This window comes from Eutrigla gurnardus, assembly GCF_963514095.1.
Source record: "Eutrigla gurnardus genome assembly, chromosome: 20".
Classification (NCBI taxonomy): domain Eukaryota; kingdom Metazoa; phylum Chordata; class Actinopteri; order Perciformes; family Triglidae; genus Eutrigla; species Eutrigla gurnardus.
The window spans coordinates 12,703,130-12,843,480 of record NC_139931.1 but is presented as its reverse complement, the minus strand read 5'-3'; the positions used below and the strand labels follow the sequence as shown (position 1 = coordinate 12,843,480).

The window sequence follows — 140,351 nt, the reverse complement described above, 5'->3', positions numbered from 1 at the left end:
ATGGGACACGTCCTGCTGCTCATACTGTCATTTGATTCAACTGACCTGTCTTTCATGCCCAGTTTACTGTGTCTCTACAGAGGAACACAACTTATCTACAAGCTATATGTTGTGATCAATTTCAGAATTTCCATTTCTTTGTAATTGTAATCATGTCTTCAGGTGAACAGTTGTGAATCATTTGTAATTTGACCTAATAAGAATTTGCTCATGAAGTTAGCTAGAGCAAGAGTAGCGCTGCCTCCATTCCCTAGCTGAACTACGTTCAAACAGGCAGACCAACACAGAGGCCACTGAACTGGATGTTTAACACCCAGCACCTGGTGTAATGGGAGCTCGTGTCCTCTTCTTGCCAGAGACCTGCACCTCTGCAGCACCACATCAGTAAATTGCTTGTTATTCAAATCAAACCAGCTCTCTGTAATCCATCTCACTTAGGATGGATGTCACAACTCATCCTTCTTCATGCCGCAGGCTCTCAGTTTAAAGCATCCAGGGGTTATGTACTCCAGCGGTTGTTTATAAGTTTCACATCCCCACTGCCTGTCCTTTTTAATGCATCTCTGATGTATGGAAATTATCCCAGGATCGTTTTGCTTACCATTTATACGCTACATTTTTCTGTCATGACTCTGTGTTAAACATTAGCATAACTTGTATTCTGTGGCTGCAACCTATAGTCTAAATACTCATGTCATGTTGTATTGTTCTGTGGCTGCATTGCATTCATTTTTTTAGAGCTTTGTTGTCTTGTATTTATCACAAATCTTGCTGGTTACCGAACATATTTCAGGTGCAAAGTATCGCCACATTTCATTTAAATATTTCCCTGGCAACAGCTGAAGAAAATGTGGTTGTGTGTGTGTGTGTGTGTGTGTGTGTGTGTGTGTGTGTGTGTGTGTGTGTGTGTGATTTTGCCATCATCTTCACTATTAGGACCTCACCTATGCACCTGAGATGTTTCTTTGAAGCTGTTCTGCCCCCTACTTCCCGTTTGTAATGACTTGAGTTTATTAGGACTTGCAGCAGTTATACTGCTTTCCCCTTATTAAGGGCTCACTGATAGGTCACATGGGTTACCTAATAGTCAGTGTGAGGTGAAAAGGGTCGAATCATGAGGTTTCATGGTGGCCCGTGGGCTTCTCTTTGTACATGTACAGCAGCAATCTTGCCTGGGGCATTTTGAATTCACCTGTCTGTGGTTTTGAAGTTTAAAGACTAACAGCGGAGAGGGTGGTCTCCGCTCGGGGAGTAACAGAACAATATCACTGCTTCATTCCTCCGTTCCTCCACTGAGATACTCAAGTAAAACCCGTAATTAGTAATTAACCGGCAAAAGTAATTAGAAAGGAGAATGAAGCACTTGAAATAGCTCAGCTCCTGCCTTAATCAATGTCCTCTTAATTTGAAGGTGTGATGTTCAGATCGGGCTCTTGTGTTTTTTGCCCCCCCCCCACACTTCAACTTTTCTTCCTATCTGCCAGTGTTGGCACCGCAGGTCGAGGGAGGAGAACCAGAGAGAAAGCGGCGTTAACAAGTGAAATTAAAAACCCATTCACTTTCCTCAGTCATCCATTTGGAGGGTGGCCAAAGGAGAAGCAGCTGTTAGGCTGGCAACGAGGAGGGAGACAGAGTGGGGGGGTTCAAATAAAGAGAGCGTTTTGAAAGGAATAGGATCATGCGGTCTTCCCTCTGAACGCTAGCAGTGAAATGGGCTGTTGAAAAGAAGCTACCTAATAAAAACTTGGAACTGCGGTTGGCTTATACAATCAAATCAATTTTAATGCTTTTTGCCCAAAATTACATCTATGAGACTGACTGTGCAGCTTATCAGCAAACTGCTCTGGTTAATAACCACACAGCACTTTCATTTTATTCCTATTTACAGAACAATATGCACTGATTAAGGTCCAGGGTGCAACTAAATACAGTTTATTTTCCACCAGGTGTTGTTTTTCAGGTACTTGTACTTGTTAAGTGTTTGTCCTGCTTTAGATGTAATGTACACTTGATGCGATGTCTGAAGAAGAAACCGATCTGTTCTCCATTCCTCTTTGAACTTATAAAGGCTGATTTTAAAAGGCCAGTTCACCAAAATCACCACCTCCAGTTTATGCAGTGGATGGCAGAAAATACCAATAAGACAAGGGTGCTAATCATAGCCCCTGACAGTAGTCTATTAACCAAAGCATTGGGCCCCTGTCACCTGCTTACCTTTCTGATATAATTCTCCCTCACAACCCTGCACGCTCCCTTAGGTGCAACAATCAGAACCTACTGTCCGTCCCCCACACCCACCTACAGACCTGTGGGGATAGAGCATTCACAGCTGTTGCCTCCGCTGTGGCATGCTCTACCCATCCCTATTAGGCTGGCTGATACTGTGGAAATCTTTAAAGGGCACCTTAAGACCCACTTCTGTCTGTCTGTATCTGTGCATGTATGCCTTACTTCTGTATTTTTTGCTGCATTCTTTTGCTTTGTTTTTATTATAGGCTAACTGTTTACACTTTGTTTATTGTGAATCACTTTGTGATTTGATCTGTGAAAAGCGATATATAAATAAATGTAACTTACTTTTACTATGCAGATAGTTTTGGTTTTACATGCATGTGCCAACGTTTCGAGATGTTTGCGTCTAAAAGGTGCGATAAAAGACTATCAAAGTGTTTGTAGTTTTATCTCAAAATCCATTTACAAGGATACGAAGTGATGCGAAGGTCGAACAAACGGCAGGAGAGGTCAGCTGACTCTCTCCTCAGATGGCGAGTGCTGAAACCTCAGGGAGCAAAATGGAGGAGGAAGGAACGAGGCAAACTGACATTGTTCATTTTAAATTTAGACTATTTAGTCGTGCCATAGTGAGAGTAATCAAGAGAAAGAAACCAACTTGGTGCAAGTAGAGATTGTGGGTTTGAGAAAAGGTTCTGCATGTGGAGCTTTGTCAGACAAATACAGATTTAGAATAAAGTGTAATTTATGTAAAACATGAAAGAGACATGGAAAAATCATGAAAGTGACATTTTTGTAATAAAGTACATAATGCAACATAGTGAACATTGACGTCATTGTGGATTTAGGTTAAAATTATTGAGGCATGGCATAGTTGAAAAAAAAAAGTAGCTTTTAAAAACTTGAATGCAGCAGGAACTTGACGTGACCTAAATGAGACACGCCCACGAATGGCGTCATTAGGTTCATGCTGAGTGTGGCTAACATGATACAATGCTAGCAGGTTCACGGTGGACGCTTCAGTGCAGACTTCCTGCTGTTTGTTAGAAAAGGCTCTCTGGTGCGACCCTCGACATGTTGAGGAGCGGGACTGAGAGACGTGTTGGATTCCGCACTACGAGTAAAGAGAGAGGCTGAACCTGGGCCTTGTGGAGGATTTGTGATGCTCGCAGAATGACGTTCAGGCAGGTGAGTACCAACACACTGACTGTGATCGTGACGTAGCGGAGCGTGCGTGCGTTTGTGCGTGTAGTGAGCAATACGAGTTGCGTAAATATTAACTGTGCAGCTTTCTTTTTACTTCATATGTGTGTGTGGCTGTGTGGGGTTAAACATGGCTTACACCGGCCCTGTTGCCTGCCTGGGATGTTTCTGAGAAGTGTCAACCTTTTTAAATGATGTAGCTTGTTCACTCGCTGCAGTGTGCACTGTTATTTATTGGTGGTTATTTATAAAAAACATTGTTTTTTGTTTCATAATTATCTTTCTGGTTAATTCTATAAAAGCTATAGAAAAGCAATATCGGATGTAAGAGCTATCTGTGGTTTGTAGGATATACGTTTACTCTGAAATGTGTTCTTTACTTTAATAGGTCTGCTATATAACAGTATCAACATAGGCTAGATGTTTTTCTTTACCCTCCATCCCCGTTTAAAACATGTAATGAGAAAATTAGAAAATGTGAACTGATAAAACATTTTTGTGGAAGTTCTAAAATAACCAGAAAAGAATGATAGATTTTATTTCTTGTCCAGTGAATTTCATCAAATTCATTCAATATTGCATAAGTCAATCCAAAGACATACAAACATGACGGCAAAATCTCTGACATTTGGAAAAATCTAAAGCGATGTTTCCCTCGAAAACAAATCTGATGTTACTTTCTACCAAACAAATATTTTTTACATGTCAAAAAATCACATCAGTCCCATTAAACCCAAACTATCTGCATAGCTATAGATAGGGGCAAGAGAGAAAACGTTTTTTTTAATTGTGATTTGGCTGAAGAACACCACCAATATATCTGAGCACTGAGACTCTTCTACAATGGGAGTATGTCTAATATTGTGCCTTTTAAGGTGTCACAGCATACTCAAGCTGCTCCTGCTTTATGTTCTGTCGAGGCACCACAGAGACGGCGATGTTCCTGTTATCTGCAGTGACGAGAGCTCTTGACTGAGATTGCTTCTGGTGTGTCATCATGCAGTATGACGACTCTCTATCCACCTGTTGTTAGAAGCTTGTCAATACTAGACTCCTCAGAACTGTGAGTGCTGGCTGACACAAAATACCCAACCTCCTTAGCCAGTGGCCTGGTAAACACTTTGCAGATACACTGAGATTCCTATAGAGATGATGCACTTCACTCTCAGCAGAGAAGGATCTGCAATCGGCCATTGATTTTTAGTCAAAGTGATCTTTTATGGCCATGAAAACAACCCGTCTGTGCCAGCTTCTTTATAATGGGGATCAAATCCCCTAATCTTTGTCCAAATCAAAGGCTGCACACTTCAAATGACTGGATCAGCAGAGATCCGCACAGAGTAACAATGCCAGAGCAGAGCGCTCACTCTGCTGTCCAAGCTTATTCCACCTGCTGTCTTTCTTCTCCCTCCCCATCTTCTAGTGCGTTTTAAGTGTTGTGGTGTTTCGGTTTGTGTGTGTGTGTGTGTGTGTGTGTATGTGCGTGTGTGTGTGTGTGTGTGTGTGTGCGTGTGTATGGGGTGTGCTGAGGTTGACAGTTGTGAGAGAAAAAAGTTGAACGACCTAGAGGATGGATTGTGTGCAGAGCCGTGGTGGTGGTGGTGGTGGAGGGTGGGGGAGGACTGGAGGCTTGGGGTGGTGCGGTTATCTCCTCTGTGCAGATGAGAACATGTATTTGCCTGCAGGATGCTGCTCTTTCTCAGGCCAAGGACAGCCTCCGTGTAGTGAAAGGAAATATGGGCACGCTGTTTGCAGTGTCAGCGTTTAGGGAAGCCGGGATCTGCACTTGGTTGTTTGTTTGTTGGCCATTTTCAGGTACGTAATTAGCATCCTTAATGGATGTTATTAGGGCCTGCACAGCTTGCACTCATTTCAAAAGGGAACCCTTTCATTGACAGATGATAAACTGATGAGGGAGCTGATTTTTAGCCAGAAAAAAAGACTGAGACAAACGTTGTAAGATTGTCGATTGGTCTTTTTAAATCCCATTTTTTTCCCCCGACACCAAATTTTAACTAAAAATGTTGGAAAGTAGCATTCTTGGACTCTAGTTAAAGCCACACTATGAAGTAAAGTGAAATAGCAGTGACCGGATCACTTCACAAGGTGCCCACTCCTCCACCCGCCTGACGGTAATTCCTTACTGTAAACAACTAAAGGTACCACTATCACCCCTAACCAGGGACAGGATTAGAACTCCTTATTTGAATGGTTTTCCTCCCGAATATAATAATAAGGATGCACAAATGAAGAAATAGAGACAAAAGGTGAAGTTAATTTATGGAAAGCTCTGCCTCTCCGATTCTCACTGCTTTGATGCTTAATCCATTATTAACCTCCACAACACTGAGCATAGACACATGAACATGCGTACGCGCACACTTTCTAATGTGCGCACACAGACACACACACCTTAAAGAGCTGAGGATTCCTAAATCAGGGGAGCCAGGTACTGCAGCCAATATTACCCCTCTGGGAAATAAAGATAGGCCGAGGGTGCAGAAGGTGGGTGAGATGAGGCTACGGTGAAGGTACACTGAAGAGCAACAAGCCAATCCCACTTTTGTTTACTCTCACTGGTTTCCAGGGCAATGGCAGGATGCTCTGGCTTCCCTTCAGAGGCCAACTCACTTAGAGGAGAACATTTTGGCCTTGAAAATAAAATGTTGTGGGGAGGGGAAAATATTCCATTATGGGAGCGATTTCTCAGAACATGAATACAGACTGTGTTTGTTTGTGTTTGTTTGTGTGAGAGACACATTTCGAACCAGAAAGTCTCAAGGCTTAATCTCATTATTGATCTACTTTTTTTAGCAAGTAACCGTTTTCGGCCATTTGTTCTAATCAGTATACTCTTTGTCAATTTGGTCAAAATAAAGTGAACTAAATGAGTGGATGTGCAGCTATGATCGTGTCTTTCTGTCGGTGTGTGTTTTCAGTGGTTCGCTGCTGAGTGTTTTTCCTCTGTGAAGCAGTCAGGATATGCAGAGATGAGCTCCATTGTTGGCATAAATTGCTTGGCCCAGGCATGCTGCCTCTCCACTGGGCATCTCCCCCTCATACTGATCGATCTAATCCTTAGCTATAATGAGTTTCTCTGTCTGAGAGTGGGTGGTGGGCCATGAAGTGGAGAGGAGATTGAAGAGCTGGAGAAATGAGGGGCACTGGTGGTGTAGTGGTTTAAAGATATTTACAGAGGTACAAAGTTATCAAGTTATGATCTGACAGCAGATTATCTTTCATGAGGAGAACTGTTTCTCTATTCAATGTCTCACACCCAACAGGATGCATTGCACCATAGGGTAGGCTGCCTCGAAATATGACCCATGTAAATCAATCTGTCAACTTTGTTTTCATTTTTGATTAACTTACCATGTACTTTTATGCATATAAAATTATAAACATTATTTCTTACTCATGGTAATCACAATTTCTCAAAGCCCTCAAAGTATTATATTACTTAATTACAGAAATGAATAAATTAATTGACTTTTTCATTGTTGTATATGTTAATTTTTGGTTGATCGACTAGATTGGTTAAGCTATAAATCTATTGTAAATTGACAGTGAGATTATTGGCCTTCTTAATATTCAGTATTACCTGACACAAGTTGCAATAACAAATATTTGTATACTTAAAATGGATCACATCATCACTGAAGTCAGTAGTGATGAACCCCCACGCAAGCAAATCTGAATTTCTGTATGCTCAACCCCAGAACAAACAGAATGGTCAAAATTTCCTGACTGGAGCTGGATCTAGGGAATAAAGTATCAATGAAAGGCAATGTTGCTTCCCTTTTGTAGAGATCAGAGAGCAGGAGAGATGACTTACTAAAGCGAGAAGCTGAGAACTGACACTGGAATGTCCATCATCTCCCAGAGATCCGGCACTCTGCACATCAAGGTAGAAGACATGAAGATTCAGACAACATAAAAAAGGTTTTGAGGAGTCACACTGAGTCACACTGCCAACATCTCTGTGAATATATTACCCCTCTCTGGGAACTTAGAGAATAGGGGAAAAGAGTTAAGTTGATGATGTATGAGAAATTTCCCCTTTCTAAGAGCAGGTCACATTTTGTATCTCGTAGCTCTCTTCCATCTGTTACTGAAAAATTAGAAAAGAGATAGGCAAGAAGGGCTGCAACTGATGCTTATTTTTATTATATCATTCATGTCTCCATCTGTCAAATGCTGATTAATCTGTCAGTAATTCATTTTCATGTTATAAATAATAATAATAAACAATCTTTTCCAAGAAAAGAAGCCCCAAAACAAAATAAATTAAATTTACAATTTGTTTTTAAATGGGTAGAACATTTAACTATCCTCACACTGGAGAAGTCTGTTTATTAAGTCTGTTTCAGTCAACTGATGGATTTAACGTGATCGTTTCATCACAGTAGGCAAGTATCTCAAACAGTAGGGTTGGGCCGATTTACGGTTTCACCGGTCCGGTTCGGTGTACGGGGCTAAACCGGTTTTATTTATGCAAACCGGTTGAACCGGCATTTGTCGGTATGTCACGTCTGGAAAACATCAGTGACCTGTGCCGACGGTGTCACGGCACTAAATCCAACATTTATCACATTATAATAAGCAGCAATAATGAGTGATTAACATAATATTGTGTTTATTTTTAAACGGACTAATGGAGCTGCCACGAGTATCCAAGGAGGCCGGCACGCAAAGTGCGGCTGCCATGCTGCCGAGCAAGGCGAGGCTGGCATGACAGGGATCACATTTCAGTCGAGGTGGGAGGGGGAAGATGCGCATTCAGTGCCTCGCGTTTGTTTATGTTTTGAAGACGTGTTACTGGTTGAAGCCGGTATACCGGTCCGGTGTTTGGCTTAATATCAAACCAGTTTGAAAATGTTTAATCCACCCCAAGTCTATCGAACAGCATTGCTGTGTTTTTATGTGCCTCGTATCTTTGCATGGTCGAGCATCTCTTAATGGTTTAGCAGGTTCAAGTGTAGCTAATCTGACCGCCACGTGCCTTCAAGGCAATGGCCTGGCATGACGGAGGAGTGTGTGTGAAAGGCCCCTTTGTTGAGCCGTGTCATCATTTGTATTCAGCAGGATCAAAGTCTCCTTAGCTGATTTAAAATTTGTCCTGTGGCTAGTGTTGCCAGAGCAGGGAATGACGATGTCGAGGGATGCAGAAGTGAAGTGAATTTACATAGAAATGGCCCTCTGACATAATCAAATCAGAGTGCACAATTTTGAATTGTGTTGGCATGTATCTGTATTTGCCTCGCCTACTTCAGCATGCGCATGTGTGTGAGAGGGGATTGTTGAAGTCAATTTTATGGCTACATTGCTCACTATATTACTATAGAAAAAATTATATATTTTCCCCTTTTTATCTTTATTGGACGTCTTAGTGGCTACATTTACAAGCACAAAATATTTCAGGTTTTTCCCTTTGGGTCATTCCATGTGAAAACAGCCAAAATCGGGGTATCATGTACATGACACCTCTCAGATTTTGCTGAAAAGCGGTGAAAATATGCCTTATGTTACCAAACGAGGGAATCTGAAGTTTCAGGTCAATATCTCAAACGGTTTGCCCATGGCGTCCATTTGAATTTCAAGTGCCACACCCCTTTTTGACACATTGGAATTTCGCATTTCATTTGTTGGCATTTTTGGAGGCCCATAACTTCTGTTCTAATAGTGATAGAAGGCTGAAAATTGCTCTGTTAGTTCAGTGTAATGTGTACTTCACAATTCTACAGGCAGAATCAACATTCCTTACTGTTTGGGTGAGAGGTGGGTCACCAAAGTCCAATTTTTTTTGGACGGCCAAAATTATTTTTCACTTTTTGGGTGCTCCTAGCACCACGATGAATGATCACATTTATTCCAAACAGGATTATTTGTTATATGTGGGACCTTTGCTCTTGCCAAAATGAATTTGAAGGGTATGGTACACCTGGTGGGGGTTTTATGGGGGTCCAAAAACCCTCCCGGGCAGAGGTGACTCTTTTGGAACCCCATATTTGGACCCCCAAATGACCACGTGGGCACTTGATGATCCTAATGGGATTTATACCAGATAAAGATACATATTTGTTCTTTCTTTTAATGAAATAAAACCTTTGACTATGAAGCTCCTTGATATGAATTTTATTCGTCAAAATGCACCATTTTGGACTTTTTTTTCCAGAAGTCTGGAATGTAGATCAGGGAGAATTTAGTGATGATAAAGCATGAAAATATGGGAAATAACTAAGTATTATGCTCAGTGATGGCAAACAATTAAATATTTAGACTGCTGGCCATTAATTTCCTGAAAATCACAAATTAACCCCTTATCCCCGATGAAAGAGACCCGCCTGTGACAAGCGACTTGCACATGAGCAAGTCTGCAGGCCACTGATGCAAACCACATTCTGACACCAATGGAGATGTTTCAGTGGGCAAAAGAAAACATTACATTCCATTCTTCTTTGTTAGTGCAGAAAATATTAAAAACACGAGGAAACATACAAATTAGAGAAGTTACGCCTCGGCCAAAACGTTCAGTGGAACCCGATCGCTTCATTGCTTTATACCAATTTCCAAAAATAAGATACGGATGAAAAGAATATCACAGGATACAATATTCACAGATGTCGATGCAGGACAACAATCGGATTCAGAACACTTGGATACAGAACACCTGGGGGCAGAAACCTTGCAGTCAGATCAGCCACAAAACTACATTTTCCAGCCAGGAAAACACATTGCCTGTATCTATGATGATGACTGGTTCATTGGAAACATTGTTGAAGGTTCAGATAAACATGGTGATGTTTTTCTAAAATTCATCTATGGACGCAGTGCTCGCCAATTCAAACGTGACCAAAAGGACCATGACAAAATGATGTTACTGCTTCCACAAGTTCTTGGATAATAGTTATCCATAGATGAATTTCACAAAAACGTCACCATGTTCATCTGAACGTTCAACAATGTTTCCAATGAACCAGTCATCATCATAGATACAGGCAATGTATTTTCCTGGCTGGAAAATGTAGTTTTGTGGCTGATCTGACTGCGAGTGTTCTCCCTCCGGGTTCTGTATCCAAATGTTCTGAATCTGATTGTTGTCCTGCATCGACATCTGTGAATATTGTATCCTGTGATATTCTTTTCATCCGTATCTTATTTTTGGAAATTGGTATAAAGCAATGAAGCGATCGGGTTCCACTGATCGTTTTGGCTGAGGCATAACTTCTCTAATTTGTATGTTTCCTCGTGTTTTTTAATATTTCCTGCACTAACAAAGAAGAATGTAATGTTCTTAATGTTTTCTTTTGCCCATTGAAACATCTCCATTGGTGTCAGAATGTGGTTTGCATCAGTGGCCTGCAGACTTGCACGTGCTGCAAGTCGCTTGTCACAGGCGGGTCTCTTTCATCGGGGATAAGGGGTTAATTTGTGATTTTCAGGAAATGAATGGCCAGCAGTCTAAATATTTAATTGTTTGCCATCACTGAGCATAATACTAAGTTATTTCCACTATGTTCATGCTTTATCATCACTAAATTCTCCCTGATCTACATTCCAGACTTCTGGAAAAAAAAGTCCAAAATGGTGCATTTTGACGAATAAAATTCACATTAAGGAGCTTCATAGTCAAAGGTTTTATTTCATTAAAAGAAAGAACAAATATGTATCTTTATCTGGTATAAATCCCATTAGGATCATCAAGTGCCCACGTGGTCATTTGGGGGTCCAAATATGGGGTTCCAAAAGAGTCACCTCTGCCCGGGAGGGTTTTTAGACCCCCATAAAACCCCCACCAAGTGTACCATACCCTTCAAATTCTTTTTGGCAAGAGCAAAGGTCCGACATATAACAAATAATAAACTCCTGTTTGGAATAAATGTGATCATTCATCGTGGTGCTAGGAGCACCCAAAAAGTGAAAAATAATTTTGGCCGTCCAAAAAAAAAGATTCTGCCTGTAGGATTGTGAAGTACACATTACAATGAACTAACAGAGCAATTTTCAGCCTTCTATCACTATTTGAACAGAAGTTATGGGCCTCCAAAAATGCCAACAAATGAAATGCGAAATTCCAATGTGTCAAAAAGGGGTGTGGCACTTGAAATTCAAATGGACGCCACGGGCAAACCGTTTGAGATATTGACCTGAAACTTCAGATTCCTTTGTTTGGTAACATAAGGCATCTTTTCACCGCTTTTCAGCAAAATCTGAGAGGTGTCATGTACATGGGTGGCTGAGTTGGCACGGAATGACCCATATGCAGAAAGTACAGGCTAACAATGTCGTCATTCAATATCAATGTTGTTTCCTACAGTGTGATTAGAGTGTGTGGATGAAGCATTAAGTTATTACATTTTACTCCATTAGTCTGTCTCTGTATGCCTCGTAACGTTAGTACTCCACTGATAGTTGTTACACCACGGGACTGGTGTCATCGTCAAAAAGAGGTGGGGCAAAGTAAGTTGATATGCATTGTTTTAAGCTACTAGTGAGACTTACAGGAAGTCGAGTTAAAAATTGCCAGATGGCATCACGTTGCATTGCTGCCTGGCAGCAACCTTTGATTCTGAAAAGTGAAGCCAATCTGAAGTACCTTAAACTTGTATTGTCTCTCTGGCCATCATGGGGTGACTCCACTGGTTGCAAAAATACGACTGATTGTATAGGGGTTTGGCTGCACGGTGGTGTAGTGGGTAGCAATCTCACCTTGCAGCAAGGGGGTCCCGGGTTCGATTCCCAGTCGGGCCCGGGTTCCTTCTGTGTGGAGTTTGCATGTTCTCCCCTTGTGAGCGTGGGTTCTCACTGGCTTCCTCCCACAGTCCAAAGACATGCAGGATGGGGTTGATTGACACCACCTGGGGTCAGTAGGAATTTACAGAATTTCTTATAATGACTCTCTCCGCCATTATTAATCAGTCAGGGACCAATTGTTAGATATCAATGAATCAATCTTACAATCTGAAACGTAAACCCTGAATGCATTGGTTTTTTTTTGGCTCAGAAGAAATATACACAGTAAACGACTTGGCGACAAATTCATATTTATTGAACTAACTAATGATTTAATGTATGTAAATTATGGCTGGATAATCAACTTTTTGGTTTTTTTACGAGGCCTATTCTAGCACACACACACACACACACACAAACACACACACCTGATGTTGGTTACAGTCTTGTTTTACACTGCTTACGTGTAGAGGAGGCGGATAGTTTTACTATTAAATTATTCTGACAGGCTCTGGTGAATTAGGGTTTGTCAAAGATTTATTAAGGTCCCAGCTGAAGTCAACATGAATCGAAGATCCATTTTTATCCAGATTTTGACAAGACGATGGATTTTGGAGATGAGTGAGAGTTGAGGGATTCAATACTGTTACCACCAACCGAGCCTCAGTCCAGCCAGTAGTTTTAAGACAGCATGACAGACATTGTTTACAGAAAGAGGATGCTTTTGAGTTTATGTGAAATATGTGATGCTCTAATTCCATGTCTAAACATGCATTCCTCCTGATTTAAAGATACTGGTAAAAGAAAGGAAGAAGAAAACAAAGAGAGAGCATGTGGAAGACAAGGTAAACTAGAAAATTCTCCCGCCGGGAAATTTTGAAAGGGCCACGGGGGCTACTGCCGGAGTGTATACATTACGATGAGATTCTTCGAGATTTCAAACGAGACGGAGTTGTTTTAGAGGCAAATACAGAGACTGCTTGCTGACTGAGCTGTCAGAGTAGTCCGTTTTGAGTATTGTGATGTACTTCAAAAACTGTCCACCAATCAGAGCCCACCACTCGTGTCTCCATTTTAAAGTTTAAATGGAGTTTCTAGGTGAAAGTATGACTGAGCAGAAGACGTTTGACTAAAAAAACTACATTTCCCACTGACTGCTCCTTCCTGTCCACCAATCAGAGCCCACCACTCGTATCTCCATTTTAAAGTTTAAATGGAGTTTCTAGGTGAAAGTATGGCTGAGCTGAAGACGTTTGACTAAAAAAACTACATTTCCCACTACTAAATGTAGTTTTTAGTACATTCCTGTCCACCAATCAGAGCACACCACTCGTGTCTCCATTTTAAAGTTTAAATGGAGTTTCGAGGGCTGCATTTCAATAACAGTTTGAGTCGCCCTCGCTCACTTGCCCTCAGCCCTTTCTATGACGTCACACGGAGGCCACTTGGAGGGCGGAGGGAAAGTGGGCGGAGGAGGAGTGAAAGAGGTAAATGGAACACACCTGCCCTCGTTCACTAACAGCCCAGACAATCATGGATCAACCACACGTTGTTGGAGTAGCGCTATACTGTCTATTCCAAATTACACAACATATGCGGAGACTCATTTCATTGAGACAAAGACCTATTCTACGCTGGATGGCATACGTCGGCTTATTTACTTACACTTGTAAATGGTGGGCTCTGCCATAACTCTGCAGCAGACAGTCTAATTGCACAATTTAAGAAAATGAATTAAATTTAATTAATTTTCTACTTTCTTCTTTCTTCTTCTTCCTTGGTGGTGAATAGACAGCAGACAATGGTGTTTGAGGTTCATTATCGCCACCGCATGGACATATTTTTCGTGCACCACTGCAATGCATTGTGGGTGATATACAGCTCTGAAGTGGCCATCGTTGTTCACTCGATCACTCAGCCCTCAAGGGTCGATCTCACGGAGTTCACTTCAGCTGTTCAGGGAAATGGAACAGCCCTTAAGATGGCGGCGGGGATTCCCCCGAGGGCAAGTGCTTAGGGCAAGTGAGCGAGGGCGACTCAAACTGTTATTGAAACGCAGCTATGGTGAAAGTATGGCTGAGCTGAAGACGTTTGACTAAAAAAACTACATTTCCCACTACTAAATGTAGTTTTTAGTACATTCCTGTCCACCAATCAGAGCACACCTGCTGTCAGTTATGAAGATTAGAGCTCCAGAGTGCTGTCACCATAGCAACGGCCCTTAGTGCGTGTGTAACTGTCTTTAAGCCTCTCTCTGCCTCTCACTATCGCTCCATTCCGGCTTTGCGGTCGCTCCGAACAAAAGCTTGCCACGCTCACATCGAAACTCCTATCGCCAAGATTTTCGCACGAGACTCTGATGAAGACACTGATGACTTTTATTTTTTCCTAGTCTCAGAAATGTGGACGCTAGGGCGAGTTAGAAATGGAGCTGCTTTCAGGTTTCTTTGAAAATCTGCTTCTCGATTTGCATTGGAGCGGATGAGGAGAAAAACAGACTTGGCCGCGCTTAGAGGTTGCTAGTTCAAATTCTGTAAATCTCACAGAGTTTTTGAGCACATTGTGAGAGACAGGACGAGTTTGTCTACAAAATTGGAAAATATCACGTCTGTAGAGTGAAGATTGTGGCCGGGAGGAGTTTGGAAAGGAAAAAAATCTGAGAAGCCCTCACACTCTAAGCGATGATGTCATCCACTCTAGCCCAGAAGGTTCCGCGCAATACACACCCATTATAAACTCATGATTTCTCCCAAAACGATCATGGTCGTTGAACAGTGATTGGTCAAAAACTATATGACCTATTGAAAGGTGGATTGACACACCAGGACACAAGACTTGTGTCTACGTTTTAAAGTTTAAATGGAGTTTCTAGGTGAAAGTATGCCTGAGTAGCAGGCGTTTGAAAAGCTACAATTTCTGCTTTTTTTTTTTCGCTCGTCCCATTCAAGTCAATGGGACTTACGTCGCGAAAAATTCGTGTTCGGCTAAGAAAAGCAATAGCCCGCCGATCCCGATCGAACCGCACGTTTTGATATATAATTTGTCCTACAACTCTTATAGCTGTGGAAGTTTTAGGCACTCGAAATTCCGTAGGAAAGAAAATAATAACTAGGAAAAAATCCACTGAATAACAATAGTGCTCGGTGCGATTGCCCCGTGGCCCTAACTATTTCATAGCTGTAGGGGGCCAGTGCTCGGTGCGATTGCCCCATGGCCCTAATGACATCGGAGTAGAATAACAACAAATAGCAAAACTGTTGGATGGAACGACGGAGAGATGAAAGGAAAGTGTGAAACACAATGGAGGTTTGCAGTTACAGTATAACGACAACCTTTATCTTGTATCCAGATTTATGAACACGCTACTCAAATGATCACCTCAGCAGATAACTGTGATTTGTAGTATGAATCGTGCTTCTGCTGTAATTAAAACAGCAAACAGAAACACTCAAATCCACCATTCGTCATCTTTTACAGTAAGATAAATGTCTCAAGCATAACAACAAATGGGGGAGAGAGAACTAGGATGGAGACATTAATAAAAGGTAGCAGCAGGTGGAGGTTGGGTGGAGAGCGGGATGTAAATAAAGTGAAAAGAAAGTGTGAGAGGAGAGAGTGGATCGATTGTTGCCCTGCAGCCGAAGCCGCTCACTACATTGCACACCACAGAAAGTTCTTACAGCCGAATGACCCCCAATGTCTCCTTCAATAGGTATCAAACATGATTTCATAAAAAATAAAAATGTTAAGATATTTTCAGGCATAGACACCTTTTTTTATTAGCAGTGGACAGATAGGAAAGACAGGAGAGAGAGGGAGGTGTGACATGCAGCAAAGGACCTCCGGCTGGGATTGGAACATGCGTCGGCTGTGTATGCTCATGGGTACATGGCATGCGCTCTAACCACTGTTCCACCTGCGCGCCACATGATTTAAAAATTGAAGATGATGATACTATGATCTTTGAAAGCTATATCATAGGAAACTGGACTTGCTTTATGTTTTTGAATTGATTGATTGATTTTATTTGACCATTCTTGATATAAATATATGAAACGGCAACCTGTGCCATACATTATATACATGACTATAGTCAGGGACGACACAGTAAAGCCCTAAGGCTTATTTCCATTGTGGTCTCTAATATTTAAATATTTGTTATATATTTTGTCCAACACATTTATATCAATGAGGGTGGAGTCACACAAACAAACAAATACCAGTGTGTGACATAATTTCATTCCATGTTCTTTCCCTATTCTCTATTTTTTTTCCCTTCATTGATAATAATAATAATAATAATAATTATTATTATTATAATCATAATAATAATTTATTTATTTATAATGCACTTTACATCAACTCAATGACCTCAAAGTACAGTGCACAAAAAAGAATCCACAGGAAGTCACATGTTCAAAGCACTGCAGTCTATAAATAGAGTGCAGGTACTGAACAAACACAACCTTTCTTCAAGGTGTTGCAGGAAAGTCCAATCGAGAGATAGAATACAGGAGAAGACAGAGAAGACCTACAAAACCATGCCGAAGCAGGGGACGAAGGTCGACCAACTGAGGAACCTTTTTCAGACACAGGAGGAGAAGACAGAGAAGAACGACAAGTTCCAAAAGGACCTGGCTGTGTCCAAGCAGAGCTCGCAGACAAACATCCACCTGCTGGAGACAAAAGTCAGAGAGATGGAGGATGAGAAAAAGGAACTGGAGGACAAGTTCCAAAAGGACCTGGCTGTGTCCAAGCAGAGCTCGGACACAACCATCCACCTGCTGGAGACAAAAGTCCGAGAGATGGAGGATGAGAAAAAGGAACTGGAGGACAAGTTCCAAAAGGACCTGGCTGTGTCCAAGCATAGCTCGGAGACAACCATCCACCTGCTGGAGACAAAAGTCCGAGAGATGGAGGATGAGAAGAAGGAACTGGAGGACAAGTTTCAAAAGGACCTGGCTGTGCCCCAGCAGAGCTCGCAGACAAGCATCCACCTGCTGAAGACAAAAGTCCAACAGATGGAGGATGAGCAAAAGGAACTGGTGGACAAGTTCCAAAGGTACCTGGCTGAGTCCCAGCAGAGCTCGCAGACAAGCATCCACCTGCTGGAGACAAAAGTCCAACAGATGGAGGATGAGAAAAAGGAACTGGAGGACAAGTTCCAAAAGGACCTGGCCGAGTCCCAGCAGAGCTCGGAGACAAGCATCCACCTGCTGGAGACAAAAGTCCGAGAGATGGAGGATGAGAAAAAGGAACTGAAGGACAAGTTCCAAAGGTACCTGGCTATGTCCCAGCAGAGCTCGGAGACAAGCAACCGCCTGCTGGAGACAAAAGTCCAACTGATGGAGGATAAGAAGAAGGAACTGGAGGACAAGTTCCAAAAGGACCTGGCTGTGTCCAAGCAGAGCTCGGAGACAAGCATCCACCTGCTGGAGACAAAAGTCCGAGAGATGGAGGATGAGAAAAAGGAACAGAAGGACAAGTTCCAAAAGGACCTGGCTGTGTCTAAGCAGAGCTCGGAGACAAGCATCCACCTGCTGGAGACAAAAGTCCAACAGATGGAGGACGAGAATAAGGAACTGGAGGACAACTCAAAGGCCCTGGCCAATGAAGTACAGATCTGTGAGACAAGAGTCCGAGAGGTCCTTGAGGACAACAGGGTCCTGGAACAGCTCTGTCTGAACATGAAGAAGAAGAGGACAGGAATCTTCTTCGGCAGGATCCAGGACGAGCAGGCAGAGCTGCAGAAGATGAAGGACAAGATGCACGAGAAGGAGAAGAAGAAGGATGCCAAGCGGCAGAAGGAGGAGAAGGAGAAGGAAGCCAAGCAGCAGAAGGAGGAGAAGGAGAAGGAAGCCAAGCGGCAGAAGGAGGAGAAGAAGAAGGAAGCCAAGCGGCAGAAGGAGGAGAAGGAGAAGGAAGCCAAGCAGCAGAAGGAGGAGAAGGAGAAGGAAGCCAAGCGGCAGAAGGAGGAGAAGAAGGAAGCCAAGCGGCAGAAGGAGGAGAAGGAGAAGGAAGCCAAGCGGCAGAAGGAGGAGAAGAAGAAGGAAGCCAAGCGGCAGAAGGAGGAGAAGGAGAAGGAAGCCAAGCGGCAGAAGGAGGAGAACGAATGTGAGGAGAGGCTAAATTCAAATACTTTGAGTGTCGACGAAAAGGTGGAGGAGGCTGCTGATTGTTCAGCTTAGGTTGGACACTAGCTCCCCTTTGAAAGAGGTTTTCTCCTGGTGCCCAGGTTTCTCCCAAAATATATGCATATATGATATGTATATATAAAAAAAAACACCCTTCATCCATCTACCTCAGCTCTGTCCTTCCTCACCTCCAACGTAAAAGGGTTTTCTCCTGGCGCTCAGGTTTCTCCCACAATATATACATATATATTATGTTTATATTTAAAAAAACCCTTCATCATCTACATCACCTCTGTCCTTCCTCACCTCTGTCCTTCCTCACCTCCAACATAAAAGGGTTTTCTCCTGGCGCTCAGGTTTCTCCCACAATATATACATATATATTATGTTTATATTTAAAAAAACACCCTTCAGCATCTACATCACCTCCGTCTCCCTCACCTCTGTCCTTCCTCACCTCCAACGTAAAAGGGTTTTCTCCCGGCACTCAGGTTTCTCCCACAATATATACATATATATTATGTTTATATATAAAAAAACACCCTTCATCATCTACCTCACCTCCATCTCCCTCCACTCTGTTATTCCTCACCTCCAATGTAAAAGGGTTGCTCAGGTTTCTCCCACAATATATACAGTACATAAATATGTATGTATATATATATATGTATAAAAACACCCTTCATCCATCTACCTCACCACTCCTTCCTTCCACTCCTGCTCCACCCTCCTCCTCATTCAGGGCAGCACAGTGACCCCCCTCTCTGTCCACTGCTAAATAAAAGGCGTCTATGCCAGAATTTTTTTTCCAAAAAACAAAAACAAAGGGATAGTTCAACACTCTGGCAAATTGGCCCATTGCTATAATCCCTATAGGGTCATTCCATGTGAAAACAGCCAAAATCGGGGTATCATGTACATGACACCTCTCAGATTTTGCTGAAAAGCGGTGAAAATATGAAGTTTCAGGTCAATATCTCAAACGGTTTGCCCGTGGCGTCCATTTGAATTTCAAGTGCCACACCCCTTTTTGACACATTGGAATTTCGCATTTCATTTGTTGGCATATTTGGAGGCCCATAACTTCTGTTCTAATAGAGATAGAAGGGTGACAATTGCTCTGTTAGTTCATTGTAATGTGTACTTCACAATTCTACAGGCAGAATCAACATTCCTTACTGTTTGGGTGAGAGGTGGGTCACCAAAGTCCAATTTTTTTTTGACGGCCAAAATTATTTTTCACTTTTTGGGTGCTCCTAGCACCACGATGAATGATCACATTTATTCCAAGCAGGATTAATTGTTATATGTGGGACCTTTGCTCTTGCCAAAATGAATTTGAAGGGTATGGTACACCTGGTGGGGGTTTTATGGGGGTCTAAAAACCCTCCCGGGCAGAGGTGACTCTTTTGGAACCCCATATTTGGACCCCCAAATGACCACGTGGGCACTTGATGATCCTAATGGGATTTATACCAGATAAAGATACATATTTTTTCTTTCTTTTAATGAAATAAAACCTTTGACTATGAAGCTCCTTGATATGAATTTTATTCGTCAAAATGCACCATTTTGGACTTTTTTTTCCAGAAGTCTGGAATGTAGATCAGGGAGAATTTAGTGATGATAAAGCATGAACATATGGGAAATAACTAAGTATTATGCTCAGTGATGGCAAATAATTAAATATTTAGACTGCTGGTCATTAATTTCCTGAAAATCACAAATTAACCCCTTATCCCCGATGAAAGAGACCCGCCTGTGACAAGCGACTTGCAGCATGAGCAAGTCTGCAGGCCACTGATGCAAACCACATTCTGACACCAATGGAGATGTTTCAATGGGCAAAAGAAAACATTAAGAACATTACATTCTTCTTTGTTAGTGCAGAAATATTAAAAAACACGAGGAAACAAACAAATTAGAGAAGTTACGCCTCAGCCAAAACGATCAGTGGAACCCGATCGCTTCATTGCTTTATACCAATTTCCAAAAATAAGATACGGATGAAAAGAATATCACAGGATACAATATTCACAGATGTCGATGCAGGACAACAATCGGATTCAGAACACTTGGATACAGAACACCTGGGGGCAGAAACCTCGCAGTCAGATCAGCCACAAAACTACATTTTCCAGCCAGGAAAATACATTGCCTGTATCTATGATGATGACTGGTTCATTGGAAACATTGTTGAAGGTTCAGATAAACGTGGTGATGTTTTTGTAAAATTCATCTATGGACACAGTGCTCGCCAATTCAAACGTGACCAAAAGGACCATGACAAAATGATGTTACTGCTTCCACAAGTTCTTGGATAATAGTTATCCATAGATGAATTTCACAAAAACGTCACCATGTTCATCTGAACGTTCAACAATGTTTCCAATGAACCAGTCATCATCATAGATACAGGCAATGTATTTTCCTGGCTGGAAAATGTAGTTTTGTGGCTGATCTGACTGCGAGTGTTCTCCCTCCGGGTTCTGTATCCAAGTGTTCTGAATCCGATTGTTGTCCTGCATCGACATCTGTGAATATTGTATCCTGTGATATTCTTTTCATCTGTATCTTATCTTTGGAAATTGGTATAAAGCAATGAAGCAATCGGGTTCCACTGATCGTTTTGGCTGAGGCGTAACTTCTCTAATTTGTATGTTACCTCGTGTTTTTTAATATTTTCTGCACTAACAAAGAAGAATGTAATGTTCTTAATGTTTTCTTTTGCCCATTGAAACATCTCCATTGGTGTCAGAATGTGGTTTGCATCAGTGGCCTGCAGACTTGCTCGTGCTGCAAGTCGCTTGTCACAGGCGGGTCTCTTTCATCGGGGATAAGGGGTTAATTTGCGATTTTCAGGAAATGAATGGCCAGCAGTCTAAATATTTAATTGTTTGCCATCACTGAGCATAATACTAAGTTATTTCCACTATTTTCATGCTTTATCATCACTAAATTCTCCCTGATCTACATTCCAGACTTCTGGAAAAAAAAGTCCAAAATGGTGCATTTTGACGAATAAAATTCACATTAAGGAGCTTCATAGTCAAGGGTTTTATTTCATTAAAAGAAAGAACAAATATGTATCTTTATCTGGTATAAATCCCCTTAGGATCATCAAGTGCCCACGTGGTCATTGGGGGGTCCAAATATGGGGTTCCAAAAGAGTCACCTCTGCCCGGGAGGGTTTTTAGACCCCCATAAAACCCCCACCAGTGGTACCATACCCTTCAAATTCATTTTGGCAAGAGCAAAGGTCCCACATATAACAAATAATCCTGTTTGGAATAAATGTGATCATACATCGTGGTGCTAGGAGCACCCAAAAAGTGAAAAATAATTTTGGCCGTCAAAAACAAATTGGACTTTGGTGACCCACCTCTCACCCAAACAGTAAGGAATGTTGATTCTGCCTGTAGAATTGTGAAGTACACATTACAATGAACTAACGGAGCAATTTTCAGCATTCTATCACTATTAGAATAGAAGTTATGGGCCTCCAAAAATGCCAACAAATGAAATGCGAAATTCCAATGTGTCAAAAAGGGGTGTGGCACTTGAAATTCAAATGGATGCCACGGGCAAACCGTTTGAGATATTGACCTGAAACTTCAGATTCCTTTGTTTGGTAACATAAGGCATATTTTCACCGCTTTTCAGCAAAATCTGAGAGGTGTCATGTACATGGGTGGCTGAGTTGGCACGGAATGACCCCTTTCCAAAAAAGACAATATTCCTACGAAGCTGTTTTAATAGCTATGAAAATTAATATTCTACTGACATTTACATGCAGCTGGTCATGTATTCACTGGTGTCGCAATATTGGTGCATATCCAAAAATATGTTGTAATATTCCAGTCTTTTATAATGTTTAAAAGTGGGGTGTATTTCTCCAACCGACCACAGATGTGGGCTTTACTTTTGGGCTTTCATCTCCACCCCAGCTTTGCAAACTGCTGGCTAGTTGGTTTGTGTACAAGCACAGAGCTGGCCGTGAACAGGCAAGAGGCCGAGTGTGGCAAACTGGGAAAAAACCCCACTTGAAACACATATTCTGGGTGCTGAAAGAAGGCTTCTAACAGATTCATGCAGGACTTGCCCTGTGTCGCTCTCAGAGGGAATTGAAGAGCAGGCGAAAGCAGACACATGAGTCTTCAAATGTTTCAATTCACAATTGAAGCATCAACTGATTGGCTCTTATGCTGGGCTTAAGATCCAACTACCACTCATCTAACTATTTTGAACTATAGACCATCAGCCGATAACAATGACTCCTCTTCATCACTTGGAGAGTCAGGGCTGTCAGAGAATACACTGTGGCTGCATTGACATATCATTGACATCTGCCATAATAATGAAGATGGTGGCATCTTCATTATTATGGCTGACACACCACAGATAATCAATCGGGTCATTGTTGACTTAATAAACTTCTCCATGGCCCTGCCTCATGCGGTGCCAATGTACCAGGCTTACTTCTCAATTTATTTTATCCTTTCAATTTGTTGCAAAAATGCAGGAGGGATCCATTCATCAGCCATTAAAACTTCCAAAGGAAGATTGTTGAAGATAAAGGTGAAGGTTTTATGTTAGTGTTTGAATTAAAGCAGACATTTTCAATCAAATAGCTTGTTTAGTGCACTGGACCAGGCATTTTTATGAGCTCTCTCTGCCCCCCCCCCCCCCCCCCCCTTTTTTTTTAACAAAAAAAAAAGTGAGGTGGATTTTTCAACTGATGAGGCATTTCACAGACTTCTCCACACATCGGCTGTCCCTGTGCAGTATATTTGACTGATCAGTGTGTGTATACAACATTATTACTATAAGCTTTACTTCACATATATACCATTGCTTCATTTTTTCCCTCTTTCCACAGTTGATGTGTGGAGATAATGACATCACACATCAGTGCACACACTGTCACCATTTATGGAAATCTGTCTCCATCTGTTTTTTGTTGTTCTTGTTACATAGAGAGAACAACTAGCAACACTCATAACCAAATAATGAAAACTATAGTATCTGCATCTTTAATTTGAATATATGTGATGAGATACATATTTCAGAGCACATGATTACATGCACACACTGATCACTTCATTTTATTATACTGCTCATATATGTCAGAAATGCAGTAAATTGATTATTTAATCATTGTCACAGTATTTTCTGTACTCTGACAGGTATCAGTAATGTATCATCTTAATTTATTAAATTGTCCAGCTTAATCTTTGGCATTGATATTATGTTCTCTTTTGTCCCTAGACATCTCAGTAATGTTGACCTTAAGAAAAACTTTTCTTTTTTAATAATACAAATACAGGCGATATCTTCCGACAGCATTCAGGACAGAGCATTTAAATGACTTCCACAGGGTGGACTAAAGGCTGGATAAGACTCTGGCTAAACAGAATAGTTTGTAGCCTTTGGCGATAGATTATACTATAAATAGGAAGCTGTGGTGGAGCTTGCCTCTCAGCCGTCAGATCAAGGACACTTTCAGCCTGCACACTATTCTGGATTACAATCATTAAAGTAGGATTTTAGTCTGTTAAAAAGTTTCTCTTCTTCTCCACTTGAACCAATATGTTAATCTGCTGTAGTTGGGGAAAACAGCCATCAGGAACTTTTACGAGGATGTAGCTCGACCAGCAGAGAGAAACCAAGACGAGCATTTTAAGTGTCATCTTCAATGTCCAGAAAGGTTAAATGTGAGACGTAACATCTCATTCTAAGTCTTTGCAAGTCAGGTCGACTCGTGGACATAAATGCCCCTGGCGAGCCCAGGTGGGTTGATTGAGAAGACAGTGGCCTTGCTTTGGCCTGGAGCTTGTTGTCTCTGTGTGCCGACCTGAGGCTCATCTGTTTATCTTCTCATCTCCTCTCTCGGCTACCGACATGCCTTTTGTCTTTGGAGCCGTCCTTTATGAATTTTAATGTCCACCCCTGATCTTGACCCACCAGCTAGACTGAAAATCTCAGACGCTAAAACACACTCGCATACTCTCAACATGTGCGTGGTGTCCCAATAAAGAAGACACACAGGAGCATGGGTGGTTGGTGTTCACTAAAAGCAAGTGTGTTGAATTATTGAATGGACATTGAAGGAGAGTTGTGATTCAGTTGTGAGTCAAAATTCAAAGAAATTAGATTAGAAACCCAATGCCTTGGGTAACCTCTGAAACATCTCTTAATTTGTTATTTTGGTAAATAGACGAGCACCATAGCAGTTTGAATGAAGGACACCGCTGCTGATCGCACAGTGTATTTGTAATGTGTGTGTGCGAGTACAAGGATATAATCAACAGTGGGGGGTAAATGGGCATCCTGCCTTCACAGTGAGCCAGAGTGACACAAAGGCTTGCGTCAACATACATATCCCAGCATGCATACTGTTTTTACCCATGCTATCCCTCACACTCCACCTCCCTTACCCACTTTCTCCTCCGTTGCCCGTTCCCTTTCCTCTCTCGCACACAAACTTAAACAGACGGCGGTGATTTGCATGGAATACCGTGCCCGTCATGCCAGTGGGAATCGGTATTGTGAAGCAAATCAGCCTACTTTGTCTCATCAAGACGTGGCGCTGAGCCAGGAGGCAGTCTAAACCAGCACCTCCATGCCTCCTGACTCCTGCCTTTTTGACCTTGACAGCTGCATTTGCTCACCTTTAGTGTCTGTTTGCAGGTGAAGTGAAGCCCAGATTGACAGCTGCGCGCCAGAATTCAAGCAGTGAATACGGAGAGGGGTCACGCATTGTTTTGCATGGCATGTGCTGCACTGAAGCGGCAGTTTTTCTTTGCCTCATCATCCTCCTTGAATAATTTGTCAGTACATGTGGGTGGACAGGTTGGTTAAACTTGCCTTTAAAGGATGAGCAACATATGCCTGCTTTTATGTCTTGTTTGCGTATATGTATCATTGTGTGTCTGAGCGCTTCATAAGCGATTCTCTCGACAAGCCAGGTTATAATGAGATCCCCGGGGCTGAACGCAGGCTGCCTGTAAAACAACAGATGTGACTAGACTCGCGCAGACTCCCTCTCCTCCCTACTAGCTGACAGAGCCGTCGCTCAGTGGGAAGGCGGTTGACTGACAGGTGAGGAAGGCGTCTGTGTTTGGGGCAGGAAATGGGTGAACTGTGCCAAGGAAAGGGGAGGCAGTCACCTGGGTTGACACTTGATCCCACAGCTCAGTGCTCTCCAAACAAAACTGCTGAAACATCCCAAATGTCAACAGCACAATCGCACCGGAGATGTGATGATGAGACCTTATACTTCTGCCACTGATGCTGCACTTAAAAAGAGGCAGAATAATCTGACATTTAAAAGGCATTTGGAGACTTTGAGATAACGTGGCCCCGGAAATGACCGGATATTAATGTCTTGAATGCAGAAGCCTTGTAAGATTTCCAGATTTCCATGGAGGGAGGGGGTATCAGATTTCCCATTAAATAAACTAAAAGTGAATCCTTTCCATTTCATTTGACATTTTGCCCTCCCGAGAATACCACTCTGACACCACACACTCTTTCTGGGAAAAACAATTCAGGAGGCATTTTTTTTCTCTCTTTCTTCTTTAAGTCCCAAGAGAGAGAGAGAGCCAAGCTCAGGGAACTGGCAGAGGACCACAGTCAAATGTTACTGCAGAGTGCCAGAAACATCACAATAGAGGTTCTGTGTGAGGAAAAGAGCAAATGGGTACACACACAAAAAACATCCCTCTGCTCCTGGGCATACAGCCACTGGCGTGCAGCCTCTCTGTCAATAGATGTGCATTGTGCTTCGTCCAACAGGAACCTGCTGCAGAAACCTGTTACTGTGCCATGTGGACCAGAGCAAAATGTAACAATTAGCCAAAGGTTGCATGATAAACATATCCTGTGATTTTTGTTATTTATATAATATAAATATATAATATATATATATATATATATACACACAGTTCTTCTGGAAAGACTCCCTGCTTGTAGCTACAATATATCTGCCAATATTAGAGGGATTTTCGTGAGATATTGTGCAGCTCGACATTTTCTTTTTTGTGTGAAATTACAGACTGATCTCATGAATCAGCGTATGTATGACACGCCAACCCGTAGGCCATTATGGCGTGTTATCACGACGCACAATCGCCTTTTCGCGTGTTTATCAACACCGAACCCTGACCCTAACCCTAACGTTAAAGGGCGTTTATATACACGCGGATGTGATGGGTCGTTTGCTAGAGGGCGCTGACAAACACGCGGATGTGATGGGTCGTTTCGCTAGAGGGCGCTGACAAACACGCGGATGTGATGGCTCGTTTCGCTCAGAACGTACACATACACGCGGATAGCTCGAATTGCGTACAGATAACACGCCACTTCCTGTATATTTACGAAAAGTCAACTCAACTACTGGATGTATTGCCATGAGATTTGGTACTAGGTGAGTTGTTAGAACTGTGGTGATCCCCTGAAACACCTCAGCCTCAGCTGTGTTTAGTGCTGATTAACACGTTTGCATCCCGGCGTGCTAAGCTCAGATGGTTACCAAGGTGACCATTAATTATACTTGCTAAGCATCAACTTGTTTGTACTGTCAGTGTGAGCATGTTGGTGTGCATTCCTCAGCATTTAGTTCACAGCCTAGAAAGTACATTCTCAATGAACTTGACTCTTGCATCCATCCATCGTCTACCGCTTGTATGTCTTTGAACTGTGGGAGGAAGCCAGAGAACTCGCAGAAAACCCACGCTTACACGGGGAGAATATGCAAGAAACATGCAGAAGGAACCCAAACCTGACCCAGGAATCAAACCTGGGGCCCTCTTGCTGTGAGGCAACCCACTACACCACCATGCAGCCCAACTTGTCACACTCTTGTCATGTTAAATGTTGTTTCCAATGCTGTGAGCACCACAAATGTAATAACATTCACATCCATTATATTAGATTGGAGGCAGACTTCTCAGAGACTATCTGCATGGTTAAATGAGAAACTGCTCTTTAATATTTCATGTGAAGTGACACCTTAACCTAGCTCTGACCTTAGCTTTCGTTAAGCCCGGTCATCTGCCCGCAGTGTAACACTTCCAATCTGACCGTGGTTATGAAATATGAAGTGTTAATCCCTATCCTGTAGCTCCTTGATGTCTTTATGAGACAACAAGTTGTTAGCTAGACAATCAAGCTTTTTTCCCCCATTATCAGTGCAGATTTTAATGAGCTGTGTACATCCACAGCAAGGCCTCCAGAGATCATCAGAGGCCTGGTTTTCTTCATCATTCTCTAATGCTTTGGTAATGTGTTTAAATAAAGCCATGTTTTTTTTTGTTGTAAATCTGTAAATCTGCTGTAAATCTTTGGGACATGACAACTCATTTGATTCAGTCGTGAAATATTTCCAGATTGCTTTCATTTTATTTATTTTTTAGAAACGTATCATTAGTAGCAACCTGAAAGGAGCTGCATAGCAACTCCATATCTGCTCCATTGCCATTAAATCAGCGCACGGTGGCTGGATATTTTGCAGCTGAAATATGCAGCGTCTCTATCATCAGAGAAAGCTTTGATGCATGACCTGCTTGACTCAGTTGATAAATGATTTATCAAAAGCACACACAACCAGTCTAGGTAAGGGTTGTGGACAGAGAGAAACGGGCAGAGGAACGAAAGCGACTGAATCTGAGAGCAGAATGTTGAAGCAGCAGATGGTCAGTGACAGGTGTGATTATCATTGAGAATTATGCTACACTTGTGATACTCTGACTGCACAATAGGCCATAATTCAGCTCTAATTTCAGCTATCACGTCACAAGAAATGTGCCTTGAACATGAATGGCTTTTGAAATCTTCCTAAAAAATATAAACAACATTTGTACTGTAGGTAGACAAAAAACTATATGATTTTAAAAGTTTCCAAAACATCGAACCAGCTTGTTTAATTAAAATGCAAGGGTTTACTTTACCTTACTTTAGCTTAAGGCTTAATGTAATACTGAATTTGAAATGGGCTTAAAATTTGCATAGAAACAAAAGCCCAGATTCTTGTCTGCTAGGCAGACATGACAATCCTGTTGTCGTGAATGCCAATTTGAAGTTATTACTTTGAAATAGGCCACTTGCATTTAATTGTCACTGCAAAGTTGAGGACATAATTATGACATAACATTATGTTATTGTTATACTATGGAGAAAATTCAAAATTAATTTTGAGTACAACTTTGCTTTTTTTCATAAAAAACATGAACATAAAAATCAGATTTGATAAAATGATTCCATTTTAATATTGGCAGCTTATATTACTGGACTTCCAAAATATCCTTTAGGTACACTGGAAAAAAGATATGTTGGCGTTTCAGTGATTGTTGATGGTGCACTTCCCTGAATGCTGTTTATCCTTTTAATTGCACCAGGGGGAATATGTGCTTTTATTGACTGACGCATAAATGTTCCACATTTCTGGTGGAAACATTGAGGCTGGATTCAAAGCATTAAGTTTGATGGGGGGGAGTATTGTCCTAAAATGCCTGACATGTGTTTGTGAGTCATTCATTCATGCATCCATTTCTCCAAACCTGGGGTTTTTCGCAAACTCTGCAAGTCTGTCAGCTCTGGCGAAAGATTCCCATTGGTTGCAGTTGAACAGCTACAGCTATATGGATTTGAGGGGACTTTCTTCCAGCAGAGTACTTTATCACTATTAAATTCCCCTCCTAAGTGCTATAATTTTCCCTCCATTTATTCTCTCTCTCTTCTCGACACAATCACACTTTGTATCAGTGTTCCCATGTCTTCCTTCTTCCTGTCCTCTCTGTTGAAACTCTCATTTGTACATGATGGAGGTAATGTTGCTGTGTCTCTGAACTCTAATTTTACAGGCAGTTTTTCTAAATCCAACACCACTGGAGTGTTGTCCATTGCTCTGAATATAAACTGCCACCATTGAAATCTATTAACATTTGGCTCAGACCTAAAATATAGCTGCTGCTTTTACTGCATCTTCATCTCAAACACCCATTATAATTGGTATTAATTCCGTGTTAGCAAGCTGTGAAAATGTAATTTCCGGTTCAAGAGCTCCAATTGGAGCTTAGCTGAAGTGGAGAGCATTAGACGGTCTGTTGAATTGGTTTCCTCGAGGCTGAGATTGCCCCAGCTCCTCTGCTGAGAGGGACGGGTTAATAGATCAACAGCAGAGGAGGATGAGAGAGTGATATGGGCAGAGAGAAAAGAAAGAAGCAGAGTGTGGTTATTTAGAGGTAAAGGGACGAGAGAAGCATGTGGAGTGGAGGTGTGATGGGGGGGGGGTGAATGATTTCCCCTGTGTGTCTGTCATCATTGAAGAGGCGGTTGGGCTCCATCAGCTGGCCAGGAGCTCACCTGCATCTCCTAATGCCACTCCTGCCTACATTACATGGCTATTTGGAGGAATGTGCTGTGCTTTGATGGTCAGACATATTGGCCATCGCCTCTTTGCAGGAAATGAAGGAACTGAGGGGAGGCAATTTCTTATTTGGGTGCCCTTTTCCATCCCCACGCCTATAAATACAGTGTGGAGGGTTGCTATATTGTGTTTGTTCACGCTGAAAATCTTTTATTAGCCCTTCACTTTGCAGACGACTAGAATTTTCCTGTCTTTCTTTTGTGTCCTTGTTCTTTCTACTGTCTGATAAATGGTGTGTGCGTGTGTGTGTGTGTGTGTGTGTGTGTGTGTGTGTGTGTGTGTGTGTGTGTGTGTGTGTGTGTGCGTGTGCGTGTGTGTGTGCGCGCTGCTCGTCTGTCAGCTCCTTTTGTGCTGCTGTGTTTTAAAGTTTTTCTGTTTGTTGCCTGTCTGGTTCCTCCCTGAACCATTTGGCTCCACCAGAAGTCTGTGTGATAGTTGGATGTCTCTCAGGACTCCTTGCAGCTAACCGGGCAACGCTGGCATGTCTGGTGTTTATGAGACAGCAGGCATGTGTTTGGTCCCACCTGGCAGGGGGAGATAGCGAGGGAGAGGGGGGCTTGACGGAGTGTGAATGAGAGGCCTGTTGTGACGCTGTGGGGAGCGGGTGGAGAGCAGCAGGTGCTCAGCCAATCTGGGAGGTGGCCTGAGCCCCCAAAATGGCTACCTCAAAGGAGCGAGGGCCCCTGATTGGCTGCTGATCAAAACTGACAGGGGCAGAAACCACGTTGCTTTGCCAGGGACCCAGTCTGAGTGCACCTGGCCTGCATTCACATGACCGGAGATGTCTCAGACAAACCCTGTGTGCGGTGTTTGTGTGTGGCTGCTTTGAAGTCCTCGGTTCGGGCTTGTTTGTGTTGTGACCACATGGGGAGTGGAGGCCGGGCCCTTCCTCTCAGCAGAGCCGGTGGGAGTGGCTCTATCTGTCTGCCAGTCGCCATAGAATTGGCTGCTTTTCAGCAAATGCCTCTTTGTTTTTCATTTAATTTGATTTCAGCCTCACTCCTCCAGCAGTGTCTGGTCAGCATTCAGCCCCTTTTGCTATAAGAATACCAATCAGACACCCACCATTGATGACTAAACCCTCGTCAAACCCAGAGCCAAGAATTTCCGCCTCCTCATCTCGTGACTTTCGAGTGTATACTTGTAGGCCGGCAGAGCCATCTGGACACGGACTACAACTGCTGTTGCTGCCAATATACTGTATATTAAAGGCTACAGCATTGGTGGAAGTAAATAAAGGATTAGGATATCACTGCAAAATGTTGTCAAAACATCACAGCTGGCCTCATTTGTCAAGAAGAAACAAGAGGAATGCACAGCTTAATTGCAAATGTATATTTAATAGTTGTTTTACTCTTTTAGAAAGCGTCCACAACATACTAAATGGGATGTTCAGAAATGGCCACATGTGCCTGCTTAAGGTCACACTGAGATTATTCTTTCCAAGGGTTATAATGTTTTTATGCATGTGTCGTGTTTGTGTTTTTTGCCAGAGAGAACCGACTAGATCGGCAGTGCAGAATGATCCATTGCAGGCCCTGTGTCCTCCTCAGTTCCCTTCTCTTGAACTTATCTCCTTGACCCTGAATGACAACTGACTAGCGCTGACCCAGGACGATAACATTTACAGAGGAAATGGTAACTACACCCCCAACCCATGACTGCTGCTGCTCCCCATCTGCAGTTTGCAAAGAAAAACTACAGCTTATTATGTCATTATTTCCAGCATCAGCAATAAAAGCCTGTGGAGAAAAACGAGGAGAGATAAGAGCAGGAGAGAGAGAACAGAGGACAGTCTATTGTTGTGAAATTATTCTTTTTTTCTGTGTCGGGACAAAAGGGAAATCAATAGGAGATATTGATGTTGAGCTCTTGGCTCACTTGTATCGTTGCTGCTTTCTCATCATTCTCATTTGCTGCATAGTGATTTTGAAGGTGTTGTTCTATATGTGGTTCTAAGAAAATAAGGGTTAAGGCAAAGCTCATGTACAGGCAGGATGCACCGACTCAGGTGGCCTCATATTTTCACCAACCCCTGTTGAAACTCAGCTTTTCATTATTAGTCTTTAGAATCTCTGCTCATCTTCTGTCACATTCACAACTGGCAGTCCGCTTTTTCTTTCTTGCACTTTCACTCAGCTTCATATTTCAAAGATGTATCATTTTGTAAATAATACAGATCTATTCTAGAAACCAAAAAGCTCTCATTCCTTGTTTCCAGGAGACAGACCTGAGTCAAGCTGTCTCCACTAATTACTTTTCATCTCACAATTTCATTACTATTGTCGCCCACTCCTTTGCTATACTGCAATGTGCATAATTATTCTTTTCCACATGGATCATATGTGGAAAAGCACTGGGTGGCACAACATTGCACTTACAAACACACACACACGCACAGACACAGTAATTAAGTCTGAAAATCTGAAATTAAATCGCAAACACGGGCTAATTTCCTTGGCGATGTCACGGTGAACACATCTCTCCTCATAACGGGCCATTTAGAGGGAGCCTGTGTCATTGTCTTAGCAAAAGAAGTAATCAGTGTGGGCGAGATAAAGACTGAATTAAAGTCGAATAGAAGATGAAAAAAGAGAGAGAGGCGGAGAGGATGGGAGGCTAATGGAGAAAAAGAGAGAGGGCCTTTGTGAATGCAAGTGCTAGATGTATGCATCTATAATCTGCTTAATTTTACATGCTGTTTAAATAGGCAATCCATTTTTTAATAGAGCTCTTTCTTCGCTGCCATTTGCTGTCTGCCTCATTTGGGAGAGCTGGAAGCACTAAAGCCATTACTGTAATGTCCTACTGAAGTGTTGTCAGTCATGGACACACCTGCACTTGAAAACATTCCACTGGAAACAGTCTAAAGACCAGTTGTTTTGTTTAGTTCTGCTTCTGGCAGACTCAAATACAATTTTACTCAGATGTAGTTTAATAATTATGACCTGTTTTAAAATGATTTCTGTTCTCTCAGATCCAGTTAGACTATATATCTTAGGATTTGCAGATGTCACACCACTCTGAATATTAAAAGATAAGCAACACCCATCAAAATAAAGTGGCTACTTTATTGATTTAAAAATAATGTTCTTATTTAAAAATGAAAAAAAACCTACATGCGCAGCTTTTTGTTGGCAAGAATTTTATCAAAATTAGTTCACAAAGAAAAATGATGCTCACGTTGAAAGCACACAGTCATTTTACCTTTAGAGAATATCAATTGAGAAGCATTTAGCTGCTTAGAGCTTTCAGGGACGGTGTTAAATATTATTTAACAAAAAGCCCCAGCCTGTACAAGTAAGGTATACATGGAGAAAGGGATTGTGGAAAATGGAAAACAGAATGCATCAAGGGAAATAAACCACTAGGTTAAAATATCATGAGCACGTCTTTCAGCCAGCAGGTTGTCTGCTGTGTTCCTGCACAAAATCATTTTTGTAGCTTCCAGCTTTAGCTTAAGAAACTTAAACGTGCAATTGTATTTGCAGCAGGAAATCTCCCCAGTGTGAGGTGCAGCAACTCTGACCGTTTGCCATGGATTTCTGACTCTGCCGAGCTAACTGTCCTCCCAGTTTCCCAGACCCTGACCCTGCCTCCGGGCCTGCCTGAGGGGTGTAGGACTCATGTATAAGCCAGGATGACATTCTGGTGTTGGATGGCCCCTCATTATCAGCTAGGTTGGGGACTGACTGAAAATTTGATTTGAAAAAAGCCATCAGCTGCAACAGCTGTTGTACTGTGAGCATGTATTATGTTATAGCTACCAAAGAAGTATGCAGAAGTTTGAGTGATGAAATACTTTGTTGCATCTTTCTTGCTGTGGACGGTATTTTTTGCAAACTCACTCAGTGGGAGGGGGGGGCACTGATTTATGTGTCGTGCAGGAGGGAGGCTACACATCTTGCTGACACAACTTAGCAATCAACAGGAGTTATGTCCAGCCAAAAACACAAAGCAAACTCTAAAGGTGGACCAAAAAAAAAAAAAAACCCACAACATCAACATTAAGTAAGCTTTTGTTATCACCTCTCACTCTCTCATGCACAAATGCCTCCAGGCCTGGCTTCGCTCGATATTTGTTCATCCGTTATTCTTTGACCTGCAAGAAATGTATGCGTACCACGGAGCATAAATAAACATGGACACATGCAAACAATCAGATCAACTGTAAATATGTATATTTATACATACTCACTCAAAGCCAATGCCCTCCCAGTCTATAAAGTATATGCATCCATCAGTAAAGACAGACTGATGGATGCAATTGTTATCTATAATGAAATGGAGCAGGACTGTGTTTAAATGCATGATAACATCTCCTTCACTTAACTCTTCTCAATTACTATTTGCAAGTCAGAGCCAACCATACATTATACTGCTGCCATTCAACTGCATATGCATCATTTAACAACCAACTCTTCATGCTGTTTCTTTCCCTGCCCTCTGAGTCTGAAACATTTGCTGCCAACTTGGTGTGATGCCATCAAAAACTGGTAACTTTGGCTTAGCTTGGGCTGGACTGCAGCTAATCCAATGCAAAGTTCATTATTATGTACAGAAACAAGTATGTGTGTACTGTAGCCATATGCAAACACTCCACAAATCTACACACATGGACAGACAACAGTAAACTGCTGAAGTCTGTCTCTGAGCCTCGATCCGTCCCCTCTTAAAGGTGCTAAATCCAAAATTCAGAGCTTTAATTTTGCATCAAACAACTATTTGCATTGTTAGTATCCCAATAATCCTCAAAATATGCAACAAATATTTTTATATTCAGATATTATTATTATTATTAATTATATATGACATCATATCATATATCACGAGATCTCCCTGAACAACTAATGGATAAATGAATTTTAAACATTTATTTTTGTATGCTGTATTTGTTAGATTAGGCTCTACTTTCTGATCTAGTCAGCTTTTTCACGTCACTCGTGACGATATTTACGATTATCCACATAATGGAAATTCACCACCATCAGCTTATTATGAGTGTTTTAGTGCAATTCACGATAAAATCCGATATCGTCCCATCCCTAGTTAGCACTGTTAGTTGCTAGCCGCCGGTTCAGCCGTCACCATGGTTATTACACCATGTGAAAAGCAATCCCTCAGTTATAGATGCTTATCACCTTTTTAAAATATTTTTTGTCATACCTCTCTCTATCTAACCAACCACATTTCTACATTGTCCATTCAGGACAAGATAAGTGACTCTTCATAATGCAAGCGAGCCGAAGCAAGATGAGGGGAAAGTCGGTGGGCAGCCAGCAAAAAACACTCCAGCCTTTGCGTCGTGTTGGAGTGTGTGCTGAGGGCTACGCTGGTCTGATTAGGAACGGCTCAGTGTTTTTTTCCACTACCGATAAACCACCCATGTCCACATTTTACTCTCTCTTTCCCTCTCTTGTTTTTCTCAGTCCTATTTCCTCCCAACATGCTCTGCTTTTTGTTTACTGCCGCGTTTGTGCCCTGAGCTCTGAGTGACTCACCTCCACCAGGTAACTGACAACATGTCTTGGACATCAGCAAGCTCATTAAAATTCTGGAGCATCACCGCCACGGTTACCATGACGTCAGTGTCTCTGTGGAAACTCATCCGGTGATCAGGTTCAGATTTACATTCTGCCACGATCGTGTTGCTATTCATCCCATCAGGTTGTCAGAGAGCACACTTTTAATCATTTGTTTTGTATTTCTTGTCTGCTTTCTGTTCCCATAATAGTCATAATTTACAACTAACATTGTTATTCTGAGCTGTGGATGATAGTCAACCAGTCTGAAATGCCTGCAGGGCACACGAATGGGAAGAAAAATCAGCAGTGAGAGGTGACAAAACACCTGACTGGCTCTCTAATGTGCATTTAATTGTTCAAACCAGACTCATATTGTATCAGAAAGCCTGATCGATTGTGTTGTGAAGGAGAAGGGATTTCAGCATCAGATTAACCAGCCTGATGAACCTGTTCTGAGAGACACACAAGTGGACATAGTTTTTATTAATCTATAATATACCTCGACTGAACCAACGAGACATTTTCTCCCCACGGAGACGATGGATGACCTTCTCTCCTCTGTGGTTTTATGCGTGGGCAGTCTGGGTTACTTATTCTTATATCCAAAAGTGCATCAAGGTTATTATGTAAAACGCTGTCCTCATGCATGCACATAGTTCATGATGTCATACACAATCAATTACACGTTTTCAATACCAAACTGAGTGACATATTATTGCATAATACAAAGTAACATGATTTGTTTATTGTATAAACACTTTCACCAAACCTCAAAGTAGCTCCACTATGCAATGGATTAAAACTGTGAATTTAGGTAATCATTCCAAAGTTCTTCCTTTCACAACCGATAGTTGGAAATAAATAAAGTGAACCCTACAAAGTTTTTTGACTCATCTTTTTTTAATTAAATTACCTTATTTCACTGACTTATTTTAAGACAATTTGTGAACAAAGTCTCACAATCTGTAACAGGGACAGGTGAGTCACTAGATAATGAGCTCTCCCACCCCTTTAGTGTTTGACAGTGACGTGACCTTTATTAAGGCACTAAACCCCCAACTGCTCCAGTTGAGCTGCTTGGTGGCCAAACAGAGAAACTCTAAAAGGGCATCTCCCTAATGTGTGACTATGTAAATGGGTGACGCCCTGCAGCAAATATGACAATTCCAACACAAAGCTGTGGATGGATGATGTTGGGATTTATTGACGAGCCCCAAGCAACACAAACATATGTCTGTTTAAACAAGCCATTCATTGTGGCAGATTAAGATCTGAAGATCTCAGACGTAGAATCTCTTGAATCACTTCTAAAAACAAATCTTTTCAAAACAGCTTTTAATAGTACTAGTAAATTGTTTTATTTTCAATATGTCTGATCATTTTTGTAATTTAAATGTTTTTGTATCATTGTTGTTTATCTTATTCATTTTTGTTGCATCATTTTTAATTGTCTGATCAGATGACAAAGTATTTCAACTGCAACTTGCAGCTGTAGTTATTCTCACATAATTAGCTGCTGACAGGCATTTCCATCAACACCGCAAATGTCACTAAAGGAAAAGTCAGAAGATCATCAAAGTCTCTGAGATACAGCATCCTTATCATCCTACTATTGTCATGTTCTAGACACCATGACTGTCTGGACAAAATATCTTGCAAATCCATAAAAGAGTTATTGGGATATTACAGTCCAGTAATAGTAGTGGAACGACTAATCTCATCCATCCATCCATCCATCCATCTCCATAGACAGGCCCCCTGCCATTCAACCATTGATAAACACATTTGTCCCATACAATCACAGATAAAGGCGTTTTTTTTTTCCATGGGGGCCCTCCAAGATCTCCATCAGTCAGTGGAACCATTTTAAAAGCTCAGGAACATACTGAATATAATTGCCAAACCAGTCCATCTTTCCAGTCTTACCAGAACTCTCCTCGTAAAAGCTCGGAGACAATACACAACCTCTCATCCCTCAGGGAAATACCGTATGTGTGCATCCACCTGAAAACACATAATAGAAAAAAAAACCACTGCTTTCCAAAATATCAATAACTCCTGCCATCAGTCAATCTCTCCCTGCTCTTGATGTTAAAAGACATTATGCAATAAGATACTGGTCCCAGATGTAAATTCAGACACATAAACAAATTCAGATAAAGACATGCACACACAATGACAAACTATATGAAAGCACACCCGCACACATTTTAATCAGCAGCACTTTAGTGCAGAAAGCACTAAACCGTAGGATAATTAATCTCCACAGTCTGTGTTTTCACTGCTAAACCACCTCAGGGAGGGGCCAGGTTTCTCTCTACGTTGTTGAGTTCATCTGCTGGGAAGCAGGAAACAATAAAGTTGAAAATCTTAAGGGCTAACCGGGAGAAAGGTCATCAGATTAATATGCTGTTGAAGGCATTTGCTTGTGCAAACTGATGGTCAATTCCTGCACTGTGAATGTGGAATGCCAACCATCTCTAACAGCTTCGTGTGTGTGTGTGTGTGTGTGTGTGTGTGTGTGTGTGTGTGTGTGTGTGTGTGTGTGTGTGTGTGTGTGTGTGTGTGTGTGTGTGTGTGTGTGCGCGCGCGCGTGTGTGTGTGTGTGTGTGTGTGTGTGTGTCTGTGTTCAGCTTGGTAACATACTGCCTCTCATTACAAATCCTCTCATGACTGTATGCAATTTGTGGCTCTGCTCTGTAGCCTCTTGTCAGCAGGCAAGCCAAGTACTGTGTCTGTCTTTCCCTGCCACTGTCCATCACTCCTCCTCTATGTGTCTCTGTCAGTCTCTCTCTCTCTCTCTCTCTCTCCCTCCCTCTTTCTCTGCCATCTGTGGGGACACAACCCCATCTGCAAATTGTAGTAATTAGCCAAGAACGGCTACGATCACATGCTTCCTGAGCCCATGACGTCAGCTCTGGCCATTCACAGATAACATGACTGGGCTCTCTGTGCTCGTCAGAGCCACATGGAACAGTGGAATAGCAGGGACTGCAAGGGAAACTGCAGAATCAAAGCGTGAACCTACAAAGGTACTTCTAATCCTTCTGCCGTCTCAGCTGTAAAGGGCAAATGGCTGATCAGATTGCTGAAATCGAGGCGTGACATCCTGCATAAATAAACCCCTCCTGCGAGGGGGGGTAGATTGTCGAGATAAACACCGATGCCAGCCTAATTTTACAAACAAAGCAGCCGCTGATTTGTCTTCGTTTGGCAAGATACACGTCTGTATCAGCGTCTGGGTGACTGCTTTGTTTGATGGGTATGCAGACTGATGGGGAAATGCAGGCCGATGCAATGGAGAGGATGCTGCCTGATACCCACTCAGTTAAACGCACAAACACACACACACATACGGGCACAACAAGACTAATCCTCTTAAGTCTCAGTCCGAGCTGTGTGGGCACAGCGGGTCTCGTGCCCCTGCTGTGGGTGCTGGCCTCATTTCCAATGCTCATTTCCTGCCCTGGGCAACACCTTCTTACAGGAAGTCATGTGTCCTTCCACAACATATCCCACTTTCTTTTTTCTGCTTTAAGGAACTGAAAATGTATCTTTTGGGTATCAAATATTCACCTCGCTTTTGGCTTAAAAGCTGCCCTCTAAAGTCTATCTTTCTCCTTTGCAGAGTTGTGCATTCATAGCAGTTACAAGATATTATAGTAGCAAAAACATTCATAGAAACCATGTCCCCCATATTTGATCTGTATCTTCAGTTTGTTTCAAACACCAATAGAAAACATTGCGAAGAGTTATTCAATTATTTGTTGGCAAAGGAACACAGAATCCCAACTTTTTGCCTTACAGTGAAGCATTTCCCGTGACCCCACATTGCAGGTTGCAGCCGTGTTTAATATTTTCTGTGTGAAAATGTAATCCTCTCCAGTCTTTTACAAAAAAGTAAAAAATACAAAAAAAGTTATTTCACACAGAACATGAATATTAAGTAGCGAAATAGTGGAAGTTTTTTTTTTCCCAACAAGATTGATTTTTCTGAGCTTTTGCTCCATGAATCCAATCATGTTGTGAGGAATGGACAAATTCAGGCCCCGTGGTCTGAACCAAGACTGCAAACTTTGATTACTCCTTTATTACTCCTCAATACAACAATCGACCACTGACTAACAGCTGACAGCTTTGGGTCAGTAGTATCCTGGTAGTTGGTCCTCCATCTGCGCAAATTTATTTAAACTCTTTTGTTTAAAAAAATCCTCCAACTGTTTCAAATTTGAACTGCTGAGGGTATGATTATTATTGATGCAAGTGCAGGCATTTTCATTTTCATGTGGTTTATTTGTCACACCAAAAGCTAACTGTCTATACGGATCAATGCCAGTGAAGATTATTGTGCTGCAGCAGTGGCTTTCTTTGGATATTGTAATACATCTTGGTCCCCTTTGCGATGAGTACATGGCAAATCCATAGTTCAGAATAGAATATAATCACATCCCAATCTACGTCTGTCCTCTGCAAAGGAACAAGCTGGAAACTTTTCAGAGGCACCTTTCAAGCCTCTGATGTCAGTATTTGATACTCAAAAGATATATTGTTGGCTGAATATTCCTTAAATACTTGAAGCCACACTTTATCACTTTTTGGTTCTTATCTTGGCTTCTTTCTGTCTACATCAATCCAAAGATCTCTGACATTTCATCCATCATTTGAGCTCATTTTGTCAGTGGTTTCTGGTCTAGCAGGGATGTACCAACACTGAATTGTAAAGGTAAAGCTTTCAGTTGATGCCAGAGCCTTATGAATTAGACCTGTCCACACTCACCTTCCCCTAAATGCTGTCAGGATAAATCAGCTTGCCAACTTAAAAAAAAAAAAAAATCAGAGAGAGACAGAAAGTCCTGCTGCCTCAGAGAAACTGTCCACATTGAGACTGACCAATGGCATATTTTACAGTAATGGCTCAGGGGGAAAAACAACTTTGAAAGGTTTGGACGGCAAAATTGTTCTCTGCGGATGAAAGCGCTCACGTGTCGTGTCACCTGTCGTGTCACCTGTCGCACTGAATGGGCTTGAAGCTCCTTCAACAGTATGGAGTCCGTCACTTAAAAACACTACATTAGTGCTCAGGTGCTGCAGCGTTGCAGTTAAATTTTGTTTTTGCGAGCTGAGACCTTCACATTACCTTGAAAGACTGAATCATTCCTCAGGCTGCAGTGCTGTTTGACTTGCAGGGCAACATAAAAGCACGGCGATGACATTAAAGCAAGAAATGAACAGTTATTTACAGATATGGCTTTTGAAGGCTGGTGGAGGAATGCACATGGATGGGATATTGTGGAGAAAAGAGCATGTGAATGATTGATCCATCGGAGTATAATGAGGTAGGTTACAGTATGTAATAATCACATTATTTACGACTCTGATGCCATGTAATGAAAAAGTGAATTAAACCAGTCAGGAATAGTCCTCTCCCTATACAGTCAAGCTGTTTCTCTTTATTTCAGACTGTTGTGAAAGGTAAACAAAATAAGCCCAACCTGTTACCACTTTATTTTTCACAAAGAAACGTCTTTAAAATAGAATAGATACAACAGCATTTACTTGTGAATCAAACTGACACAGTTGGAGTTGATGAGAAAAATAGTGTTAAATTAGCAAAATAAAAATCCGATATGTTGTGACTTCTAAAATGCACTTGTGGTAGTAATGCTCACACACACCTTCACAATATTTCAGTGTCAAAAAAAAAATCTCTTTTCCAGCTCCTACTGTTTGGTTTGAGCCATGATTCATCTAATCACTAGAATCCCTTTTCAGCATTAGTGTACATTTCCTCTCAATTATGGCAACAGGAAGCAACTTAAGACAGAGAATTAGTCCCCATGGTCACTGAGCAACACTGTCTATGAAAACAACAAGCTTCATCCCCAGACGTCCTGCTCCAACACGTCCTCCTCACGCCACAGTCCTCACTGTCACTTCGCAGCGGAGCAATCCTCCTATTAGAGCGGTTTCAGGAAATGAATTCCTCCTTAATAACCAGGACTAGACATCTTCCTCCTGTCCAGAGGGTTAGTCCAATTTGCCATTTTTTCAAAACAACACAAATATGTAAACAGCTTAGAAAATATTCACACACAAGAAAAAAATACTAAATTCAAAGCATTTCTTTCCACGGCGCAGTGTTTCTTTTTTCCTCACTCCTCTGCAGTGCAAAAATGAATATACAAGAATAAAAGCAACAACAAAAAAACAATAAATAGACTTCCTCTGTTATATATATTTCTGTGTTTATGAATAGATATAGTGATGGGTCTCTACATGAGCACACAGCTCTTGGCCCGGTCCTTCCTCAGGGCCGGGGCCTCGTCAATTTCATCAGTCCGACCAGGCAGGGGTGGCAGGGGGAGCTGTGACACTCGCTTCAGGCCTCTGCGGGAACTACTGCGCTTGAGCTGCGGCTTGTGCGGCCGCTGCACGGATGCCACCGTGGTGACGTGGAACACGTCCCGAACGCTGTTCTCTGAAACCTTGGATGTGCACTCTACGTAGGCCACCGCCCCCATCTGTCGAGCTATCGTGCTGCCCTGGAACATGGAGACGGACAATCAGCAAGCAAGCAAACTTAATTTACGTCACATTTTTCAACATACAAGAAATAGAATCCCAGCTTGTAACATCTTCACAACACATTTCTGTTGCACCTTTTCTCCTCTGTGGTTTTCCATCTCTTTTCCTAAAGTATTCCTGACCGTGATGTGTTCTCTCTTCCGTCCGTTATTGTAGCTTGGCTATAAGCAGGCATTACATCTCAACAGTGGAAGACTAAATGAAAGAGGCAGCAGATCCGAGACAAATGTGTCGATCTGAACCGCTGATCGAATGTCAATGATCTAAACATGTCTGGAAACAAATGAAGCTCCTCCATTGGAGGCATTAATAATGTAGATGTTCTGACTCCTCGGTCATCTCGGTGAGAGAACGGGAACAGAGCCCACTGGTCCGTTGTGGACATGTTCTATGCAGCTATTTAGAGAAAAGAGACGACGCACTAACATAACTTCTCCAGCACTAGTGCTCACCCCTGAGTGATGTTACAATATACCCAGGTAATTGAGACCATAAATTGTTTGCTTGAGATGAAATCAGGAACAAATTTAATTTCGGAGTCCCTCGGCCTCCCCCTTCGCTTACAGTACAGCCTTGTCTCTTGTTACATGATCAAGATTTAAACCCGCAGGATCAAGACAGGTAAAGGTTGTATCAGATGAGACGGCACTGCCTTTCCCATGACCCTAAAGTCGCATGCTTCTCCAACACAGAGAGCTTTTCATCCCCAGTGGATGTGGTTTAATTTTTATCACGGCGATGCAATGAGCCGCATATAAGACGCAATGAAGTCCTCATTAGGTGGAACAGCAGATTTAGATTAGGCTAAGGCTAAGGTAGAGATTGTCGTGACAAGCAGAGAAAGCTTGATCGAATCTCGGAGAGATTACTGCAGATATGGCTGGAGTTCACCCAGTGGTCACTCTTGCCGATGACTCCTTAGCTGTGTTGAAATTCAATTTAAGATCAACAGGATAACACAGGCTATTGGATTAGAGCACCAAAAATGTTTATTGTGCACAGCTTTGGCATCTGCTGTGTGACACACAGTAGTTGCCTCAGATGAAAATAAGAGTTAAACAATAGTTTAATGTAAGCCTTGCCTCAAATGATACCCATCTATTTTACATCAGCTCTGTGGTTTGCCACTCCATCTTTTGTTTATGTATCTGTATTTATGTTAACTATTGTTTTCAGTTGCTGTTTTTATTTTTTGTTTTTGGAGGCTGCGTGCTTTTAGCCTCCGGCGAGCTCTCGGAGGAAAAAAAGGCTCCTTTGTTCTGAAAGCTTTTGTGTGGTTTTGAAAAAGCCCCTCCACTGTTGGTATGTTCAACAGAGGAGAGCACAAAATGAACATGCTGAAAGCTGATTAAAATTCACAGATTTACAGAACAGTTTATCATCCCCATCCCCTTGGCTTAGAGGTCATGGCAGAATGCGATAAAAGGGCTCACTCATTCATCAATGTCCCTTTTTTTTTTACTATTCATCCTGCATTTTGAAAATCCCTAAAACTGCATGAATGTTTCATTTCAGGGAAAACGTGTCCCTTGACATAAACCCGCCTCGCCATAAGCAACCTTGCATTGCCTGTCAGCAAATTTTGGTCAAAACGCCAACCCTAGCAACCTTTCCCAAAGGGTTTTTACACTGCTCTTATTCTGCGGTGCTTGATTGTGTTGCGTGAGTCCCCTTTCACACTCCTTTCCTTTGGGACTTCACCAGAGAGGCAATGCCGAAATGTAAAAATTGTATATAATCAACCCCCCCCAACTGTTGTTGCTTGCAAGTCTGCCTTTCTTCCCCCAAGGCACCTTCCAAGTCCCTCTTTCATTTCTCATCCCACCTCTTTCTCCTCACATATCCATCATCTGCTTGTTCTCACCTGCTCGTGGGTGACGGGGATGAGGCGCTGCTTGGAGAGCTCCCTCAGGGTGCCGACGTCTGTCCTCATGTCCAGTTTACAGCCCACCAGCACCACTTTTGCATTAGGACAAAACTCCTGCGTTTCCCCTTGCCACTGTTGAGACATGAACCAACAGAGAGAGAGAGAGAGACGGAAATGCATTTCTTATTGTGCCAAAAACAAGAGTACAGCTGCCTTTACTGACTGTTGAGCCACTGAGATACAGTGATGACCTTTGGCTTCTGAGACGGTGAATACCTGAGCTCGAAGGAGATTAATGCTCTCTTGGTCAAAGACACAACATTCAGCTGGAGTGAAAGAAAAATAGTAAAGTGTCTTTTTGAATCAGCTCATATCAACATTAATTGTTTCAGCACCAATGTTTTATTTTCACAAATATACCTCATCTACTCATTTAGTCATGTAGTCACCTTCTCAAACACCAGAAAACCTTTGATGTTTGATGTTTAAGAAATATTTCAGACAAAAGTGAAGGAAAATTTGCTGTGGTTCTGTTTTATATCATTGTAAGTTGAATATGTTTGTGTTTCTGACTGTTGATTGGTCAAAACATTGTGATTTTCACTGTTGTTGTTTTATAGACTTAACAACAAATCGGTTAATTACCGAAAACTATTAATTACTGAAATATAAAACATAAATGTATCTATGAATCGTAAAGATAGGGCTTCAACTAATATTGTATTCTCAATTAACCACCTAATTGTTTGGTCAATACGTTGTCAGAAAGCAATTAAAAATGCATGCCATTTCTTTCTGAAACACAAGGTGACATCTTCACATTGCTGGTTTCTCTGATCACTTCAAGATCCAGTCACATTGAATTTGCTTTTACATAAGACAAAGACAAACAAAAATCCTCACAAATTATGTTTAATTCACTGTCAAACAAGCAATCGATTAATTGGCCAATCAATTCAGCTCAAAGTAAAAGCATTCTCAAATAATATAACAACTTCATTCATGTCATCTTGGTTCAGGTTTCTGTAATACCTGACGTGTCTACTTTCCTCTCTTGAACCCTGTCAAGTGGAAAAGGTTAATCAGTCTTTCTTCTAAAATCGCCCTAGGATTAAATGTCACTTCTAAAACTCACCTGAACCAGCACAGTCTCTCCTCCCTGCAGGGTAATACACGACAGCCCTGAAATTTCCGTCATGCTGTGTTCAAGATATCAGGATATCCATTCATCCTTCACGTTGAAAACAGCCTTTGACCTTTCAAGGCCGCCTCTATTCTGCCAAAAACACCCAATCAAAAGCTTTGATTGTTTAACCCTCTCTCCTCCCCCAGCTGTCATCCAGAAACCTCGGTGACCCGCTTATTTCTAGAGGTCAAGAGTCTAATTTGGGATGGTGATTTTGCAACAGGCTTTCCATGTGCCCCTGAGTTTCAGAGATTACCAGGGAGACAGCTAGGGGTCAAGGGTCATGGCAACCCCCTGCCAAGGGATTCATGGGAAAACCAAAAGCTTGACGGCAGCTCTGCTTCCCCCTGTTGACAGAGAGTACTGAGGCTTGTAAGATATTGTGAGTTAAAAAAAAAAAGGTCTCTCGTGTTAGATCTACAAAGTCTGCAGGGGTATTTTAGCAACTCCCCTCAGACCACTAAACACGTCAACAGGCCAGCCGTGGGAACCGCCTTTGGCCCACAAGGAGGCAAATACACACACATGGCTTCAAGATGAGAGACTACTCAAAGTCACGGGTCTATTTTACATGACACACATGCACACAAACAAACCCATTAAGTTGGGTGTCTCTACATATACAATAGGTATTGCCACCGGCTGTAAAAACACATTCATGACCACAGTCCTGACCAGCCAGTATCGCCCCATCTCAACTCCAGCATCACATCATCTGAACCATAGACCTCCTTACTAATGTTAAGTGTCACCATCTGGCTAACTGTTCAGCATAAGACTTACAATTTTAAATACCTACAGAAGGGCAATTTTAGTGCTCTTGAACAGGCTCTGCAACAGCTCGATATGGCTGCTGTGGCTAATTTGCGTATGTGATATTCCTCTGGAACCCACCTGGGTGCAAAGCCTCGACTCTCATTCTTCACGCTGACCTTCCATTCCTTAGAGGGATGAGGGTCAAGTATCCATGGATGTTTTAATGAGATAAAGGAACAAATGCTCTAACCTCTGCACTGATTTGCTTCATTGTTGGGGCATGAAAATGCAAGCTGCTGCTGCTGAGTGGGTACAAGATGCTGATTTTTTCTAGCAAGTTCTCTAGTGTCACCAGGACACCAGATACTGAATTATTATACAAAGTGTTGAGAGGAGATTAAATAAATAACACTGACCTTCTTAATGACACTATCTAACGTCTCCGGGCGGCTGATGTCGAAACAGACGAGAACTGCATCCGAGTCGGGATACGCCAGCGGCCTCACGTTGTCGTAATAAGAGGAACCTGTGGACACACAATAACAAGTGGCATAAGATCATTGTGTCTTGAAGTGTTCTCTGTGTGCTTGTTTTTAACCTAAACTATATATTTGAATCCCACAAGGTTCTTCATCCCAACCATATGGCTTACCCTGTCAAATCCAACGTACTGCATATCTCAGGAAGGTGATCTAAAGGCCAATAATACATGGATTGCCCATCTGTGACATAAACATGCTGTGGCTTTAGTGCACTCTGCAGATGCAAATGAGTCTCGAGCTTGACAGTTGTGTGTACATATTAGAGTATCTTTGTCTCTTGAGCTTCCACACATCTGTGGCCTCCCTTTATCTTTGTGAGGAATGTTGAGGGGACACACACACACACACACACACACACACGCACGCACACACACGTGAATTATAGTGAGTCGAGGACCAGAGGACATGTGCACACAATCCATAATCATCTTGAAACAACAGTGAATGCCAGCACAAAGGCCAAACTAAAGGTTGAACCCCTTAATTTTGTCGACTCATCGCTCTTTCTGTCTCTCTTTGGAAATGGTCCTTGTTTTAAAACCGAGCATGTCTCTCTGACTATATGAGATTTACATGCGCTTGCACGCTTCTCCCCACTCTCTTTTCACTTTTTGTACCTTGATCAAATTTGAAGGTGGCCTGGTGCCTCTCTGCTTTCAGTTACACGGGCCCTACTCTCTTCCAGCTCTCATTAGGAGTCTTGTAAAAATATCTGGGCTTTTTCTTTTTGGAGCTGTGGCTGTGGGCACCCTCCCTTCTGGCTTCCCTACCCTTGGGAATTGGTTTGGAACTGAACTTTTACAGTTAGATAGCAACAACACCCAGGCTACATAAACGTAGTGTCATAAAAACTACCAAGTTTTGGGGACAAATCACCACATTTTACACTTCCAACTGGCAGAAATCTGCATAACTCTGTGAATCCCATACTGTGATTGAATGTAACTTTGGTATATAAAACTACACAAATATTACATTTAATCACTTATGCTCACACAAACTGTGTATGATAATTATAGATGATCTTTATAAAGTGCTTGCTGTTGTTGTGCTTCATACCAGATGTGAAATAATAGGCCGCCAGCGTGTCAAAGAGCTGCGTGCCTTTGTCTACTGCCTGCTTTAGCTTCACTATGTTCTCTTTGTTAATTATGGAACGACAATAGATGCATGCGACCCATAGCCCCAGTTATTCAGCTGGCCGTCCCATGATGACCTGCTCCTTCCTCGCTCAACACAATGCAACAGCCTGCACATTAAAGATTGATGCCTTTTGTGCCTCCAAGTGAGAGGAGTTTTGTTTACATTGTGTTTCTCACCAAAATGCACTTTGCTATCAAGGGCTAACAAGTATTCTGAATGCTTATCCAATCTTATAAGGCTTTTGAAGAAGAAAAAAACATTTTGAAACATGCATCGTTTATGTTTGCTTGCAGTCTCTCCTTTTATTGTAGCATTCCACTGTCGATATGTCTCTGCCATCAGCAAAGATATACTGTCACACCCCTGTACATAACACCTAAATCATGGATAAGTGGATACCTGGCATTATGTGATGCTCTATAATGCCTCCGGGCATTATAGAGCATGTGACTCTGCACACATGAGGGACAGGAAAATAGTATACTGACACAGCCCTTTGCCAATATTTCATTTGTATTGGCCCTAATGGCGTCAATTACGGTGACAAAAAATTGGCCGAGATATAAATATTTGCATTGTTTTGACAGCAGATATTTGTAATAATTGGTTATGGGGACATGTGTCTGTGTACATTGCATGACTTGCAATGTCAAGTGTAACAAACACAATTGCAGCACTGTTCCTGGGGGCTGGGTGCAAGGCAATCGGTGTGAAATCATACAGGGACCACAGCGACTCTTGTGGTGAAAAATCCCACAAGGCAAAAGCCTGAAGGCAGTTTTGCTGAATCTTTAATACAAGCACATTTGACAAGCCTGTTTCTCCACCTATAAACAAACATATTTTCATATTTTCGGTGTAATATAGAAGAAAGAAGGGAAAAAATAATTTTAGTCCATGCCTTCACAGTAAATTATCAGGAATTCACAACCCCTTCCTCATCTTACTAACACAAGATTGCTACTGTTTTGTACCGCTGAGCGAGCAGGATTTGTGCATGTGTGTGCACGCACGCACACACACTCACAGACACACAAATCCCAATCACACAGCCGCCAAGTCGAACAGGCAGCAATGCACACATTGTACGACAGCGAGCTCTGATTGGTAGTGGTCACACATGAGGTGCTGTAGCTGCTGAAGCTGGTCTTTAGTATGTATCACAGTGCAGCAGACCTGTACTGAGGTTAGAGCTGAAGAAGAAAAGAGCATGTGGGGGTGGAGAGGGGACCGAAAAGATTTAATGACTTTGACGCTGCAGCGAGGGCAAGGTGCAGAAGCATGAGATGATGAGAGAAGCAACCGGGGAATCGGAATACAGATGAAGGGAAAGAAATGTCAGGTGGAGAAAAGTTGAGACAATGGTCGCTGTTTGACTTAAGTTGTAATTAGAGGCTGGAACGAGGCCATTGGGATCAATTTTTCAATCCCGAAGATCAAAATGATTGGCAGGTCACGGTCACGACATGCCTCATCACAGCGCAGCAATTCTGGGCTCTTCTGCCCTGAGCGACAGGGAAGCTACCTCAGCACTTCTGCAAAGTCAGAAAAAGTCCTCTGAGGGAGAGGAGAGGGGAACGAGTACTGTGTTTAAAACGAGACGAGCACGTACAAATAAAAGCCAATCACCATAACCTAGGGCCCTATGATTTCCACGATGTGGAAAACGTAAACTTCATCACGGAATTACACGGAATCAACTGTAAAACGTGGAATTTCATGGAATTTGTCATAATCTGGATACAATTGATAAAAATCTATGTTTTCTCTAACATTATAAGCGTTTGTCACCACACCTAAGCTGAAAGAAAACAAATACTGTTTTAGTGTAATTAACAGGCACACTGCTTCATCCAGCATCTCTCTTCTGTCTGACAGAGGAACCGCTCAGAAATGAACTGATTCACAACTGAAAGTGTATCATCTCTGAATGATGAGGAATCAGAATAAGAACAAGTAGAATGTTTCTTCAGTAAATTTCTTAATTTTGATTCATCAACCACATGATTAGACACCATTTGATGGAGAAAAAAAACACAAACTTTAGAAAAATGGAGTTCATAGGGCCCTACCAGAACGATCAAGAACACAAGGAGGGGAAAAGATTTTTCTCCTCTTTGTAAAATATATCGCCTCCACCGCCTGAAAGGCACTTGTACCCCTTCCAGCAAAGAGACATGACCAGAGATAAAAGAGGACGTTGCTGGGGAGGAGAGGAGGAGAGGGGTGTGCAGCCGGTGTTTGGGTAGGTAATGAAAGAACTGGACTCGTCCGGACAGATCAAATAAAGAGGTATGAGAGCTCTTGGTAGGCTATTGGTGGAGCTGGCCTGTGCCCATTCACTGTGAGGTGGAACAAAAGGTCAATTGAATTTCAGACAGCGCAGGATGAGATGGATGGAGCAGAAGGGTGCGGGAGGGGACTACAGCCTGGCAGGAACCACTAAAACCATCACGCCTTTCAAGGAGTGGGACTCTGCCACGTCGTGCCAAGGACAGGAATAAAACACCCCTCACAACACCTCCGGGAGCATTAGCATTAGCCGGATTTAGCCACGGCAATCTCCCAGGGTGAAAAGTGGGTTTCTGTTTTGATTTCCACAGGGCTAATTAGCGGTAAGCCACGCCGCAGCATCACCGACGAGGCTTCACTGAGCATAGGTGACAGAGGTGAGAGGAAAGCGTTCGTCACCAGCCGTCAGTCGCGCTTCATCAAAGGCCAGAAATATCCCACCGGGAGTTCAGTTGGACAGGAACTTAGTGGAGCGCTAATTTACAGTAATAGTCTGGGGTTTGTGGTATGACTTAATTTATGCCTCCTGTCCCCCCGACACACCGAGTCCCCTGTAGGGACACTGCCTGAAACATGACAGCTCTCTATCTGTTCACTCAAAGCCTCCTCTGATAGAATTTCCATTTTTACGAGGACAAACGATGAAATAAACTGAACAATAACACCCAAAATGATGCAAATTGAGAGAGAGGTTCTTCAGGAAACTGAAATTCAGGGTGCATCAACATTCAACAAAGCCTTCCAGTCTTCAGTGCATCACTTTGTACCATCACAGCGGGAATTTTCCTTTTCTCTCTCTGTTTGTGTCATGCTCATTGCAGACACAGCTAAAAAGCAAGCCATTATAAGTGAGGGGGGGAAAGAATAGTCTTTTGCCTCAAGGCTCTGATGTGTTCATGCACATATGGCAGGGAGTCAACAGCAACTAACAGCTTCATTAGGCCACATAGAAAAACACCCAGCACAGAGACAAAGGCAGGGTATGAGGAAACAAAACACCCTCTTAAATGTTGCCAAATAAACGAATACAGTTAGTATGATGGAGTAAGCCGCGCCCTTAGAAACACAACACATTCAGCACCACATACCATGCGTCTTTTTCTTCTCCTGCTGCTGTTTTTCACTTGAAATTCACCTTCAAAGCACAGGCAAAACATTTCAAGTTGGGGTGGCTGAGTATCGTAGCAACCCGGAGGGATGCAAATGGCTTCATTGTGAGGCCCTGAAAGGCAGAAAGGAGGAAGAGGGCAGGAGCGTGGAGGAGATCGTGGAGGCTCATGACTCCGGTGCATTGATCGTTGGAGGTGACTAAAAGGAGGAGGTTTTTTTCTGTGTTGTGAACTGTTGTGGTTTCTCCTCAATCAGGGTTCACACTCAATCAGAGATTAAAAATAAAAGACCATGAAGAGGTGGAGTGACTTTGACCCAGTGCACCAATCTTTTCTTTTGTGAATGTCCAGAATCCATTACAGTCTACCTCATATGGTGTCACCGACCTTATTTCCATGGCACAAATTGTGAACTCACTCCACATGCAGTGTTTCCCGCAGGATTTTTTTCAGCAGCGGTGGTCCCCGAACCCTCTAGGGGGGTCCGGGGGCATGCCCCCCCGGCCGAAATTTTTTTGTACCCTTTACATTGGAATGCATGAATCTGGTGCACTTTGAGAGGAGAATATGCACTTAAATCCTATTCAAACAGTCCTGTGTATTACTGTAGATGGGATTATTGGTGTTGTAACTTTGCCTTTTGTGTCTTCATTTACAGATTTTTATATTTTTGTATAGTAATATTTAACAAAAAATGCCACAACGCAAATATAATTTGCACAATTTATTTACAGATTTTTGCCTAATGCTTAAACACTAAACATGGTTGCTATGCCCAAAGCATAACTGTTTTTTACATAAGACACTTTGTTCAAAAATGAAATCTCCTGCAACAATGGGCAAAACACATCTTTTTAAATTATAAACCTAACTAAAATTTGAAAAGAACACAGACTCACACACATGAAAAATAAAAAATAAAGCTAATTGAATACCAATCAGTGTGAGCCTTAGCACTACAAATAGACCTCAGGTGAGCTCAGCTCCTTTGTGAGACAGTGAGAGTCAGGGGAAGAGGACAAGAGAGCGACACTGGTGGTCATGTAGCGACACATTTTAGCAACTTACTTTCTCTCTCTCTCTCTCTGTCTGTCTCTCTCTCTCTCTGTCTGTCTCACTCTTTCCTTCTTTCTTCGATCTTCCGCTTCACTCGCTACTGCTAGAATCAATGTAACTTTGCAACCGTGTAGGGTAGCCTACTGCCAACAACTGCCACACTCGCTGTGTATTTTTCTTCTTTGATGTTGGTTACGTGACGATGTGCCGCGTGCTGCGCAATTGACGTTACGCGCTGTACATTTTCTAAAAGGAGCTACGTAAAAAATCCTTTAAAAAAAAATATATATATTTTTTTTTTTTTTTTTAAAGGATTTTTTTTGCAGCGGCGGAGAAAATTCAGCGGCGGCGGCGCGCCGCTGCTGTGTGAACGTGGGGGAAACACTGCGCATGGAATATATCAGCCTGGAAGATTGGCATGAAACTAGTGCTCGTATAAGAAGGGACAAAAATATGAAACTCAAAATTCCAACTTTGGTCAGTGTTACATTTGATTTGCAATATCACATTACAATAATGTGACAAATATTAATGTCGACTTTTTTTGTCGAAGATTGAGAGTCACAGTGGCAGGAAAGAATCTCAGCAGAAGACAGGGCAGTATTGACACCTTGATAAGATAAAGATGTTCTTCTTGGCATCATTGGCTTAATATGGATTTCAATATTTGCATTTCTTATTGCGATTAACTTCCAAAGACCACCACTAGGTCTGAAATATTGAACCTCAGAGGTGATATCGCAATATTCAGATTACACAATCACATGTGAAATGTTTGGCATATTCTGTGCAATATGTAGAAGCAACACTGGGGAGCTTGAGGCAGTGAATCTGTGAGCCAAAAATCAAGTGAATCAAACTATTATAAAAGCCTGTAATGAAGCAACTTCGGCTGGCCTGCATTCTGGACCGGGGCTTTTATCTTTGGTTGATCATGCACTCTGACATAGGCTTTAATGTGTACATACCACACACGCACATAGATAAAGCTGTTGATCTGTAATGGAGATGGCTTTGTCAAGTTTTCAAATCCATTAGCACACAGCCTGGACAGTGGAGGTGACACTGGGTTAAATGGCCATTAACCTCCCATGTCTGCAGCCTTCACACAGGGGATATTGATCAAAGCTCCCCGTGCTTTCCCTGTGGAGGAAGTGCAGGCTTTGAAGGGCGTCGAGCACCTTGCACAGATCTGCTCTGAGCACTGCTGCTGGGGTAGTTAATGCCTGTGTCTGTCGTCCATACGCAGGTTGAAAAGCAGGGCCGGCCACGGCGCTGACAGCAGAGGCAAGGGGACGGAGCAGCATTACTGTCTGTCTCCCGCTCACCCTAGGGGCATGGAGATGCAGGAGTGTGTCCGTGTTCAGTTTCTCCTCTTTTTGAATCACAGACACACTCCGTCTCTTTCCACCGGAAAGCCAACTTTGAATCTCATCTCCTGTTGTTTGATCTCTGTGTCTTGTCTCGGGCTTCGGTTCATGCTGCGCTTTAGTCTTAAAGATCGCTTTTGCTTCTTTTATCGCTCGCTTCTTCTGTCAATGTATACACACCCCACCTACCTCTCCTCCAAAACAACAAAACACCAATCGTGTCTCTTTGATTTCCCCCTTTGAACTGAGACATGAGTTGAGATGCGGCGTGGCAGTTTACATCGCTGCACCCCCTCTGATTCCTTGAAGGTGTTCACGTGTTTAGATGTTACAATACAAACACTTCCCAGTTTGTGTTTGTGTGAGGAAGAAGCTGGCAGTGTACAGGGAGCGCACTGCTGTCTTTCTGTGTTTTGTCTCTCTCTCTCACACCCCCAAATAACAGAGTTAGAAAAACAGACAAGAGCCAGTCAAAGCACACCAGATGCCGACTTGAAGATTATTTGTTCTTTGCACAACCTCATTTACTGCTCAGTGTTGGATCCAGCTAGTTCTGCTATCCCTAAGACAAGTCTTCTTGCTGTATTTCATTTTGCCTAGTTGCTCAACTTCAGAAGATGTCAGACAGGGAAGATGTTTTTTTTTTAAAAGAGAGGAGGCTCGTTGGAATATCCAGCTTTAGTCTGTAAACGTTGATTAGATCGCCACCCTGGAGAGCCACTGCTTTACAGGGACAACCAGATTATGGAGGCCTTGCTCACCAATCATTGACTGTATTATAATAATAATACATTTGAACACAATTATTTATCACTTACACGGGCAAAAGTAGTTCTCGAGAAACCTGCAAGCAGCAATACTGAAGGGCAAGCAATTGTCAGAACAGGCAATGCAATAGTCAACTCTCACTCAACTAAAGTTTAAAACTGATGCACGTTCGTCTAACAATGTAATGCCGGTGGTTCTCTGCAACTCAACGGTGCAATCATGCGATCATCATGTAATAATGTTTGGTGTTTACTGCCAACATTAGACACCCACTCTTCAATACTTTGACCTATATTGGTGATTGCCACGGCACAATGAATTCTGCTCTGAAAGGCTCCCAGCCCTCCTCAAAAGAATATCATCAGTCCACGTCTCCTCCCATTCCTTTTCACCTGTAAATCAGCAGACATCCCATCCTTTATTTCCACTCCTACACATCTTTCAATCTCCGGATTTTCATTAAAACTTGTAATAACACTGACAGCCGCTTCTATATCCACAGCTGTCTGTCTGATATGAAAGGAGAAGTGAAAATATTCAGACAGCAGCTACACAGGCATATGAAAGAATAACTTGGAAAATACATCCTCCGCTCCATCGACTCCACTTCCTCCAGTGCATAACCATCCAAACACATTCCTATCATGGTGCGATCTATCCCTCAGCCCATTCCGAAACCCCCCAGGGAGGCCACCAGGGAGACATGGCACTACTTCAAGTGCAATTTCACTTCCACAAAAGCAGCAGTAGCGAGACAGAGCGGGCATTGGATCTTGTTTATAAATAAAGTCATCTATAAATGATGGGATCTGTTGACTGTGTGTGAGCGGGGTGCAGGTTGGGAGCGAAGGATGTAGGTGAAAGACGGCCTCCTTCCCTATATCCCCTTACGCTCAGATGGGTTGCAGACGGATGCTGAGAGGGTTTTGCTCCCATAGACGGGGGGTGGGGGGGCACTAGCTTTGGGAGCAGCAGAACCAGTCAGTGTGGCTGTTTGAAGTGGGCTGATCAAAGCTGCCGCTGCATCGGGTTCTGTTGCACTCGGTAGAGGGAGTGGACCGGGTGAAGACCCACAGAGATCCAGTTCCCTGGGTGGGTTTCCTGTCGGCCTGGATGACTGAGGCTTTCGCTACTGCTGTTGCCTTGTTTAGTGCCAGGGTGCGTTAGTTTCTTGTTAAAATCAACACATGATCAGTGCTGGGGTATTTGCAACACTACGCCGAGTAACAAGGATGTTTGTTATGACATAGTGAATTAAAATCTACATAAATATTTATGAAGTATAACGAAATACCACTGAACACTGTGTTCACACACAAAATGAAGTGCTTTCAAATAGTTCTCATTTCTTGTGGATTGAATTATCAAGAAAGAATAATAACGAGCGGTGATGCACGGGCCCTTGCACACCTAAGGTAGGGCCTTCACGGCCCGCCATTGTGCCAAAGCACTCAAGCAAAGTATGGCAGCGTCAAACTAGCAGTTGTTAGTGTTTGTCTGTTATTCATTATAGAACAAAAAACATAAGAAGCTCCCAGCCGGTCTGGTCAAGTCCATGTACCCCTGAAGTGACTACATTAAGGATCAATAACTTCCTACTGTGTCAGTGTCATTTGCGTCCTGCCATAGATCATGTTACTTAAGGTCAATAAAGGCAGAGGTCGCACAATTAAAGCATGCTTTCTCCTTCTGTTAATACAATAGACAAAAGCACTGCATTAAATTCCCTACAGGACTACTTATATCACCATTTGTAGCTGTGTGTTACCATGTAACAACAGCGCTGCAGTGGTTTAAAAGTGTGACAGAGCGGGGCGTTAGTGTGTCTGCATCTCTTCGGACCACAGTGGGTCAAGTCCCAAGGGTGCCACCAACAAACCTTATTCACAGCAAAAAGCCTTGAAGAGCGGGTGGTGGATGGGGGTGGGAATAGCACAGATGTACACTTCTCCTTCTGTCCCCTTCCCCACTTTTCAATCTAGTAAACACTTGCTGTTCTTATAATATCCCCCCCCAAGCAGCTGGTGGGTTCTCCAGCCTATTGTCTCCCGGCTCCCACCCCAGCGCCCCTTATCAGCCCCCATTACGCCTCTGGTCAGCTGGGAAACAAAAGGAGAGGTCACAGGGTCAGAGCTGTTGGAATTCCCACACACAAACCCATTCACTCACACACATGTCTAACTGCACTTACACGTATCCACTGCACATTAACATTTGTCTGTAGTATGAATGTAATGTCTATGTATTTTATAATGTCCTTTTAAAAAGAAAAACTAAGAAACTAATATTGGCCAGAATTACCCCAACATGATATCAGATAATATTATATAATGGTCACAGTATTGTACACCCCTACTATTAATTATAATATATTTGTATATCTGACTCTTTGTATTTTAATTACCTTAAATGAATACCAACAAAACAGTTTCATATCTTTATTTTATCCTTTTATTCTCTGTCATTTATTTTATAGCTATATACTCCTCTGTTAGTAACCAGGCATAGCAGACTTCTAATCTGAGTGAATTTGGAGCTCATCAAAAGTTGCAAGTGCAGTTTTTCTTCACCAAATAAGAAAAGACCCCTCCTAGTTCTGCCCAGTTAATGTTCCTTTTCCAATAACGTATCCCTTTGATTATTCCTTTGCCACATTAACCAAGGAAAACCATTTACACCCTATCAGCAGCGTGCAGAGCAGTTCAGCATTGGACATGCTATTTAAGCAGATTATACACTCTTGCCTAGTGCTCAGCATTAAGCTGACAGTACATGGGTGCTGCGATGCGGTGAAGGAATGTATGGTGGCTCTCATCTTATAACTGTATCCATGGTGACATTTTCAAGCTCTCCTGACAGAGATAAGAGATCACAGTTGATGGGAGGCTGTCTCCTCCAGGGCCTCCGAGAAGTGCATGGTTAAATTGTTTATGGGTGGGTGGGCATGTGGGACGCTCAGGATGTTTTGTAGCATGTAAAAGTGAGCAGAACGGTGGGAACATGACTGTGTGTTGCAGGTGGCAGGCTGCCGTACTGTGTGTGTGTGTGTGTGTGTGTGTGTGTGTGTGTGTGTGTGTGTGTGTGTGTGTGTGTGTGTTTCTGAGGAGAGCAGATATTCTGCGTGGTAATTACAGCCTGTGTATTCCTGTCAGTGCAGTTGGCTGGCTTTCATGCAGCACTCCTGCCCACCCCCTGTTTAACACCGCCCCTGACTGCTGGTAACCTCAACACAGCGCTGCAGAAGATACCTTGACTAATGGGCTATCAGAGAAGGACGAGGGATACATATCTCCTCCAGAAAAGTTACTTTACAATCTCCTGCACATCACATTCTGCTGTTCTAGCTTCCTTTATTTCTTCCTTTTCTCTTAGCTACTGTAACATACGGACAGACAGCCTCTTCAGCTAGTTGCACCTCTGTGTAATAGCCATAAGAATATGATTCACGGAGCGCTGAGCTCAAGAGATGAGCACAGCTGCTTACCTGCTCAAGAACCAAGACGTCCAGCTCAGCAGCCAGGACTGTTGGCTGTCCTCAAGAGTTTCTGTCACACAAACCCACTCAGAGAGTCCGGGTGCAATGAAGTGCAGCGCTGTGCATGAGACTGTCATTATTCAAGACTTCAAGAGCTTGATTTAAAAAGAGGAAACGAAGGAGAAAGGGATGCCTGGAGTGGGGCGTAGTTCTTGTAATGCCAAAATAATTAGAGTAAATTACAATATGAAGTATGCATCTATATTTATGTAAGTGCCATTTTAGTTATATGCATTCATGTGATATGGAGTATAATGTGCAAGCTGTAAAATGCATTTTAGCCTGGACATTTAAGGCAGTGGTTGTTAAATTAAAACAATGTTCACTACATTTACATTTTTCTTCTTATTTAAAGTTTGAATGTATTTATTTGCATGTTTTAGAGAGGCTCATTATTATTATTATTATTATTATTATTATTATTATTATTATTATTATTATTATTATTATTATTATTATTATATCATAGGGGGTGATCAGTTCAAAACCAACTGAAATCCATGGCCAATTGTGGTAGTTTGTTCAATTTACAGTACAATGACACACAAGTCTTTGTGTGTGCACATCCACTTCACACAGCTCTTGCCACTTGATTTCAAATATGCAAAACAACTTTGTGGGCACCAACCATTAATTGTAATCCCTGGAATTATCAGGTGAAGGCTGCCAGAGAAGAACACAAACCTGATACCAGGGGATAAGAGTCATGGAGGAGCCAGAATATATTCTCTGTGATTTTAACTGTCAAGCTCATAAGGCCCCAGAGGACAGACCGGTCGGTACCCCCTCAGTCCAAAAATACCTTCACAGGCAGTAACTGTCTATGAGTTTGGAGACCTGGAACAAAAGCCCAAATGTGTTTCCAACCCTTCCAAATCCAACATGGCAGTCACAATTCAAACAACATTATTACTCTGTGCTCACTCAGCCACCAAATTGAAAAGGGAAACTTCCATTACATTTGTACAGTGGGTTCTTTTCACGGACACAATACAAAATGTTACACCCGACATGCCATCTCAAGCTTTAACAAGAGTCAGAGTTTATAGCCATTCTAGTGGCTCTGTGAGGCTGTACTTAGCATTTAGCTCACAGCATTGCTTTGCCTATTATTAACATGCTAACATGGTCACAATGGCAATGTTAACATGCTAATGTTCTAGGTCCTCTACTATTCATTTAATGTATAGTAGACTCTACATAGAACTTTTTTCTATGTAGAGAGTAGAAAAAGAGTAATGTCTGCCTGAGCAGAACTAGCTTCTTTGTGCTTTGTTTGTGTTTTTAGTGAATGTGAGTGGATGTGAGTGTGTCCCACTGGCTAGCGCTGCACTGCACTTATACGGCCGTTACAGCTGATAACACCGTTCATGGAAGCATAGCACAGCTCAGGTAAACACTGTTAGCTGTCAGCACTGTTGCCGTTATTTGCACTAATAGCGCTGTTGGCACTGTTATTTGAAAGCTACTCAGTCATCTCCATCATGAAGCAATTTTGTCTCAGACAGATTTTGACCTGATGGTTGTGCTAGACAAAAAAAACATTTTTATTCTATAATAATTTTCATCGATTAAGTCTCTATCAAGCGTAAATGCCAAACATTCAGTTTTCCATCTGTTTCTATTTTGTTTTTAATATATATTTCTGTTTTTACTGTTGGTCAGGGGGGAAAAACACACCTTTTTAAAGCTTCTTAAATGTGTTTTTTTACTGGGGCTTTAAATTACAGTATTTCAACAGCTTGCATTATCTTCTGTTTACTTTAAATTACTTTAAAAATGTCATGCAGTCGTTCTCCCCCAGTGTTGGGAACTGCCTTCCAGCCTGCAATGCATCATCAAAACAGGTTTCGTTTAGGCAGTTATTGCCCTGGGCTGGAAAGGCAAATACTAGGAACAACTTTCAGGGCTTGGGCTCGGTGCATACAGGAAGTCTTGTGAACAACAGTTGAAAGGATGTCATCATCCTCCCTTCTGGATGCTGACAAAAATAAACAAAAGGTATATTTACTGTCTGTGGGTAAATAAGGAGCTCTTGCCAGCGGTTTGAAACCACCTAAACACAATCCCATTCTCCAATTGCAAACTGTTCAGAGAAAAGAGAAAAAGTGTTGTTATTTAATTACGCAGTGGATATTAAGAGAGGCAAAAAAGACTAATTTTAAGAGCCCTGAACAAATGATGTTATCTCCTGTGATCAGTGTATTCGCTTAGGTCAGACAGCACTTTCTGAGCATTCTTTGGCTCCAGTGAGCCGTAGGTTTGAGGGCAAAGAGCTGCCTGTTGATTTTATTTCTGCTCTGCGTTGTGGTTGTAGTTCACTCATTCTCTATTAAAGATTAATCAAGTGGAAAGTGTTGAAGAACAGAAAGCCCACTGAACTCAGCATGTTTTTACAGGCCTCTGGATGCCCTACTGGTCCAGTGCGCTGAGAATGTGGAGTTTTAGGGGCATAAAGACACTGGGAATGTTGGAATGGGAGTCGGCATGAGAGGGAAGGGCCAGCCAGACTGTGACTCTGAGTGAGCGCTGGTGCTGGGAGTGGTGTTATACACTTGCACTGTCTTGTTATAGTCTCTCAAGTCAAAACAATCACACCTCTGACTGTGAAAAGTCAAGACAGCTTTGTCATGAGAAATGAGCCAAATAAACATTAAAAATGACTTAAAGGAATACTTCACCGGTGGAAAAATGAATCTGTATTGAAAGTGGGTTATATACTGTATGTAGTCGAAATGTAAAAAAAAAAAAAAAAAATAGAATTTGGTGCCTTCTTGACCGAAAAAAAAGGCACAGTGACTTTTTGGCGCATGTGGATGGAACACAATGCACATTTCCGCAGGCCACTCCCACTGATCTGCCCCCCTCACCAGTCCCCCGCCGGTTTGCACTCACACTTCGCCATCTCAAAGTTATCAACAAGAGAGAACAACACAGAAAACATGACTGAAACTTTACTGACAAGTAAACACTACGCCTCTGGATCGGAGCATGTGAGCACTCCGGACCGCTGGCCTGTTCTGCTACCCGCCGGCCTGTTCTGCTACCCGCCCGCAGTACACCAGTGAGCAGTCTGGTGCTGGCAGTCCGGCGCTGGCAGTCCGGCGGCGAGCTTACCGGGCCAGCGGCGAACTAACTGGGCCAGCGGTACGGTGGCGAGCTTACCAGGCCGGCGGCGAGAGGATTTTGGACAGAGTGCAAAGCGGCATTTTTAATCTAAAAGTACAAGTCCAGTTCTGCTCCCAACCCCGAGTCTGAAGTGAGGTCCCACCCTATAGGTGAGTTGAAAACATGAGGAACTGTTGAAGTGTTGTAGTCTCACCCCATCTAACCAAAGCAGCCTACGATGACGCAAAATGAAGATATTTGATATTAAATGCGATATTTTTTCAGAATAGAAATACATATTTCTCTCGGCTCTGGGGAAAATGAGGGAATGATGCAAGACCGTTCAAAAATACTACCAGGTTTCTAATGATACAAAGCTTAATGCAAATAGTATTCCATTAAACAAAGGAAGACTCAATAGAAAAGTGGCTCTGAAACTCATGCAAGTGTGATACATATTTTAGTAAAGAATCTCTTATAATTTTTATATTCAGATGAATAAATGTTTTTTTGTTCTCTGTCATTGACTGTGCGGCTCAACAGTGCGTCAGCACAGAACTGCAGTCAGTTCATGAAAGCTTTTCTATTTGTTGTCACCCCATGTCATGCAGGTCTATCTCAGGAAAATCCTCCTCTGCACAGCAAGTGATGCGTTTCGTGTTCCCAGCAGCAGCAGTGGCACTTTATTTGAAGTAAATAGAGGAAAAACTGGGAAACTGGGAAATGATAGACAACATTGCTGATCAGTACTTCAGAACTTCAACCGAAACTCGAATTTCATTTACAGAATAATAAAGATAAGAGTGAGTGACAGGAGGTTTGAATGACAAGCAAAAAACAGGAGTCATTACAGCAAGATTTCAGCACAAGAGGAAAGAAAAACAGGATTCCTGTGGATTGCCACTTGAAAGAACACTCTAGCATGACTTAACAGAAAAGAAGAGCTGCTGATTTCATGTGAGAATCAGGGCAGGCATTAGAGAGGGACGTGAGTGTACTGCTGGACTGCAGGAAGTTTGGGGAAACTTGGGCTTGTAAGAAACCACATGCACACCTCTTAGTGGGGTTTATGTCTGAAGCCAAGGCGGGCAATCTTTCCCAGGCACCCGTACCATATTGGTAAGGGGTCCCAGAAGCCATAACACCTCCGTATCTGTTCAATACTTCTTAAAATACCCATTCATTTAAGGCAGCTACACATGCACAGAGACATACAGATTTATATCTGGTAATGACCTCAATTAGATTAACACCTCACCGCTGTTCTCACCCATTCTGGAAGAACTGGAATTGATGAGACCAAACTAATCAATGGTGCAACAATGAATGCTGGGAGCAATTTGAACGGCAATGCACATCTAACTATGCTGGAGAGATGTGAACCAGAGGAGACGCAAGCTGTTTAAATAGCCATGCCTCGGATAGCGATCAATAATGCTTTGTGAATGGAGCCAGACCACAGCAGGCAGACTTCCCCAGCAATTAAAAGGGAGATAATACTTTATGTGAAGTGGCTGAAAGCTTGGTGGTCAAAAAAAAAATTGACTGATGCAAATGTCAAGTCTAAATGTAATTGTGTACAGTAGACTGCAGCCACCAGAAAGTGGCAAAGCACAATTTATTTCTTCTCAAAATAGCAGGTACTGGCACCTCGGCGATGTTAACTAGGTGGCTTGTTTTATTAAAGGAAAAATGGTCACGAAGAGCAAAAGCTCTGTTGGCATTGCTGCTCATTTGCTGAACAACTACCATGTGGGTTCATCTATTTTGGACTCCTTTTGGTTCCCTCAAATATCAGCACTGTCAAGACTGTTTGCAGAAGTTTAACGCTGAACCAAAGCTTGTCACATATTTACTTCCCCTCCATGAGAAAATCCACTGATCAGAAATAGAAATAAATTGTTAGAAATGATAGTGTGACGTTCCTTAAAGCCTGGGGACGATGAACTGCTGGTGCTGTGAGTGTACATTAAAGAAACTAAAAAAAAAACAAAGCTAGAAAACATTTTCTACAGATGAAAGCCTTCATCTTAGTGTGAGCCAATTATTTTTATTGTTTAGATCAAATATGAACAACATCTGTGTTTGCTGTGAATCAGTGAATAATGGAATGAACACACACACACACACACACACAAGCACACATGCTTACCGAACACACACACATATTTGCCCTGTGGGTTGGGCGACGTCCTGTTTGTTGTGGGGTGGGCGGCTCCTTGAGGATTAAAGACTAACACTGCCAAAGGTGTTTTAGGGTTTTAAAGACGGACAGAAGCACAACATTCTCACTATCATTAGGCTCCTACAGCCATGAGATAAGGAACTCTTCTAAGTTGTGGCCCCAAGCCACAGAGGACCCTGACCCCTGACTGACAGGCTCAAGCTGATTTACTTGCTGGGTCAAGGAAGGAAAAACAACATTCTTTGACTGACCATTTAACTTAAAAATACTCCCATAATCTCGACCGGAAGATAGTTTTAAGTTTGGGATGTTTATGGTAAAAGAAGGAATTCCCCTTGGAAAATCCCACGTTCAGTCCTATAACTGGCCGGTCATGTCACTGGTCAGATAACCGCCGTAGCTCAGAGCAGACTTTGTGCCACACGTCCAATTACATAGAAAGTCATTGACCAGACAAAGTAAGGATGATTTGTTATCAGAGTCCCATTCTCACACCTCTGGCACACCATTGCTGACATGGATTTCTTTCTGTGGCCCAACAACATTTGACACTGACGTCATCAGTTATTCTATAGCTGAATGTAAATCTTTATGTTAATTATTCTTATCAAATGTGTAATCTCAATAAAACTTCATATCAGAGGTGACTGAAAGAAGGAAACCAAACCATCAGACATCATATATTAAATTCAATTCAATTCAATTAGATTTATAGTGTCATATATATATATTCTCAGGACACTTTCCACAGAGCAGGACTAGAACGCGCTCATGATTTGATGAGCGTGTGCAGAAACCACTACATCAGTCTAACAGTTAAGGGAGTTACTGGTCCCTTCAGGCCCATCCTGTCTCAATTATCGTGCCCTATGTGTGCCCTTTTTCCTCCAAGTCCCCTGACCCTGGTCTGAGCATCGGAGGAGGCAGCCACACACCTACCCCTTTTCCACCAAGGCTTTTTGAGGGCCAGTTCGGAGCCAGTGTCTAATGTTGAACCAGTTCTTAGTACAGTGGAGAGTTTCTAGCAAAGACAACAATGATAACTAGCAGATGCACCAAGCTAAAAGGAAATACTCTAAAAACAAAATAAATCCATCTGAGGTTGGCAAGGTCGAAGCAAATTTGTGAGAGACCACTTTGGATAGTGGAGTTGCAGGCAGTCCTCCCATGGTCACAGCTATAGGGGCCACGGCGGGGCTGGGAGTGGATTTATTTTGTCAGCCTTTTAAGAGACGGTGCAGACAAAGACATGCAATTGTCTTACCTGATGTGTCCCACATATTCAGCTCTATCCGGTGCTTGTCTATCTCAAAACTTGCTGTGTAGTTTTCAAACACCGTGGGCACATAGCTCTGAAAATAAAGGATTTGCTTTAGTTATCCAATTAAGATGGACAAGATTAGCCAGTGTTTACACAGCCACAGGCTTCAGAAGAGTAGACTATTGGGAAAATACTGAAATCATGCAGCAGAAAAAATATAATAATGATAGTCCCATTTCACACCAAAGCTGGTACTGTAATCCCATTTGGGATATTTTAGAAATATGGTGATATTAAAACAGAAGAAGACAACGCCTTAAAGTTTTATGGGCAGCACTAGACGCAATAAAAGTCAATTTAGACATTACAGCACTATTACAGTGATTTTACAGGCATCCATTACAGTTCCCTCTCTACCCACACTTCCTCTCTCTCTTTCTTAATATAACATTTCTGGCAGGTGGATGTAACCTGCTGAACACGTGCTTAAGTTGAACTGTTCAGAATTACATTTTAATAGCTGCTCACTCATTTAAAAACTCCTTTATTTTTTCAAATGAAACTTGAGCCGAGACTTTTCATAAAAACCTACCTCTGGATAGCAGTCCTTGGCAAAAACGTGCAGGAGTGCCGTTTTGCCACACTGCGTGTCCCCGACCACCACAATCTTACAGCGGCTGCCTAGACTGTCCATGGTTTGTCCGTCAGAGATGTGTTGTTGACGCGCCGAAGGGTTGCATCCAGCATCCAGCATAGGAGACGCAGCAGAATAGAAGACGGGGAAGAAATGTGAGCAAATACATGCGCCGACCCGGTGCGCTTTATCCAGCTCCGTCTGCCCGACGCGCAGCTCCACCGGTCCGCAGATATAGACTCCTTGTCTGACTGGTCGGCTACCGAAACCAGAGGAAGGACGCGCACAGCCCTCCTCGGAAACTCCGGTAGTTTGCATACTGGCCACGCCTTCCTAATATTCACGTCTGAATCCCATCACTCAACTGTAATTGGCTGCTCTTATGGGAAATAATTCATTTATGGAGAAAATTCTGCATACTGTTCTGTCCCATATGTCTTGTTTTGCCTTAAACTTTATATTAGAGAACATCAAACTTACTTCTTAGTCCCTGCATGTAATTGTTTCCCTGCAAATACTATTACTGTTGGTGCTTCAGATATATGAATGGGACTTTATAAAGAACACTCTATAGACTATTTGTCAGGTCCATAACAATGGCTAACTGTAATAATGTTATATCAATGGTAATACCCCAGTGAGCTCAACAGAGCCCATTGAGACTGGATGGCAGTTTATAATTACTTTTTGCAACTTCTTTTAGGTTTTTAAATTAATATTAGCTTATATTATTAGCTGATTTGTTGGCCAACAGCTATCTGATCAGTATGATCATGAAGAGATTATGCCTATGTTTGCTGTTTCAATTGCATCTGTGTCATTTCTGATTGTAGAACACACAAACAACTCCTCAAGAGCCACTTCATAGGCAGTGAAATCAGTAATAGCAGTATTCTGGGTAGAGTTATTGTTCAAATTAGTGGCTTCAGCTCTTCGATTTATTCACTAAAGATACTGTGAATAAGTCACAACTCACCAAGTCTTCAGGTTGTAAGGTGATCATTTCTTCACTGCAGAATTGGATACTTTGATAAATTGCTTTGCAGGAGGGATGATATTAAGAAATATGATGGAAAGAAACCCATTTACATTTTAAGTAGCAAAACAGGACTTCAACTTCTAAGTAGCTTTATTATTATTTAGAAAGGCAGAGTTTTCCTCATCATTTAATGGTTAATAGTGTCTGTTGTCTTCTGATGAACACATATTTCTCCTCATCACTGTTGGGAAAGCAACATAAATAAGCACACTGTGCCTCTTGATTTAGTGCCAGCATGACCTCTTAATGGAGATACAATAAAATGCAGCGTAAATAGATAGAATAGTCCATCAAATGAAGTAGTTAGAGGTGACTGGGCTGCTTTTATGGTTCTCGTCGCCTTGCATATAGTTGATGTCCCTCGTAAGTGCCCCTCTGAAGAGTTATTGGTTTTGTGAATGGGATAATTAAATGATGAGTGCAAGGTCAGCACTGTTGAGTCATGTTTTCTTCCCTGAAGACCGACACTACCGCCTTCTGGAAGGAAACTGGTATTACATCATATTAAGTTTTCAAGTGGAAAAACATATTGAGTCATTGAGGAACAATAGCACACTGCAGGACTTATGTATATCTCATAGCTATAAAGTCACATTAAAAATGTATGCTATAAAAATGAGTAAACCAGCAGCTGCTGCAGAGGAGAAGCTGCTGGTGTGATTGCGGCCACAGTGCCAGAGAATATCAGAGAGGTCAAACTCTGGACAAGATGTTGCATTAATACATTCACTGGCTGAGTATCAGGGTGATATGTGTGGTATACCTCACAAACTTATGTAAGCTTTACTGTACCTCGGCGTAGTTTTAAGAAAAGGTTGCATTAACCTTAATTAAACACTGGTTTAATCCACATCCCATCATGTGGCACAAGTGACCCAAATCAAACACAGCCGGGTGTGGCTAAAATGCTAAAATGCTTGTGATAGATCCTCCACTTGTGTTTCACTGAGAAACTTTCAGAGAGGGATGTGAGACCTTTCTGCTGAAATTAATTTAGGGAAGAGAGCCTGAGTGGACTATAAGGCTATGCTATGAGAATGAACAAGCAGATTAAATTAATCCCAAGCGCATTGGGGAGGAAGTTCAGACAGGTGAGTAACAATTTATTATTGTAACTCATTGCACAGAAAGTAACAAAGGCCTAGCGTTGGTGTGTGTGTGTGTCGCCTTGGAGGTATTGTACCTCCTGCTGCATTAAAGCAGACTTTGTTGGGTGGACACAGTAGGCCTGCTGTTTTATAGGCTGGCCATCATCCATAAATTATGACTCCGATATCTCAAAACTTACCATTTGGGGTCGGAAGAAATCCACTCTTGGAGTCAAAAGAACAGCAGGTGGCAGTATGCATTCATTACTAAGGCAGGCTTTTCTATATTTTATCCCAGAAACCCTCAGACCTTATTGGACAAAGACTAATATATATATTTTCATAAGTTTACTGAGTAGACATCTTTATGTTTCTATAGCAAACTGCTGGAGCTCATAGTTTTTTCCTGAAATATTAACAGCTATCCCATATTGCTTTATAATTTCCCTTACTGCCCACAAGAACCTCTACTGCTTGCACCTCATACTTCTGGTCAGTTGGTTTCTTGTTCGGAACATTGGACTATTTAATAGCAGACAGTGAGGGGTAAAGATGCCAAATATAGCAGAAGGAGACAGGCAGTGTTGGTGTAGGCCAATCACACTCCACATATTTATAAAGCATATGTGCATACATGCATTAATATAGTAAATAGTAGGTGGATTACATAAACTCTCATGCCAACTATTCAACGTAGTCTGCTGCATCTGCCAGCAAGGAGGCGTTGTGTTCTGCATTGCCTGTATATTGTTATGTGCTAAGAGATGCTTTGATGGATATGCTACTGAACCAATAGATCACTCACCAAGAAAAAAAAAGAAAAGAAATGTATAAAAGGCCAGAGCTAAATGTGCAAATGGCTCTAGCATATGTAATATCCTTTGGAACTTCACTGTAACCGTGAGACCATGGATTTAATTTGTTGTCCGCCTACATATCATGGCTCCACAAATTGGTTTGAGTGGGAGTGTCTCTGAGAAGGCTTGGACAGTTTCTGATGAGCCTGCTAATGTCGGATCAGGCTGAATCAGATATGCCAAAAATACATTCATCTCAGACAAAATCTGAGAATTTCTGAGGAGCGCACATGAAGCCGAAATGTATCAGTTATTCAGCCTGTCATCTGTGGGACTATATTGGGGTTGAACCACAGCAGTCAGGGGATCAGGTGGAACGAGAGCCGAGACAGAGGAATGTTCATGGTTAACTCATATTTTAAGTATGTTAATACAACAAACAAGTTTTTTCTATATATTTAGAGTCTGGATTACTTTATCACTTTTGCTGACTTTGTGGTCGACCACACTTGGACCAGAAAACTTCAGCTGCAGGCCCGAACCAACAATGGGTAACAGAACAAGTATGGGGCTGCCACAGCTAAAGATTTTTGGGGTTTAGGGTTTTGATTTGTGTATAAATGTTGTCCTTTTGGGCACGGCTCATCTCTTAAGCTTTTAAATAAACTCCTTTCTAAGAATTGTGATTATTGTTCTGATGTACTGGCCTGTTTTGGCGGTGGGAAGAGTGGGGAGTCATATCGCATGTTATGTCTAGGTTCTCCTATACTGGGGACATAACACATGATTTGATATAAACCCAAGTATTTGTCTAGTTTTAATGGCGGTTTGTATTTCAGCCACACACACGTCCTCAGAGACTCCCTGCAGACTGTATGTGCCTCCTGACTGGTGACACAGTCCTTTATCCAGGCCAGCTACACCACTGAGCAACGTTATGCATTCGGTAACCTACTTAGACAATAGAGGAAGTATCCAATCTACACCAGGTGTCCAAAGCAGTACTATCATGCATCGTATTCCTGTGTTAACCGTAGCCATTTTCTGTGATAGCAACATTTTCAAACACTGTTTAGCTGCTGTAAAATGTTCTGAAATGTTCTTCTTGGCCTCACAGTGAAACCGTTCTAGACATATTTTTATTATGCTTCCCTTTTAATCATTTTAATAAATGCAGTCCAAGTCATTTTCCTGACTGTGCTTTGCTGGTTCATTGCCATACTGGCCCCGTCACAGCTACTGAGGAGAAGAGCCACTCTGCGAGCACCCACAGCATACTGATGTATATTCAGAGTGGCTCAGTGCGGTTGGTTGGGAAGAACAGACAATCTGCCTTGTAACATTTTGTCTGTGTCAAAGCGGGCGGATCAATAATGCCTGCATCCTACTTCACTAAGCCCCTGTGGGATATCGATTGCGACACTGCTGACTTGGGCTCCAGAAGTGCTAAGTAGCACTTTATGGCCACAAGGTGTCTCACCACTCCTCTCGTGGTCACATCTCTCTGAATGGACACTGGACCAGTCTGTCAGTTCTAAAGGAACAGAGCTGGATAATGTGAATAGACCCTGGTTTCTTCTTTTACCAATACAAGAGACACTGACTGTTGCATCTGTGAGCACAAAGGTGTTACTATTTCTTTCCATCACACAAGCAAAATGCACCATATTGTATGAGTAGTCCTATCCCATGGGCCCAAGATTTTAATGGAGAGGTCATCCCGCCCTGGCTTGCTGCATAATACAAAGCAGGTTATATCGTTTCATCAAAAATTGGCGCGACCTCAACACAAACTCATATTTTTCTGACCTGCCTGCGCAGGGAAGTTACAACAATGAGGCATACGCAGGCCCGAAGTTCCTGCAAATCCTACTGTAGAATAAGCAGCATAAACAGACATTTCCTCCGGCTCCTACTGTCGCAGCACCACACACCTCACAGTTAAACAAGCAGCAATAAACAGACAGAAATAAGCAATTACTTGCTGAAAGAAATATTAATTCATCAAGTTTGCTTTGTATTTGGGGCAAGTGCACTGTATATTTTGAAGGTATGTCAGCTCAAAAAAGAAAAATCATTACAGTGTTGAGTTTATAGTCACTTCTTGTCTCCAAAGGATTAAACCTATAATCTTCTCACTGGTTTCCTCTACTTTCTGCTCTTATGGTATTTCAGCAGCTTTACTTTATTGTTGGGAATTGCAGTAATCAACAGATTCAGCCAGGGTTGGCTTAACTTTATTTGCCTTTTAGCTACAATGGGCATTTTTGCAAATCACCTCTCTGCTTGATGAAATAAAGGTTTGTCTTCAAGCCCAACCCAGACAGCCAAACACACACCCAATCCCTGGGTTTCTTCAGCTCTCCGTGTTTTCCAGCCTGCCTCTGTCTCGTCCCACTCGCGCTCCCTGTCAGAGTGCGGCGTTGACAGCCACTGGCCACTGATCAGCCCACTTTGTCGGGGTTTGTGTCTCCATGCAAGACTGCTGAAAAAGACGCTCTCTGACTCTCGCATTTTATTTGATTCGCAAGGCAAGCATTTAAGCGACACAACTAAAAGCCCGTCCACGGCTCCAAAAGCACAAGAAGTGAAGAAGCCTTTAAGTCCATTTCTAGACTCATCACTGTCTTACAGCTCCCTGCACAATGTCTGGAGAAGACGCACCTGCCGAGCAGCAAAACGCCGTGGACCAGAAGCAGGAGACCAAACCCGCCGAGGAGCCCAAAGCCGAGCCACCCAAGACGGAGCCCGCACCCGCCGCCGCCGAGGCAACGGCAACCCCCGCGGCGACCACCGAGAAGGTCCCAGAAGAGGAGACGTTCACCTACCGCGCTCTGGTGCTCACCGGCTACGGGGGCTATGATAAAGTCAAGCTGCAGGTGAAGAAGGGAAAGCCGGCGCTCAAGGCTGGCGAGGTGCTGGTGCGGGTCAAGGCGTGCGGGCTGAACTTCGCAGACCTGATGGCTCGGCAGGGGCTGTACGACCGGCTGCCGTCCCCGCCGGTCACCCCGGGAATGGAGTGCTCTGGGGTGGTGGAGGCTGTGGGGGAAGAAGTGACTGACAGAAAAGTAAGCACACCTGCCTCTCAGCTTATTTTAATACAACTTTACGCCTCATTTTACTGTGTGTGTCTTAATGTTGAAGTGATGAACATTTGCCTCGCTTCGTTTTTTGGTGCTGAACTGCTACATCTGGATATGGGCGTGTCAGGCTTTGCTCAGGCAGCGGTGGTGAGCTAGTGCTGTGCAGTTTCACGACTTAATACATTTAATGCGAATATATAATATACCAGCCTATAGGCTATTGGGTTGGGTAATTAACACAATAAAGGGTTGATCATAAATATTGATATATATGTTGTTATGGGTGTTCATCCATTTATTCACTCGTGCGTAAAGAGACGGCACTTGTTATCCCAAAGTGAACAAAGCCTGTTATTGTGTCCATGCTGGATGTTATCTCCGTAGAAGAAGCCCATCGTGTGTAAATGACACGAGTTGGGTACAATGAAGTCAGCTGCAGGCGTCGCCCCTCTTGTCGGTTTTGAAATTGCGCTGAACTGGGCGCACTTGCATTGAGCAACTTCAAGTCCCAAAATCAATTCTGTAATGGGGATTGATACATTTTTTCACACAACATGCGTGTTTTAAGTCTGAAGTCTAAATAAACGCGTGCAAATCCGCGGGATGCTCTCCACCCTATAGCTGCACCTACGCTGTTCTCTCCTCTGATGTGTGCCAAGGCGCGTCTAGTCAGCCAAAGATGGCCACAATAAGACCGGAAATTAGAATGCTCCGCCTTCACAATTAAAGCTTTGATAAAGTCACCTAAGACTTTCTTTTGGCGGTTTATGAAAATGTGTGCAATATATAGAAAGCAAGTAGGAGTAATGTTGTAAAAAATCGTTAGGGCTCTAAATTCAACGGTAAAAATAAAAATGTGGGTGGAAAAAACTAATCCATTTTGTTACTCCTATTAATAAGGAGCTTTATTGTGGAAACGGTGGCCAGATGCTCCAGTTATTTAATATGGCTGACTTGACACCGGTGGCGGAGCCGGGAGTCACCGACGCCTTTTGTTACCGGGAGCGTCGGTGGCGCACAGACTCACCGAGCGGAAAGGGCGAGGCGCGACGCAATAGATAGCGTGGTGTGAGGAATAGGATCATTCGCCCTCTTTGTCAACAGGGAGCCTATCGCTTCTGGTGTGTTAACAACAAAACATGTCATAAATATATATCACGATTAAAGTTCATACAGACAATAAAGACAAGTCAATTAAACAATCACGATACAAACTTCTTTAACGTTCAGCCACAAGGAATGACGTGGTGATTAAAAGAGGCTTATTAGCCGCTTCCTTACGTTGCATGATGAGTCACGGGCTATAGTCACAGGCCTATACGTCTGTCTTCTGGCTGCATGGCATCACCAAGGTAACGCCTTTGTAAGGCAATTAAAGGCAAAATGTTACAGCAGCCAGTGATGACTCATGCCGTTTGTTGTAAGAGCATCAACAGTTCATATCTTGGGATAACACCCCATGGCTGATCAGATAATGCAAATGCAGAATCTGTGTTGGGAGTGGCACAATTGCCAAGTCCATATGGGTGGGGAATCTACACAGAGTGATAGAAATATAATAGGAGGCAGGTCAGCCAATAGCAGCCGGACATCACAGAAGGTTAAGACCCTTGTGTTACTAAAATACGTAATGGCTTCTTTCCACGTTGTCAGCCATGTAGATTGGATTTTAAAGGTCATGCATCACGCTCACACGCGCAAACGCACATCTTGTCATCGAGGCTTCACACTCCCACAACCCCCGTTGCAGCCCCCTCTTGCAGTTTATGGAATTAAGAGCCAATCTTCCTAATGGATTGAGATCTGTGAGATTGTTTGGCAGCCAATTCGGTGGGAATGTGCTGACCCGGATGGCACAGAATTTTTGGGAGGCTCATCCCTCACTGCAGCTCTCTATCTGTCTCTGTGTGTCTATCGCTGTTTCACTCTCTCTCTCACACACACACATATGCACTCAGACATACAATAATGGGTGTGTCTGGCAGTTCTACATTCAGTGTACATGAAGCTATGCACATATTCATGGCATTTAATTAGATAATGCAACATAAATATCGATGTCTGAACGTGATTTATACTCCAATGAGGCATTGGAGAACTTTTGCTTTTTTGTTAAATGAGAAAAACAGACTGCACTCTGGTATATAAACTATTTAAAAAAAACACCCATTGCCAGATATAATGTGATTAGACATTTGCAAAGTTGATAAAGGCTGTTGCCTCTCCCTGTCTTTGTCTTGTTTGCTGTTTTGCTGCCTCTCGTGGTTTTATATGTATGTATCCATCGCATGACTCATGATATATTTCAATGATGTCTGCAGCACAAGCATCCCTTGAGGGGGACAATCACGTTGAATGAAGTAATGCTAGTCCCTTCACCCAATATGACCTAAGGGGAAGTGCGGGGAAAAGTGTAACAGTGAGTAAGCGAGGGAAGAGGGGAAATATCACAAATCACACCGTAGCTCCCCTGACACAGACATCAGCACTTTTTTTTCCTCCTGACCCGCTTCTTTTTTTCCTTTTTTTTTTTCCTTTTTATGCTCTCCCTCTGTGAGTTTCGGTCGGATCTGACCCATATGTTCTCAATTACCTCCCTCTAGCCCACATTGTCAGTCTGGTATTTCCTCCATCCCTCCTTCCTTCCCTCTAACTATCTCTCCTTCTTTCGTATAATCTCTTGATTCTTCCCCTGTCGAACGTGCTGTCAGTGTATCCCCTCTATCATGCTGCTCTCCCTTTATGTTACCATCCTCTCAACTTCCTCTTTCATCCTACATGTCGTTTTTCACCATGGTGACAACATTAAGAGCTTGCTCTTATACGCTACATGGCCTGGTGACAGTTTGCCATAGACTGCTAGGTCAAAAATGAAAATCAGATGGGGTTTTTTTCTCTTTTTCCACTCACGTGTGTCCAATGTGGTTTTCCACATACTTTTGGATCTCACATTATTGTAGAGTGCATTTAGGCTTCTAATATTAATCAAGCTGCAAAAACAAGATGAAGAATAATGGTGGTTTGGCAGCATGACATGCTAATTTGCATAATCAGAGGTGCAGTCAAGTGCAGAAAGCAGCATGAAGACCGTTGTCACAGATTATGCTGTACGCTTGAGCAGGGTGTGGCCTTTATCCAAACATCATAAAAATCCTGTCAAAAGATAATAACGCCTAGCTGACACCTGGGAGGTATTACGTTGCATTTTAATTACATTTACAGGAGCCATGCTTGCCATTTGGGTGTTATATTTAACCTTCATCTTTTGCCTCAATCTGACTCAGGAACTCTGTATCAGAAATTTGGTTCATGCTCTTTTTTTTCTCTCTCTGATAATTTTTTGCTGAGATCATCAAAGCTCAAAGACAAGAAGCAGCTGACTTGGAGGCCCGCATAGCCCGAAATTGAATCACCATCTGATTAAGTCCATTCATGTACAGTTAACTGGAAGTGTCTTTGTTCAGCACTCTCGCACTCCTGACCCCAACTGTGCCTACATTAAATGCAGTGGCATGAAGGTTGACAAAGGAAGTGCAATAATTGTGTGTGTGTGTGTGTGTGTGTGTGTGTGTGTGTGTGTGTGTGTGTGTGTGTCACACTGTGAAGATGCTGTAACAGAACTGTAACAAGGCTCGCTTGCTTTGCCCTGAATTTCCCCTACACAGCTTCTGTGTGACCGACAGTAACTCACATGTTTTACGTGGGTGTGGAAAAATAGCGGCAGATTTGATTGTGATGTGTGATTCATATATGTGTGTTTCCTATAAAACCCTGAACTCCCTCGTCTATTGATTGGTGCAACACTGTACCCCCAATTAAACCGGCGAGGCTGAGGAGTTTGAAGAGTCAAAATAAAGGCAAAATACCCGAGATGAAGATCGGGGAAGGCGAGTCAACAAGAATGACAAAGGAGAGGAAAGAGAAGAAAAATAAAAACTATAGTGTGAAAATGAACACAAATGGATTGTCCTCAGACAGAAAGATGTGGGTATGAAAACGGGAAAGAGAGAGGGAGATCTCTCTAATTGGAGTGGATAGACAGCGAGGCGCATGGCTCCCTCCAGACCATTAGAGAGGCCCGGGTGGAGAGGGTTTGTTCCCAGGAGGAGAGAGCTTGTCTTATGCTCAGCCATGGGGAAGAATCTGGCAGGGACTCTGACGAGTGGAGGGAAGCCAGGGGAGAAGATGGGCCCCATTGTCCTGTCTCTCTGATGAGGAAGAGGGGATACGGGACACTCCTCAAAAGAGAAAGAGAAAGAGATGGTTAAGACAGAACGAGAGACAGTGAAGGATGAAGAAGCAGCGAGGACAGAGAGAGTGTCAAATAAGGCGGCAAGACCGAGACGCAGACAGGATGAGACGAGAGACTAGAGAAGGGGAAGGAAGACGCTCTAAAGTTGTATGAGGAAAAGAAGTCAGGAAGTGAAAGAGAAAGAAGGGAAGAGAAAAAGTGAGGAGAATGGAAACAGGGCAGGAGGGAGAGCTGTGGCGAGAAGGGTGACTAAGGGGGAGGAAGAAAACAGGAAGAGAGTTATAATGCTGCAATCGTCCCCGTTTCCTGTGTCCCTCAAGCCGGCTCTCCTGATTGGTTAGTGAGGGCGCCGTGGGCTAAGTTTACATCAAGGCTCATCCGAGAAAAGAGACAGTTGTGAATAAGAGGATCCTACTTTGATAAGGGTAGTTTGGAAGCAGAAAATGAAAAGATGGGGATTGTGGCGTGCAGCATGCTGAATGATGTCTGTGGCTTTCTAACTGTCAGGATAGAGCTTTTTTCATGTGATACTCGCATATAATATCCAAAAAAGAACAGCTATCATACTTTGGCACCAATCCCGTAGCATCTAACGTGTTAATAAAAAAAAGTTTCCTCTGTTGCTTCATTATTTCCCTCCATAAAGTCAATAGAGTTACTATACTTACTCTGCTGTGGTTTATCAATTTCCTTGTTTGCTTGCACTTTTTAAGAGCAAACACTTAGAGGTTTGCCGGACAATGTGGCTGCAGGGTTTCATGTCTGCCACTGCTGCAACCCACCCGCTTACTCTTCCGGCTGCACGGCTCACATCATTACAACTGTGTCATAGAAGCCGTTAGACCCCACACCTGCTTGTGGTGTTCAGCTGGTACAATTCACTCAATTTGTTGACACAATTTTTGAGTAAAATTTGCGATTCTACCCCTTAGCAACTTTTGCCCCTGGTGTACAAGTCGTTTGAGAATCGCTGCTTTAGGTTAGGGTTAGTCCTTTGCTTTACTGTGTTCTCATCCCTCCTTCTTGTTTCCAGGTTGGTGACAAGGTGATGGTGCTGAATCGCTTTGGGCTGTGGCAGGAAGTGGCGGTGGTGCCGGCAACCCACACCTTCCTCATCCCAGAGGGCATGAGCTTCGAGGAGGCAGCAGCCCTCCCTGTGAACTACATCACTGCCTATATGATGCTGTTTGACTTTGGAAACCTGCGGCCCAACCAGAGCATCCTCATTCATGCTGCTGCAGGTAAGGAGACAAATACAAATACAGAGAAGGATACATAGCACACATAAACCCTTTTAATTTCTGTCAATCTTAGGTTGGAAATGGATGCACTACTCTTTTACGAAGGGTGATTCATTTCATTATATATTGATCAATAATTCATTCACGAAACTAAAGCAAACATTGTCCGACCGTTTACTGTAGTATCTATGAATAACTATCAATTTATTCTGTACTCCTGCAAATGAACCACAAACCACATTTAATCTGTTTCATCTCAGTATGTGCCAGCCCAGAACAGCTATGTAGTTAGCAGTCACACAAATGAACTCGGTATTTTACCACCAGCCTTTTGAGTAGATCTCTAGAGCATCATTTTGAAATCCTCTGAAACAGCTCAACACAAAGATGCAAAGCTTGTGGCCTAAAGGAAACGCCCTTGAATGTTCACAGGACCAGACTTCTTCCTTCTCTGCAACTCCTGTTTATAGATTTCTTTTCTATATGAATTATGGCCGTTGGAGAAAGTCCCACTGTTCATTAGTATGAGATATGGCTCAGTGGTTTGCATTCTCTAGGACTGCACTAATACTGCAGCACCTGCCACCTGGACTCTGAGGTCAAAGTTCAGCGCAAGAGAGTGGGAGGAAGATGGTGATTGAGGGAGTAAAAGCACCTGTTTTTGGGTGTGATGCATCGAGCATGAGAGCATTTGATTTCGCTGTGTTTACACAATCAAGCCAGCTGGAGAGAAGGGGGACAGCATTAGCCAAAAGAAAGGTCCTCTCCCCGTTTCTCCCTCACTATCTGCCGATGTACAGCTTTCACTTTTCCTCTCGTTCCCACTCTGTCTGTGCAGGGGGAGTCAGAAAGGGATCCCTCGGTATTTGGGACACTGTGTAGGCGTAGATGGCTGAGAGAAGTAAGCACATCGTGAAACCGGAGCCTGTTTTCTCTCGGTGAAACCAAAAAAAAATGACAGAGAGCTGTGGGAGATGACCAGGTGGATGTATCCCTTCGTATTAACACGATATAGCACCGAAAAGGAGTTACTTTGTAAGATTATCAGCAAACCATGCTGTTCCCCCAGAGCAGCTAACAGACTCATAGCTGTGGGATTTGTGGTTTAGAGTGGAATCCCAAATGTTTGCGTTCACCATATCATCCGGCTGATGTCACTCATCCTTTTGTGAAGACACATCTCGCCAGAGGTTTTCTGTCCGGAGTATGTTTGCTATAGGAGGAATGCTCTGGAAGTGTGGTGTAAGACACTTTCCCCCACTGGTTTGGTTGAGGCGGCGTCTCTGGTTTCTCTGGGCAGGTTGCCACTCTTGGCTCGCAGCTGTCCGGACATCAGGATTGTAAAAGCACATTACTGAGGCTACGAAAAAAAACATTTGCTTAACAGTCTGCCTCGCTGCACTCTGTCATTCTTTACATGTGTAAATCATTATGATACTCTATGCTCTACGACGCCACTCAATTGACACTTTTAAAGCTTGTTAGGAGCACGATAGTGATACCTTTTGTGGAAAAGGTGCAGTGTGAGAGCTGTGAGAGCTGCTTGGGTCCATGATATTTTCTCAAAAGCTCAAAAGTATCTGCTGTGACAGAAACAGACAGAAAGTAAGATTGTAATTCCATCTGGTTTCTATCTCCCTGCCTTTCAGACAGATTGATGTATTTTTTTATTACTATGAAGGAAGACATGGTGGCATATATTAACACTAAATGCATTCCAATACAGGAACTGGTTATTTTAGCACTATTGTAACATGCTATGAATATTAATTCATCTATTTCATATATTAGTCGATCAACAATCAACAATTCTGATGTTCAACATATCAGTTTGAATGTCTTTGAGGTTTGTCCAACAAAGCAAGGCATTTGAAATCAACACCCTGGTGTCTGAGAAAATTGAATAAGCATTTTTTTTTTTTACAGAATTATGAACTGATTCACCTGAAAAAAAAAATCATGAAAATAAGAGTGAGTTACAGCCCTGCAGTATTGTAGTTTAAGGGCGTGGCTCCCTTTTCCACTACACACATTTTTGAAACTGATCTGGGGTTCTGTCCATCCTCGGTGATTAGACCTTAGATGTTGAGATTACATCTGACTTGAATTCCAGATGTCATTGATTTAACTGTAATGCAAAAATGTGGGTTTCCACAAGTATTTGGAGTTCTTACACACATCTGAATACAGCATGTATTATTGATTGTGAAACAGTGATTTAACAAGTACTCTACTCAACCCCACCCACAGCTACAGTTAACACCCCATTTAACCACACGCATTACTAGTGTATAGTCAAAGGGCTTTACTTCAACTCATCAGTCTGTCTCACAAGACTTTGCAACTGACGATTGCATATGAAGTCCAACTGAACAGCAGTGATTTAGTGTGACAGACATGCCTGCACAATACTGCATTCCTGCTGGATCAGTCCATGTTTTGTAAAGATCAAATAGTGAGCTTTTACATGGGATTAACTGGGCCTATTCGTACAGCAGTGGTAGACAGGAAGCGATTTGTTTTTAACCTAACAGGGTAATCATGATAACCAAACAGCAGCCACAGACATGGTGTTTGAGAAGCAATTATATTCTTCTAGTCCCATAAATCTTTTCATCAAAGCATCTTGCATGATTGAATGCTTGAGGGGTTCATCCTTACTTGTTCGGTCCCACGGTCGCACCCTTTATTCTCATAGTACGGATGTAATCCGTTGATTAAATCACATTAGGAAAATTATCCTACTTTCAATTACATTTAAATTGCTTTGTCACAAAGCCCCCAAAACTTGAAGTAAAACGGATCATTCATTCTGAATTAATAACATTTAATAATATTCATATGATGTTATCTTCACCCGGTTTTTTCAAGATATGTCAAATGGTTCATGGCTTGTGAGCCAAAAGATGTTTGCCTATGAATTTGTTGCTGGTTACACTGAATCAGAAATTAGCTGGTCTTAAATATTACGGGTGCTAAATCTGTACAATGACAGCTCTATATGGCAAATAACCTGTTGAACCTGAGGGCCTTTACAGAGGGATGATGGGTATCCATCCTCTTGCCTTCTTTTTTGTTTCATGTTTGCAGGTAATGCCACGTCCACTCATCTATAAGCTCTCCATAAAGGACACAAGTTCCTCAAAAGTATAGTTGACCTTTACCCATCACGATCAGATGACCAGAGCTGAATGCCTGACTGGTACTTAGACTGGCATGTCTTTATATGTGTGTGTGTGTGTGTGTGTGTGTGTGTGTGTGTGTGTGTGTGTGTGTGTGTGTGTGTGTGTGTGTGTGTGTGTGTGTGTTTGTTAGAGAGAGAGAGAGAGAGAGAGAGAAAGTGTGAATAGTCCTCAGCTGCCTCTCCCATGGGTCCACTCCTGTCCTCTCTCTCCAAACAATAGATCGTTGTATTTCCTCCCATCGTCCTTTCCTCTACCGCACTGCACATCTGCATCCTCCGCCTCCCCCCCCCCAGCCCATAACCTCTGCTCCCTCTGCGTGACCTCACCATATCCGTGCTCGATTCCCCGTCATCGGGGAACGTGTGCACGTTTCTCCTTTTGTTTTCCCTAAGGGACTGGAGGAAGGTGGGGGGATTTCAGTGACATTTGGATGTATCTCGTGGGCCTTCCACTGTGTCCGGTCACCAGCCTTTCCTCTGACCTCTCCCTGAACTGGTCCTGATGTTTATGAACGCTGGCCAGCCACCCCACCACCACACCCACACTACACATTCCTGCATACATATGGGTCTTCACTGCTCCCAATTATGACGTCCACCTCTATTTTATTTACAAGCTCTCAAGTGACTGCAGGCCAACATCAAGCGTCATGCATTGTGTTGTGGATGTGGAATGCATGGTATAAATCAAGTGGTGCGACAGGAGCCTGTGTCATAGATTCAGCTCGTGATCTTGCTTCATGGCCTCAGACACCTACCGCTGTGTGACATTATGGCACAGATGCTGCCAAAGTTTGTGGATTCCAACTGGATCTTCTCATAATGTCGAAAAACATAATCCCTTATTGCATTGTATGTTGCTTTAACCTCCTGTACACACATACCTACATGTATTTCATCATCGCCTCTCTTAAAGCCAAAGTGTGTTTGAGGTTTCTTTGTTAGATTCCACACATTCTGCTGACAATTATTAGACTTTTGATTTTCCCCACCAGCCAATTATGGTACTTTTGCAGCTGGAGTGTTACACTGAGTAATATTTGGTCATACTCGACGTGGGAGCCTTCCAGCTGGTGCAGGTGGGTGCGATATATACCCACGGGAGTGATGAGTGACAGCAGTCACAGCTAAGGAGTTAGGAGTTCGATAAATCAAAATTAACGGTGGATAGCTGCTGGCTCTGGAAGTAATTATTAACATTGTGTATGTTTGTTAATGATAATTTAGGCTTACAATCAGTTTTGATTGTTTTCTGAGAAATTGTGTGTGTGTGTGTGTGTGTGTGTGGGGGGGGGGGGGGGGGGGGTCTAAATACTGTGCTGAAACAAGTAGGAGAACCAAATTCAGGATGCTTCACTTTTGCAATCACATAATATTGTCTATTGCAAAACATGAACAGGACTTAATCTGGGGAAAATATGAATAACTCTGTTAACTCTATTAGCTGTGACTGACAGGGAAGGTGACCATAAACATGAGTGCACCAGAGAGATGTTTAGGTGCAGTGTTGTTCGAAGCATACTGTAGATACTTAAAGTAGAGGAGCAGGTGGTTGGATCTCTTGGGTTTGGTTAACGAGAGCCTCATTCTTGTGAGTATGACTGCAGGCAGATGAGCCCTCGGTGCACTGCATACTTGATTGCAGATGGGATTGAAACATTTTTGGAAGTTGGATGATTGCAAAAAAGTTGTGAGCTAGTAAGTAAAGAAATATAGATTTCTATGTATCTTATATATATATATATATATATATATATATATATAAGATCAAGTGTAGTTACATCTCTCTCTCTTTTATGAACCCATTGTTCCTGGGAGCTGCGATAAAAGTCTGATGCGCCTTGAAAATGGTTTCCTCTCCTCCCAGGCTGTCTGCTAGGGAGGTCTTACCCTAGTTTAGAGAATGCTAATTCAGTCTGACCACTAAGCGGGAGCCTGGGCTGCGTGGTTGAACCGTCTCTGTGTTCCCCGGGCCTGGCATCGCCGGCGGCAGATCAGCTGCACTGATAGAAGAGGGAAACCAGGGCAACCTCCAACCTATCCCACCAATCACATTGCTCGCTTGCACTCTCATCGCTGCAGCCGTTGACAAATGACCCCATCCACCCACCCCCACCCTAACCACGACATACAGTCGCAGGTGTACGTGAAACCTGTGTCGGGACACCTGTTTGGGTGAAACTGAATGAGTCTGCAACAGCTTGTGTTTCATTTTGCAACTGTGTCTGTTTGTTAGCAGAATCCTTACTCAGGAACTCACAGGGACCACCTTCACATAGGGAAAAACAATGCTTTTTTAATTCACTCGTAGTAACTACCAATGAGCTTCCTCTCTGCTGCACGGAGAGAAATGAACCGTCAGAGAGAGCATATTAAACTGCTCTTCAACCCACAGTGCACTTACAAAAAAACTACCAAGGTTACATAATGAAGGGTAATATCTCAAGAGTACACGTTCACAAACATCCAAAGCACAGCTCCTATCACTGTTACAGCACTCTGATCTGAACTTTGTTACAGGGCCGCACACGCAGCAATAAAAAGTAAATTTATATGGTTCAGATTGTTGATTTTGTAACGCGGCCACAGCGAATTTGGGTCCACGTTTATATTTCATTCTTTGTCAGCCGTTGCGGCCGCAGGCTAATGATAGGTTTAAAAAGACAAGGAGTCCTTGAGGAAATGTGGAAATAAATGCAGAAGAAAAACACAAGAAAACAACACATACCTCAGAGACAAGGGACCAGTCATCTGTTTGGTGTTGACAGCAGACATATGGTCACTATCCGTCCCCTGACTAACACCTGAGATCATAGCCTGGCTCACACAATCGAGAAATGCTGTGAAGTGAGATCTTTTTTTTGTTTAATTATTCAGACAAGAAACATGAGCTGTCAATGAGGGATGTATGAATTGGGATGCGGCAGACGTAGTCTCCATCCCATCATTTTTCATAAATCTGAATAACATTTCAGATGTCGCCCCCCCCCCCATCCCCCATGCTTTTGAGCTCTGGGTGTGGAGCAATAACAGTGGCCTCAGTGTCAGTCTGGATTCCACTGTGTTTTGGGGGAAAATTCCTCTTCGCTCCCAACAGTCATGTTATGGAAGCCAAGTGCAAATTGTGCCAAATTGTGAAAAATGTAAGGGTTTAGGGGAAGACAAAACCTCACTGTGTATCCTGTTCCTCCAGAGAGGGAGAAAAACATAATAGATAGGTGGATGCTTTTTGACTTTTCCTAATTTCCAAGTGAAAACAATTCAATTGAATTTTGAGGAGAACAAATGAAATTAGCTGCAGGAATTTGCTTAAGCTGCTTTCTCTTCACCCAAGGAATGGGTAAGTGTTTATGGTCTTTAATCACAGCCCCAACCAAGAGAGATGATTCTAGACTAAAGAAGTAGATGTATAGAGAGAGACTATCCATCAGGAAACCAAGAAAACAATGGGAACTGAAGCACCGGGTTAATGAAAGGTTAACATTTTAAGCTCTGTGCATATTTGTGAAGATTAGCCGATACCAGCAGCTCCTCTCTCCCTTGTGATCTGGATGTATGGATGTGTGTGGCTGTGTGTGTGTGTGTATGTGTAAAGTGGGGAGGGAAGCAGTAAGGGGTTCTTGGCACAGCTCAGCAGTCTTGTGATGGGAGATCAGGAGTTTGTTCTCAAGGGATTCAGAAACAGGCACCTTTTTCCTCCCTGGGAAACTGTTTTTACCCTTTTTTTTTTACCTCAAGATATCTGATTATTTAAAGGGCATTTGGGGGGGGGGGGTAATAGTTTAAGGCCTGATTGGAAAATAATAAATCAGTCTCTGATTTCAGCAGAGGTTGTTTTTCCATTGCTCACTGACTTCATAAAGCAGAAACAGAAGGGGAATTATTGTGTTTATGACAGCAATGTTAGTTAAATATTAATATGCTAGTGTCTGGCTGTAGTATGTGGGATTCATGGAGCCATCATCCTTTTGGACACTTTTTCACACTTGTGTGTGAGGGTTGCACCAGAACAGTTACTATATATATAATATAATGTATGACGTATGAATGTATGACGACAAACATATGTTTGCCATCAAATCACTCTCATATGACCAAAAGGACGAGCAGTCAATGAAACAAAATGGCTCCCTTTCCTCAGTCATCGCCGGTAATTTGGATGAGGTTTCCTTGGCAACACAAACTTGGTTTCTCGCTGAGGACAAGGAGAGATGGTGCTGTTATAACACAGCCTCAACAATACTCACATCCAACAGCAACAGCCGTGATTTTGTTTTTTCCCTCAGTTCTCCCCTCAGTGTCAGCAGGTGTGATTATAGTAGCGCTGTATTCATCTCACATGAACGTAAGATCTTTGATGAGAACCACAGATCAGAAACGGTTTCCGTCTCCACTGATACTGAGGGCAGGGAAGGAGTTGTATTCAAATTATTTGTCTTGCTTTTTTTCATCAAGGGACTATTTTCACTCACAGGACACTTTTTAAAAAAAGGGTTAAAATAAAAGATTCATAAAGAGGATAATGTAACGTGGAGTCTCATCATTACAACTCAGTTCATTGTTTTGGCCAGTGTCAGTGGTGTTTTTATATGATAATACAACTGCAGAGGCTAAACTGCCAGGATGATGTTGCTATTCCACTGGGTCAATTGCTCAAAAATATTTTTATATATAAAGAGATGATAATTCTGATATTCATGTGGTTGAGAATTGTTTGGAATATAGACTTATCAAACATCTTACAGGAAATTAACTAATCAAATAACTGATGTAAATGCATTTTGTGTTGCTTTATTCTCTGGTATCAGATAAGACATGATCTTTACTTGGTCAGGCATAAATGACCTTTATGGATTCCTTTCACTTCAAGTCCTCCAGTCAGCCTCCGTTTCAAACAAGCCACTGCTTATCAGTAACCTATTACTTCTTTCTCTGGCTGCCTTAGTAAACATTGGCTGAGGCATTTACCACAACTATGTACACACTTTCAAATACAGCAAACTCAAACACAGATATACGGAACATCCACTCAAGCGCACAGTCTCGCAGCACTTTGTCTTTAAAAGTTGGGAAAACGTAGGACAATTTTTCAGTGGAAAAAAAACAGTTTTTCAGGTGGCATGGTTAAAAGGATCTGTGTTTATGTAATTTGTGATAGAATGTCATCCAGCTCTCCTATTCCTAACAAAACAGATACCACTGCTACATTTTTATTTTGTCTTGTGGAATTTTGGACAGGTTGTCCTGAATAAGGGAACCAAAAAATGTGTCATTTGAGATACAATGGCTACTTTCTGCAGAGTTATGTGTGTGTCTATGCACATTGTGTGGGTGTCTATACTCCTCAGGCCAGGCTGGGTAATGTGATTGTGTTTAATGCACTCTTTTCATGCCCTTAAGCAAAACACATCTGCGCTGTTATTGACTGCCTTGTTTGGGACAATAAATAATGCAAATCACATTTACCTGCCATAGGAAATACGTGTGGAATGGGAATTCTTGGGTGCCTTTCTGTTCAGCTGAGATTCATTCAGGTCTTGGTGTTGTCTTGAACAGCCAGTTAGGCTTGAATGCTTGTCAGTAGAATATATCACAATTCATGTCCTGAAATGTATGTTTTTTCCACAAAATCAGAACTATTTATTAACCCTGCCCCCTTCCTCTAGGTGGTGTGGGTATTGCAGCCACTCAGCTATGCAACACAGTGAAGGATGTGACTGTATTCGGCACCGCATCCGCTAGCAAGCATGAGACCATCAGCCAGGGTGGAGTCACGCATCCCATCGACTATCGCACCAAGGACTATGTGGAGGAAGTCCGCAAGATCAGCCCAAAAGGTGAGAAACTTCGCCACAAAAGTGCTCTAAGTGTGGAGTTTTTGTGCACTGGGATTGATAATAATGTAAAATAAGTCAACCAAAATAAATATACATGTTTATCATTCATAAGAAAATAAACCATATCAATATATCCCCACTAGCAAAAGCAACACTGTTGATCAGTGTTGAACAACCTGCAGACAGTTGAGATGCTTTATTTTCATACACTTCAGTTTTATTTTTCGTGACACAATTCTCAGCAGATCTGGCTGCCATTTACACGAGAATGACAGCATGTCGGGAGTCAGTTTTCCTCCCAAGCAAACTCATTTCACTAACCAGTGACTGTTTGGATTCTCATCGCCATCAATAATGTATCCTTAGAGCTTCATGGAGATGTGGCTCTGGACTCTGGAGTGAGAAAAATGCTGCTTTTCAACATAATAAAACAGTTTTTATTTTCTTTCACGCACTGCTCCTAGTAGAATGGAGACTGTTATTATGCTTATTTCATAGTCTCCTCTCCAACCCGTCTCTGTTCTTTGTAGCATGGAGGGAGACAGACAGACATTTCAGAGACGGATAGGAAGAGAGCAAGAACTGACACTTTAGACAGAATATATCTAATTAAGCCTGGATCAATGTGCAGCCCTGCACGCTACCTTTCCCTCTGTCTTTGGCTCTCTTGTCAATTCATCTTCACTGTGGTCAAGGCAGAGTCCTGCTGTGAGCCTCCCACAATCAATAGAAGCGGGGCTTAACGGAGCAAGGAGGGGTAGCCCAATTTGAGGAGTCCCCTCTGGCACAAAGGAACATCATTAAGGCAGAGCCGACATGGCCAGACATTAATAAGCCACAGAGAAACCTTCATAGTTACGTTGCCGTTCTTTACCATCTGTTCAGAGGTTGGTTTGTTATTTTCCACCTTGGAATGGACGTTGACGAAGAGACATTCTATCCCTCTTGTCTTATCAGTGACAAGAATGAGAAAACATAAAACAAGTAGGAACCCTGATCTCCTCCTCTTCTCTCTTGGCAAACGTATGGGTTCCTCTTGGTGTAAACATGGCACGACTTGGCTACACTACTCCTAGTGATCTGTGGCATGCGGAGGGGGCTGCTGAGGAGACTCGGCAGGCTGCTCTCGCTGAATTCACACCAGTGATAATAACCCCCTTTTCCCTCTCTTCTGCTCCAGGGATGGACATCATTTTGGACCCTCTCGGAGGATCAGACACCCATAAGGCCTACAACCTGCTGAAGCCTATGGGCAAACTTATCACCTATGGTAAGTAGTAGAAGATCTGAGTGTAGATTAGTTGTTTTAAGTCGAGTGCCAAGTTTGGAGCAGCTCTATTTGAATCCTCAGTGAACACAGCCCCTCCAGGAGTTAATGCGATTAGATTTGGTTAAAAATGTTCCAGGAATGTCGTCCAATTTCACAAGTTTTCCACACAAAATAATCAGATTCAGAGCCACTTTTATGAGCCAAAGTCAAATAAAAATGAAGCCTCAACCTCCACAAGCAAACATCTTGTAACTGTGGTGGAAAGGACTCACGCAGAGATTGCCCCCAGGCTGTACGTGTCCCTCCAACCAAGTTTCTCCAGAATTAAAACATTTTAAGTTACAAGAATTTCATATGCAATGCCTGAACCCAAATATGTGGTTTGATAAAGCTACTACGAGTTATGTGTTGATTTTGGCGGTCCCTGTGGACAAAAGCATTCGTGTTTCCTAGGCCCTTTAAAAAAAAAAAACTCCCATTTTACTGTAATATGGTCTCACAGTCTGTCCTGCCCAGTCCTGGTTCTCTTGTGCCTTTCTTCGCTCTAGCTGGGCCATGAACCAGCTGGGTCTCCAGCAGCAGGGTGGGGTTGGGTCCCAGTGGGAGCAGCAATGCAATGGTCTTCTCCTCGCTGGAGGATGAGCCATTGCCGCCAGGCTTGGATCTTTCCACCTCCCGCAGGAGCTCAGAGGGCAGGTTGAGAGCGGGAGCAGTGCCAGATCTGGCTCTATCTGCGGTGGGCTCGTTGCTGCCGGAGACGAAGGACTCTGGTGGAAATAATTATATCTGATTTTGCGGGGAATCGAACATGACAGGCATTAAGAATAACTTTGGCAATATTCTCACTGATGGTCTTGTTTGCTTATGACGGCCCCCCAGAGTGTTCCTGGAGTGTAACTGTAATAGAGTGTAACAAATGAATAGAGTACGTGAACTAGTCTTGGGTTTCCACACACACAGAATAAAGCTGCTTCCTGGTGGGCAGTGTGACCTCTCTGTTGAGCTCCATGTCCTCAGTGTGCTGTGTGTCATCTGTGGGAAGGCCTTTACGCTTGCTCTGCTGTGATGCCAATCTGGAACCAGCATGCATGCAACAGTGGGTGGGGTCGGCATCCATGAAGAATAGGGCCTCGCCTTTGCAAGCTGCACAAAAACCCACTACCCAGCATGGTGCCCCCACCCTCGCCCATTCATCCCCTCTCATCCCTACAGAACCCGCCACCGGTCCACCCCACCCTAACGGTCCCTCTCTGCTGGTTGCTTCTCTTGCAGCTCGTCAGAAGTATGCATGGTAGAACAATGGCCGTTCTATCCGCATGAAACCTGGAATGTGTCTGAATGTAGCAGGCCGGGTCCCTCTCTTCTCTCAGAGCGTGCTTTGTGTCCCCCGTTTCCCCGGAGAGAGACAGTGATATCATTGGAGGCTATGTGAACACAGATGGAGGGGAGAGAAAGGCTCAAGATGTTTTCAGAGGTGTAGGTGAGAGTGTGAGAGAGGCAGAGCAAAGATAAATGAGGTGAATTATGTAACTGAAAGGTCAGGATTAAGCTTTTATCAAAATTCAGTCCATTATTTTTTGCTCAAGTCAATAACGGTGACACTTAAGATGATCAGAAGAAGGAAAAGTGGAAGCGTATGAGGAAAAGAAAGAACGTGGGAGTGGGGGCAGATGATTTGATAACCTTGAATCGATTAATCATCAGTAAATCAATTATACACAAGGATTTAGAAATGAATCCTCTCTCCCTCCCTCTCATCAGGAACATCTAACATGCTGGCGGGCCAGAAGAAGAACCTGCTCGCCGTGGCCAAGAACTGGTACCATCAGTTCTCCATCCACACGCTCAGCCTAATCCAGGGGAACAAGTCAGTGTGCGGCTTCCACCTGGGCTACTTGGACGGGGAGATGGAGCTCATCACCCAGGCCATGACCACTATCCTGGATCTCTACAAGGAGGGCAAGGTCAAGCCCCGCATTGACTCCACCTGGCACCTTGAGCAGGTTAGTTTCTAACTGTGGTTCTCTTTACGCCTGGAATTCATCTCTATGATAATAACAAAAATACTTCTAACACTATTTTTTCATATAAACTCCGGACAGTGTCCAGAGAATCAGGTGTGGACATTTCCTGTAGTTTTCCTTTCAGAGCCATTTTTTAATTTTTCTGACAATTTCAGCCATCCGAAGTTTCCTTATCTTGTTGTCTTTCAAATCAAACATTTTCATCTGTGTCTTCACGTAAATGACCCCTCTTCTCCTCCTCGGATGTTTCTTTTCTTCCAGTTTCATGCCAGCCTTAATAGAAATGTCATAAACACACCCTCTCATTGGCTGTGAATTCCCCGAACAATGAGCGGCTCTATTCATATATGGGCTCAATCGGACATGGCATGGACTTTGTGCAAGCGAGCCGGCAGGGTGAAGTTCAGTTCAACTGATTTGGATATTTGCGAATCAGGGGCTCATGACACAAGATATTATTCTTATCAGCCACCATCCATTTACAACTGATACAGCTAGTTATCCAGCCACATAAATAGCATATTAATCAAAACATTAATTTGACCTGTGTTTGAACTCCAGCTTTTTAAAGTCTTCTTAGCTTGAATCCATACTAAAATATGTGTTTCTATTAAACAACATTTTTATTGCCTGGCTTTTCGTGTGACTAAATGCATAAATGTGCACCCAGTCTGCATGTCCAGATGATTTATGGGTGCATGTAGAGGACTGACAACAGTCAACCACAACTATGTGAATGCCAGGTATGTTTGTGTGTGAGTTTTGTGGCTCACAGGTTGAATAAGGCTCAACAATCAACAGGCGAAGTTTGTCCACAAAAATCCCTGTCTTCTTCAGCGTAACTCACTCAGCCAGACAGAAACTAACACTGCTAACAGATATGAATAGACAGAGTGTGAAAAACACAGAGAAAGAGGGAGTCAGAGGCTGACATCTTCTGTTGTCAGAGTCGGAGCCGGTCAGTATTTTGGCCTGTGTTACGGTGGCCAGAGAGAAACACCCGCTGTCTTTCTCCGCCATCTGACGCTCTTTCGCTGCCTCTCTATCTGTCCGCTCTTTATGTCAGACTTTCTCTCTGTCTTTAGGTTATTGACTCCCTCTCTGTCTCTCTCCATCTCGCTGTATTTTCTCCTTCTCCGTCCTCTTTTTTTTTTTGCATTTTCTCTCTTGTTGCTATGGCGACATCCTTTAGTCGGTGTGTGCGTGTGTTTTAGGGAGGTGCCCTGATGTATGAGAAAGAGACATGGAAGGAGCGTGGAGTGAAGAAGGTGTATTTTAGTCTGGCTTCAAGCAGTCGGGTGTGGAAAGTTTCAAGCGTATGCATCAAAGATGAAAAGCTGTTCGGCGATGGTTAATCTGATGAATAATCGATTATTTCAAGCCGAGTACAAATGCCGCCATCACATTCATCAATAATCAATAAACATGCTTGGACAATACCTGGAAATTAGCGTTATTGCTGCCCTTTCCTGTGGTGCGTTATCTACTGTACATCTGCACTGATACCAAAGAGGATAATGATCATGTCTGCAGCCACAAATAGCACGCTCCCGATGCCTGGGAGCCAGAGAGGTTGACCGATCATAGAGTGAAGGATGGAGGTGGGTGGAGTCATCTTAGGAGCATCAGTCGCTCTCACTGTGACTTTCATTCACATTGAAGATGATGCTTGAATTCCCGGACTCACCCCTCCCTCCCATCTAGATTCGCCGAGGCGTGTTTCTCATCCGAAGGACACCAGTTGCTCCCTGCGTTCACTCCTCCCCTCCACTTCAAACCCCCACTCTCTCTCTCTCTCTCTCTCTCTCTCTCTCTCTCTCTCTCTCTCTCTCTCTCTCTCTCCCATGTGTCTGAGTCGTCAGGGCCATGTTTTAGCCAGGCTTTAGGTTGCTAGGAGATGGCCGTGTTGCCGTGGCATTGGTCGTTAGGTGGTCTGCCTGCCTCGATGAAGAGGGGGATTGCAGGAAGCAGGGAGGGGGAAGCGATGGAGACAGGAACAGACAGTGGACACAGCTCCGTGGTCGAGGGGAGGGTGGGGTTGGGCGGCCTGTGATGCTGTTCTCATTGTTATGATTTACAGTCATACTAAAATATGTGACTTAAGAAATTGTGCTAGTTTAAAAGAAGAGGTTTCACAATGAACATCGGGTTAGCCACTTAAATTACCTCATTTTTAACCTGCTATATGCTGTGTCCTCGGGATTAACGTGTGATAAACAAGCACATTTAAACGATAGGGTCGCATGTTTCCAAGTATATCTGAAGACAACGCTCACATATGTACATGGTAAATTGGTCACTGTAACTGTTCCTTCTGTCCATTCTGGCTTTGAAGAAATTCATCTTAAAGCACTTTCAATTGTTGCACACATCCAAAAAACATTTAAGGCAGTTGTTGGACCAATAGACGACAGCAATGAAAAACCAAAGGAAGCTCCCTTAAGTGCAGTTTATTACTTAAGGGGGCATTTTAATGTAAAGATGATAGAATGTTCTAATTAAAATAAATGTATTTCTGTAGCATTGGGATATTACATAAAATGATTACTCTCTGCCTCATGTCTGTATTTCTTGCCTACTTAAAATAATAAACATTTCATTGTGTTTAAAATTAATATGTCCTGATATTGAGAATATCTGTTTGCAGTACATTCCCCTCATTTCTTTCCTTTCAGATATCATTTTGTGCATGTGTTTTGCCGCTGCAACAATTTCATTTCCCCCCCCAAAGATTATTAAAGTCTCATCTAAACAAATGTAGTTTCTCATATATTGCATATTATACCGTGATATTTGAGCCTGTCAAATTTGTTTCTAGTCTGTTGTATCAAAACACAAGATTAGAGGCACAGGATGCAAGGAGTTTTGTATTACTATGGAAATGTGTTGGTGGAGGAGAAACTGACTCTGTAAACTGATTACATTTTCTCAATGGCAGGTGCATTTAAAATCTTCCTTGCCTTCTTTAATCTCGCTTTATGTAACTGTCTTTCTCCTTCTGTCCCTCCTTCAGGTGGGCGATGCCATGAGAAAGATGCAGGAGAGGAACAACATTGGCAAAGTGATCCTCAGCACAGAGCCCATGCCCGAGGAGGAGAAGAAGGAGGAGCCCAAGAAGGAGGACAAGAAAGAGGACAAGAAGAAGGATGACAAGAAGAAGGATGACAAGAAGAAAGACGATGGCAAGAAGGAGGAGAAGAAGGACGACAAGAAGAAAGAGGAGCCCAAGAAAGAGGAGAAAAAGGAGGAGGAGAAGAAGGAAGAGCCCAGCAAGGAGGAGAAGTGAGAGGGAGGGATGGATAGTCAAGCAGACCGGCAGGGAGTTTATGTCCTGGGAGCAGGGGGTGGGGTGGTTGGGTGGGGTGGGAGGGTGGGGTGGAGTGAAAGCAAGGATTGGTAAGAGTTAGAAGGATAGATTACAAAATGATCACACCACTGTCGATAGTTCATCTCTTCCACCTCCCCTCCGCCTCACCCACAATCCACAATGACAGTGATTGCTCAGGCCTGGCTCCACCCACCCCCACCCCCACCCATCCCTGTTTCTTTCCTTTATCTCTAAAATAAAATAAAAAAAAAATCAAATCACTTGAGCTAAAGTAAAGATCTCTCTGCCTCATAAGATAATGAAAGCAGTCGCAAAAAAAATTGAAAGATATTTCCTATTGGGAATTGTGGGTACGGTACAGGCTTGGGGCAAATTACTGTTTCTTTGACAACCGTAATCCCTGCTCACACTCCGGCCCCACCCTCGACCCCCATGCCCCTCCGCACCTCAACTCCCACTGTGCTAAATTGTTCTGCTCTGACTTCCACCTGACACCTCTTCTCCCCTCACTGTGCTGAGTCTCCTCCCCCGTCCCCCAACACACACCTCCCATACCACCACCACCACCCCCCAACCCCCAACCCATTCAGCGGCCGGACGCACAGACAGGCACAAAGACAGGCAGATAAACGGAGAACCACACCCACCCACACGTAGCTCTCTTAGTGTCCAACGCTTAGTTATGTCACTGAGGATGAGTCAGAGACGCCTGTGATTGGCTGATGCACCCCAGCTCCCTTGGAGATATTGGCATCATGATTTTGATCATGGTGTTTGATTGCTCAGACAATGGCGTTAATGCTACAAGCCCTATCATTGGCTATTATTTATATGGCCTTTGTGTTGATATAGCTTGTATTAGTGGACAGGGAAACTGCTCCATAATGCATGCATTCCCACCAAATTTCAGCGAAGTTATTATCGTGACGGCAGTTTTGCACTTGCCTGAATATGAATATCCCTCATAATGAGCCTTTCTTTGCAGCGTTGAATAGGGAGGCAGAAATCATTGCTCAGCTTCCTTCTCCTTAGTTACAGATTTTTCTAACTGACCAACTGTTGGCAAGAAGTGTGCAGTGCCAATTAAGAGCGAAATTGTTTCTGTTCAAACAAGCCACAAACACACACACACACACACATACACACACTCTGAATGTAATGAAAGAGGCACTGTCATGCTGAGACAGTGAAGCGTCTGAAATGAGCAAGTTGAGAAGGTGAATATCAGCCCTTTTCCTCGGGATCAGGCTTTCTTCCTCCCTGATCCTCCTCGAGGCATTCCATGGCATTCTGCTCCTTTCACAGCAACCGCTCGCCTGTCGATCACCCTGACCTGAGAGAGGAGAATTCAATTCAAGCTGGCGTCCATACTTCGCCTCCCCTGCTTGTCTCTACTCTACACTCTCTCTCTCCCTCCTCTTTCCATTTCCCTCTCTATGGTCGGCATAGCAACAGGCGTCAGGCTCGTCAGAGAAGGCACTGTGGGCTGTTTCTCTGACTCCCTCTCCCTGTGTGTCTCTCTGTTCTGCCTGTTGACTCGAGTAGTATTCCAACAGGTAACATATTAAGGATTTAAAATGATAAAACGAAGAGGCGGAGCAGTTTTCAAGGTTGCTGGAGTGTAGGACTTCCCAAAAAATTTGTTCAATCCGGTGATATCATGTATTGACAATGTGTGCAATTTGGCAGTGTGCTCTCAAAAAACAGCACACCGCTCCCCCTAATGGCCAGTATGAGTTTTGTCTCACTGGTGTAATGTCATTAAAGTAAATCCTTAGCGTTTCATCATAAATCCTACTGGGTGGACTCCACATCTCGTAGGAGGATATCAACTTCCAACCTTAGACATTTATCGACCTCTCTGCCTGCCTGTCTGTCTGTGAGCCCGGCCTCAGTGTTGAGACTCAGATGGTGACTAGTGACTTTGTAAAAAAAACACAAATGTTTGGAAAAAAAAAATGTTATTGTGTTAGCATGAGTGGCCTCCCTCATGTGCTGTGTGTGGTGTGCCATTGTGTGTGAAGATGTGTGTGTGTCCTCAGGTCGTTTGTCAGGTTTTAAAAGCACCCACCCTACCCTTGCCACATTTCCCCCTCACACTACTCTGCTACAGTGTAATGTAGCTCCAACCGCAACCCTCCCTTCTTACTCTATCTCTCCTGTCTGATAAAAGGCCTGTGTTATGAGGACAGTTGGTATTAGTATTTTGCACTCTGCGCGCTGATCTTAATGCACTTACAGGCATGGCAGTCGCACTCCAGTCCCACGCAGGCCTTGATTCTGCTCCAGTTTTGCAGCCTGTTTTCCCATCATCCACTCCACTTGTATCTGCTGAGGCTCACTGAAAGCACTGGTGGCACACACACACAAACACATGGAAACACAAACCCACAGACACAATCATAACAGTCCCCTCATTTTCAGCTTGCCAGTCCCTGCCCAGGCCAGCTTCTCCTGGGTGGCAGCTAAAATCAAAGCATTCATCCATCCCTGACTGTGAGAAGTAAAATGTTTAGCAGGGCGGAGTGAACTGGGCTTGAGTGCGTCTGCCACGCTGGTGTGGGGAGTGTCCTGTCAGCCTCTGGTTAGTGTTCTGTTCTAATCTGCTGGGCTCCCTTTGTGAACCTGTGGACGGTGCCATGTGAGAAACAAACGCTTCAGTATAAAAAAAAGGGTGTTTTACTTAATATTTTATTTTAATTTACCTTTATATTTCCGTTTGTCTGTTTTGTTATCCAAGGGTTTAAAGTTCGAAGCTCATACTCTTATGTAGGGACCTGCCAACCTGCACTCTCTTTTAAATGTGATGAAGTCTTTTTTGTCGATCCGAACCATGTGTGCCAAATTGTATGTATATTCCTCTGTCAATGCTTTGAATATTAACTGCATAAAAATATGAAGAAAATTCTGTTTTTGGATGCATTTCCATCAACCTTGAAGAAAAGTGAAAATATAAAAGAGCCGTCACAGTGTGTCAGATTTGTATCCCAAAATGCTCGGGTGCTGACTGAATTTTTGCTGCAGTTTACAAAATTTCTAACAAAATTTGTAGTTTTTGATTGGTTGCAGTCTTGCTTAAGCAACTATCGACACTGTGCCTCTCTCCTTGCACACAGTTTACCTCAATCTGAGGCACCTCCCTCCATATTTATGTCCTTTTCACTGCATTCTACCAGTTCTAACATCATATTGACCACAACAGATTGAAGTGATTATGACTATATTATAAGCATCACAGTGAAATGGGACTAGACATGGTGAATTTAAGGTTCAAAGACATATAGATTCACATAAATCCACAAATTTCCTCCAAATCCAGAGTTCCGCAGTATTCCTCTTTATGGACTTCTACTTCTTTTAGGTTGTTTCCAAACGGCTTGTGAAGCAAGTGGGGGAGCAGATGTTTTCACACAGCTGTGCAGAGTTGCCAAGATTGTAACACAGCTGCACAAAACCCCAGCTTATTGGCTGATCATAGCTCAGCTCTGGCCTGCCCCAGACACAACACTTCCGCTTTACAGCTGATCCCAGTTCACTCAAGGATTATTAGAGACGTTCCTCTTTTCCTGTGCTGCATCTGCGGAGCCTCTTGGCCGGCACAACAGTCGTAGTCCAAAATTCCTCTCCATATGGCCCCCTCCCTTCTCTCGCCAAATGCAATCATAGCAAATAAAACATTAGTTTGACATCTGGAATTTGAAATTGCATGCATTCATCGGCATGTGGAAAATCTATTGTAATCTCTTTTTTTCTTTCAACATTTTCCCCTTGGTTCTTTTGTGCTGAGATGCCTTTGAGATGAACTCAATCAGTTGGGCGGGTGACGGCTGCCTGAGAGCACTTCCACCATGGTGAAGCTGCAGTGTAATGCCATCTTGAAATGGTTTCTCAGTCATTCCAGACACTATTGAAAGAGTACTTAGCAACTCAGAGATGGTGAAAAAGAGGAGAAAAACAGTGTTTTAAAGTAAAAAAAATAAACAAATTTTCGGAACAATGGCGTTTTTGATTGGATATTACTAATTAACACTCGTAGTTTTAGGTTTGAAAAGTGCTCCAAGACAATGAGCATAGTATTTCCAACTGCTACTCTTCTGTCTGTCTTGGCTTGTATAGCTGAAGTTCCTCACCGGCCCCTTCCGTTCAGCGTTGAGGTGAATTTCGTTCTGTTTTATATAGTTTCTCAGGTCATTCCAAACAGCAGGTTTCTACAAGAAAACCACTTACTTTTGCATTCACTAACACATAAAATCATTCCATTTCACCGAGTTCACTGCACAAACTGTCACACTATCCATGTTCGATGTAAGCTGTAGTATTCCCAGATAAGCAGTGAGGCTCTGTCAATGGGTTATCCAAATTCACTCATCCACACACTGACAACCCAAACAACCACATCTGCCTGCAGCTATTGTTCCCTTAGCAGTCGTTTTTTTACATCACAGCAACATTGCAGAGATGCTACAGAAGTACAACCTGGCTGGGCTTGTCATGTACAGTACTAGGATGCATGTTTATTTGACCAGTAAAAAGGCATGTGTGTACAGTTCACTGTCTCTTTCCACCATAGTTTAGTGGTCATGTGGCATGGTGTGAGGGAGGGAGGAGAATGCACTTCCAGTCGTATCAAGTTGCCAACTGAAGCCAATCCACTGCCCCTTGTGCCACCTAGCTCCTTGTCCTCACCTTCAGCATGGGCATTGTCATGGCCAGCTGGTTCATTCATGATACACCTTAACCTATCTCTGGGAACGTTTCAGAAACTCACTTCACATGTATCCCACTACACATGTTAGAATTCAGTCACCCCTGGTGATTTTCTACGAGGCATACCCAACAGGTTGATTTCTAAGCTAGTTCTCCTCTACTCTGTCCTTCCTTGTGTTGTTGTTTTGTTTTCCTGGTTGCAAACACTCTTCTCGTCTTTTTGTTTTTTAAACCCTTTGAATTGATGCTGCTTCTGTGCTTGACTCTGGGTTTACTGCGTGGTGCCATGTTGTCCACATGGCCTCTAGAGCTTGTAACGCTTCAGTGTGTAATGTTACCATATGCCTTACATGTTTTCCAGGACTAATAAAAAAAAAGCATAACAAAATGTCAGGAGATGTGCTTTTTTTTATTTCTGTGCCCATAATGAACAGAAGCAAGATGTTTACAAATATAATTTTACTTCCCAATATTCTACAGTTATGACCCCAAAATCTACACAGGAGGGTACAAAATGGATATCTATACAGTACCGTGCACACTTAACAGAATAGTATGCTTTACAAAATAAAGCTGGAACAAGCTTGGGAATGCTACGTGAAATAACACAAGACAACAGTGGTTGGTCACATTTGTTGTTTGAAAAAATTACAACTCAAATCATCTATTTTGAAGAAAGCAATGGTGGGCAAGTTATAACATTAAAAATCCCCAAATAAGTGCAATTAGAGCGATAGCTATTATCTGAATAAAAAAAAACATTTTTATCTAAAATAAAAAGCTGATACTTATCATTCAAATATAGTGCAGATGGCTCTTATAACAGAGCAATGACAATATAATGGATAAACAGCTTTATAGGTCCTCCAAAGAATAATTTTATTCTTAAGACGTGGCTGGTGGCTCCTCAATACCGTTGGAGGTCAAGACTTCCGACAAGCGAGTCAAGTACTGGGAATCTGGGTAACCGCTCCTGAAAGAGACCAAAAGAAGCCTCTTCAGCTTCGATCCATAGTGTGACCTTTAACTACACAGCTCTATTAGACATTCACACTGGCCTCACTCACCCTGATTTCCCTCCATATAGGGTGGTCTTGTGTGGGATGGAGTCCCAGGTGACCCTGGCCCCTGTGTCTTTGCCTGTCACAGTGAAGGTGAGTCCCTGTCTGAATGCTTCTTCAAGCCTGGGCAGCAGCTTCCTGGCCCTCTGGCAGTCGGGTAGGAAGGCTTCAAACACCCCTCCTTGAAAGGGTTCTCCTGGAGAAGGGTGGTCCTCCTGGTGAGACGGGAAGCAAAGATCACAATCTCTAAATATTATCATGCATAAAAGCAGTCTTCTTATCAAAGCTCTATGTGATACCTTAGCACACACCATTCATAAGAAACAGAATGGTAACCTATGCCCAATGTCACAGTGTAAATGCTTGTCTGTATTATAGGCTTTACACAGAATAATACAGTAAAACATTAGATTACAGTTTTTCATTTACAAAATGAAAGATACAACAGTTATCAGTGAGAATGTGTTTAAAATAAGCCCCTCACCATTTGGATACCATCCGGAATGCAGTAAGTGATCTTGATCGCGGAGTCTTTTTTGTGACCCGGCACGCTGATGTGTAGTTTAGCGTAGGTAATTTTGCCGTGGATGCCGCGCGTCGTCACCTCTGTTTCATGACAAACTCTGCAGTGGACATGCACAGTGTCCAGGCACTTTGAGCACATGGTAGTTCCACACTTTGTTTTCATTGTCGGCATCACACTCTCCCCACACACACAGATGCACCCCTGGCCTCTCGGACCTGATCTGGATTCCTCTGGGGTGTCCTGGATGTCTGTTTGTCTTTGCTGTACACTGTCCTTTTGGGTCCAATGTATGGTTCTCCCTTTCTTATGAAGGGTTGTGTCTTTATCAGTTGTTGAGTTGCCATCATCCACATGCCTCGCACATTCATTTCCTGTTTTAGAGTGGCTGGCAAATGACTCAGTCTTCTGTCCATCCATCTCCACTGTACCAGCAATTTTCACTTTTTCTTTAATGACGGGGTCTTTCCTCACTAACGACTGGCTAACAGATCCATTCACAAGCTCGGCCTCACTTTTCTGGTTTGTTCTCCTTTCAAGGCTACCTTCTGTCCCTGCTTTGTTTGTCTGGCTCTCTGGCATCACATGAGGATAACTGTAAGAGTGCAGACTAGTATTTTGGTCCTCATTCATGGAAAATGTGGATGGACTCCATTTGGAGGTAGAAGGGCCTGAGACGTCGTGTTGTTTAGGTTTTTCAGCTAAATCTCCAGAAAATACTTCCCGCAGTGAAGCACCTACCTGAGAACACAACTCTTCCGGGCCGAGAATAATCAAACTCTTCTTTAAAATCTGCATAGTAATCTTCTTGAACCGGCTATGCACCTCAGCACAACAGGCCTGTAGGGTTTCATCTTCTGTGTCGGCGATTCCCAGCTGTGACAAGCGCAGCTCGTACTGAATGAAGTCTACACTAACCAAATCTACCAGCTTCTGCAAACCCAGCTGACAGGAACTCACTTTGGATGAGTTTGCCCCTCTTAAGGTGACAATCAGATCACCACTACCCTCTGAGCATCTCTCTTTCATCTGTATATCAGATGTCAGGTCTTCCACTCGGGTGCGGTAGGCTTCTTTTATGTAGTTCCACATCATAATGGTAGCTGTAATCTCTGCATTATAGACTTCCCTTTTGTCCCTCCCAGTTTGGTTACTGAAGCTAGAGGACCTGCCCCTGGATCTGACTGTGGACTTACCAGAGTTGTCTTGACTCTTCTGACTCATAACTTGGGCCTTCTGCAGAGGTGTTCCTGAAAAACTACTGGCTCGCTTCAAGGTGGATCCAGACTCTGCAGGTGGAAATAGATTATTCCCTGACAAGCTGGACTGAGTTGTGCTAAGGGGGGATGTTGTACTCTTGGGTCGAGTATCAATTGGACGTGCTTTCGAAGAGGTTTTATTCTGCATAGAAGCAGTCGAAGGCAAAGCATCTCCACTCTTACGCAAGATGTCCCCTCCAGTCTTTTGGACTGATGGTCTGGAGGCACTTTCACCAGCAAACCCTGCTGTTTCAGTCAGTACATCATGCACTAACGTAAGGTGTGTTTGTCGACTGGGAGATGAAGGTCCTCGTAAGGTGAAGTCAGTTGGTCGACTCCCTAATGCAGCAAGCCCTGAATCCTTAAACCGAGCAGCCAGTTTATACTTTCTGGCCCCTTCAGCTCTCCTCTCATCCTCCTCTGACCTCAGCAGCTGTTCTATCTTGTCCTCCGGAGAATCAACAGTAGAGGACAAGGTGAGGGGGACTCTCTGCTCATCGGCATGGGTTGATGAACCAGAAATATATGGATATCTAATCAGACTGGCTACATCGTCTTTTTTACCCCCCAGTTCACTGGGGTCCAGGAGAAGAAACTGCTTAGCTTCAGACACGTCAAAACTGCTCCCAATAATGTAAATATTGAGGTCATCTTCATTCAGAAGAAGCTTAGGAAATCTGACACTTAAAGTCTCCATCACCCTTTGTTGTCCCCCCCTGAGGGACAGGATGCTCTTAGGGAACTGGTCTCGACGGATCTTGTTCTCGTTCTCCTGGTAAAGCCGACTTATTGCCTTTCTTGCCAACTTAAGGTACTCCTGATCTCGACCACCCTCCCCCGCTCCTGTTGCATCCTGCAAAAACAGAGTGGTCAACCCCTGATTCGTCATATCCACCACATCAACGCCATACTGACTAAGGATATGCTGGTATTCCTTCCGGCAGTGTTTTTGGAGATACTGGAACATGTCTGCATCTACAATTAGTGAGAAATCCTCCTCTGCTGTGGTAGGATGCCCAGGAGGCCACAGAGCTGCACCTTCTGTCTGGCCAGTATGTTCCAACCCATAACCACCAGGTGTCAGGTCTCTTTGGGAGCTGGAGTTGTACTCATCAGAAGGCCTGCCAATGTGAACTTTCTCTTGTTGCTCTCTTTGCGATTTCCGGCTCTTTTCCTCACTACACTTCTGCTTTATCTGAACGGACCCGGAGCCACTGGTGGCAGGTTGACATGAGTCTTTGTTTTCTGCTGATTGTGGGCATTCAGGATTGCCAAATAGTTGTGCCAAAGCAGCCTGGACTTTGGAATAGGGGCCATTCAGTGTACATATTTCCTCAGTAGCATCATAGTTTATCTGGATATCAGGGTGACTCTTATGAAGGCTTGTCACTGCCGTTATTCCCCCAGGAAGCTGGCTATGGTCGACGATTGCTGATAAACTTAAGATGACCTATAATGATGGAAGAAGAGAGACAACAAACGTGTCCATGGAGTTTTACTGTGAATGTTATATTTGCTGACATACATTCCAATATTTAGCTTAAGTTTACCTTGTCTGGGTCCAGGCTTTCATGGTGCTCAGTGGCAATTACTTTATATTTCTTCCCATCCACTTCCAGAATGTGCTGGCTGTGTTGAATAACTCTGCGTGCCACTGTGTGAGAGGGGTCACCAGACAGAAATCAATCTCAGGTTGTGAGGCATCCTGACTAAGCGCTTTAACATTGGCTACTCCATTGACATTGCAAGTCAACATTCCAGTTTAGTGTGAATCACTGGTGACAGCTGACTGAGTGAAATACGTTACTAATCCTTTGCCAATTACTGCAGTTCCATTTTGAGTCTTTAAAGTGAAAGTTAATGAAGCGTTTGATATTGTATTGTGGGACCCAAGCAATGGAGATAATATAGTTAATATTATATTCCCACCAACGTGTCTCTGTAATGGAATCAAGAAGTCTGAAAATGACCCCTCCCCTACACTTCATATGCGCCGACATGCACACACGCTGACCCTACTGACCTCCACTGTCTTCGAAGGTGATGAGGGCAGAGACGGGCGTTGCCTTGACGATAGTGACAGAGTCTATTTCCCCTCCTCCATTCCTGGCTCTCAAGAAGTGAATGAACAGCTTGTCTTTCAGCCTGTCATCCTCGATGTCTGTGGGCAGACCACTCACCGTCACAGTCCTGCCTGACTCTGCCATCTGCTGGGAAACAAAAAAACAAAATCACTGCTATGAAGAAAAACTATTCTAAGAGCGACTGGAAGACGGCAACACAAAAATATCATGATTCTGCAGAAAAGGTGAGCGCTGAACAGGATAATCACAAAACCCCAACACACAAGACCCCTTCATGGAGCTGTTCATGTTAAACCATTCAAAGACCCCACCCTTGCAAAGGGAAAGGGGGATATATTTGATAATATAACGCCCTCTATCGGGGGTTACTAGGAAACTACATCAACGTAACTCAAAAACGTCCATTTCAAATGACATCGCAATTGATCCGTTATTGAAATTGTGAGCAAATTCCTATCACAAATGTTATTTTCAAACGAAAACATAATTCGCCCCCTTTTAGTAGAAATCCCCTCGAGCCATATGAATATAAATGTGAAAATGGTAAAATATCAGATTGCGAGAGATGAAGTGAAATAACTTTATTATCGCTCCGTTTCCACCTACAGTTGGCTGCTGTCGTGTTGGCAACTAATTGACAAAGAATAATCTGCTCCAAAAACGAGCATATATATATAGCCTATGAACTAGATGTTGCTTGGCACATATAAACACAATAGATATTATTTATTGTTAATTACTATCATAAAATGTTGGATTCTAAACTATTTTTGCTCTAACTTGCAGCCATAAAGCAACATTAGAGCCACATGTGGAGTGTTTATGGCTACAGGCTGTCAAAACCGTATGTTGAAGTGAGCAGGGACGCCACATTCGCAGGGCTGAGAGTCAAGGAAGTGGAAAAGAAATCAGACATATCTTCCTTATCGCACGATCGACGGGTCTTCTGTGTGGAACCGACGCATTTACAATCTGTCACGGATTATCTTTGATATATTTAAGATTCGTAACGATTACTGACCTTGCAAATGTTTAGCGATGGTTTCTCGCTGTCGTTCAAAGACCGTCACACTTTTCAACCCATGGAGGAAAAGTGAAACTAAACCAATGTGTGATCTGTCGTGTTCACTCGAGGGGGCGACCAAGTGCTGTCTAAAGACCGTCTGTATTTCACAGTGCACTGTGTTTCCTTTCCTTTGGATCATCTCGTGAACCCCTCAGATGTATGATGTGATCTTTTAGAGCGACCTGAATTAACAGTCTGATAATTTCATGCGTAATAATTCACGTTATACTTTTACTTTCAATGTTATGAGTACTTCTGTACTTTTACTTAAGTGGGATTTTGATTACATTTGTAACATTTTTTGTAACATTTGTCCATCGTCAACCGCTTGTTAAGGGTAAAAATAACTAATTCACAATAGCCGATTTTAGCCGTCTTGACCTTTATAAATACATGTTTGCAGTCAGTCTTATTAACTTATTAACTTCAAAGAAATATAAAACAACAACAAATATAATCACAGTATGTATGATGTAGGCCTCGATTAAAAAAAATCACACAAACTGCAAAGACCAATATTTTATATGTCACAGACATAATCACAGACATGATATTGTGCAAATATGGGAAGCAAGGTGGGAACGCTAAAACGTTTGCATCCTCTTGAATTGAAAGTCACACTGGGATTTTAAGATTTCTGTATCTAAAGAACCTCATCTGAGGTCGGTCCACATCCTAAAAGAAAACAATAGGTGGCAGTAATGCGTCATTACTTTAAAAGCCTACTTACAATAAGCCGGAGAAGAAGAGGGCAGCCTTCTGTCCAATCAGAGGCTTCGTTGCAACATGCTTTGCGCAGGCGCTGTAGAGCAGATATTTCATGTGTAGTACGTCGTGTCTGGTGGAGGTCATAGACATCTGAGCTAAACTAAGGTGAGTTTAGTGTGTTGATGGTTGCGACCCTGATTATACGTAATTGTAAAGCCTTATGTCTGTATAGCGATTATTACAACGTTTCATTTATAGTCTATACATGACGTTGTATCATAGTGTTTATGATTATGATCAGCGAGAGATAACGTGCGCACATTCACCCGGCGTGACTTTTCTTAAACACGCTTTGTTGCAACGTTTGTATTTACGTATCTCACATTATATATTGGTAATGTCTTACACGATGTAAACTGATAGATACCTTAGTTGGTCTTGTCGGTGTGCCAGCTCTCTCGGTACACAGTCGACAAGCTAACGCTAGCTAGTGAGCTAAATTAGCTAACACTGACAGCCTTGGCATCTCTCAGGCCAAGGCCAACTATTACTGCATTGAAGGGCTTTATACTGGCTTTATGAACACGGCCACAAACGGTGATGTTGGTGATGTGTACTAATCTTATCAACTCTTGTCTTATTTCCGCTGCTAGTTGGAATTGCTGTCATGGCCAAGCTGTTCGAGTCTATTGGGAAGTTGGGGCTGGCCCTCGCCATTGGTGGAGGGGTTGTGAACTCTGCCCTTTTCAATGGTGAGTGCTGGTCAATTGGACATCTAACAACACATTACTGATTATTTTCAACGTGGGACAGTTTACCGTGGGTTTTTTTATTTATTTATTTAACCATTCCCCACATGCTAGTCATATGCCCTTGATGTGAATACTGCAGCATTCAGTCAAGATCTCTGAGCAATCATAAAGTATTTAATAACACTACGGACCCATTGAGTGATTCAAATGTTAGTACAGTTGTTTTTAAGATGTAAAACTAATTCCAATGCATCCCCACTGATGCACTGCATCTTCAGTAATTTGATAACACATAGGGAAATAATGCAAATTAGGAAATTGCCTATACATAACGTTGAGAAATGTATTGCAAATGCCAGAAAAAAGAAGAAATACTTTGTCATTGACATTCGCCTGTGATGTTTGCAATATAGCCAACTGTTTATTTTGGCTTTACATTTCTGATTGCATAATATTATTTAATCATATATTCACCCCTGAATACTTAAATTGTGACGTAGCACAATTTGCAGTGTTTCTTTCCATTGTAATAATTGTATTTTCATTGCGTTTCTTACTGCTGAACTGTGTTCTTTGTGTTGTCAATTGATTGATGTATGTTTTTCCTAAAATATGTATGTAATAAACCCAATAAGCTCTGTAATGTGTATGATATGATCCAATCAGGCCTTTCAGAGGTTAAGAAAAACATTGCTCTAGATGAAAAAAGTTTATCAATTAAACTTGTCACACCTACAAATCTGCACGCCAGAGAGACTAACAATACATCTTTCTACAGTTGATGCAGGCCACCAGGCTGTGATATTTGACAGGTTCAGAGGAGTGCAAGAGGCTGTTGTTGGTGAAGGTACCCACTTCCTCATTCCATGGGTTCAGAAGCCTATCGTCTTTGATTGTCGTTCCCGTCCACGCAACGTGCCTGTCATCACAGGCAGCAAAGGTACATCAGTCATCTCCTAAAACACTGATGTTGTCCTCACTTTTGTTCAGAAACACTCTCAAACAACATACAGTATAACACTTTGTCCACAAACTCTAAACATAACCTAAGAATAGAACGTGTTTCATCTATAACAGGCTAATATGTGTAGTAAGAGTTACTTTAATCACCCACCCCTCCACAGATCTGCAGAATGTCAACATCACATTGCGTATCCTCTTCCGGCCGGTGACCACACAGCTTCCACGCATCTTCACCAGTATTGGTGAGGACTATGATGAGAGGGTGCTACCATCCATCACCACAGAGGTCTTGAAGGCTGTAGTGGTGAGTATCAGTCAAAGATAGTTACAGACAGTTTTTGTTATGAGCGAGTTGATAAACCGACTCTTGTGTGTAATTCTTTTTTCACAGGCTCGGTTTGATGCCGGTGAGCTCATCACCCAGAGAGAGCTTGTGTCTCGGCAGGTCAGTGAGGACCTCACAGAACGAGCCAACACCTTCGGCCTTATCTTGGATGACGTTTCACTGGTATGAAACTGCTGGCAAATTTTGCAACATTGTCAATGTTATCTTTTCAGCTGGATTTTAACTTGAGGGGGGGAACAATTGCATTGTGTTCTTTCAGACACACTTGACCTTTGGCAAGGAATTCACAGAGGCTGTTGAGATGAAGCAAGTGGCCCAGCAGGAGGCTGAAAGGGCCCGCTTTGTTGTAGAAAAGGTATTGTTTTTAAACACACCCTATTCTATCTCTGTATTCTGAAATGTGTATGCAGTCTATGGGGAAAAGGTGACTGGTTGAATTACAGTCAATATGAATTAAGGCAGCTCACAAAATTGTTTTATCCTTTTAGGCAGAGCAACAGAAACAAGCTGCCATCATCTCAGCAGAGGGAGATTCTCAGGCTGCCTTGCTCATCGCCAACTCTCTGATGGAGGCTGGTGATGGACTGGTAGAGCTACGAAAGCTGGAAGCAGCCGAGGATATTGCTTTCCAGCTCTCCCGATCACGCAATGTCACTTACCTGCCATCAGGACAGGGCACATTGCTCCAGTTGCCCCAGTGATAATATCTCACCATATAGCCAGCCCACTTGCTGTCACCAGCCATTACAAGGGCCATGGAAGGGGTGGTTGGAGGATTCAATAAAGGACTCTCAACTTCACACGCACATTCCTCTCACTCTTTCTCTAACCAACTCTGGACTGTGCTCTGCTTATGGCAGAATAGTGGGAGACAAAGTGAGAGGTCTGCGATGGATACATTTATGAAGTCCACCCATATGTCAGGAAGTGTAGGGTAATCTACGTATAGTATTTGCTTTGGGGGGAAATGACAATGCAGTTAATTCTCTAAAGATTTGTCAACATTTTTTTTCAGTGGACTGCATGTGTGGAAAGGAACATGGGGATTTTAACATCAAGGGAAAACAGTTTGTGATCTCTTTGAAATATACGATGATATACCATGAAAGATAAATGCCACTGCTCTGTTGTATGTGCTGGAACCTTCATCAAATTGTGTAACCACGTATCTTCAGATCTGTGTTGAAAGGATCTCTTTGATTCACTTGACTAGAGATGGTGTATTCATTGGACTAAAATTCTCTTTGTTCTGATTTGCAATTAAAATATGTGGAATATATCTGCTTTCTAGCAAATTATTTCTTCATGAATAATATTGCTTGCCCCCAAATAATTAAAACGTGCCTGTCAGATAGTAGAGAATGACTGCCCATTCCTGAAAGTTATCGCTGTGTGTTTAGTTTGCGTGGAGAACGTGTACACCCCATGTTTCAGAAATGGCTCAACTTAATAAAATTGTCTTTCTACCTCCCAGTGGTCACTCATTGTTCAAGGCCTCGGGGATGAATGTACATCATTCTCTATTGAGTAATGATCATAATAATCATGAGTGATTATTACCAATTCATAATTGCATCCCCATCAAAAAAAAGAAAACTGCAGAAGCTCTTTATTACTTCTTTGATAGAATATTTTGTATGACATTTGTAGCTTTGGTGACGAAAACAAAGTTTAGGTTAAGTGATTTTATTTTATTTTTTAACAACTATTTTGTGAAGAAATTCAAACCTATGCAACTAATGGTGTTTTCCTGGTATTTGGATAAAGTCATTGCGTTGGACATGTAAAGAAGGAATGGTTTAGATTAAGATGATGGCATTTTAGATATGATTTATAAAGACCCTCCATTTTTTAAAATGATCCCATGCATTGACGTTCATGTTATCTTTTGGGAAGATGTATAGTTCCTGGGAGTTTCCGTAGAGACATGGAACCATAAAACAATTTACCGGTGTAAGCCAAAACACACAGTTAAAAAACATAAAATTCATACAACGGACTAGGTATGGTATTAAAGATGGTAAAAATAGCTTAAATTCATTACACATAAGGATTTTCCTTTGAGAGGATGAAACGGCCCTCAGGGTCTTCTCATTATTATTTCATCAATCAAGGATTTCAGCTCAGCGCGTGTGCGCGCGCCGTACCCTGTCTGTCTGGTTTGGAGGGGAGACGAAATGAATCCAGACACTGCCGCGCGCCTGCCCAGACAGCGGCCTGAATACCGAGGATGAGCGCGGGACGGCGGTGGTACGCGCGAGAGCTTGGCCGGGCCACGTAGCGGGGCTGAAGACACCGGTGCGCAGGTAACTCTGCAGCCCGCACCGCACGTCAACAAACAATCTCCCGCACATTTTGCACGAAAAGACCACAGGCCTTTCTAAATGCACATCCGCGAATGTGGAGGGAGAGCGAGCGAGAGAAGTGCGCGTGAAACCCCGAATCTGTGCAACTCTGATTGCACGAAAGCAAGAGGGAGGTCGCTCTCGACGGAGGTAAGCCAGCAAACCGACAACAAAATGTGTCTTTATAACGTGATTTATATGCGCTTATATGTGTGACACGCGTGGCAGCTGCCTGGGAAAAGGCACACAGGTCACCGGTAGTCGGTGGCCGCAGCTACCGGGAGAATCGTCCGTGAGCTCGGCTAGCGCTGACTTTGTGACAGTGTCGAGTTGAGTGGGTTTGATCAGTACAGCGGTCGGGGCTTGTTAGGAAAGCGGCGCCTTTCATTTTGCACGTCAAGAACGACACGTTAACAACAAAGCGTGGCATCGGCTTTTCGTTTAGCTTCATGTGGGTCCGATAGCTGTGGTGCTTCCCCCTTCAGAGTGCGGTATCGAAATCAAGTTTAACGTTGATGCTAAATATCAGACATTAATGCTAGCTTCAAGCTAACTAGCCCCGATATGGGCGGTTTTGGGTTAAAAAAAAGTGAAAGTCCATCTGTAGTTAGCTAATGCATGTCAGCCTATTACACGCATTTAGGTGTTATAGCGTTTATAAGGTAATGTGATTGGGTTTTATTTTAGGTTGAGTATCATTTAACTAAACTGAAAATATAATGGGTACACATTGAGCTAATGTAGCCAAGTTAGCTTGTCATGTGTGTGTATGCACTGTGCAGGTTCGTACCTATGGAGTATTGCTAGCTAGCTAAGTAGCCTAAGTTGACCAGGCCTGCACAGTGTGACTGCTGTTCGCTGTACAGTGTTGCCTTTTTTGTTGTAACCCCTTCTTTGCTTCAAACGCACAACTACGTTACTCCAAGTGTCCCAGTTGAAAAGATTGATCCTAGCAGGCTGTCGCCAGAAACATGAATGATCTGCTGCACTTATATCTCGTCACTCTAAAAAAAAAAAAGATAGACCATAGTTGGTTGCGCACTTTGTAACCTCGTTCGTCAGAAATAACAAGCTTGTTGGACCCAATCTTGTTTGTATATAAATCATGTTTCCAAATAATATTGTATACAAGAGATCCATGTTATCTTTCCCCTATTTAGAATAGTTATCCCAGTTGGGAATATCAGACTTGGCAGGGGTCTCTCTCTCTCTCTCTCTCTCTCTCTCTCTCTGTCTCTGTCTCTGTCTCTGTCTCTGTCTCTGTCTCTCTCTCTCTCTCTCTCTCTCTCTCTCTCTAGTGATGGAAATAAATAAACTTGGTTCTGGAGAACTTGGGGCTGAGATACCACTCTTTTGATTTGATACCGGATGATTTATACCGGACCAAAGACACTATGTAGCCTACTGCTCTATGACCTGATTATGGACTTGAGGGCCAAATACTTGCAGAGACATGGAGCACCCCTGCAGTGCACCACACAGTGAGCTGGTTAAGGTCTTATGAGTTTGGACAGAGTGAGGAATGTGAACCTTCACATGGTCTTCTACAAGCTGCGAATAGGAAAGCTCATTAAAGTCTAGACTTTAGAGGGAGCATGGATTTGAGCAGCACTGCTGCATAATAAGAGGTAAACGTGACAGGTTTCATTTGACTGCTTCAGAGATCCAACCTGATCCGCCATCACAATCCAAGCATTTGTGAACACTTTACAGCAGTCAATTCTGTCGGGTATACAGTACCTTTTGCAGTCAAGCTCACATCCTGCATTCAAATCTTAAGCCACAGGTTGTGGTTTACACTATATTCATTTTTCTTTGTTCCTCATAATGTCTGGTTGATGATGCTTGAGGAAAGTTATAAATTGGTTCTTTTTTAATGAACTTTGATTTCAGATTTGTGTGTACGTTTTTGCTGAGCATTAGTAAAGCTTTGGATTACTTAAATAGGCTGTCAGTGAGGCATTCATTTATGCACTTTTCTCTTTTTTTTGCATCAAGGTGCAAAGTTCATCTTTAAAAGCTGTCCAAATTTTTTTTAAAGCCGTCACTAAGTTTGACCTCCCAATCGAACCATGTCATTGTGAAGACTTAATTACTAGTGATATTCAGTGTTATTCAGAAGTCAGTGTTGTATTTGATTCCCACATCAAAGGACTGCATTATTTCGCTGTGAGTGAAACCCTGAAATGACTCATCATCGATAATGATAAGCCGATGGAAGGATTATATTCTATGGGTTACATAACCACACTGTGTGTTTTGTTTATTTGCAAATGTGCATTTTAGTGGGGAGAGTTTTCAGCAGTGAATTCAGCACTTTTGATTACTTTACTAATGTGGTTGGCAAATTAAATTCTTAAAGTCATTTATATTCTTTCAACCCCTTAAACATGTTTTTTCAATGCATGCACTGAGAAGAGAATAGAACAGGGTGCATGTTAAGGTTCAGGCAGTGGTTTCTCATGCAATTTATATTCCTCTGTTGTCCAGACGCAGGATAATGTATTAGGCTTTATGTCTAAGACAGCCATGTGAGTTGAGTTGCACTGTCAGTGCAGAGCTCGCCCTCCCCTTGTGGTCTTAATGCTCTCAGAGCTGCTGTCCAATTCTCAGAAAGGATCAGAGTCAGTATGTGCAGGAAGACAGGTGTCTCTGTATGTGTGGATAGATATATTCTACATGAATATGTCTATCCACGCATAGAGCTTTTGCTTGTACTTGTACTGGTAGAAGATAGATTCATGTATGCGATAACCATCATAAAAACTAAGGAAACATAATTAAGGTCCATTTACACCTACTTTAATTGTGCATACTTTTTTTAAAGTCTAGTGAAGTAAAGTTACAGGAGAAACAAGAAAATCAGTTTCAGGTTCACAAAGATGGATTATAGCAATTATCTGAGAATTAAACTGACTAGAACTCAACTAGTATAAATAAAAGTATGGCTGTTGTAAACATAAGACAGATACCACAACACACATTTTAGTTGACAAATACCACTTAAGAAAAAGTAATAAAAATATGCTTTTTAATAATTCAATAATCTTAATTGGGCTCATATTGTTTGCTGTAATTGTGTAGCTCTCCACTTATTTATGATCCCCTTTTCAGAATCTCTTGCTCCGTTTTCTGGAACTCTCTACTATAACAAGGAGTCCTCATGGGTCGTGTTTTAATGGGATTTTTGAATATCTTGGCCTATTTCTTTTTTTTTTTTTTTCTTTGTAGACAGAGGAGCGTTTTGTGTTTTAAATAAATTAATCAAAAGATGTTTGTGAAGACAGGAGAGGATGTTTGCCATGCATCTACAAGAAAGGAAATGTGTTTTTTGTTTCTTGCTTAGGGAGGTTTTCTAGTGAACGAACCGCCCTGGTGCACACTCATAGCAAGTAGGGTGTGAGGTTGTTTGAGGTCAACCAACTGGCACCTTAGCGTAGATGTATGCAAAAGTATAGCACATACAAATGCCATAAATGCCAGATTTATTTGATTTTTATACTGACTTTTTAATTTTAACATTCATAAACATGATGATATTACTATGTGTTCCAAACTGCATCGTAGCCTTCATTGAACAGTTGAAATACAGTTTCCTGTGGTTGTATCTGCAATACAAGCTCCTGAGCTGTGGTTACACTATGCTCTCTAACAGTCAATGGGAGGTGTGTGTTTGAAAGTTGGTGCGTATTGCTTAAAAAAATAACGATAATCATATTTTAGGTTCCGCCTTTAAAAGCGCTCAAAGACATGTTACAGGCACAAAAATACAGCAATGTATCAAGACATCATAAAGTCAAACAAATTGGCACAATACAATTAGTGAATACAAAATCCATTCATCCGTTATCTGATATGCTTGTCCTGTTAAGTGGTCGCGGGGGAGCTGCAACTGATCCCAGCTGACATCGGGCAAAGGCAGAGTACACCATGTACAGGTGTCCATCTATCATAGGGTTGACACATAGAGATGCATAGAGACAGACAACCATTCACACTCATATTCACACCTACAGGCATTTTAGAGTCAATTAACCTGTCATGCCTTTGGAATGTGGGAATAAGCAGAGAACCCACACTAACACGGGGAGAACATGCAAACTCCACACAGAAGGGTTCCCCTCTTGCTGTGAGGGGACAGTCCTAACCACGACACCATTGTGCATCAGTGCAAAACTCAGTGTGGATGTAGCCATTACAGTCAGAATCAGACTGTGCCAGTTTACAAAGGTGTGAATACTCTTGCTTTTGAACTTGAATCCACTCACGTGTGTTTGTGAAGGCTGTGGTTTTGACTCCTACACACAAAACTGAAAGATTTGTGGGCAAATGTGGTGCTTAGTGTTGAAAACTTGACGATATGGCTGTAGTTTCAGTTCACAGACTCTAGTGAGAGAAGAGAGTGAAAGAACACATTTTCAAAATCTCATCTATGTTTCCCCTGTTTCTTCCGTTTTGATCTCATAGGAAATGCACTGTAAATGGCTCTTCAAGCAATACACAGAAGTCCTTTCAGCAGTTCCATGTCTGGCCCTCGACTCGTCTTCACCTGCTCTGCCATTTGAAGACACTGGCACCCTGCAGGGCAGCAGCCTTCAGAGAAACTGAATCTGGGATCTATCTACACCTCACATACCAACCCGAGAGGAATTAAGCTTCAAATGTTCAGCATCAAAGACATTGAGCCACTCATTTTGCAGTTTAATTTTTAAGCTTATGGAACAAAACTTGGAACAGATTGTATGTCTTTCCGACTGCATTTCCTGCCTTGGACAACATGGAAGCTTTTTTTTGAGTCAGGTTAAATATCTCTCACCTCATCCCCTCCTTCCTGTCTCTTCAGTAGAAGGAGGGTGGGGGATAGGTGTGGCGTCCCCTACCCTTCCTTGTAGAGTAGGCTAGTCTACCTGAGCACCATAGCATAGCTCCTTTCCATTGCCTCGTGCTCCCACCGACTCCATCTCTCGATTCCCTCTTCATGAAATCCTGGAAGAGCCTCAAGGAAGAGGTCTCTGTCCCTAGCCTCGGCGGGATGTCACAGGAGGAAGGACGGAGGGCTCCGGTGTCCCAGTCCTATTTTCACTCCCCTAACCCAGACCTGGACTTGGCGGGCAAGCTTTATAAGAGGGAGGTCGGTGGTAAGCCGTATTCTGTGTTAGTGGACAATAAAATGGCAGCCAAGACATCCATGGGCGATCAAAAGAGCAGCCAGTTGCCCATTCAACATGTGACCCCGCAGCAGCATCAGCAGTATTTCAGAGAGGGAGGAGCAGGGCAGGATTTGGGGACGCAGGGGTCGCAGGCAGGCCACGACGGCACCTCTGATGACACTGAAGATGATGATGATGATGACGATGAGGAAGAAGAGGATGAGGATGGGGAGGATGAGGGCTTCAAGCGCGAGCAGATCATTGTCGAGGTTAACCTGAACAACCAGACCCTTCATGTATCCAAGGGAGACAACAAAACTGCAGCCACAGCAGATGACTGTGAGAGAGCTGGCAGCGACGACGACGATGACGACGATGAGGAGGAAGAGGAGGAGGACAGCCTCGATGAAGAAGAGGAGGAAGACGACGAGGAAGATGAGATTGAGAGTCGAAGGACGCGGTCAAAGAGGGCCCGTCGCGGTGCTAGTAGCACAGCAGTTCCCAGCCAGCCACGGAGAAAAAGCCTCAGAACAGCTCTGAGCGCGGCCGGTGCTGGAATGACCACCAGGGGCCGGAGGAAACACATGGAGCCCCCCAAGAGCAAGCGCAAGTCAGCCAGATCAGCCCCATCGTCTGCTGGTTCCACAACGTCGGGAGGGAAAGCAGAGGCGGAGGAGAAAGAGATGCTGGCGTGTGAAAAGTGCCCCAGAGTGTTTAACACACGCTGGTACCTGGAGAAGCACATGAATGTCACCCACAGGCGAATGCAAATTTGCGACAAGTGTGGCAAAAAGTTTGTCCTGGAGAGTGAGCTGGCCTTACACCAGCAGACTGACTGTGAGAAGAACATCCAGGTAAGGAAACGTCTCCCGTCTCATATCATATCTCTGTCATTACTCTTGCAAATTTACATTTTATTCTGAATGCTAGAAAAAGTGCGTTTCCTGGGTTCTCCATATTCTTTAATAACATATTTGTATACCTGGATACATTTAACAGCTGCCCAGAACAACTTTTAGATTTATTTTGGGGGCTTTGATGCATAAACTTGTTTTTTTTTTTTCAAGCTTACTTACTTTGTCCAGTAAGTAGTACAGTAAACATTTGAAACATGAAACGTTGAATTTCTTGTTATACTTTCTTCGTAAAACTAGTAATAATGAGATTGTGGTGTATGTGTGAAGTAAAGTAACAAGTTAGTTTTGTTTCTAGGTAAATTAATAAGTGATTTCATTACTAATTTTATGAATGATGTATATTACCCAGTGAATTATTTGTAATATGTAAGCTAGAAAATGAAAACACATTAATTTGAATGGGCTGAAAGGTGAAAGCAGAATGTAGACCTTCTCTTACTGCTAAGAAATGTAGGTCAAATTCATATACTTATCTGACAACATTGAGTGTCAATGGGATCAGCAGGTTCAATTTGGCTCTAAAAAACTAAAAATGCTGATTCATCCCAGAGGATAGGTACTGTATTGTCCCCTTAGAAAAACATCCGGGTGAGGAGTCATTGGCGTGACGATAGAAAAACAGAATAAACAAAACACTAAACCTTTCACATATTGCATAAAGAGCATATCTCCTGCCCCTTCTGGTGTTACCTCCAGGACATTAGTTAGTTAGTTGGGTTAGTTAGTTTGTCTTTTCACCTTTCCCCAGCTGGTCAAACCAGTTGAACCCATACCAAGCTGTGAATATATATCAAATATTAAAAAAAAAAGAAAAGAAATAATGGCACAGAGAACAGGCCTTGGACCGTCTGATTAAAACAATGGAATATCTGTGTAATAAAAGTACAAGTGAGGCTACAAACAGAGCTCCAGGGTTCATGAATGACATGGGAGACAGTGAACACATAGCTGTTTCCCTGGTGCCTCACTAGTTGTATTATGTATGTAGTGGAAAAGAGAAAGATACTGTTGGAAAATTGACTCACGTGATAGCTTGGCAAGCATTTGCCAGAAGGCATATGAGAGATACTAGAAAAAGGTGGAAATCTCTTTGACATGATGAGACCAAAATTAAGCTTTCTGGCCATCACATTGAATATATGGTTATGTTTTTTTTATTTTGGTGGTAGCATGATGCTATGGTGGTTCTTTTTTGCAGTCCAACTGGTTTTATTTTCCAGCAAAACAAAAGCCCCAAACTCAAAGCCAAAGCTCAGGAATGGCCTTAAAATGCAATGTTCCGTCAGTCCGGTCTTGAAACCAGTCGAGAAGTGGTCCGTTTTACAAAGGAAAAGAATATATGCAACACTGATACATAACCCATACAGACATCATTCTGTAATTGCACATGTGCCTAGTGAAAAATGTGCATTTTATAATTTATGCAATTTACTCCCTCTGTATTTAAGTATGTATCCATTGATCAGTGTCTTGTTACACTTTGGATCAGTTTCACAAAACATGTTGTCCAGGTGGGGGTGAATATATGAAGTATTTCTATGATTTATTCAGGAAGCACATCAACAAGCAGAATTATCATTGATGAATTCGCACCTTTTGATTTTCTTCCCATAATGGCATATAAGCTGTTTTTTTCCCCCAGCAGGGGGAGCTGATGTATAATGAAACAGTTGATCCAAATAAGAACCATCTGATAGCCAGCAGGTTTTGGTGCTGATATTGATATTAATCATCAACAATAACCTCAATGTTTTTTTTCTTATTTGTCGTGTCCTTTTAGTGTGTTTCCTGCAACAAGTCTTTTAAGAAGCTGTGGTCACTGCATGAGCACATTAAGATTGTGCATGGCTATGCAGAAAAGAAGTTCTCATGCGAAATCTGTGAGAAGAAGTTCTACACTATGGCTCACGTCCGTAAGCACATGGTTGGTAAGTGAGGGCCTTTTTCTCTTCTTTTTTTCAAATTTCCTGTTGTATGTTCCATACTGGGGGTGTCTCTCGGTTTAATCTGATTTAGCCACAATATAATGTTTTATGTAACAGATATTTTTCATTTTATGTGTAAAATGTGTCACATTTCTTTCTTGAAACCATCAGATAAAACTAATCTGATAAAATAATGTCTTCTTTATTCATACATGTCTATCCTATTTGAAGTATTGATACATTTTCCGATCAGATGAATGCATTCAGTTTTGTTTATTCTCTTTTTCATCTATCCCCCCCAGCTCACACTAAAGACATGCCATTTACCTGTGAGACGTGTGGGAAGTCGTTTAAACGCAGCATGTCTTTAAAAGTTCACTCACTCCAGCATTCTGGAGAGAAGCCCTTCCGTTGTGAGGTAAGACACACACATTGTGGCGCTGTTCAGACATGATATCCTGCATTCTGATAATCTAGATCAAGTTGTAATTCACAATGGAATCCTAATCTCACATGAATTCAAAGGGACCCTTTGTGATCAAATTTTGGGCGTACAGTTCGAGAACAGGACTGCCTCACTCGAGAGGACTAAAACCTCCTCCAAGGCAAAGCTGCCAAAACAGCGTAGGGCTGAGTGATATGGCCTTTTTTTCGTTTCACATTGCTGAAATGATTTACAATTTCAACCTTTCTGTCTCAAAAAACAAGCAAGGTCTACAAAGGAATTATGTTTCTTTCATCACACTTCACTTAAAAACGAGAGAAAAGAGAAAAAGATGCCTCTTGAAGAAAACAAAATTCAAGATATGTTATTTTTTTAATTCTTGGCCAGATTACAGCGAATGTGCGTTTGCATGTTTTCATTCACATCCTCTATAATGGTGGTTGCAATGCCGATACGTCTTTGCTGTTTAGGCAGACTTTACAGTCAGTATTCCTCCTCAAGGTTGCTGAGGAGAGTAGAAGAGACACTTTCTTTTATTAGCCCATGCTGCCATGTTGATCCTCCTGTATTTTACACATTCAGTGCAAGGTGATTTCTCAGTCAAACCTTGTCAAATATGAACATAAAGAGTGTTCGCCAATTAACTGGATCATAATTTAAATGTACTTAATGTTCAGTGTTTCAGGGCTTTAATCGACTTCTCTTATAGGTGCTTTAATCGCGTGTCAAGATTAGTAACGGTTAATTATCTTATCCCTGTCCTTACTCACTTGACAGACGGCCACCAGAGGCCTTTTAATGTCCAACCCCATGAATGGACGGCACACAGGGAACATGTCTGTGTGGGTGGAGCTGCTCTAATTAAATGGTTGAAGTCATCCGACAGTGTAACCTGTGTTTACATGCTCTTTTAGGATGTATGTAATGTATATGCCAGTCTCCCCAGTGGTCTAACTCCGTAGTGCCATATGGAAGCAGAGAGATTTTTCCCCACGTACATTTATTCAGCTAAGTGGTGGCATTGAGATTATAAATATTTTACTTTAGGGAAAGGCCTGACCAGGACAGCCATATAATGCAAACATACAGAGTGCTTACATGCACCAGAATAATCTGGTTAATGTTGGCTAGCTGCACTAACCTAATTTCTTAAATGTTGTGCACATAAATGAGAACTCTGCTCCCTTTATCAGATTATGGGATGAAGAGATATCGTGTTAACACGGCTAGATGTCTGGAGAAACCATGTATGACCATGTTTACAATTATCCTGGGCTGGACTTCCTCACATGCAAAATAATCAAATCAATAAAATTACAACATTTCTTTGAAATGCAGGTTAATGTGTTCCTCAATTTCCTGTCTAACTGTACTAACCTGGAAAACAAGATCACATGATGTACTTCCTAAAATACTAATACATAACTAATACTGATTGTCTTATCAAAGGAAATGTTAAAGGTTAAAGCCATTTTCAAGTTAGCAAGTATTGGAATGAAGAGTATGTAAAAGAGCCTGTGTGTTGACATGTTATGTTATCTGAATGCCTCTGTCCCCCGCTGTAGAACTGTGATGAGCGGTTCCAATACAAGTACCAGCTGCGCTCCCACATGAGCATTCACATCGGACACAAGCAGTTCATGTGCCAGTGGTGTGGCAAAGACTTCAACATGAAACAGTATTTTGATGAGCACATGAAAACACATACAGGTGAGAAATTACACGTTTTTTTGTAGTGAGAAAAACTTAATCAGCTTTTTGTCTGCAGCTACTTTCTAGTTTTAAAGAGTTTTCAACTGCAGAAACTGGGAAGCTTTGTTAGAAATTGTAAACTTAACCTAAAGTATGTAGCAATAGAAGAACTTTGGTACTGCCCATGAACACATCCTTCCAGTTTCCAGTAGTCTAGGAACTTTCAGGCTGGAATCTCCTTAACTTAACCAGCAAACTCAGCTTAGCATTCCTATGTTGGAGACAGACATCTCACCTTTCTGGCACCAATCTTCCCTTTCCATCTCTGCACATTCTTCTGTCTAGCATCTATGGCATTTAACGTCATGCAACAGTGATTACATGGATCTGAATGGTTATAAGGTCTTTGTCTTCTGTCTGTTTGTAAAATCTAAATGCAGATACTTTAAACTCAGAAATGTTTTAAATTACAACTTTTCTAAACAACAATGTTCCTGGGCTCAGTCAGTCTAAAAGCCATATACTCACTAAAAATAGAAATACATGGGATGTTTCCAACATGAACATTATAGTGGCGAGAGCATGAAGACGTTGCCCAGTTTTTGTAATGAGAGGGATGTTTTACATCAAAGAACAGCCTTGCATATATTGGGGGTTATAATGACTACCCAGACACATGCTGTATTACATCCCTCTGGTTTTCTGTCCCTGCGACGTTGCTATTTCAAAGCCAAACTGAGCAGTTCAGCCTGTTAGTCTTTCACTGTTGTGCAGCCTGTCGTGGGTGGAGACGCAGCTCTCCGTTCACCCTCACTGTTCTATTTGTGACGTGTAATTACACTACCCTCTCCTCTCCATGCAGCTACCAACCAATTTAGCCTCCTGCAGAAGGAGACACACCCTGTCATGCCCTGTAATAGGCAGTATGCATGTTGAACTCAGACTCCCAAAGTTTGGTTCGTCGCACACAGATTTTTCACTTTCTTGTGATTTCTTGTGTAATGTAACATTTAGAGAAGACTGGCATATTAGCCACCTTTTTGATATTAATGTGGTTTGAGGGAGCCTCACACATGCCACTGTAATGCATTTAGAGAGCCCTTCAGCAGCCTGTTAATAGATGGCTGCGTGGGTGGTAACGGGCACATTCGGTAGCTTCATGGAGGGAGGTTAATGAGAGCGGCATTCCAATGAAGCTGCTGTGATTCATTTTCACATCTCTTCAAAGACCCCCCTTCAACATGCCAACAAATTAGCATTTTTAAAAGGGAGCTGTCGCTGGTGAAAGCAGAAAAATGTTATGTTGTTTAGAGCTTTAATCATTTGATTAAAGATTTTGATTTCTGCCTAATCTTTTTTTGATAATTTATAGTGTCTGTCTTCCTCACACATTAGTCTTTATTTTCTCCATCTGTGCAGGAGAGAAGCCTTTCATTTGTGAGATCTGTGGGAAGAGCTTCACCAGCCGGCCCAACATGAAGCGCCACCGTCGTACCCACACTGGGGAAAAACCCTACCCCTGCGAGGTGTGCGGCCAGCGCTTCCGCTTCTCAAACATGCTCAAAGCACACAAAGAGAAGTGTTTCAGGGTCACCAGCCCTGTGGTCCTGCAGACCAGCGGCCCACCTGTGCCTGTCCGCATCTTTGCCAACACCTTCTCCTCTTCCTCCATCTCTGGTCCCAGTCCCTCAGCCGCCACCCCGGCCACCACCTCGGCGCCCATGGGCCTCAATCCGACAGGGGGGCCGTTACCTCCGCGAGGCCCCGTGGGACACACGTTCTCCCATGTACAGCTCCACTCAAACCCTTCTCACCATCACCCCCACCCCCCGACAACCCAGCAACACCTCTCAAATGCACCCCAACATGCCCCACCTCACCCCCACCATCACCTGGCCGTGCCCCCGGTCTCTCACCTGCCCCCGCCCCCGGCCCTTTTCAAGAGCGAGCCCTTAAACCACTGTGGGCACGAGGACAGCAGCTTCCTGCACCACATGGCTCCCCCTGACAAGGGCCCCGGAGCCCCACAGCACCACTGAACAGTGCTCCAGCTCCAGAAGCCCACACCAAACCACGCCTTGTTCCTCCTCTTCTCATAGTCCTGCCTCCGTCTCTCAGTCGCAGTGCACCTGATGGAAGGGTGCTCCTATCAAACTGACTTAAATAAGTAAAGTTACACATACTCTCCTGTGTATGTTATTCAGACTTATACACCCTCAGTGCACACATTGTAGTGTAACACCCCTACTTTAATAACCTGGTCAACTGACAATATTTTACTACCATTTTTAGTGAACATTTTCTTAGGAAATCTACACAAAAAAGGTTTCTGTGCAAGTTCTCTATCTTTACATTGACGGGTGTAAAGTTTCTCCTTTTCATCGCAAGCTGCTGATGGGAGGTCGACATATGTATTATCTGAGCTTCGTGGATCATCATGGATTAGTGTCATTCAAGGTTCCTCCTCATGTCAAGTTGACTTACGGTTGCACGTTGATCAGGAATCTGTGCAGTTTATCCCCATGGCAATACTCAACCTGTCCTCCCAGTTGTACTGTGGAGCCTCGGCCCGCAGCGATGTCTGATGAATGTTGTAACTGGTTCTACCGGAGCCTTTCTCTGTCCTAAGGTAAAGGTTGAGGCTTTCTGTCAGAGAGGCAACAGCAGTAGTACAAGATGCAGTGCCATAGGTTTCAATAAGAAGGGCAGAGGAGTTTTTGGAGGGGGATATTGGAAAACAGGTTTTTGTAAATGGTTGAATCTAGACATAGTCTGAGGTCGACATCATGGTTATATGGTGCTTTCCATTCCAGTGCATAACATATTTCTTAATTTTTGCTTTTCCATTTGACTTTCAGAAGTTTAATATTTCAAAATAATGTATTGTGTCAGCCGTGCTTTTCTACAATGGATTTGAGGTTTGATAGATATGTTGTGATCAAGAAACTCAAATTATGCAGGACATGCACCCTCACTCTTACTGAAGCACACACACTCAAAAAAAACAAAGACCATATGGTCACTGATTTACTTACTGTTATCAGTGCAACCTCAGCTTTCAGAACAGTCGGTCAATGGATGCTTTTAGATAACAGATGACTGTCAAATACTGCCACTGTGAGGGGCCACACACATGGCCCCATCAGGATTTACTCCACTTCCCTTCGCTGCTGTCTAAATGATACGGGTTACCATGTGAAAGGTCATTTGACACACACACACATTACACACACCTGGGACCTTTCTCATCACAGTTCTTAACAGGCAATTATGCATATTCCTCTCAGCCTATATTCCACAGTCTGGTTTGGGGCGTTGTGATGTAAAGGCTTGTTTTTTGACTTTCGTCGTACTGATTGATCCACACAGGCAAACGCGTGTCTAAACCTGTTGAATGTTGCCTTGCAGAATGATGGCTGATGACATTTTTTTTTTTTTTTTCTGTTCTTTGATAATTTGCTCAGTTTTAAGCTAATGTAGATATACTGAAAGGAAATGTCAGGATAAAAGGCAGGGGTCATACAACTTCTAATATTTGGAATTCCTGTATAGATAAGCATACATGTGATCAAGTCAGTGTAAGAAATTACATTTATTAATGTAACAGCCGATGGTGTGAATGTTATTTGTTTAAATAAGCATTAAGGGTTGGCAAGTATTTGGCATGAATTTGAGTTGGTGGGTGTTGGCCCTTCAACCGGTCTGATAGCTATCAGATGTGTGTGTGTGTGTGTGTGTACGTGTGTGTGTGTGTGTGTGTGTGTGAGAGAGAGAGAGAGAGACAGCGTGTATAAGTGCATGCATTAGTCTCTGCCAGTTAGTCTGTCTGGTTGTCCCCAGTGCTCTTCTACCAAAAGCTGCTTTTACACAGGGTGCCCCAATATGTGTATTTGGGGATACCTGGGATGGACAATAGCAGTAAATTTAACGTGAACGTGTTTTCTACCACTCGAACGATATTCAGTCTGAAGTGGTTAAGCTCAGTAGTGTAGGATGTCCACATTTTGATTTGAGACCTGCAATTATCCTGCCATTTCTGTGGGTCTTAATACAGCTGCATTATTTGCTTATCAGTCTGTCCCCTTGGGTTCACTGCTGTGCTTCAACATTTTTGCAGTATGAATCTTTGTCTTTTTTTTTTTTTTAAGCCTTTTAATTTGTGTGTATTCTCTGCACTTTACTGCTGCGTGGGTGAGGCACAGGGATGGGAGGGACTGACGATGCATTGTGGAACAGAGTGCAGTTGTGGCTGCATGGGAAAGGGTGGAGGTGATTATTTTTGAGTGGATGTTTTTAGGCAAGGAAAGGAGGAGAATACCGGGTGGAGGCGGTTAGTGTGGAAGGGACCATAGCAAATGAAGGACATGTCTTTTAGTATGCGCCTAAATTAATTTTTTTTAAAGATACAACCTTTTGCTCCAATACGGACCTCCCCTCAAAGTGAAAGCAATGTTCCCACTGCTTTGGCAACTTTACACTAGCCCCTCCAAGCGAAGGCTGACATGCCTTCTTCTGTTAATGTTTGTCCAGAGTTTCACCCAGCCATGTCCTCCTCTGTCTTTCAGTTTGATTCTCCTCCTCCTTTCTTTGTTATATAGAATGCACTTTCTACTAAAATTCTTGGCTAGTTAAGAAAAAAAAATTAACATTGTATATTCTTTAAAGATGTTTTAAAAAAAATCAATATACTTTTTTTCCCCTATGTATTTTTAACCACTTAATGTAGCATTGCGTATTTTATTATTGTATCTGGTACAAAATGTGCAGCTTTATAATGTCCTGGTCTGTCCTTTTTTTGTACGTTATCTGGAGATTGAGGAGAAGTGAAAAAGTTGGGCCTTTTTTGATAATGTACATTTAACTGACTGCTAACTTTCAGAAGTAAAAACAAGTAGCCATGATTATCACACATCTGTGTGCTTCTTTTTACCTTCACTTCTGTGAGTTTACTGTGAACAGTTGGTAGAATTGGCAATCAAGCACAATATTTAAAGGATTTCAATTCAATTCAAATCAATTCAATTTTATTTATAGTGTCAAATCACAACAGAAGTCATCTCAGGACACTTAACACATTGAGCAGGACTAGAATACGCTCAAAATTTCAAGAGTCAACACAATTTCAAATTCCCAACATCACCCAGGGGCAAGCGTTACAGCGACAGTGGCAAGAAAAAACTGCCTTAATAGGCTTTTAGGCAGAAATTTAACAGAAGCTATCAGGGATTGTGAACAACATGTTCCTGATAGCTCAGCTGAAAAGCTTAAATTCCTGCTAACTGTTGCAACAGCATAGACTCGATTTGCCTGAGCACTGTTATTTTAATATTTTAGGGTCAACGGGTTGTTGGCGTTACGCCTGTAGACAAACAAGTCTGCTGGCCGCACATGACACTGAACCTTCAACAGCTGACTTCTGTGCTTTTCAAAGCATTTTATTTGTCCAGGAAAGTCAAATGTTCTCTTTTTCTGTGACCACTTCCTGTTTAGTTATTTCCCCTCAGTGTGCACGTGCAAAAACATTTCTTTTAGTCTTTTTAAAAAGGTTCGTTTTGAAGACGTTTTTGATCAAGAAGAACTGGGAAAGCCTTGCAGTTGTTTTATTGTTTTCACCTTGACCTTCAGTGACCTCAGGCAGCGAATCTCTGGTTAGTTTCATCTGAACCCACATACCTTTTATAGATGAGCAGTGAAAGTGTCATTAAGAGCTTAAACAAATGTAATATACATTTATTGTGCAAAGAATGTCCTTGCAATCGACATTTTCTCTCCTGGGTAGCCATTGTTCCAGCTCAACCAGCTTTATCCATTAAGAGTGTGTCTCCTATAAGAGCTAAGACACTTAAGCGTTGCTGGAAGACCTTCTCCAATGCAGCGTGCCCTCGATCACCATAGGTGGTTTTAAGTGGCGCACCAATGAGTCACATAATGCTGGAAGGTAGCTGAGTTGGTCGATGGCTAGAGAAAACTGTAAGTGACTCAGTGCTGGTGAGTGGGTGGTCAGGTACCGAGGCTCACTTCACAAGCAGAGGAGATAATAACACACCGTCTGTACATCTCCATTCCCATTTGGGTTTGGAAATAGTCAGCCACCCCAGCTGTTAGTCATTATGCCTTGTGGTGTAGAGGAGGGAGGAGGCTGTGTGTCTGTCAGCAGGCAGATAAGGAGATGCGGGCTTCGTGCCGTGCTTTTAAGGCTTGTTCGCTGCTCTGATAGTTGCCGTGCAGTTCATTAATCACTATTTGCAAGCATGTATCTCGACTAACGAAAACATTCTCGCCGCAATGCTAATGTTGCTCTGTAATGGAGAATCCACACTGTGAAAAAAAAAAGTATCTGAAGTAATACATCATCTCACAATCAGACTATATGATACAGCTCTATCCTCATTTCCTCTCACTCCCTAACGATAGAGGTCACAGTTCAAGTATAGGAGCAGAATCACCGTTTTTCATGTACTTCCAGTCACACTTGCCCAAATCCAAATCCGAAAACTGAATTATTAATATTAAAAATAATATTATTAATAATAATAATGAAATATGTCCCTGTGCGTTGTGTTTTCACAGACCCCAGGCTCCAAACTGGGTCAACACCAAACTTAAAAAGTTCCAGAGCTGACTTTGGTCTTAGACTGTTTATTCTCTCCACCTTTTGTAAACACTCCACTGGAAAGTGTGTAAACAAGATTATTAATACTCATGGTGAGCTCAACATACACTTAACACACATAAACTAGTTCTGGGAATGCTGTACGGGAAACAGAATGTTTCCATTCTGTGTTTTTCTCCCCCTCTCTTCTCGAAAGCGTCGTGCTCGCGCACAGCAGACTGCTATTAAATGGGCGGACTCGAAGGCGCGGTCACGTCCACTGCGGCTCCGGTGAGTTTTGACTGTCACATAAAAGCGCGCGTGCCAACAGCCAACCGGCGAAACTCTGTCTCCGCTCTCTGCGACGCCGGATCGGTCCCGACCGACACCGCGGATCAAGCGATCGTCTAATACGGTAATGCTCTTTAAAAAAAAAATGAAATAGTCAGATGACTTTATGTGTGCTTGGCTGCATGCCGGGCTCTCCTCCTCCTCCTCTTCATCCTGCTTTTATTGTTATGAGAAAAGTAGGTTAGTTATCAGTTGGCATGTTACTTTTCAAACTTACATTCCTGATCACGACAGCTGAGTGTTAATGAATTGTGAGATATCCTAAAAATAACCCAACGTGACTTTGATATGTGTTTATAAGCATGTTATTATTTTCCTCTCTCCTAGTGGCTCGTTTGGTCTCACAAGTGTAGGCTACTTTTTATTAAGTTATATAAAGTATCTTACTAATGTGCTTGCTTGGTCGCATGATCTGCATGGAACCCAGGTGTTCACACGGATCCGAATATAATCAAATCCCCTCCTATTCTTGTTAACCCTCTCCTACAGCACGAGTCGCTCAAACTCAGGCCAGGTATTTAGAGGGCTGGTGGATGTTGGCTGCCTCCTCCGGTTTGGTGGATGTTGGCTGCCTCCTCCGGTTTGGTGGCTGGCTGCTTTGCTCTCTCTTAGGATTTGGTCATAGACTTTTTCTAAATTTAGATAATATTCGGCTTATTATGTATTTTCCCGTTATTAAATCTATATTTATTCTGTTTTAACTCCACCCCAACCCCACATTCTTCACCTTTTGATGCATTGGCGTTTCCCAGAGATCCTCGGTAGCCTCCACCTTACTGTGGCCTGCCTTGCGTGGGATGCTGGAGAGTGGGAGGAGAGCAGGAGTGGAGATTTGATGCAACAGTAACAGTAAGCGGTGTTTCATAGTCGGTCATGGGGGATTCGATATTCAACTGCTGTTATGTCCCACCCCGTCCCCCAGGCGAGGGGGAGCCCCGCACGTCCAGACGCTCCGAGACCATGGCCTCCAACTCATCCAGCGTCTCCTCCGACAAGCGCTTCCTCATCTTCTTCGACTTCGACGAGACCATCGTGGATGAGACCAGCGACGACGTGGTGGTGCAGGCCGCGCCGGGCCAGCACCTGCCGGCCTGGCTGAAGGACACCTACCAGCCGGGCCGCTACAACGAGTACATGCAGCGCGTGCTCGCCTACCTGGCGGAGCAGGGCGTCACCGAGAGCGACATCCGCGGCACCATGGAGAAGATCCCGGCCACCCCCGGCATGATCACCCTCTTCCAGTTCCTCCGCACCCGGCCCCCGCAGGACTTCGAGGTGGTGCTGCTGTCCGACGCCAACACCTTCTTCATCGAGTCCTGGCTCCGGCGTGCCGGGGCCCGTCAGCTCTTCCACCGGATCTTCACCAACCCGGCCGTCTTCAACAAGGACGGCCGGCTGGTGCTGCGTCCCTTCCACTCCCACGACTGCATTCGCTGCCCCAACAACATGTGCAAGCAGGTGGTCGTCCGGGACTACGTGGCCCGCAGGACGCAGGAGCGGGGCCGCCCGTACCAGAGGGTCTTCTACGTGGGGGACGGAGCCAACGACTTCTGCCCGACACTCTCCCTCGGGCCCCGGGATGTGGCTTTCCCGCGGCGGGACTTCCCCATGCACCGGCTGATCACGGAGACCCACGAAGCCATGCCCGGGGAGTTCAAGGCCGTCACGGTGCCGTGGTCCACCGGGGAGGATGTGGTGCAGAGGCTGAGGAAGCTGGTGGCAGAGTAGAGGGTCGCACTTAGAGACAGAGAGAGGGGGTATCATTGGGGGGCCAGCTGACACTTTTAGTCATATTCTCAGGTAAAACCAGAAAACCAGGCGAATCTTCAAGGAGGTTACAATAATGAGTCTATCTGACGTCAGGCCTGCACGTGCGGTCCGGAAGTTACTCTCAGGGCCAGTTTATCATCAGCAGGTTAATGATTAATTAAATCAATCAGCAATCAAGTGCTTTGTTATCGAGATGTATAAGTAAGCAACATTTAATGGGACATGGTGCGTTTAAGTGTAAACTGGGTCAGTAGGGAAATCCGAGTAGCAATATTTAAATGTCATGCCAACAATTACTATTTAATAACAAGTGTTTTTATTTATCTGTATTTTTTAAAATATTAAATTATAGTCTCGAAAATTAAATCCAAGTAGAATTGCAATCTGGGCATTTTAAAAGATCTACAAGATGATAAAACCATATTTTTTATCCATGTGTTTCTCACGGAATAGCAATGTATGACAACGCTGTGCAAGAGTGTGTTTTTTTTTTTTTTTTTTTTCTTCTTTTGTATGTTGAACTTGTTTATCAGTCCGTTGTGTCTTTAATGTGTAGGCCCAGCCTACTGAAGAAAATATTAACACCAGCAGGAATAAAGCCATCAACTAAAACTCTGCCTGTGTCTGAATGCATCATCCAACCTCATCAACATCCACGTGAAATAAGTCACATATCCTGCTGATTACATACACTCATCTACCCGTCCATGTTTTATATTCTGATCATCAGTAGACTTGTGTTAAACACTGCTTCACATCTTTGAGATTAGGGGCGAATTTAGTTCTTGGTTACAGACTTTCATATTGAAAGAAACAATAATAGAACAAGCTTTTGAAATCCTATTTAAAAAGTAAAGTTTTTGAAAATGTATAAATCATTAATTTTACATAATTTTTGACATGTATTTAGTAAACCTATCTATCTATCTATCTATCTATCTATCTATCTATCTATCTATCTATCTATCTATCTATCTATCTATCTATCTATCTATCGTTCAGATAGATAAATAAAACACAATAAAACATTTAGCATATACGGAACTGTGGCCGCTGGAGGGCAGTGAAAATTCACTCTACATCCCCAACGGGGGTGAAACGCACTGTGAACGTTGATCTGAAGAAGATAGAAAGCCAGTATTTGCTCGCACGACGCCGCTAAAATCAACATGTTGTATATGATGCACAGCAACTTCGCTTGCGCTTGAAGAGTCGTGTAAATGTCGTGTGCTGATTACATACTCTACAAAGCCTGCTATATTCGGATCATCAGTAGACCTGTTTTAAACACTGATTCACATCTTTGAGATTAGGGGCGAATTTAGTTCTTGGTTACAGACGTTCATAGTGAAAGAGACAATAATAGAACCATACGGAACTGTAGATACGTGCTGTGGCCACTGGAGGGCAGTGAACATTCACTCTAGTTTGCTGTCTGGCTGGCTGGATGGATGGATGAGTAGATGTGTAGATAGAACTACAATAAAAACATAAAACATGAACATAGGACAACATAATATACACTGATCACTGGAGGGCACTGAATGCACACGTTACATATGCATGGTCACAGGTCACATGCAGTTAAGCACTTTTGTTAAATTACTTTTAAATTACATTGCATTTTCTGCCTTGAACTTCGAGTGTTGAAGCGAAGCTAATCAAACGAGAATAACTGCTTTGAGAGGTAGATACCGTGTGGAGTGGTTCGCTTCTAATGTAACATCCCCACCGATAGGGGCGATAGTGAACACTCGCCGCCCTCATGTCAATAGAAGAAGAAAGCCGGAAGTAGTATTTGGTGCGCATGGCGCTACTTGGAAAATTATTTATCTTTTGAATATATACCAAACTTTTATTTCCTTTTGACAAACATCTTTGCTGATCGCATTACAACAGACTACAGGTAAGATAGTTTTGTAGACTGCAAGTCACAGTGTATTGCTGTAAGCTAACGTTAGCTAAATCGCTGAACAACAACGTAACTGAATCGTCGACCCCAAGTCATTCATTTCGTTACTTGTTAGCTTGTTAGCATGCTGTTTTTTTTAGCTTGCTAAAGAAATTGGCAAAACAATAAAGTAGGATTCTTTATACACATCGAAAACGTATCACTCAAGCCGAATTTTTAGTCCGAAGTTTTGTCGACGAAAACCATCTGAAAGCTTGATGAATACACAGCGTTAACAAAACTGGCGGTGCATGATATGCTATGTTCAAAGTTAGCATTGGCGTTCATGGTAACTTACGGCAACGTCAACTCACCGGCTTTCGACAAACAAGCAGTCTTATTTACAATGCCACGCGTATTTTAATTACTAAAGAAAGGGAAACACAATTACGTTATTTGCACATTGACTCACACAGCAGCATTTACCGTAATGTAATCATATTTAGTTATTCATGTTAATGCTAATTTAATGTTAAACGTTTCAAGTAGTATCCTGTTGTAGGGTCTCACATTAGATAAAGATGCTATAGCTATTTTATCTCAATTATGTTTCAGTGAAAATGTTTGAGCTTTCTCTTTTGGAATTAGATAAAATTCATATATTGACTTTCCCCAACCATATAATCCCATTTATAGTCATCCACGCATAATCTCTGTTTTAGTTCTCTACAAGATGGAGGCTGATCTGTATGACGAGTTTGGAAACTACATCGGTCCGGAGCTAGACTCTGATGATGATGAAGATGATCTGGATGCAGAGGACAGAGATGTCGATGAGGTACTCTTCAAAATGAGTGTTAACAGTTATGGCGAGGTACTACTGTAGTTTCTTGATGCAGTGTGTGCACACGTGTCATTGTAATAACCCTCTCCTTGTGCAGGGTGACGAAGAGGAGGAGGATGAGCCCGCTGATGCTGATGAGGATGTCCCTGGTATGGAGGTGGTCCTGCATGAAGACAAGAAGTACTACCCTACAGCAGAGGAGGTTTATGGGCCCGAAGTGGAAACTATTGTCCAAGAGGAAGACACACAACCACTCACAGGTTAGATACAAGGAAGCCTCTATTTGTGGATTTACAATATAGTACATTGTATGGTTAAGTCCACATCATATCACATATTTATAGTGGTATGTGATGGATGCTAATAAGTCCTATGCTTGTGTTTTCTTTTCATTCCAGAGCCCATCATCAAGCCTGTGAAGAACAAGCAGTTCACTCTGATGGAGCAGGAGTTACCTGCCACTGTTTATGATATGGAGTAAGTCATCTTCATGCATATGCACATGATTTCACGTTTATTTTGCCTAAACAATCTGCAGATACAAATGTCCATCCAGCTCCTTAGTGGTACAACAGAGCTCAATCTTGTGTATTTCCTGGTAAATATCTTCCATTAACGTATTATTTCTATTTGTAATATTCCCCCCATCTCTTGGTAGATTCCTTGCAGATCTGATGGATGGTCCTGAGCTAATCCGTAATGTCACCCTGTGTGGTCACCTTCACCATGGAAAGGTTAGAGCCTATGGTTTCCTCTGACTTCTGTTTTCTCTCTTAGCTGTGTATTTCTAGTCAGGGCAGGTTGACTGCTCTGGCCTGGTGAATGTGTTGTCAACATGAACCTCTCTTCACATCAGCATACATTAGATCCACTGCATTCATTTGAAAAGAATACATTTCACATTTTAAGCCGCTTTGCCGTTACTTGGGTTTTTCTTTCTTCCAAAACTATAGTGAAAAACACCAGAATCCAATGCAAGGAGTTGAGTTTTCATTAAAGCAAAACTATGTTTGATGTGTTACCTGCATGCAAAATTAATCAGAGCTCACATGGCCAAATTGCCCCTCCTGAGTTACCATATGACATGCAATGAAGCATTTAACAGAGTGTTATTTTGGACATTAAGAACTTTTTGGGGGGCCTGGCGGGGTTTCTTGTTGGCCTGGTGGCTCACAGGCCTGTGCAATTATAGGGGAAACACTCTTCTGTGGCATTTTGCCAAAGAGGACATGTGTTCCTAAGATGCATAATTTATAGGGTAGGAATGTTTTGGAGCATATGCTAATAACATGGCTGCAGTTTGGACTCATCTGTGACTTATAGAGATCCAATTAATTTGTTTATTCATTTCAGACCTGTTTTGTGGACTGCCTGATTGAGCAGACGCACCCAGAAATCAGGAAGAGAGATGATGTGGATGTGAGTGTCGACTATAATTCATTATTGCAAATTATTACACTTATATCCTGTATATGACAGCAGAAACTAACTTGACTTTTGACCCTTTCAGCTCCGATACACAGACATCCTCTTTACAGAACAGGAGGTGAGTTGTTTTTGAGTGGTTTTGGTGAAGTGTGACATAAAAGCCCCTTTTACACTGCGTTTTCGTTGCAGGAGTATCACTCCTTTTTTCCATCGTTATTGTAAAAGTACAGAGAGGGAAAGGGGTGTCAGCCTGTGTTGACAATGGAGGAAGTCTCAGAGGCGAAACAACCTCAGTGTGAATGAGGAGAAACAGGAAGCCCTAACAGAATCTCTGTAAAAACGCCATTAACACTATATTGTGTCCTAAAATACATCGGGTTACCATATAAGAATGGCAAGGAATTGCAAACATATGAATATGATCCGCAAAAGAATAAAGTTTAATTTGGAGACAGCAGGACCGGGTCAATAGAAATGATCAGAAAATAAACTTTAGGGTGATAAAGCTGTGTTATCCTTGCAGTAAAGGTGATTTTCTATATTGTGCTCTTTCCATAGAGAGGTGTTGGCATCAAGAGCACCCCTGTGACAATGGTCCTGCCAGACTCCAGAGGAAAATCCTACCTTTTCAACATCATGGATACACCAGGTATTTTGCACGGCTGCATGCATCGTTTACTGAATGTATGTTTTGGTGATTTGTGGTAGAAAGTGATGTAAAACCACGTGTCTTCCTCGAAGGTCACGTCAACTTCTCTGACGAGGTTACGTCTAGCATCCGGCTCTCAGACGGTGTTGTCCTCTTCATAGACGCAGCAGAAGGAGTGAGTCACTTATTTTCATGCTAGTCACAATGTTGATGTTTAAATTCTGCCTTCTAGTATCGACTCTAGTTTGGACTGCTTGGCGGAAACATAGCATTAGACCTTTGTGTATCTCTGCCCAGGTGATGCTGAACACAGAGCGTCTGATCAAACATGCCGTTCAGGAGCGTATGGCCATCACCATCTGCATCAACAAGGTGGACCGGCTCATTGGGGAGCTTAAATTGCCTCCCACAGATGCTTATTATAAACTTCGCCACATTGTGGATGAGGTCAATGGTTTGCTCAGGTAAGACTTGAATCCCATAAGGACATAGTGTCTGGAGAGCGTGAATTGCTGTGATGTATTAGTGACCCTTCATGGCTGGTCATATCTCTTCCTTCTCAGCACATACTCCACGGATGAGAACTTGGTGGTGTCTCCTCTCCTTGGAAATGTGTGCTTTGCCAGCTCTCAGTACAGCACCTGTTTCACCCTGGGGTCCTTTGCTAAGATCTACTCAGACACCTACGGTAAGGCTCCTTTCCTCATCTCATGTTTACTGAAGTTAGAGAGGTAATAACTAACTCCTCTTTGTGTTTGCAGGTGACATCAACTATAATGAATTTGCCAAGAGACTTTGGGGAGACATTTATTTCAACCCCAAAACGTGAGTAACTAATTCGAGTTTGAACAGAATACTAATATTTAAAGCTATGGCACCTTCCTATTTTAACACATTCTTATGGTAACCGCCATCATCTCTTTCTTTTTATTCAGTCGCAAATTCTCAAAGAAACCTCCCAGCAGTAACTCTCAGCGCAGCTTTGTGGAATTTGTCCTGGAGCCTCTGTACAAGATCCTCTCACAGGTTGGGAACATTTTGTGTAACAAGGCAAAACGACTAGGTCAATATCTCCAGGCCCCATCGGGCTCTGGCTGAGTTGCAGACCTGTGTAATCCTTACCCAAATCCTCTTTGTGTGTAGGTGGTCGGGGATGTGGATACATCTCTTCCCAGAGTTCTGGATGAGCTGGGGATCCACCTGACTAAAGAGGAACTGAAGTTGAACATCAGACCCTTGCTGAGGCTTGTCTGTAACCGCTTCTTTGGAGAGTTCACTGGTACTGTTTATTTAGTTTTTAGCCATCCTTTTCATTTTGTTTGTATGAGTGTTATATTGATTTAGTCTTGCTGCTTTACTCAATGTATCGGCTCCTTAATGTCATTTTAATCTGATGATAAATGGTCATGATTTGGTAAACATGTATCTTAAATCTTCTCTGCAGGCTTTGTGGACATGTGTGTTCAACACATCCCCTCACCACAGGAGGGCGCTAAGAACAAGATAGAGCACACATACGCTGGAGGTCTGGACTCGGACCTTGGGGAGGCCATGGCAGAGTGCGACCCTGATGTGAGTATAATGGAAGCAGAGCAGGAGTCTCTTGTTTAGTGGCTGGTCCTAATCAGATACGCCAGTTAACTGCAAAGTGCTGCAGTCTGATTCTAATCGAGTCAATAGTTTAATTCCAGCTGTTCTTGCAGATTAAGCCAACAGGCTGTTTTTGTTGCTTGAAATGAGCAAGCTTTTAAATAATACACGCCGGACATTGATCACAGTTGTTCCATTAACAGTCTTACTGCCATTTTCCAAAGCCCTGTTATATTTGTTAGGTAGAAATGTTACAACCCAGTAGTAAGCATTTATGGCCCTATTTTCTGTCGCCATCAGGGTCCTTTGATGTGCCACACCACGAAGATGTACAGCACAGAGGATGGAGTTCAGTTCCATGCATTCGGCAGGGTGCTGAGTGGGACCATTCAGGCCGGTCAGCCCCTCAAGGTTTTAGGAGAGAACTACACACTTGAAGATGAGGAGGACTCCCAGGTCTGCACTGTGGGACGTCTCTGGATTTCAGTTGCCAGGTCAGAAATCAACAGTTGGCATGCCTCCACACAAATGATGACATGTAATTTTATCACAAATAAATAAGGATGTATTTTCACTTCTTTAACTTAACCTGAGGAAATAATTGCATATCCACATCGCTTACTCAATTAGTTATTTCGATGACTACTTTTACTTCTACATGAGTACATTTTATTGCAGTAACTTGAGTACAGTTTTGGCTAATCCGACCTCTGGACTCTAGGATGAACTGATTCGAATGTATTGGTCACCGTGACCTCACAAAACACATTTATGGCCGCAACTCAAGATTTCAAATGCAAATTATAACAATTTCACACAGAAAATGATGAGTCTCACTGTGCCGTCCACATTTTTAGATACCAAATTGAAGTGAACAGAGTGCCTGCTGGCAACTGGGTTCTCATCGAAGGTTGTGATCAGCCAATCGTCAAGACCGCCACAATCACAGAGCCCCGAGGGAACGAAGAGGTGAGACTTAAGAGAGGCGTATCACTGAGATTAGAAGAAAAAACAAAAACCTAATTAGGAATGGCATAGTTGACACTTTTTCTTTCTCATACAGGCTCAAATTTTCAGGCCACTGAAGTTCAACACAGCATCAGTTATAAAGATTGCAGTGGAGCCTGTCAACCCATCAGAGCTACCAAAGATGTTGGACGGATTGAGGAAGGTCAACAAGAGCTATCCGTCTCTCACGACAAAGGTATGTCGCCACACAAATACAGTCTTGGGTGACTAATAGGCTTTCAATACTTGTCAATTTAAATCCCTGTCACACAAGCTGAACTAACTACAAAGTAATAACTGAGATTTCACTGTATATAGTGACACAGCTTCGTAGCCTCATAAAATGTACAATGTGTATTTCTTTCAGGTGGAGGAGTCTGGAGAGCACGTGATCTTGGGGACAGGAGAGCTCTACCTGGACTGTGTCATGCATGACCTGCGCAAGATGTACTCTGAGATTGACATTAAAGTAATTCTTCTCACTACTCACAAAAAAAACAGCTGTAAACCTGAAGATAATATACTTCGAGTGGGCCTTTTTGTTTTCTTTGTGTAATTGTACTCGTCTTTGTCTTCAGGTAGCTGACCCTGTCGTGACTTTCTGTGAAACGGTCGTGGAGACATCGTCACTCAAGTGCTTTGCTGAAACGCCAAACAAGAAGTACGTATCAAACAAATGTATTCTATGCACACAAACAATGACATGAGTGGAATTACAAGAATGTGTACTAGATAATAGATTTGATCAAGTGTCTCGTGGACCCAGAATGAGTGATTGACAGCCGTGTGATGTGATTGACAGGAATAAGATCACAATGATTGCTGAGCCCTTGGAGAAGGGGCTGGCTGAGGACATAGAGAACGAAGTGGTGCAGATCACGTGGAACAGGTAAGAAGATGAAGATGTTGCCATCACGTGCACACACATTGAACTTGTCATCTCTGTATCTGTAGATTTCCATTTCAGTCTGATATAGAAGTAACATTCATTTCTCCTGAGCCATTCTGGCTGATCATTAGTTTTTTATTATTGCTTCAGTTAGCAGGACTAAAGGAGCCAGCATCTAAGAATGATGGTTGCTTCTTGAATTAAATGCTATTATTGAAGAAGGCGGGGACGTGGAAATCAGTCTTTATAGTCTTTATAGAGCCATAGTTAATTGTCTTAAACTGTCAGAACAATATTACTGTAACTGTGTATTTATCCTTCAGTCAGGTTGAAAGGGGCCTTAGAATCTCTTGAGTAAGAAATGCATCATCAATGATCTATTAATTATGATTTATAACTGATAAGTATTTTATTTAAAAATGTACCTAGATGTAGAGCAGAGCATTTCTGTGTTTGATAAATGACAGCCTTCTGTACATTGGGACAAGTGTGTGCTCATTAAAACCCCTCTTCCATATTGATCCGATATCTCACAGTAATTGAATCGTGCACTAACAGCATGCCCGAATTATCTAGCATGTGCGAGTGTGCTGTTCTGCAAGAGCGTGGCTTCCTGTCAGTCTTTGGCTCATCTGTTAGGCCATCTGGACCCAGCGGTGCCAGTGTGGAGTAGCAATGCCAAAGAAGTGACATACTTCACACACCATTAAACGGAACCTTCGCTCTACCCTTCTCTTCCATTAACCCCTCTGCCCCCGATCAACCAATCTCGTTAATGTGCCTGCTGACACAGTGTGCTGACCTCCTTTCATCCAGTTCTGTTTCCTCCTTCCAGGAAGAAGCTGGGAGAGTTTTTCCAGACTAAGTACGACTGGGATCTGCTGGCTGCCAGGTCCATCTGGGCCTTTGGACCAGACACCACGGGACCAAACATCCTTGTAGATGACACGCTGCCCTCTGAGGTAAGTTTTCTATCAGCCAGGCAAGTGAGTCACAGCAAAACAACATCCCAGAGTCCAAAGTGACGTCAGCAATTATCTATTTTATATTTTTAGCGGTTCAAAACTCCAAATATTCAATTCATCAACAGAAGAAGCGGCAATAAATGCAGTTTAGCTTGATAAATACCTCAATCTAGTAATTGCTCATTGAAATTGTAGCTGATTAGTTGATTATCATTTCTAATCAAAAGCCACAAAAGCAAAGACTCCGAATCGAATCAATGAGAAAGTTTACTTCTAAAAGCCAAATAACTTTTAACACAAATTACACACTTTATTATTTATATATTACGATACATGTGATGTTAATCGGGTTAAAGATTACTCAAGGCTACTGAGGTTTTGCTTCATGGCACATCCCATCAGAGAATAACTGTTTTTGGACCTAACCCTTGGTGCCTTTTACTTTTTCTCTGTAGGTGGACAAGGCGCTCCTCGGCTCTGTCAAAGACAGCATCGTTCAGGGCTTCCAGTGGGGCACCAGGGAGGGGCCTCTTTGTGATGAGCGTAAGTTCCCTCCTTTCTTTTTTTACCCCTGAGATGATGGTTTTCAGGATAAATCCTCGTTCTTTGTACTGCCGTTGGGGCTGGAATTTCCTCTTTACCTTCATTATGAGCACTATGCACAGGGGAAATTTATTTTTCCTCATCAGTGTAACGTTACCATAACTCAGTCTTTCTGCTGCCCCCCCAGCCATCAGGAATGTTAAGTTCAAGATCCTGGATGCAGTCATTGCTCAGGAGCCTCTCCACAGAGGAGGAGGCCAGGTCATCCCTACGGCCAGGAGAGTGGTTTACTCTGCTTTCCTCATGGTGAGATCATCATCCCATAGCCTGTTCTTCTCCTCATCTGCCATGAGCTTCATTCTCATCTTCACTTTCTTTAATATTCCATTACTGTGATTACGGTTTGGATTTTGCTGACTTGCATTTATTTAAATTGTACTATGATACCATTTCTGTTTTTTTGGCATCTTTCCTTATCTTTGGTTCTTTCACTGCACTCATCATAAATTCATGGGTCGGCTGTACATGGGGCCACAGTTTCCCCAGGCTTTTGTCCTTCCTCTAATGCATAGTCTCCCTTGTGTTGCAGGCCACTCCAAGGTTGATGGAGCCCTATTACTTTGTGGAAGTTCAGGCTCCAGCTGATTGTGTATCTGCTGTCTACACAGTACTGGCTCGAAGAAGGTTGGTATACTCTTTCTCCTAATATCAAGTATCCACCAAGGCAGAAAAGTAATGCATTATCAATATTTGCTGACATTGAGTTTTTAAAAGTGTGTTTTTCATTTAACAGGGGTCATGTCACTCAGGATGCACCGATTCCAGGGTCTCCTCTCTACACCATTAAGGCTTTCATCCCTGCCATTGACTCCTTTGGCTTTGAGACAGACCTTCGCACACATACACAGGGACAGGCCTTTGCTTTGTCTGTGTTCCACCACTGGCAGGTAAACGAACCAGCTTTCCTTACAAATGAAAAGAATACAGAAAATTGGCAAAATGTGAATTACTGCACATTTCCATCCACTGTCATTATGCAAATATCACAAGGCAGAAACAGTCGGTGGTGCTAATTTGGGTGCCATTAAACCATGTTTGCATGTAAAGATTAATTGGTTGCTTAATTGTTCTAGCTGTGAAGAGATCCCTTCCTAATGCAGTTTCAGTTTTTTCTTCTATTTTTTTAAGTCTGACCTTAAGATGAAGATTTTTGCTTTCTAAGAACTATAATTGACAGCTCAGCTCCAGACCAAATGTATTTTATCCCCCATGAAAAATATTACGTTTGAACACGTTATTACCGTTAATACTCCATTTTACTGAATAGAGCTTGAATGCATCATAATACAAGCCAATGCAACCTCCGTCAACATTGGCTGTTAAGCTCAGTGCGATTACTTTGAACAGCATGCATGGGGATCAATTACAATTGCAGTACAAAATAAGCCATAGTATCACATAAATCCAAATCGGTCCTTAATGATTAGCAGTGTGAACATTGTTTTTCAGAAGAAAAAAAACAAAAAAACGCTCCATTCCGATGACAAATGAGATTTTTTTTATTTGCTATCCTTCTGTCACCCGAACACCAACTCTTGCAAACACAAGACTGTGGCAGCTTGTGGAGCAGAATGACAAACCTTGTGCACATGTCTGTCACTCTGGCTAAATTGCTTTTGATGTGGAGTGTTGAGTCATTAAGTTTTAAGTATAATGTAGCTGTTTCTGTCTGCCATGTCTGACATGTGTTTGTGTCTGCACTCTGCAGAGCTGTCAGTAGAAATCAACGCCACTTAGGAGGATTAATGCTTTACAGCAAAGTCATTCGTCTGGAAGAGGAAAGGGTCTTCGTCGGTACAAATATTAAATGTTTTATCCCCTTGAGGTGAAATTCCAAGTAGTTACACATGAATCACGTAACATGCTTAGCCAAACACTATAGGATTTATCATAGAGGGATTCTTTGGGAACATAAAGAACTAATGAATACCATTGTTGCCTATGCAGAACCACAGATTGGTCTTACAGTAATGTTGTTAGGGCCGAGTAGTATATTGACATTTATTGTCCGTCATTGGATTTGTTGTATAAATTATTTATGAAGCGACTAAGTTGTGCGCACAGCAGCTAGTAAATCTGATTTCCCCTGAGTATATTCCTGAAATGTTTTTATAAATTCAGCTATTAGAGCGTTCTATTTTAATTTCCTGTCATCATGCAGTCCAATGTGATGATTTTTCCCCCTCCATATCACCTCATCCCAGGTTTTCAGTTCTGAACAGAACCACAGGACACTCCTGGGGGTCCAATACCAATCACCTCCCAGAGTTACTTTCTAAAGGGCAGCTACAGAGTTTGGACCTGAAACGATCAACACGTTAATCCTGTTAGCACTTAGAATCTGGGGGGTTATTCTTATATTCTAGGGCAGTTTAATCTGTGTCGGTTAGAACATTAAACTTAAGAGGCTGTGTGTGCCTCCCACATTAGTTTGATTATGTACTGCCAGTATTGGCATGCCGACAGCACAGTGTTGAGTTACAGCTGTAAGCAACTCTCACCCATCTGTTGATTGGGCTTCAGCCTCCATTGACTGTTTTTCCCCGTTTCCTCCCGTTTAATCTTTCCCTGAAGCTGGGAAACACTTATTTAGTCCGCTCTCCTCGTCGATTCCCTGATTCAGCATTCCTTCCGTCCCCTCTCTCTGTGCATCTAGGGGCAATGCATCACATATCCATGACAATGAGATCACGTTGTGAAGGTCATACTATGAGCTCCTTAGGATAATGGATTAAGTGAATAATTTTAAGAGCATGTGAACACTTCCTTTAACTAAACCTGCCATCATAGCATTGATGCTGTGTTGGTCACAAACCGAAGCAGTGACAGCACTTGCGCGCTGCTTTTTCCATCACGCTGATGGATTTACTCCTGACTCAGTAACAATGGGACAGGCACGCAACTCAATCATATATTTAGTGACGGGTGGGAGCCACTATTAGAAGTGTCCACTCAGTTTGCTAAAGCTCAACATTTAATATGCATGTCATGTTGTGCTTGGCTTTCTCAGATGTAGCTGCCATGTACTCCTCACTGGGTTAACTACATTTAATATTGCCTTTCAGATCGTCCCTGGTGACCCACTGGACAAGAGTATTGTGATCAGGCCTCTCGAGCCTCAGCCTGCCCCCCACCTGGCCAGGGAGTTCATGATCAAGACCCGAAGGCGCAAGGTGAGGCTAATATGTACTTGTTTATCACTTCAGTTGTTGGTAAGTTTGCTTTTTGCCATGACTGATCTCAAGCGTTTGTTTTTCTGCAGGGTCTGAGCGAGGACGTGAGCATCAGCAAGTTCTTCGATGATCCTATGTTGTTGGAGCTGGCCAAACAGGACGTGGTGCTGAACTACCCCATGTGAGGATGCAACACCAAAACCTACATTTTATGGATATTTGGGTAATAATCTACCTACAATAACACGGAATCCATAAAAGGTTTTCATAGATCCATGTTACACAGTGCTTATTCTGGGTCTCCAAAGACTCTCTTCTATTTCCTACTGGAAATCCCCTGATCAACTGTTGTACAAAAAGATGTGTAACAAACACCTGGATCAATCCTTGGATTGATGGAAACTATGAAAGCACACCCCAGTCCTTGCTGTCACAGGAGAGTTGTTGCTTTTCTTATGGAAATCAGCCGTCAAAACATTGCAGAAGTTTCTTCTTGTCTCATCTTTCTTCTTGTACTTTTATTTTTTATATGTACAAATTAGCTTTGTTTTTGTAGAATACGATGACTTGGAAGCCTTTTTTAAAATTGGATGTCAGTGATCTGGTGTATGTCTGAATAAAATAAGTGAAAATATGTGTACTTTTCTGTACTTTCTTGAAGGAATTTTGGAAGCCAAATCCTCACAATAATGCAACTTTTTGAGGGGTTGTGTAGTTGGGAAGCTGGAATATAGTGGCTTAAATCTGTCTGTGGTTCGAGACTAGTGCTAAATTGAAACTTTGCTGATGGTTTGAGCGATTGCTGTGTCTGTTTGGGATGTTACATGGGCGGTGACTGATGGACAGGCTGTTGGAGAGGA

At 42.6% G+C, this 140,351-nt stretch overlaps 7 protein-coding genes across 10 annotated transcripts; 5 read left to right on the top strand and 2 right to left on the bottom strand.

Annotated features, from left to right (window-relative positions):
* Positions 1 to 40,681: 40,681 nt before the first annotated feature.
* Positions 40,682 to 64,912, bottom strand: rnd2 (Rho family GTPase 2). The gene is made up of 5 exons (XM_084036667.1): positions 64,611 to 64,912; positions 64,022 to 64,109; positions 46,066 to 46,175; positions 43,705 to 43,839; positions 40,682 to 41,797 (listed from the first exon to the last, which is right to left on the bottom strand). Exons 1-5 carry the CDS (start codon positions 64,770 to 64,772, stop codon positions 41,528 to 41,530), a joined length of 765 nt encoding a protein of 254 aa, XP_083892793.1. The 5' UTR covers positions 64,773 to 64,912; the 3' UTR covers positions 40,682 to 41,527.
* Positions 64,913 to 69,958: 5,046 nt separating this feature from the next.
* vat1 (vesicle amine transport 1) lies at positions 69,959 to 96,890 on the top strand. Its single transcript, XM_084038106.1, has 6 exons — positions 69,959 to 70,644; positions 75,945 to 76,152; positions 85,003 to 85,173; positions 86,354 to 86,443; positions 88,205 to 88,446; positions 91,481 to 96,890. Exons 1-6 carry the CDS (start codon positions 70,222 to 70,224, stop codon positions 91,751 to 91,753), a joined length of 1,407 nt encoding a protein of 468 aa, XP_083894232.1. The 5' UTR covers positions 69,959 to 70,221; the 3' UTR covers positions 91,754 to 96,890.
* Positions 96,891 to 96,892: 2 nt separating this feature from the next.
* Positions 96,893 to 102,525, bottom strand: LOC311031681 (uncharacterized protein). 2 transcript variants are annotated; one of them, XM_084038093.1, is made up of 6 exons: positions 102,451 to 102,525; positions 101,369 to 101,552; positions 100,896 to 100,999; positions 98,048 to 100,795; positions 97,570 to 97,778; positions 96,893 to 97,475 (listed from the first exon to the last, which is right to left on the bottom strand). In XM_084038093.1, the coding sequence occupies exons 2-6, from the start codon at positions 101,550 to 101,552 to the stop codon at positions 97,388 to 97,390; spliced, it is 3,333 nt and encodes a 1,110-aa protein (XP_083894219.1). In that variant the 5' UTR covers positions 102,451 to 102,525; the 3' UTR covers positions 96,893 to 97,387. The 2 variants fall into 2 exon arrangements, with proteins under 2 accessions (XP_083894219.1, XP_083894220.1); XM_084038094.1 differs by having other exon boundaries at positions 101,369 to 101,555; positions 102,451 to 102,523.
* A 783-nt stretch (positions 102,526 to 103,308) lies between these two features.
* On the top strand, positions 103,309 to 106,224 carry phb (prohibitin). The gene is made up of 7 exons (XM_084038107.1): positions 103,309 to 103,368; positions 103,857 to 103,955; positions 104,734 to 104,895; positions 105,080 to 105,222; positions 105,310 to 105,426; positions 105,524 to 105,619; positions 105,753 to 106,224. Exons 2-7 carry the CDS (start codon positions 103,871 to 103,873, stop codon positions 105,963 to 105,965), a joined length of 816 nt encoding a protein of 271 aa, XP_083894233.1. The 5' UTR covers positions 103,309 to 103,368; positions 103,857 to 103,870; the 3' UTR covers positions 105,966 to 106,224.
* Positions 106,225 to 107,450: 1,226 nt separating this feature from the next.
* Positions 107,451 to 122,647, top strand: znf652 (zinc finger protein 652). 2 transcript variants are annotated; one of them, XM_084037467.1, is made up of 6 exons: positions 107,451 to 107,759; positions 112,077 to 113,613; positions 115,457 to 115,604; positions 115,904 to 116,019; positions 117,612 to 117,756; positions 119,158 to 122,647. In XM_084037467.1, exons 2-6 carry the CDS (start codon positions 112,588 to 112,590, stop codon positions 119,775 to 119,777), a joined length of 2,055 nt encoding a protein of 684 aa, XP_083893593.1. In that variant the 5' UTR covers positions 107,451 to 107,759; positions 112,077 to 112,587; the 3' UTR covers positions 119,778 to 122,647. The 2 variants fall into 2 exon arrangements, with proteins under 2 accessions (XP_083893593.1, XP_083893594.1); XM_084037468.1 differs by having other exon boundaries at positions 107,460 to 107,570.
* Positions 122,648 to 124,604: 1,957 nt separating this feature from the next.
* phospho1 (phosphoethanolamine/phosphocholine phosphatase 1) lies at positions 124,605 to 127,057 on the top strand. 2 transcript variants are annotated; one of them, XM_084036509.1, is made up of 2 exons: positions 124,605 to 124,745; positions 125,604 to 127,057. In XM_084036509.1, the coding sequence occupies exon 2, from the start codon at positions 125,642 to 125,644 to the stop codon at positions 126,407 to 126,409; it is 768 nt and encodes a 255-aa protein (XP_083892635.1). In that variant the 5' UTR covers positions 124,605 to 124,745; positions 125,604 to 125,641; the 3' UTR covers positions 126,410 to 127,057. The 2 variants fall into 2 exon arrangements, with proteins under 2 accessions (XP_083892635.1, XP_083892634.1); XM_084036508.1 differs by lacking the exon at positions 124,605 to 124,745 and adding an exon at positions 125,447 to 125,505 and having other exon boundaries at positions 125,549 to 127,057.
* Positions 127,058 to 128,227: 1,170 nt separating this feature from the next.
* On the top strand, positions 128,228 to 140,127 carry eftud2 (elongation factor Tu GTP binding domain containing 2). The gene is made up of 28 exons (XM_084037927.1): positions 128,228 to 128,357; positions 129,065 to 129,180; positions 129,284 to 129,446; positions 129,585 to 129,663; positions 129,845 to 129,920; positions 130,540 to 130,605; positions 130,697 to 130,732; positions 131,173 to 131,263; positions 131,356 to 131,438; positions 131,561 to 131,727; positions 131,827 to 131,951; positions 132,025 to 132,088; positions 132,199 to 132,289; positions 132,407 to 132,542; positions 132,708 to 132,835; positions 133,154 to 133,347; positions 133,711 to 133,822; positions 133,917 to 134,057; positions 134,229 to 134,330; positions 134,440 to 134,522; positions 134,664 to 134,750; positions 135,586 to 135,712; positions 136,171 to 136,258; positions 136,446 to 136,564; positions 136,848 to 136,942; positions 137,052 to 137,205; positions 139,384 to 139,491; positions 139,581 to 140,127. The coding sequence occupies exons 2-28, from the start codon at positions 129,076 to 129,078 to the stop codon at positions 139,674 to 139,676; spliced, it is 2,916 nt and encodes a 971-aa protein (XP_083894053.1). The 5' UTR covers positions 128,228 to 128,357; positions 129,065 to 129,075; the 3' UTR covers positions 139,677 to 140,127.
* Positions 140,128 to 140,351: the final 224 nt, after the last annotated feature.

Bases quoted from the DNA above. Each gene is read 5' to 3' on its own strand.
- vat1 (XM_084038106.1), top strand. From the start codon at position 70,222: ATGTCTGGAGAAGACGCACCTGCCGAGCAGCAAAACGCCGTGGACCAG. The intron at 70,645-75,944 runs GTAAGCACACCT...TCTTGTTTCCAG, and splicing joins AAGAAGTGACTGACAGAAAA to GTTGGTGACAAGGTGATGGT. The intron at 76,153-85,002 runs GTAAGGAGACAA...CCCTTCCTCTAG, and splicing joins CCTCATTCATGCTGCTGCAG to GTGGTGTGGGTATTGCAGCC.
- LOC311031681 (XM_084038093.1), bottom strand. From the start codon at position 101,552: ATGGCAGAGTCAGGCAGGACTGTGACGGTGAGTGGTCTGCCCACAGAC. The intron at 100,796-100,895 runs GTAAACTTAAGC...CCATCATTATAG, and splicing joins AAAGCCTGGACCCAGACAAG to GTCATCTTAAGTTTATCAGC. The intron at 97,779-98,047 runs GTGAGGGGCTTA...CCGTCTCACCAG, and splicing joins TTCCGGATGGTATCCAAATG to GAGGACCACCCTTCTCCAGG.
- eftud2 (XM_084037927.1), top strand. From the start codon at position 129,076: ATGGAGGCTGATCTGTATGACGAGTTTGGAAACTACATCGGTCCGGAG. The intron at 130,606-130,696 runs GTGAGTGTCGAC...TGACCCTTTCAG, and splicing joins GGAAGAGAGATGATGTGGAT to CTCCGATACACAGACATCCT. The intron at 134,331-134,439 runs GTAATTCTTCTC...CTTTGTCTTCAG, and splicing joins ACTCTGAGATTGACATTAAA to GTAGCTGACCCTGTCGTGAC.
- phospho1 (XM_084036508.1), top strand. From the start codon at position 125,479: ATGCTGGAGAGTGGGAGGAGAGCAGGA. The intron at 125,506-125,548 runs GTGGAGATTTGA...GGTGTTTCATAG, and splicing joins AGAGTGGGAGGAGAGCAGGA to TCGGTCATGGGGGATTCGAT.
- znf652 (XM_084037467.1), top strand. From the start codon at position 112,588: ATGAAATCCTGGAAGAGCCTCAAGGAAGAGGTCTCTGTCCCTAGCCTC. The intron at 113,614-115,456 runs GTAAGGAAACGT...GTGTCCTTTTAG, and splicing joins ACTGTGAGAAGAACATCCAG to TGTGTTTCCTGCAACAAGTC. The intron at 115,605-115,903 runs GTAAGTGAGGGC...TATCCCCCCCAG, and splicing joins CGTCCGTAAGCACATGGTTG to CTCACACTAAAGACATGCCA.
- rnd2 (XM_084036667.1), bottom strand. From the start codon at position 64,772: ATGCTGGATGCTGGATGCAACCCTTCGGCGCGTCAACAACACATCTCT. The intron at 64,110-64,610 runs GTAGGTTTTTAT...CTTTATTTTCAG, and splicing joins CCAAGGACTGCTATCCAGAG to AGCTATGTGCCCACGGTGTT. The intron at 41,798-43,704 runs GTGAGAACAAGC...TCCATGTTCCAG, and splicing joins TCCCCGTCACCCACGAGCAG to GGCAGCACGATAGCTCGACA.
- phb (XM_084038107.1), top strand. From the start codon at position 103,871: ATGGCCAAGCTGTTCGAGTCTATTGGGAAGTTGGGGCTGGCCCTCGCC. The intron at 103,956-104,733 runs GTGAGTGCTGGT...ATCTTTCTACAG, and splicing joins GAACTCTGCCCTTTTCAATG to TTGATGCAGGCCACCAGGCT. The intron at 104,896-105,079 runs GTACATCAGTCA...ACCCCTCCACAG, and splicing joins TGTCATCACAGGCAGCAAAG to ATCTGCAGAATGTCAACATC.